At 47.9% G+C, this 119,299-nt stretch overlaps 1 protein-coding gene across 12 annotated transcripts; it reads right to left on the bottom strand.

Annotated features, from left to right (window-relative positions):
- Nucleotides 1-2,429: 2,429 nt before the first annotated feature.
- Nucleotides 2,430-107,331, bottom strand: LOC112646807 (BTG3 associated nuclear protein). 12 transcript variants are annotated; one of them, XM_035716047.1, is made up of 14 exons: nucleotides 107,192-107,273; nucleotides 86,543-86,618; nucleotides 81,416-81,554; nucleotides 77,228-77,319; nucleotides 76,110-76,309; nucleotides 59,283-59,399; nucleotides 57,554-57,729; nucleotides 43,932-44,171; nucleotides 35,453-35,620; nucleotides 30,708-30,838; nucleotides 29,004-29,066; nucleotides 27,182-27,220; nucleotides 6,475-6,618; nucleotides 2,430-3,062 (listed from the first exon to the last, which is right to left on the bottom strand). In XM_035716047.1, exons 3-14 carry the CDS (start codon nucleotides 81,483-81,485, stop codon nucleotides 2,991-2,993), a joined length of 1,512 nt encoding a protein of 503 aa, XP_035571940.1. In that variant the 5' UTR covers nucleotides 81,486-81,554; nucleotides 86,543-86,618; nucleotides 107,192-107,273; the 3' UTR covers nucleotides 2,430-2,990. The 12 variants fall into 12 exon arrangements, with proteins under 12 accessions (XP_035571940.1, XP_025282851.1, XP_025282854.1 ...); XM_025427066.2 differs by having other exon boundaries at nucleotides 29,004-29,075; XM_025427069.3 differs by lacking the exon at nucleotides 86,543-86,618 and having other exon boundaries at nucleotides 107,192-107,331.
- Nucleotides 107,332-119,299: the final 11,968 nt, after the last annotated feature.

Below are 119,299 nucleotides of genomic sequence, written 5' to 3' on the forward strand. Positions count from 1 at the left end.
TCCTTCCTGCTGGCCCCAACTTATCAATTTCTTCCAGTAGCTTATTGTACTTGAAAATTTTGATGTGAGGCAGCTTTAGGGCACAGCCCTTAGACAAACCTGTCCACCCACCTTTCTTCCTTTAAAACCTCCTCCTTGGAAGGGAGAAGAAATGTGTGGGAAATATCAGAAAGGGAGACAGAACATAGAGGCTCCTAACTCTGGGAAACGAACTAGGGGTGGTGGAAGGGGAGGAGGGCGGGGGGTGGGGGTGAATGGGTGACGGGCACTGAGGGGGGCACTTGAGGGGATGAGCACTGGGTGTTATTCTTTATGTTGGCAAATTGAACACCAATAAAAAAAATTTATTATAAAAATAAATAAATAAACAAACAAACAAACAAACCTCCTCCTTGGGATGCCTGGGTGGCTCATTGGTTGAGCATCTGCCTTTGGCTCAGTACGTGATCCCAGGGTCCTGGGATCCAGTCCCGCATCAGGATCCCTGCATGGAGCCTGCTTCTCCCTCTACCTATGTCTCTGCCTCTCTTTGTGTGTGTCTCTCATGAATAAATAAAATCTAAAAAAAAAAAAGTCCAATAAATAAAATCTCCTCCTGGATCCCAACTCCTGCTCTCAAAGAAATTCATTGCGAGTTTCTTTATAGGAGGGACGATCTGCAGGTGACACCCTCATTTTGTCTATAAAATGTTTCTGAAATATCCTTTAATTAATTTTGGGATGTGACTCATATGCCAAAAAATTGACGCTCTTCATAAGTGTGTATTTCAGCGACTTTTAGTGTATTTGCCAGCTGGGCCGACATCGTCATTTAATTCCAACACATTCTTGTGGCCTCAAACAAAACCCCACCCTTAGGGCCACTCCCCACTTGTCCTCTGCTAGCGGCTGCACCCACTAATCTGCTTCTCCTCAAGGCCTCTATGGGTTGGCCCCATCCTGAACATTTCACAGAAATAGGATTGTAACATATATGGCCTATCATGTCTGGCTTCCTTCACTCAGCACAAGGTTTTTGAGGTTCGTCTGTGTCATAGTGTTGTTAGAGCTTCGTTTCTTTTTATGCCAAATAATATTCCAAGTATGGGGATCCCTGGGTGGCTCAGCAATTCAGTGCCTGCCTTTGGCCCACATCGAGTCCCACATCGGGCTCCCTGCATGGAGCCTGCTTCTCCCTCTGCCTGTGTCTCTGCCTCTCATGAATAATAAAATCTTTAAAAATAATAATAATATTCCAAGTATGGATGGAGAGATTATATTTGGCTTACCCATTCATCTGCTGTAGATACTAGGTTGCTTCCGCTTTTTGGCTAATATGAATAATGCCACAATGACCATTTGTGCACAAGTTTATGTGTGGTCATGTGCTTTCAATTTCCTTGGGTAAATACATTACACCTAAGAGTGGAAATGCAGGATTCAATGGTAAGTGTCTCAAATATTCCTGAATAACAGTGTTCCCAAGCACTCAGATAGGAACTGAGAATTTCCTCCTCTCAACGCCTTCTCTCACTAGCCTGGGCTTCTGAGTCCTTGTGGTTGTGGAGAAGTCGGCGGTGCTTCTGCTGCTGTCCTTTTCTGGCTGCTTTCAGAATGAGCCTTGCCTTTAACACTGTGTGTGTGTTCAGGCATGATTTTATTTTTATATCTACTTGGGATCTGTTCTGTTTCTGGAATCCCTTACATGTCACCTTTCTTCTCTCCTTCTACGATTCCAGACACAGTCCTTGTTCCCATTTCCATCTACAGGAGAACAGCCCCTCCCAGGTTACTGCCCAGCCCTGGAGGGTAGATAGAGGCATGAGATACAGAGATGTCATCCCCCCTCTCAGGGGCTGCTCTCCCCGCCTGCCATTACCACTCACCCAGCCTGGTGACCCCGAATGGCATGGCATGGAGAGGTGCGGCTGCTGGGGAACAGCAACTTTGAATCCTTTCTGGAGAAAGCACTGAGTGGCCAGTACAAGTCAGTGAGCACAGTTTTGTGGCAGGTACCTCCCAGACCCCACTAACGTCACTGCCAGAACATGGCAGATGGGGAGGCCAGCCGGCGCCAGGCACAGGCCACACAAAACCACCTCTGGGATTTCTGTTTGGAGCTATCTTTCTTTTTAAAATTTCCCATGACAGGTATACATCTCTAGGTGTGCCTTTCCCTAGGAACCCCCAGGACTGTAACTATAGGGTGGGGAAAGGCATGTGCCACTAGAGGTCTGCTCGTGGGAGCTGCTGCACACTGGCATGGGCTCACACAGCATCAGGGGTGCTTGCATCCGAGAGGGCACACCACATCCAGCGCTCGGGTCCTGTTGCTGGGACTGGAAGACACAACCATAACCTTCTCATCAGCACGGCGGACTCCCCAGCACCCACCAGGAATGAGGCCGGCCTTGGGGAACCATCCCCTCTGGGGAAATGACACAAAGCTCTGTGGTCATAAATACATTTTATTTCATTAGAAATGCATAATTAACAGTGTTGAGAGCATTTCCCCCTAGAAAAGTAGGTAAGCAATATTTCCGTCAAAATCGTTAGTTGTCTTTTGCAAATACCTATTTTCATTACACTGAACAGAGCACACAGCAAAAGGCTTCTGCTACTCCACTTTTTTTTTCAATTTTCTTTTTTTGTTATAAACACCATAGCAAATTAAAAAAAGCTGTTTGAACAGAGAAAAATATCAGTTCTTGATTTTCCGCATGTACTTAATGCAATCCACACTATGCTTCCCCGCTCTTTCTCTGGACGTCAACAGTGGGACTCAAGGGTCTTCTGGTGGGGACGGTGGTTGTTATTGTCACCTTCTATTCATTGGGACTCTCCCCCGCGGTGAGGCTCTCAGACGCACTTGAACAGAACATGTGCAGTCACCTCCGTGCAAAGCCGTGGGGCCAGGGCGCGTGTGGAACAGGGTGGTTGGCTGGAGCCAGCACTGAGCATGGCAGCAGCGGCTGTCTTAGGTCCTGTTGTGGATGGGCAGCCCGTCCTGCCTACTGGATCTGGATGGCTCCATGCTCAAGCTGCATTTCAGGCTGCAGGGTGGGCTGCAGGGTCTCAGCCGTCTGCAAGAGGAGAGAGACGAGGGCTTTCTATAAAAGTACCTACTAGTGCAAGTCCAGGCTGCTCACGGCTCATAAAACACCAAAGGCTTTCATGCCTGGAAGAAACCTACAGAGCGGAGCTGGGAGGGGCCAAGAGCCTTAGGCTCACCCCTGCTTTGGGAGAGGACTCTCAGGGGCCATGATCCTTCTGTTCAGAACTTCGGTTTGTCCATGCCTCCGCCACCCACCCTCCCTCACAGTGTCTGCAGCTCAGAGTCTCACCCCTGCTCACCCCTGGGGGATGCCTTCCAAGTGGCTGCACCATCCTATTTACCATTATGCCTTCTTATAAAATGTGTTCCACTGTTCCAAAAAAACCCGAGGGGCAGTTACCTTTTTCTCTTTAATGAAAGAAGTTCTAATCAACGAGTTACAGACAAAAGAATTTTAAATGTATATTTACAGTTTTAAAAGAAAGGGAAAAATTCTATTTAGAATAAGTCACCAACCATCCACGACCAGAATAGACCCTCAAACAGAGATTAACTGGGGGGTTTTCTTTAGGATCCCCCAAGCTGCCCTGGAAGGAAACCTGCTTGGGGGGCCAGGCGGGAAGACATGAGGGAAGAAGGGGCAGAAACCCAGAGCTGTAGGGCCGTGGCGGCAGCACACACTACGGCGTAAGGCTCTACTTCAGAGACACGGCACCCAGGATTGCACATGGGGCTTCGTAGAGCAGGGAGGGGTACTGCTGTTTCAGGGCGTAGTATGTGCGTCACCTGCGCAGCCTGCAGAGCCCTGGGCCGTGACCAGTAGGGGTTAGTTTAGGAGAGAAGATGAACCTGGGACACAGACAGCGGATGTTCCCTACAGATTTCCAGGGAGGTCAAGTGGAGTGAGCAGGGAGTGGCTGCAGCGGAGGGAGCAGGGGGTAACAGGCTGGGTAGAGAGCCCCTCCCCATGAACAACCAGAAAGGCAGCTTTGGACTCAGGCAAGCAGAAGGTGGCACACAGATGAGGTGGGCGCCTGCATCCTGGCCTCCTACTGAGGAGCAGCCCATCCTCTACAAAGCCAGACTCCCCCTATGGTTCCTGGGGCTCCTGGGAGGTTCTCGTCAGCCAGACCCGGCCTTCTCCAGAAATGACTTTAGGAACGTGACGCTGTCTGACCAGCAGACTGAAAGTGAACCCAACGAGAGTGGGGGGCCTGCATGCTGACAGAGACAAACATGGCCCCGTCTATAGGAGGCACCAGCGGGGATGAGATGGGAGGTGCAGGTCCTAGGGACACACGCTATGGGCCACACTGGGGGCTGCCCTGCTGCTCTATGGCCGGCTGTTTTGGAGTCCAGGCCAATGGGGTGTCCTCCACGGAAAGCACCCCTGTGGATGCAGATATTCTCTGGCCTGTTCCCATACACGCTCCAATAAGCAGGTCCCACAAACGTGCCAGGCAGGAAGAGACAAGGAATGCAGACAAGAAGCCAAGGTGGCAAGGGGTTAACATGGACACAGCCTTCCTCAATTCCAAAGTCTGTAGAATGATCACGAACTCACAGTCCAGTAACCACCACACAGCACCCCAGGTCTGAACATCCACTGTATGACCCATCCGTGCCCGCCAGGCAGCAGGGAAGAAAACCACCTCAGCACACTGACCCCACTTATGATGTGGGCATCAGATGCCAGCTACCCCGCGTGAGGAGAGCTGGGCCTGCAGGGGCCCTTCATTCCAGGACAGGCTATGCTCAAACCATCCCAGATGAGGCAGCCAGAGAGATTTCCCCTGCCCCGTGGTACTGCTGGCTCCAGTGGACTTCAGGGTGGAGTGGGCCTCTGTGGTCACTGCTGCACAAAAGCCACATAGGAGATGGACCCACACGTGCCCAGGCTGCAGTGGCCATTCACGTGGGAGTGACCGAAGGAGTCTTGAGGGGACAGAGGGGCAACGCCTCACTACGAATGAGGAGATTAAGAAGCTCACACAGCTGGCCACCTGGTCCCAGGGTCACCTGGGGCACTCTCTTTGGCTACTCCAAGCTCATTCCTCAGCAGCCACCTCATGAGCAAGCAAAGGAGACTTTCCTTTCCTCCCAGCAGCGTGTGAGCCGAGAAAGGGGAGAGGCACTGCATGGAAATTTGGGGCTTCCATTCTGAGCATCACAAGCCAGTGGCATGGAGATACACGTGGCTCCCTGGTGCCGGGATGCAGAGGGGAGAGGGGTGGGGAGGAGCCACCAGCCTGGGTTAGAGCAGACGACAGCCCCTGCATCAGACCCCGGTCTCAGCAGGAAGGCCAGCGACTTACAGCAGCAGCCACAAGGTCTGAGAACACACAGGCAACAGGCACCTCTATTGCTCCCACCACCTACAGCCTGAGCTTTGTAGGAAGCTCCCCACTCTCTCAGGACTCATCCTAGCTTACTCTCAGAGACAGGCCCCATTATTCTATAATCAACCTATGAGATGGAGAGTACACTGTCCCCTAAGGCGGCTTCTAGGAGGCTCTTCGCACTAGCATGGGGGGCCCGGGAGAGGGCATGCTGCTCGCTTGGCCAGGCACACCCACTAAGGGGCCACTCCAGACGCGTCATACCACAGAAGCAGCTCCTTATCTGACATCTCAGGAGGGGTCCAAACAGTGAGTGGATGCCAAGTGTCCCCATACTGTGGGAAAGCACGGTGGACAGGCAACGGGGACAAGACTCACAGTCCAGCAAAACCAGATGACAAGGGCTTCAGGGGCAAGGGCTCAGGGGGCAGCCGGTGCTCACCAGTCAGGTGGTGTGCTGAGGAAGCACACATGGAATGGAGGGGAAACTGCACCCCATGCACGAGCAGCCCCCAGCAAGGCCCTGTGGCTACCAGGTGGGAGGCTGGAAACCAGGCCTGAAAGGGCCCTCAGGACCAAGGGAGGTACCCCAGCCGCCCAGGGCTCTCCTGCACCTCCTCCACTTAGGGCAAGGACCCATGAGCTGCCCCTGGGAAAAGGATCAAGGCCGAGAGCTGGGGCGGGTGGGGGCTGGGGCTACACAGGCAGAGCCCGTGGTCTGCAGGAGCGCTGACCCTGGGATGGGCCCTGCTGTTCTCAGAGTAGCAATGAGGCCTCCGGTGAACGGGGACCCTCACGTTCCGCAGTTCCCAAGAGCTGGTTCTGAGGACATGGGTCGACACACCTTAATTCTTGCCTCTGAACTGAGATAAGACATGACCCAGAATATCTCCAGAATTGGCCTAACACTGGCATCTGGACGGGGATCTAACTCCTCACAGTAGGCTTTACAAAACATGAGGACTTCCTTGCCTTCCAATGATAATTTACTGTCCTTGTGGGAGAACATGAGAAGGAAAAACACCCAGGCTGTGTTCACACCTGCAAAAGCCGCAGGACCTGTCCACAGACAGGGCGTCCATTTCCAGAAAGAGGACCCACCTGAGCCGCAGTGGTGTGGTCAGTCACCGGTGCCAGCTGGACATACTGGACCTGGATGTCACTACCCTGGAGAGGCGAGCCGTCCACCCCAGCAGCAGCAGGGTCGGAAGAGGCCACGGCTATCAGCTGGGCCCCCTGCAGCACCTGGAGACACAAAGCAGACCACCATTGGCACAGACAGCAGAGGGCGGGGCGGGGGCGGGGGCTACTCTGTGGTGGACACGTGAACCAAGGGAGATCGCCCAGGACCACTTTCCACACCGTGGGGTCCACCTGTCTCACGAGTCACTTTGGAACCGCATCTGATTGGTAAGGGTACGCGCGTGAAGGTGTACACGTATGAATGCGCACGTGTGACCAAGCTGTTTTGCAACATCCACAGATCCACCTCCCTCCAACACAGACACCGTGGACAGAATGACGGCTTTTCACGCCTCTTAGGAAAAAGACCAACCAGCTCAAGCTTTCAAAGAGTAAGCTCAGAGACGGCCGAGAGGTGTCCAAGAAGGCTGGCAAGGAGACAGTGGGATGTGGGATGGAGAGGCTGAAGCACAGACACCCTTCTGGAAATCACTATTTGAGGTTCATTGGAGGAGAGACCCCAAGGGCAGCCTGGAGGTGGTATCACATCCTCAACCCATGCACGAGACACATTCACTGGCTCTTCCGGGGAGCCCCTGGAGCGCTTGACAGCCCGGGAAATGGGGAAGCCCCTGACAGTGGATGAACACAGTTAGGAAGCAAAGCAGAAATATGTGCAAGTTAGGGGACAGGGAGAGCTCAGGGTGAGGAGCTGCCGTCAGGAAGGCGGACACTCTGGTGGCTAGAGGGGAACCACCAGGGGACGGGAGAGACCGAGTCCCAGGGGGACTCCACCATGGACTGTGCCTAAAGGATGGGGCAGATAAGGACCCCGGAGACAGGCTCTGGATAACCTCACCACTCACAAGGCATCCCCACCTGGTGCTCCAATAGCAGGGCAGGTGGGTGGACACCCTGCTGCCCCGCAGGCCAGATAGGGAGGTGGGAGTGAAGGCATTCGAGGCTTGGCATTCGTAAGGGAGTTGCCACGAACTGTGGGGGTTTATACTTCGGGTTGCATCCACCACCCACCTCCAGATTCTTGTTGTTGGTCCACAGCAGGACAACGATGAGCATGCTTCCTGACCAGCCCAACCACTGCCTGCCCCCACAAAGCAAAGAGGGTGGGGGTACTCTGAGGGAGAAGGGGCTGTCCACTTTGGCAAAGGCGGGCCTGGGTACAAATCAACTGTGTATAAAAGAGTCTATAGTTTTAAAAGAGCATTATGGTCTTCCATGAGCAAAAGTTCTATTTCTCTAAAAACGAACGTTTCAGTGGAAAAAAAATACCCAGTAAATTCAAGTATTAGAATAGAAGAAAGTTACTAACTACTTTTCCTTTTGTGTCTTCAGAAACCATGTATAGACAGTTGCACATTCTAATACCAGCTAGCTGTGCTAGGAAGGCTAGCACCCCTGGACACGTACACAACCCTGGGCGAGTGGCGGGCCCAGCCTCACAAAGGCACCTGGAAAGGCAGAGAATCTTTCCTAGCTTCGGAGGAACGGAGATGCAATGTGAGAAGAGCCCTCTGGGCAACTGCTGGGTTGGAGGATGGAGGACGGGAAGGTCTGGAGGCTGGGGAAGCCAGGAAATGACCCTCCCCTGGGGCCTCCGGGTGGTGACACCCCTGTGACACCCCAACTTCAGCCCCGGAAGGCCCAAGCTGGAGGTGGACCTCCTGACCATGGAGCATGAGCGGGTGGCCACCAGTCCCTGCGGCCATAGGATACGCACATAGCATGCTTGCCTTTCCTCAGCTGCCACCTTCCAAGGAGCTGGCTTCTCGCTCCCCAAGGGCTAACCCAACAATAACAGCTCCTTTTTCATCATGAGCCATTTCTACCAATGAGTGTTTGAAAGAGAGGTTTGAAAAAACTAGAGAAAACTGAAGTCTCCTGTATTGCTCACATTTTCTTTTCCCCAAGACCTACTCTCCACCAACTTCTCGTGGTCATAAAATAAGACCCAGTCTCGCCCAGTTCTGTAGCTAGGCTTCTGCAGCCACAAGGCAGCCCCCACACGGCCCACAGGATGGCAGCCTCGGGCAGGGGCTGCCCCTGCTCCTCCCAGGTGGGCAGCCTTTCTCTCAGCTGGGGAGGGATCACGTGCGGCACGCTCCCACTGGGTGAGGTTTGGGGTGCAGGGCAGAGCTTGCACAGCGGCAGGAACTCTGCTCCATAGCACCAAGGAAAGATCAGGACAGGGGAAAGATAGAAAGGAAGGGGGTTCTCAAAAACCACACATGAATCTGCCTTTTGGTGGCTGAAGGAGGGAAAGGAGGGGCTGAACTGTCACTGGTACCCCGTGGTGAACCTCACTTGGCACAGTTTTGCTAGATCTTGGATTGAATGTAAAAGCCATGCAATGTCTTGAAACACGGGAGCAAAACGTTAGGCAATACAGTCATGGTTCTGTCACCACCACGTGCTGTGCAAGATCCCTTAATACGCTGATTTCAGGTCAAATTATCAACCATCTTTAATGAAAGCCATGCCTCCATGAAACGGTTTTCTGAGAAGGCTCTGCCTTCCTCTGTTTGGGCTGTGAGCCACAACCCCCGTGACATGGGGCATTTCATGGTGTCCTGGGGGTGAGCCGCTTCCTGTCAGAACCTACTAGTGACAAGACTTTTCACACGGTCCCCAGAGTTGATTAAATCCTGAGGACGAGAACGCCCGAAAGCTCAGAATCTCAACGTGCTACATTATGATAACGAAAGCAGGCACATTACCAGCCTGGCTGGCAAACGAAAATGAAAACGGAAAATGTTTTCACCTGAGATTTCATCCCAACACACCTCCTCCCCATGTCCGCACTGGTTTGCTTTTGGCAATGGAAAGGAGTCAAAGTCAATGAGCGCACAGGACTGGCGGGAAAGGCCTTCCAGCCACCTTGTCAGTGCCCGTGCCCATCCTTGCACCCCGGACCCCACAGAGGAAACCCTCCCACGGGGCCCTCCCAGCGAGGACCGGGAACATGACCAGAAGGTGACACCGTTCTTCAGGTGGGAACAGCGAGAGCCCTGAAGGGAGTCAGGCTTCTTGATGGGAGGCATGGTTTCCCCTTCAGCGGACGGAAAGCCCATTCAGACTAGACCCAGGCTGAGGCCGGTTGCAGCACAGGGAGCAGGGCCGGCTGTGGAGAGAGCTCAGCAGCTGAGACATAGGTCTCAGTGTCTTCTGTGACCTCCCGTGGCCCCGGCCTTGCCTGGCTTGCAGGCTTCCTCCTGTGGCTGCCCTCAGCTCCCCCGAAGGGCACATCCCCCCATCGCAGACACCTCTAGACACCCATTGGCAGTGACACCCTGACAGGGGCCTCGTGCTGCAGAGAGACAGCACTTCACAAATAGCAATTTGGGATGCTTTTCAGGTAGCCCTCAAAATTTGGAAAGCTCTTTTAAGGTGAGATTTTGTTAAAGTTCAGTTGTGGAAGAAGAAAGAGAGATGAAGCTGGCACTATTTCCCACTGAGCATCCTGCCCAGGGTCCCAGGCTCCCTGCCACTGAAGCTCCTCACTGGCAGAGCACCTCTTCATCTCTCTTTTTCTTTTTTTTTCTTCTCTTTTTCATTTTTACTTATTTCACATGTGTTAGCCTCGTAAAACACAGCTGACACCTTTCTCTGCCCACGTCCGCAGGAGGAGACACGGTCTCTTACCCTCATCCACAAAACAACATCAATAGCCTGCCTGAGGAGGCCTCCGGATGCGCACTGAACCTACACACAGCAGAGCCCGTTCTCACTCCGCTAAAGGGATGACACATGAAGGAGGAGTTCTAGAAGGTCAGACCAAGGGACAGCCGAGTAACAGGTCACTGGTTTCTCAGCGATTGGTACGTACTTACTAAGAGCAGGTGGTAAAGATGTGGCACTGCTCTGTGTTTAGAAGAACCTACAAGAGCTCAAGTATAGAGGGCACAGCAGCCACCACTGGCAGGCACCCCTGTGGGGTGAGGAGGAAAATCCACTCACTATCAGGCTTGTGGGGCAGTTTCTATTTTAGCCAGTGTCATCTGACAATAAAAGAATGAACCTTGTTACCTGGGTGGAGCTCAGTGCAGGATGACCTGGAAGCCCCAGCAGGATCCCTCCTTTCAAGCCCGCAGTCAGGGCAGAGAAAGGTGTCAGTGGCTGGCGCACAGCAGGCAGTGACTGGGGCATAAAGAGAGACATAGGCTAAGAGGTGAGGACCCGGTGGGTGTCGCCCCAGGGGGCCTCAGGGAGGCTCTGCAGCCTGAGCCACTCATAAGGCAGCCCCGAGGGAGTGGACATTCCAGGTATAGCTGTGCCTCCGCTCCAGCAATTATGTCCTTGAGGCAGCTGTGTTTTACGAGGCTAACACATGTGAAATAAGTAAAAATGAAAACAACACTACAAAAGTCAATCCCACAAGAATCTGATTTACTGCCTATGGTTTGAAAGCACCTCAAAGCTCTAAGCAGCCTCTTGAAATACACAGTAGGCTGGACACAATGTGTAGATTTGGACTTCATTTTAAACTAGTGAAGAATAAAACCAATTTACATCAAATCTGAAACGTAGAGCAGCAAAAAACGAGGTCACATGCTTTTGTGACATGGATCAGTATGTGCCCCGAGAAGAGCCCACTGAAAGTGCACAACCCATCCTTGATCTGCTGGGAGAACAGGAGGCCAGCACCCCACCTATTCCCTCCTGCTCTAGAATGAGCAAGAAGTCTCCAATGAGGAGTTTCCGGCTCCTTCCCACTCATTTGGGGTTTGCAACCTTCTCCCAACAGGCTCTGGAATGTAGAAAAATCTAACAGGAATGCAGTGGGCTCCCAGGTCAGCAGCCAGGAGCATCACCTCCAGGCTTCCAGCAGCCAGCAGCCTGTGGCTGACCTCAGGATGTGCCCCCCAGTCCCCCCAGAGGGCATGCATCTGAAGCAGCCCACTAAGCAAATACTAGATCTAAAAGCACTGGTTTTTTAAGTGCACACATCTGGTTTTCCTCGATATACTGCCAATTTTGAAACTCTGTTTGATACCCAACTGAAATAATGCAAAACTGGTGCAAAGCCTAAAATAAATGCAAGAAGTCCAAGGACTTTCCTGTAATGTTTAGATGTAAAATTTTGAATCCAACCAAGAATCTGCTCAGATGGAAAAAAACTGAAGCAAAACAAAAAAACCAAACCCAGACTCTCCTATCATCACAAGATACACTTTCAACACAGTTTAATTACGTGTGTGTGGCCAGGAACATAGATGAGACACGAACCTCGAAGGTGTCCTGGAACAGCGTGGTCACTCGTTCCTGACATCACCTTTTGCACCCAGCCTATTAAGGGAACAACATCAATGAAGCCAATCTTCTCAAATCTAGATGTTACTTCACGAGCAGCTTCCTCGTGACAAAAGCACGAGGCGTTGAGAGAGGGAAGCCCGTCCCAGGGATGCCCCAAATCACCACTGGCCAGGAGCTCCACCAGCCCCCAAATCTTCTTCATATATTTGCACAGCAAATGCCAAGAACGAGTTATCATTCTTAAGCTTTTAAACCGTCTGATGGGAAGAGCCATGTGTTTCCCAGGTTCTACTGCGAATGTTTTCATAAGGCAAGTCACTCATGAGCACATGGTCAGAAATGAGCACATACGGCCACTCCTCTGGGGTCGTTCCTCAGAGGTGCAGGGAACTGCCCCAGAGCCACCATCCAGATCCGCTCACAGAGAGATGCTGTGTGGCAAGCAGCAGTAACAGCAGTTTCTGCTGTCTGCTCTGGAGCTCATCCCAGCATCAGGGCACAAACCTCAAACATAATCTGGGGGAAAAGCAAACAAAACCTAAAAAAATACAATAAAGCAGAAGCGGAAGTCTGGAGATACTTGGTATTCATCTCCCATCATTCCAGATAAGGCAGCATTCCTGGGAACAAATCTTAACCATGTGCTTTAAGACCTTCCAGTAGATTGGGGTGGGGTTAATAATTCAGCCAAAATCAAATCCGAAGACCTTCAGTTTTTCCCAGGAGTTCCAGGCCCCTGGCTTCCAGAAGGGGCACAAGGGGTGGGTGGGGAGCAAGTGAGAAAGAACAGGAGGAAAATGAAAGCTCTGTGTCAGTAACGTGTGCTAGTGGGTCACCACCACTTGGGGAAGGGAGGGGTGGCTGGGGGCACCCAGCCTGCCAACCTGCACCGTCCAGGACTATGAGGAGCTGGAGGGCCAGCCACAGAAGTGCACGCTGCTTCAGCGCCCCATCCCATGGCTCTGGTCACTGCTCTAATTCAGAAAACTCACTGTTGCAGAACAAGAAAGCTTCTCGTGTTTGCTGTGTGGGGTCAAAGAAAGAACTTCTCCAAGGGGCAAGGCCATCTTTCCTAGAGTTCACCTCAGTAGGAAGTACTCGTAAGGTCTGTCTGTGCTCTAGGGACCACAGATGCCAGTGTACTTCCTCCCAGCGTGAGGGGAAGCCAGGAAATGTGAATGGCTGATCAGGCTGTAAAACACACACGGGTCTGCTGTTCATGTGGCCAGATATTCACAGTGAGCTGCTGGCTAACAGCGTCTGCGTGTTCCCTACACTGGGTGCTGTGTACTCAATCCGTGCACTGTTCCTATTCTACCCTGAGAAGAAAGGTTCAGAAATGGATTTCTATACTGAGCAAGATTAATCACACACCAGAGAAGGCCTAGCGAGGGATGACTTCCTTGCCTCTGGGATCAGTTCCAGAGGCGACTCTTGGCCCTACAGCCGAGGCTCAAAGTACACCCTGACGTACAGAAAACCGCCCCTTCCTATTCCACAATCTAAGGACAGCCAGAGCAACAGGGAGATAGGGGGTGGGTGCAGGCATCCCACCCAAGGCCCCTCCTTCACCAAGCACCTGTCACCTCAGAGCACCTTGCTCCCTGGTGCAGAGCTCGGGGCTCACCACACATCTCCGTGGCACGTGGGTCTGAGTAGGGGAGCTGTGCCTCCAACTGCATCCCCCTAAAGAAATGTCCACATCCTAACCCCTTGTACCTATATATGTGGAACCAGAGTCTGGGAGGATGAGATTAAGTTAAGCAGAAGTCACACAGGAGATGAGCCTAATCCAATGGCAACTGTCTTCCTAAGAAGACAGACATTTGGACAAGACATGGGAAGGCAGGTGCCACGTGACCACAGAGTGGAGGGATGCCACCACAGCCCAGGGTTGCCTGGAGAGGCAGGCAAGATGCCCCCCAGAACCTCCAGAAGGAATGCAGCCCCAAGAACCCTGATTTTGGACCTCTGGCCTCCCTACTGTGAGAGAACACATTTCTGTTGAAGCCAAGCAGTGGGGGTCACAGATTTTGGGATGATAGCTCAGGAAAAGACAACCCACTTTCAGACTCTCGGGTGGTTTGCCTTAACCCCACGCCGAGGGCCACCTGGTCAGTTTTCTAGTTGACTGAGCTCAGGCCTTTGGCTTCCAGAGAACATCCTGACAGCTCCTCCCCTCCCCCTCATCACGATTGGCTGCTCATACACAGGTCCTCCGGGTGGGCTCTAAGGGCAGCCTTCTCCTTATCCCCAACAGCAGGGATGTGTGCTCCCTGGATACCCTGACAGGTGTGGGGCTGAGTCTGGCTGGGTCCAGGCAGGCCTCAAGCATAGCCAGCGCACAAAAGATACCGCTGGGCGAAGCTCATGGGGAAGAACGTAGTCCGGGCCAGGCCGGGGAGAAGAGCAGCTGGACCCTGGCAGAAACCTGAAGACATGCACATCGCCTAAAGACCATCAACAGAAAGCTGCCAAAACTGAGACAAAACAAGTGAAGTTCTCTTAAAAAGCCAAATTCCCATTTTCTATTAAGAACTGGCCTCTTCTGGACCAACTCCTAATTAGTCTGCAGGAGAAAGGGAGCCTCCTCCCAACTGCTGATGGCATGCTCCTCACCCAAATCAGCACAGGGTACATGGTGACTGGACCCAACTCCCCGCTGGGGCTGTGCTGTCCCAGGACCTGCCTGTGTGTGGCAGTGTCTGAAAATCCATGGTGAGGGAGTAAGATACAGTAGGGTTACTGTCTACACAAAAGCTGTCTGGGACAAGAAGCCAAAAATGCTTCCAGGCCCAAACTCCCTTCCTGTGCCCATAGGAAAAATCGGTCACAGCAGCCCAATTCTTTCCAAGAAGAGACTGAGTGCTAGGAGTTGAATGTCTGTGTACACCCCCAAATCCCTGTGTGGAACCCCAAACCTCCAGTGTGACAGTCTGGAAATGAGGTCAGGAGGGTGAAAGCCTGGGATGTGACCAGCACCCTTCCAGAAGTGGGACACACATGGTGTCTGCACATGGGCACCAGGGAAGGCCGTGTGAGTACATCCCCAGGAAGGGGGTCCTCATCAGAAGCCCTCATGTCAACACCTGACATCAGGCCAACAGCCTCCAGGACCGTGAGAAATCAGGGGCTGCTGTGTAAGCTGCCCCATTTGCAGTCACCATTTTGGTGGTGAGAGCTGCTGGCTTGCAGAGGCAGAGGACACACACGCCCTTCCTCCCAGTGACATGGGTAAGACATCCTTATAAGATGGGAGTTTCAGGAACCCTCCAATCACCATCCAATCACCACAAGGGCTGGCTCGGCAAGAGGGTGGCCAAGGCATGGATAAGTTCAGAGACAACTGGACAGATGGCGGTGAGAAAACACCCACCAGTGGACCCACAGGCACCTTGGATACATCAGTCTTGGGCTCAGACCCACTGGCACTCATTTTCTAGGATGTTCCAGTGGAATGGACCTCTGAGACATGCTGTGCACTCATGGATGGTCCTCAGAGACCTAGTCGTTTCAAGTTCAATTTTGGAAAAACCCCTCTAGTGAGGCCCTGGGTCCCAACTCCAGCAGGCACATCTCTCAGGGCACCTCAACCAGAGACTTTGCAGAGCGTTTGTTTTGGCCCTTGGATGGAGTGACACCTTGTTTCTAACCTCCAGGGTCCAGAAAGTAGAAAATAGACAGGCAAGGACATGGGCCCCCGGGCCAGGCATCCCAGGGATGGAGCAGGAGCCCAGCCCGGCATCCCAGCCCTCGTGTGCCCACACACAGGAGCAGCAGTGCCCACAGGTTTAAGGCACAGAGCACCGCTCTCAGACACGTTTGCACTGAGAACCACGTGGCCGCATGGTGCGCTCAAGGTGAGATGAATGGACTCCAGGCATCAGACACAGTGCAGACGTGTAACTTCAGGTGTAGAGAATGTCTTTCAACTTTGTCCAGAGACAAAGAGAGTAACACTTCACACTTGGCCAGTGGTGGGCTGCCTGTGGGAAGGAGCAGTGTGGGCCGCTCAAGAGGCGGGAGTTCACATTTTACTTTCCAATGTGCTCCAATATGGCCCATGGTATGCTCACGTTAGCACTGTGCCTAGAAAACGGGAAGCCAGCAGCACAAATAACCAGGTGGTAGGGCGGGGGACTTTCCTCCTGAAGGGGAGTCCATGCAGCTGAGCGGTGCCCCGGCTCAGGCTCCCGCCCCCTGCACCGTGTACTGGCCAAACCCACAGGAAGCCAGAGGAGAGTGGCCCAGACCCAGGCATGTCCTTCTCGCGCTCAGCCATAGCGGGTCTGCTCCAGAGAGCTGCCAATGGCGACGAGTATCAGGGTCACATATGTAATATTTTGGTCAATCATCATTCCACCTAAGTGTGAGCAGGACCGTCAGAGTCAAGGAGCCTGCTCGGGAGCAGCAGGACCGGCCGGGTCCTGGGGCCTCAGCCCAAGTCTGTAGCACTGGGCATCTGGCAGAGATGTCATGTTGTTTGTTGTCATTAGCTCCACTCTGCCAGGGAGGAAATGGAGCCTCAGAGGCTAACTTCTGAGCTGGGTCCACAGGCCAGTAAAAATACAAGCAAACAGAAGCAGCTCTGAGCACAGCCGTGCCAACTCCGGCCCAGCTAGCCCATAGCACATGGCCAGAGACTGTCCGTGAACAGTGAAGAGAGCGACCGCACACCAGCCACGGGGCTGGGAGCCCCCAGCACCCCCACTGAGCTTGAAACACTGAGGAAGACTGTTTAGGAGAAGCCTTGCCACCTCAGCCTTCGTGGCGAGGAGAAAACAGCCGCAGGGCTCTGGTGTCTCTTAGGCCCACTCATCTCCTGCCAGAGCGCCTGCTGACCACTGCCCACGTCTCCTGTGGGTGCCGAGGAAGAGTCATCCTAGATGGACAGGCTTTCTCTCAGAGACCTGCCTGCTGGTTACACCACAAAGGCCTACTGCTACGACTTCAGCCAAGCTCCTGCTAACTGGGCCCCTCGTACAACCTCCTCAAGACACCTGTAGCTGGTGGCCTGAGTCCGGGCACATGACCTGGGAGGTTCGTGTGTCCCTCTGCCGGTGCCACTCCTGGAGGGGGGACACGTGCACGGACAGTTGGGGCAGCTATCACTGGACTGTGGGCCCCTGTCATTACTCCTCCAAAGGCTTCCATCATAAGATCGCCTGTGTGTGGTCATCTTCACCATCCTCCAGCTACAACGCCAAACGCAGAGCACAGGCCAACCCGAAGTGGCGAGCACAGGACTGTCCCTGACGCCAAGCGCACAGCGTCCAGTGCTATGCACACGTCTGGGACATAGAAACATGAAGTGAGAACAGATGCTGAAAGCAAATGCACAAGCTCACAGGAGTAGACGAGAAAGCAGAATTAAAAATCAGTCTGGGTCACTTTACAAGCTTTTTGTTTGTTTTGCTTTGGGAGTCCCCATGAAACAATGGCCTGAATTTTAAAAATAAGTGACAGTATGTGTTTGCATGTGAAAACCATTCCAAGATTATGTTTCTACCCTTCACACGTGTCATGCAGAGAGCAGCCAACAGTCTGCTGGTGCCTCCCTCCTGCACACCGCACACTGGACGTCTCAGATTCTCTCTCTCTCTCTCTAGCCCAGAGCCAGGGGCACTCACGCTTCATTTGTGGACTACAAATCCTTCCAGGGAGGGTATCTCACCCAGGATTTCCAAGTACTCCCCTCAGTACCCAGGTGAGAGAAACAAGGAACCTCCTGGCTGCTCAGAACAGAGACCGTGTGATCTGTTCCTGGGTCAGAAACTGACCTCTGCTCCGCATCGCGTGACACGTCGTCATGTTGACATTTGCACCGTCCTGCTGTGGGCTGTTGCAGGTTTCTAAATGTCAATCCTCACAGAGTCCAGGACGGAGCTTCCTCCCTGCAGGTGCGTAAGTGCACACAGCACGGTATGGTCCTGTTGGGCCGTACCCTCTGTCCATGGGACACTTGTACTCAGCACAGGCTCCTGAGGAGGGACACTAGGACCTTCCCCTCCACCATCCTCCAGATTCCCCAGATCAGTGAGTGAGTGAAATCATGTAGTACGCTCTGAAGTCACTCACCAGCCCATTCACACAGCAGCGCTCCTTTGTTAACCAGGCTCCCAGGCACAATGAACCTATGATTTCTAAATAAAGATTCCTCATGAAAACACCATGAATTTAATACTCAGTGGTGCATTCTTGAAGCAGGTAAAAAGAAAAGTGGGAAGGTATCCTGGGCTTGAAAACATTTTATTCTGCTGTAATTGTCATGTGATGGTTCAAGGGCTCTGTGTGACATCACTTGGGCTCCTGTTTCTTATCCATCAGGATTCAGCACATGGCATGCCTCTCACAAGTATGCTGGCCCTCCATGGCCCTCCCTGCTCGTTTCCCAAAGGACGACTACGTGTTTCCGAGGTCTCCAAACCTTAAAACCAATGTCACCCGCCTTCCCAGCCCTGACCCCCCAGTGCTTTCTCCACTGGCTACTGTCCCTTCTGTAGTATAAACCCCGAGGCTACATGGAGGGCGGGGAAGAGGCTTGGGTTTTATGCAGGGGGGGGCTGTCAGAGTGCCTGAGTTTGCACAAGGGAAGGGCCGGGTGTGATCAGAACAGGGATGAAATGGTGTTGCCTGGTTGGTTCAGTGACTGAGCATCTGCCTTTGGCTCAGAGCATGATCCCGGGGTCCTGGGATTGAATCCCACAATGGGCTCCCCACGGGGAGCCTGCTTCTCCCTCTGCCTGTGTCTCTGCCTCTCTCTGTGTGATGAATGAATGAATGAAATCTTAAAAAAAAAAAAAAGAACAGAGATGAAATGTCCTAAGAGATGACCTCTTTCATACCCTACCTCTGACAAAGGAAAAGTAAACTCCATGCAATGGCAAGGAGGCCCCCTTCCATCCACCCTCCCTCCATAAGCCAGAAACTCAGAAATCCCATTTCTGGGGCAGCAGGTTTCCTCTCAGCAGATGCCACCCAGGGGGGGATGGCTCCTGGAACAGAACTCTTGGGTGTAGAGAGCCCTTAGCTGCTCTGCGCCATCAGCCAAATCGCAGGCATGATGGCACAGGCTGTGGGCTCCCACTGTCCGTCCAGGCATGGGGATGCTCCCCCCATGACACACCAGGCTTACCTGCAAGAGACATGGACACATTTCAAAGACCATGGCAGAAAGGCCCAAGGAAATCAGTACACCTCCCTGGCACAGAGAGAGTTCAACTTGGATCCCACCAAAAAGAAATTCTGGAATTACTCAGAGGTCACTATTTTTCAGCCTACTGAGCTATAAATTTTAAATAAGTACACCTCTATACATTTCTAGGCTGTCACTCATGATTAAAGTTACCAGGGAATACACGGCTGTGTTCCTAAATAGCTTCAAAATGAAGTGTTTCAAAATGCCTCCTACTTACATCTTACAAATAACCAACAGCTAATTTGGAATAATTATTGTTGTATTCATTTACCAACAATTATCAAGAACTGATAGCATGGTACTACACTGGGTTCTGTAAGGAACAGGAATGAATAAAATTTGTGGACCTAATGGTATTAAAACTATTTAGAGCTTAACCTTTTAAACATATTTGAAAATGATTTTAGGGTCTGCCCTTGATTTGAAGACTCCTCCTTGACTGGAGGCACCAGACCTGGATATGAATTCCACCCCAAGGAGCTCAGGCTGGGCCGTGGGTGCATGAGCAGCATAGAGTTTCTGTCCTAACAGCTGGGAGTACCTCTGAGGTAAAGCTCCTTCAGCCTCAACTATTCGTAACCCGCTCAAAGACAACCTCGTTCCAGCTACACACAATTCTGAAAACACACATTTAAGTAACCAGTGCATCCAACTTCTCTCAAGAAAGCATCATAATATCCTTCCCACCCTGTGTCCTGCATGAACCAGCCTGGTCTGCGACAACTGCAGGGAAACATGACAGGCTGTCCCCCTGAGACGACTGAAATGACTATCCTTGCTGCTCAGAGACCGAGACAGTCCAGAACCAGCTCCTGGTGCTCTGCACCCGCTTGCAGCCAGCCCATGTCACTTTGTATGACAAGCCTCTGCTGGAATCCAAGACGATTCCTGAGACCTGGAGCCAGCAGCAGGGCACACAGTGGCCCCTGTGTCCCATCCAGGCTAGCCGCCTCACATGGGGTGACCCACAGCCCTGTACACACTTGGGGCTAGCCAGAAGGCTAGGCTTCCTCAACCAGGCGACAGGAGATGCACACTTGTTTTTGTGACTTTTCTAGGATATTTTTGGAACTAATCAACACCAAACTCATTCTGCTCTGGCCTTTATAAGCTTAAATTATATTTTCCACCATCTCTAGTTAGGGAAGGCTTTTCCATAAGGGATTCATTCCCTGAACTACCTAGGTCCTCCAAGATTTCTGTTTGTGTCTGGCATGCAATGCAGAAACATATTTTCTTGAATGGAACGTTTTTATGAGAAGTGAAGTGACACAGTGTATGCTGTTGTGAGGTGGAGAATGCTCTGCCTGCTGTGGCAAACCATCTATCGTGGACCACACCTCGCAGAAATCCTACACTCCTTTACCGCCACAGACAACAACGGCTCCCACCACCCACACCTCCTGCACATACAACACATTCTCTACATATCCACGTCCTTCTTCTCACCCACTTCAAAAAGAGTCGTGCACATAAAATGCTGGATACTTCCTGTCTCTGCTAATCTCTTCCCCAGCTGAGTTTAGAAGGCCCCATTTCACGGAAAAAATTCTGAAAGCTACTAAAATTTACTTTCAAGTATAAGGAGGAATACAAATGCCAAAGAAGTCAAGAGAGGTTTAAAAGTTTAAAGAATGCCAAGCTATTGTTAAGTATTGGTAAAGTCACCTCACAAGGGCAGTGGGAGCAGCCTGGATTTATCGCTGTGTTGCTTAGCTTTGATACAAACAAATTGTGTGCCTGCCTGGTGCATTCGTCATTACAGAGATGGGCTTACTACCAGAACACACACAAAACTCTCCAGGTGTTCACATCAATGGAGACTGTTTAGCTTACAGACCTATTAAACTTTTCTCATACACATTTTAGAACATTAGGTACAGCTACTTAAAAAAAAAAAAATAGTATCACAACACACATCTAGCTGAAATAGTACTAAACCATTCTGTGATTCATGGTCTTAGCAACATGACTAAAGCCCAAGTTTTATGGATTTCCCATGTGGCTAAAAATCTCCCACATGTAGAGAAATAATTGACCCAGATTTCAATGTTTCAACAGATAGGATATTGCCTAGCAACAGAGTTTGGTACAAAGTGAGTGTTTAAACCTTTCTCAATCTGCAGCCCATAGCAGACATGCTGAGGAACTGTGCTAAAAGCCAAAAGGAAGTACTGCCGTTGTGGGGTCACCAAATAGGACTCAGAAGGTCCTATGTAGAGAGGATAGATCAGAACACAGCTCAAGAAAATAAAGAATCCCTCTCAACCCCAAGTGGTGGCGGCAGTGGCGGTGGCAACAGTAGCGGTGAGGCTGTTCTAGAGAACTGGAGGCAGTTTGGGGCTTCAGGGGTCATAGGATCCGTCCCGGGTTTTACCTCCCTGCATAATCCTGTCCCCACATGTAGAATAGGTACCAACACCCACCTAGTTCCTGAACCTCTCTCCTCACCTCCCCAGGAATGCCACAGGAGACGTTATGATGCAGGAGAAAACATGTCCAGCCCCAGAAAGGGGTGCCTGAAGCCCTGCGGGCAGGAGGCTCCCCACTCACGGTTGGGAAGCCTGCTACATGATGTCCAAGGTTAAAGTGACCTCTAGCTCCTTGTTCTTGGTTGTGTTTTGATCTTTAACAACAACTTAGGATCAACTGCAAGAAAAAAAGGCCTTGGCGCCCTCTCAGGACTGAGTGCCTGTCCCTGGGTGAAGAGCCCAGCAAGCAGAGAAGAGCCGCGGATGCGGTGCTCCAACATGAACTGGAGGGCAGCCAGTGGCGGCCAGCTATCCAAAAACAGATCGCTCTTGGAGCATTATTTCTAGTCACATGAATACATGTTTAGGGCTGTGCTTTGCTTTCTTAAACTCCCAAAGAAATGACATAAATGGAATGAAAAGATATCTGAGAAATTATATAAGTTTAAATTTTAAAAATCTAAACTTTGTAAATGCAAAAAAGACTTTGTAAATGCAAAAAAGACTTCAGACTTTCAGCAGTTCAATGATTATTTCACAACATATAATTAGAAAAATGCATCCGACTTTGATCATCAGCCAAGCTGCCCCAACAAAGCACACCGTTAATAAATCCCATGAAGTTTCTTAATGTGGATTTGTGCCACATGGGTGGGCTGCTGTCTGCCTGAGGTCACGACACTGGTGCTGACAGACTTACCCTCAACCCATCAGCTCAAACAGGGAGGGTCATTTCTGGGGCCCGTAATGTGCTGTGTGATTCATCTAGTAAAGGTCTCCCTAAAAATACTTAGGTGTCCTTCACTGCAGTCCTGCCACTGCCGCCCATGCTTCCTGCACCCCAGCTGTACACGTGGGCTGAGCCCTCCCTGGCACAGCATGGGCCCCCCCCTTGAAGGAGCTCAGAGTCAAGGCACACTGGGCGCAGAGGGGATGCCGAGAGATGCTGTGACCCTCCTTGCCTCATCCTTTCCAGCTCCAGATGACAGCACAGACATTCCACACCACCCATAAAGAAGGCAGGGTCATCAAAGGGGCTGGCGGGTCTATAGCTTCAGTTATATCACCTCTTGGAACCCTGCCACCTTGTGCAAGGCCCGGGGCCACAAGGGGAGCCTGCACAAAGGAGGATGGCCTCACTGAGCCCCCGGGTGTGGCCCAGCCCAGCTCCAGCCCTGGATGTGGGCCCTACAACAGGCCAGACAGCTCAGACTCCAGATGACCCACCCCAGTGATGCCACTGCACCCAGCAAAACCATGGAGATAGGCGGGATAATGACTGGTTGTGGTCATCAGCCCTAGTTTTGGGGCAGTATGTTGCACATCAAGAGGTAACTAAAGCAAGAGTGACAGTTCAACTCCTTACACAGGGAAGCACCCCTGTGCCTACAGCCCTAGTAGTGTCTCCGTGCCTACAGCCCGACTAACATCCCTGTCCCATTGCCTACAGCCCGAGTAGCATTCCTGTCCCCAAGCCTACATTCCCTACTAGCATCCCCATCCCCATGCCTACAGCTCTACTATAAGGTTTTCAGCGCCTGCAACTTAGCATCAAATAGTTCTAATTACAACATACACACTGTTACCCAAACTTATGGATTTCTGCTTATTTGTACTTGCATGTAATTGAAGCATGACTCACTCATGACTGGTTCTAATTCAGGAAGATTTAGACTAGACTCTCCCACTCTACCATGCCAATGTCAATTAATGTCTGCCATCTTTAGAGATCTGGTCCCTTTCTGTCCAACCATCACTCCCACTTACATGACCAGTGGAGATGAGCCACTGGCAACACAAGATGCTCAAGCAATCAAGGAGTGGATGTGTCAAGAGCAGTAGATACACTAAATGAAAAGTATCTTGTCTGTATTTAACTCCCTTTACCCCAGTTGATCCTGCCTTAAAAATCCAAACAAACCCACAAGACAAGATTTATATTCTTGCTAACATGACTGAAATGCTCGGCTGGCAAAGACCCCACTCTGCCCTACACGGTGCTCTCAATCTGAGCACTATGACATTATGCTCTAATTCAAACAACACATTTCCTATGCCTTATGTAATCTAAACCCCCCCAAGAAAACAAGTACTTTAGAGAAGGAAGAGGGGAAAAAATAAAATATTTTCATTTTAGCAACATAATGAGTTACAGGAGATGTCTGGTCTTGATGTGAAGTCATGTGGCTGGGAGCTCCATGTCTCCAGCATGAGACCTCAGAGCACTCCTGCTTCCACCGTAGTCCCAGAGCCAGGCCCATCTCCTCCTGGGACCCCACACAACACCCACTGCAAAGCAGGGCACATCCTGCAGCTTTGTAACCACCTTCTGCCCCGCTTGTCACAACGATGCAAACTTTAATATCTTATGCTTTCATATCACAATTTGTTTTGTGGAAGCCAATTCAACACTGAGAGTATTTTCAGAATAAAAATCCTTTCTTTCTGGTCACTTCTTTCTTCCACTACTCAAACTGAACCTCTCTGCATGAAGTCCGTACTTCCACGTGTAATTCTATGACTGCATCACCATCTCTTAAACAGAGTATAATTATTTAGTTGTTCTTCCAACTGATTAGATAAATCTGAAAAATTGTCAGTTGGCAAACCTTCAACTAGATAAAAGTAATCAGAATCAAAGCATGTATAGTATCTTTTGCTATCTAAACCCAGAGGGTCTAAATATTCCCTACAAAGACTTGGCAACATTTTTATCCAAAACTCACCATTCAAATTAAAAAACTGTTGTAACAAATTCACAATCAACTATGGTGTGGCATGTGATTTCTTGAGAGGCTGAAGCCTCTCCTGTAATTACATCTGAGCATACCCACCATTGTCACCTGTCAGCTTTCCCCCACCGTCCTAAGGGTTGCCCCCTTAAATCCCAGTGTCTGCTTCTGCCAACACCTGGGGACACTACTAATTGGTGTCAAATTTAGATGGTCTCTTTAAAATCACTTTCACTTAATTATAGCACACAGTCCTAGCCATGCAAAAAGAAAGCATAATTCACATCTGACACTTCAGCACAAAGTGCTGTGAGGGCACAAAACACCATGATAAGTTCACAAAGCACTACATCATCAGGACACCAGTGCCGGAAAGGCCCTGACTAAAGCAGATATATCCCTGATCTGAGAGTGGATCATCTGGGATGGGCTGGAATGGACCATTGTTGTTCCTGCTTGGGGGATGAGACTGGAGAGCCACACACACATACTCAGAAGACCTGGAATCTGAACAGTGAGGGTGTTTCACTAAAGTCCAACTCTGACTCATAATCCCAGGGTACTGATCATCAGGCTCTAACAAGGGTTAACAGAGCAGAGGGGCACACTAGACCTTCCCTTACCAGATTCCATGATGCACAGAGCCAAGTCTACCTGCCCCACAGGTAAGGTGGCACAAGGACCAGCAAAGGCCCCATGGCGTGGAAATGGGGGGAGCAGCTGTAGGGTGGCAAGCCCCCGCCCAACTGCAGGGGAAGGAGCCACAGACCCCAGCGCTGTCCTCCTGTGGGTGGGGGTTGGGGCAGTGGGGTGGGAGCTGGGGGGTTAACCCAGAGCCCCTGCTCCCCGCACTGCTGTGCCCCACAGGCACCCCATCAACAACATTGAGTGGCGTGGCGGGTTCTGTGTCTTGCGAAACATCATTCTGTTCTGCGAATTTTCAGTTAACTTAAAAAATGCAGCTGTCACGAGCAGAGTAACTTCATAGGAACAAGAGCCAGCCAAGTGATAAAATGACACGGAATTTCCACAAAGGGAAAACAAAAAAGGATTAGCTAAACAGACTGACCAGGCAGCTTTACATAAACACATACTGTTTATTTAAATCAGAAAGCTGAGCTTCCTTTAAGGAAGCAAAAGGTGGCAGATACTACAACTCCTCCAGCCATGTCAGTGTGTGCTACCTCTTCCTGAGCTCTGACTGCACGTCCCACACACAGGATGGATGGCAGGACCCGGGCAGAGCTAGGGAAGGCAGGTGAGGCGGCACAAGCAACCTGAGCCAGATGATCAATAAATTATGATTTGTGTAGCACAGACGGCCATCAGCACAGGAGCTCTACTGCCCTTCTCAAGAGATGGTGAGAGAACAGGAGGAGCGTCTGTGAGAGCATGTTGCTCCCTAGGACAGGCCTTGGCAAGACCACCAACTTGGAGGAGGCAACCCTTGGTAAGTGTACACAAAACACCTTGGTTTTGCATCATTTTCAGAGACGGGCTCCTCTGATGGACATTCCAGGAGTCCTTCCTGGGTTGAAAGCTGTGCCACTGTCTCGGCCATGAGACTGGGCTCTCTGTTCTCATGATTTATTTAGGACATGCTGACTCTAGCCATACGTGGTAACAACAGTGCTAACATAATATAAAAACCTGATCCTTCTACTGTTCAAAAATCCCAAGTGGAATTCTCAGAAATAGAGACAAAGAAGAACAGCCATGTCCCACACTTTCTTTTCTTGTGAATTAGTATAAATACAAACCACTAAGTGGTCAAAGGCAGAGATCAGCTACAGACGATGACCTGACCTCTCCGACCCTAGCTAGGTGGGACATCTGCCTAGGAGATGAGAAACACACAACGACAACCTGCTGAGAACTGACCTCCACAGGTCCAGCCCAATGACCTTATCTCCAAGACAGGGTTCGGAAGCAATGACTGGGGACCGTGGGCTAACTCTGCACTGTTGCAGCTTTCAGGTGCTTCAGGGCTCTGATGAAAACCTCAAGTGTGTGTTTCCATGATGAAACTGAAAGCAGAGGAACTCCAATCTAAACAAGTGATTTAATCTAAGGTCTGCTACACTTCTCCCAAAGTGTTCAGGGGGTTCCAGATAAAACCCAAGAGGTGTGGTCGCTGACCCCTCATGTTTGAGCCCAGGAACACATTCCCCAGGCCCCCATGCCGGGCCGACACCAGGCCCCCACCAGTGGTGACAGACGTACACGGGTATTTCAGATGGGGGAGACCAGGTGGCTGGTCTCCAGGATACCAAGTACTATGGTCTTGAGAGTAAAGAGGCTCTATGTTTGTGGCTCCAGGTCATGTTCTATAAAAAAGGAAAATTCTCCAGACTCTCTTTCATAATTATTCAAAGATTATACATGTCTCTTTAACAGAAACTCTTCAGAAGGGCATAAAAATGTCAATCCTCAAATTCACCAGCAATTTCACTGGATCTTAGGAAGTAAATCCCTCCCTAGAAACTCTGATGGCTGGAATACTCGGCCTTGTAAAGATAGTTCATATCTGGTATGTACAATGACTATTTCAGTTATGCTTTTTGTCAGAGATTTTTTTAAAAGGCTGGTGATTGGCGTTTTGCAGTAAAATCCATGAAAAAAACCCTACCTTATCCTAATATATAGCTATTGTACAGACATGGCCATCAACAGCATTCACGTAAATTCACAGACAACAATGCTAAAGTGATAGTGGAGTGTCATCTACAAAGCAAAAAGCTACGTAAAATCCCACAAAGAAACAAATGTTGCCCTGAGACCCAACGTCCAGGTGTCCACACCCTTTGGGACGTCTGTGCCAGCAGGGGTAGAGCTAGCTTTTCCCTAAGGCTGACGCTGCACCACCGTCTTGCCCCCACTCCTCCCCATGGCAAGGCAAGGTCTGGTGACCCACACAGCAAGTAGGTATTAAGTGAGAGCAAGTGAGCACTTACCTGCCCATCCTGGCCTACGTGGTGTATCTGTAGATTGCCCTGCAGAATGGGTGAAAAAAGGAGAGATCAAGGACCAGAACAACTTCCAGATACAGTGACACAGAGGCAGGATTATCCCATGCCATCTGTGAATAACCAGCAAAGCCATAAGTGTCAGTTCTACAAAAACTCAACCCCTTATAGCAATAAAAAAACCCAAACAAAAGAAAAACTGAGTTTACAGATACTATTTTTTCTGATGAAAACAAACTGAAGAAAACACTATACCCACCCACCCCCACCCTGACACCAAATGAAAATGTCATTTCTTTCCCCACTTTTTAATTTTGAAACAATTTTAGATGGATGGGAAAAACCAGAAGTCACACAGGGAGGTCCCATGTACATAAGCCAGCACCCCTGACGGAGACGCCTTACACACATGGGGTGTGCTATCCCAACCCAGAAGCACACAGGACACAACACAACCAACCAGGTCACAGCCCCACTGGGTTCACCAGGGTATAAATGTATTTTCATTTGTTTAGGGAAAAACTATTGTTTTAGGTCTAACAGACTCTGTTAAAACTTCTTGCAGATACCTTCATCTTGCAAAATATTTAATTTTTAAATGAACATGGTAAAGTTTTATTGTGTTAAGAAGACAATCTCATAGGGGCGCCTGGGTGGTTCAGTGGTTGAGCATCTGCCTTTGGCTCAGGTATTGATCCTGGGGTCCTGGGATTGAGCTCAATACTGGGCTCCCCACAGGGAGCCTGCTTCTCCCTCTGCCGGTGTCTCTGCCTCTCTCTGTGTGTCTCTCATGAATAAATAAATAAAATCTTAAAAAGACAATCTCATATTGTAACTTATCACAAACTAATCATTAATGGCATCAGCAATTTCTTTTAATTCATTGCATTCTAATTTCAAAATTCTAATCTTCTAACCAAAACAAAAAAATGCTGGATTACATAGACAAGAGGGATGTGCTTATGAAATCTGGAAAAAAAAAGGCAAACCCATGAAATCCAAGAAATATTCAAATGATTTTTTAGTAAAAACAATACAAAAGCGGGCAGCCCAGGTGGCTCAGCGGTTTAGCACTGCCTTCGGCCCAGGGTGTGATCCTGGAGACCCAGGATCGAGTCCCACGTCGGGCTCCCTGCATGGAGCCTTGCTTCTCCCTCTGCCTGTGTCTCTGCCTCTCTCTGCCCCTCCCCGCCCTCTCTGTGTGTCTCTCATAAATAAATAAAATATTTAAAAAATTCCAAAAGCAAATCTATATTGATTTTCCTCCAGGAGGCTACCAGCCAACCATGCGTGCCTTGTGCAGTGAAGGATCCTAGCAGACGTCTCAGGCCACTAGCTGGGCCTCACACTTCTCTTCACCCCTAAAAGGGAGCTTCCCCACCTCAAGGAAACACCATGCCCACAACCTCCTCCCACCTCACCATCTATTTTCCTTCCCCATCCAATGCTGCTGCTGCTCCAGCAAGCTTCCTGCCTTGGCTTGCCTGCCCGCCAACCCACCCATGAACTGACTATTCTTGAATGTCAGGCCCTCCCCTCAGGTGAACAAGCAAGGACTGATTCAGCAGGACATCTTCACCCACCCCCAGAGCCCCTGTGCCTCCTCCCTTTGGACATAGCCTCCAAGTGAAAGCACCTCTGTCCAGTAATAGGTCCCGAGGCCATCTCCCCATGGTCCCTCTCCCAACACAACCACCTCCTGAGGAAACAGGAGTCAGGTGGTCACTGCTGGACATCTGTGTCATCTGGCGACTGGCAGCCATCCACCTCATGTGACCAAGGTCAGAGTGGAGGAAGCCCAGGGACTCACCTCGCTGTCCTGCGTGATCTGCACCTGCTCCCCTTGTGGCACCTGCGCGATGTGGAGGTGGCCCTGTGGGATCCGCAGCAAGAGAAGACACCGAGAAGCATCAGAAGAAAATGAAAGCCACAGGAAACAAGAAATGCTTTCGGAAATTTTTGTCCTTGATTACCTGCTGACAATTCAAGACAACTAACTCCTAAATAGTATGACACAACACATATGTGGTATATACAGCCCCTTGAAGTCAAACTTTTGGTGTATAACACATACAGAAAGAACAGTTTGCAATGATTCTTAAAGAAACACTGGGGCCTAGGAAAGATCTGTTGAATCTTCAAATGTTACCAAACAGGGAAATTCAATAATGGGAAAGACATCTGGAAAAGAAGAGAAATAGAAATTTCCCAGAAAATTAAAAGAATCGTTTTTTTAAAACATACTATCAACTTGGAGGGACCAGAAACCCCAAGGAAGCAGCAGGTGGTCTCCTAGGGGCCTGGGAGTGCTGGAAGGCCACACAGCAGTGCGTGAGTGGTGGGAAGCCTATACATGAGTGTCTATGCTGAATATGTGTCAAGCAATGTGTCTTAAAGAAACACAAAATTATTTAAATAGGTGGGTAAACACCAATAAAGAACCCTACTAAAGCACACTTAGGTTTGCAAGGCAGCAGACAACTCCTATAAATGCAAAAGTGGCTCAACATCGCTGCAAAACTTTCTGTTGCTTTGGTTTTACTCTGTGCAAACTGGATCAATGTTATCTGTCCTGGGATTCCTTCAAAGACTTTCTTATACTAAGATAAGAGTATCTGCCTTTGTAACTGTCAATTAAACAGAGAATTCACCATTCATCACTGCTTTATCTCCTCTGGAAGATGAAGAAAACCCCCCTCTAAAAGCACTCGTTAGCGCTTTCTGGAAGCCCTCCCTTTACCAAGCAGCACTGTGAGTGCCATGTCAGACCTAAGGCCACCCTGAAACTTTCAGGAAAAATCCCTCCTGATGCGGGCATGCAGCAAAGCAGCTGGGTGGAACTAGAGCATCAACAGGAGTCCAGAGTATGCAGAAAGTGTGCAGCTCCCTAGCAAAGCTCCTGCCCTCGGGTTCTCCCCAGCCATAGGACCCAGGAAGGTTCTGGAGGAATTTCTACCTGGCCATGCCATGCAAAGCAGGGTGAGGCAGGTGTGTGTTGGCAAAATGCTGGGTTAACTGCCACACAAACTTAGTGCACATCACAAAGTTCCAAGGAAGTGCTTCACGCTACCCAAGGTCACTAGATTTCTCTACTGATCACAGAAAGAAATTATTGTTTTCTTCCCTCAGTAAAACGGTACCTATGTTCCTGAACTGAAAATCATCTATGGTGCATCTACACTGCCTCTCAGCAGGACAGACAAAAGCAGGGATGGTCGAACAGCCTGACTCTTAGAGCTGACAGTGCACGCAGGGCAGTACATGTTGGGGAGCCATGACGGGCCACTACCAAGGACACAACCCTTCAGGAACTGCCCTCATTCATGAAATGCAAGAACTGGTACCCCTAACAACTTCTACTTTAAAATGGTACGTTGACCTCACCCCAAGCTACCACAGCATGACCCAGAAATGCAGGGGAGGCTGGTGGTGGCCCTCCCCACTGGCCATGCCCCAGCCCCACCCCAGCCTCCCCTGGCCTTCGTGGAGGCAGAATAGTGAGAAGGGTACATACTACTTGGACCTGTCCGTCTTCTCCGATCTGGTGGATCTGGACCTGCTGGGCATTGGCCAGGGCATAGTGCAGGGCCTGAGGCGGGGGCTGTGGCATCTCACTGGCGGGGGGCGGTGTGCTCAACACGGTCTCTGCAGGGAAGTACAGAAGGCTTTAGCAACCAGCCACGTGCACGCCTCTGGGCCTCCTGCCCTCCCCAGGCCCACACTCCCACGGAGAGGAAAGGACCAGACTCCAGTCGACAGGGCCCAACAGAGGAGCCCCAGCATTCTGTACACACCATTAGTTCTAAGTGCAAGGGAATGCAGATTTCTGACCTGTGGACAGAAAGAGAAAGAGTCTGAAGGACTGACTCCTGAGACAAAGGATTCCCATCTACTGGTTAAATGCAGTTGCTCAGGATTTATCGGCAAAAATGAAAAATAGGAATAAAATTGATAATAAAGTCTATTTTACACCGGCAGCAAATAATACTTGTTCTTGTACAATTAAACTCACTGGGGGGAAAGGGAAAAAATCCCCATCCACTTCTTTAAAGATACGTTTCCAATACGTTTCCAAACTTTACTTCCTTCATTTAATCCAAAATAAGACATTTGTGCTGACGTGCTATATATTAATTTTAGTTATAATGATATCTTAATAGAATTTTCTTAGACACTTAGAATATTAAGGCCTCAGAAAAACATTGATTTTGTGCACAGTTTTCAGCATAAAATCTGAACTACGGTGGACTGATGGTAAGAAAAACACATATCTCAGCAGGATGAAACTTGGTAAGAAGCAGACGCCTAACACGAATGTTAGGAGAAAAAAAACAAGGACGTAAAATGTCTGATTGCCCAGCAAAAGATTTTCATGTGTTTTTTAACAGCTCAATGGTGGTAATTAAACTGACATGGGATATTGACTCCATTGACTACGTGTGAAAAAATAATGTGGTGATGTGAAAACGTTAACACTTGTATTATGTCAGAAATTACATCCTTTTTAATGATTTCAGTGAACAATTTTAGGTGTCAATGTTTTAAAATATCAACTTAAAAAAATAAACAAATAAAAATAAAAAAATAAAGTCTACTCTGCTAGTAAATAAGAATTACATAACTTAATAAATTCCCAAATAATTTCTGCTCTAGTGTTAATAAAAAAAGAAATCAAGTGATCTTGCCAGTTCTCAAATGGTTCAAAAATACAGGAAGAATGATGGTCCCCAAGGTTCTAAAGAAACTACAGAACACAGGACTATGTAGGTATGAAGTCAATGGTTTCCAAACCTAAGAATCAAACGTTTGCATCTACCAATTAATCAACAACTCCCTAAAAATCACACAATGTATGTAGACCAGTTTAAATTCATGTCTCATAACTTGTACTGATATCAAAGCCCAGTGCAAAAAAACATGTTGGTGACTTTTTTGTGATCAAGAATCCTTCAGAGCCGACAGTGCTGACGCTGGTGAAGGTTCCAGACCACAGCGCCCCACTGTCAGAGTGCACAGTCAGGAAGGCAGGCCACTCCAAGGGCCCCCCTCTGCTGACCTGGCTCTTCTCTGCATCCAGAAGAAGGGCAGCTGCACACACAGACGGGCAGGCAGCAGACTGTTACAAGCTGGTCCTCCGCAAGCCTAAACTACAGGCACTGCACAGACACTCCCTCGAGGCTTTCAACTCACTGATGAGGGCTGCAGGGCGCGCAGAGGCAGCCTTCACAGGGAGATGCAGCCGTCTTTTTCACTTAAGCAGTACACAAGTTCACACGATACTACCAGACAGGAAAGCGCAACACAGATGTCTTAATGAACTGATTTTGTAAACATCCATTGGCACTAGTAATTTCACAGTCTGTGCTCACAGGGATAGCACTAATTCAGACTTAGAGGAACCTGGGCTCAGGATCTCTTTATAGCACGTATTTAGAAGTTCCTTTTTTTGTCTGCGGATAATTCAAAAGTAAACAAGGCACACAGCTGGAATCACTACCAATTCCAAATTAAGCCAGCCAGGAATCCAGGAATTTTACTGGGTTATTTCTGTCACCATCTCCGATTTGCCTTGGGAGGCTGGGAAGATGCCAACGGAGCAGTGAACCACCAGAGGCCCTTGAACTAACCACCTACTTTGCTCTATCTGATTTTAATGAAGAATGTGGCACAATAAACACAGAAACAAGGACAGCAAAGGAAATTTACAAAGCCATGTGCTTTTCAGGGGTGCCTGGATGGGGCAGTCCACGAAGTGTCCCACTCTTGGTTCCTGCTCAGGTGGTGATCTCAGGGTCAAGTGATCAAGCCCTGCAACAGGCTATGCACTCTGTGAGGACTCCACTTAAGTTTCTCTCTCCATTTCCCTCTCTCCCACCCCCAGCTCTCCCTTGCTCTCTCTCTCAAATAAACAAATATTTAAAAAACATAAAACCAGGGGCGCCTGGGTGGCTCAGTGGGTTAAGTGTCTGCCTTCAGATCATGATCTCAGGGTCCTAGGATCCAGTCCCGCATCGGCCTCCCTGTTCAGCGGGGAGCCTGCTTCTCCCTCTCTCTCTGCTCCTCCCCGTTCTCTCTCTCAAATAACTAAAATCTTTAAAAAATATATATATATATATAATAAAGCCATGTACTTTTTTAAAAAGTTTGATAAAATAAAAATACATTTTGTGTTTCTCTCAGAAATTCAATTCCAGTGCTCCCTGGGAAACCTCTGGCTGCTGGTGGACTGCACAGGAAGCAGCCCTTGTGACTAAAGAGCTAGAATGTGAGGCTGGGTGTCGCAGCTCAGAAGGGCAGTCCCAGTCCTCCCTCAACAGACACCTGGGGCCACTAGGAATGTAATTATGCTCCTCACCCTCCTCCCTGCTCACAGCTGGGTGCAGAGACCAGTGGCAGAGGCAGCAAAGTTCTCTTGTGCAATGACACCCACTCCGAAGTCCTTGTGTCCCTGCCCCACGGGCACAAGTGTGGTAAGCTCCTGAGGAAAGGGCCGTGACGCAGGCCACGAAAAGTGCTGCTGTGTTCTGTGCTTGTTCCAAAGCCACCGGTGCAGCCGGTGTTTGAAACCATCCATTCCAAACAACACATCCTGAGACACTGGGCACACGTCCCCCAGGACTTGGGCATGGGACACACGCTCACGTGGTGGCTACTCACCGCCCACAAGACGCCAACAGCACCTGAGACTTATTCAAATCCAAAGCATCTCTGAAGAAATATGGACACATTTGTAAACAAAGGAAAAACAAGAAACTCATCTCTGGTTAAACTGAATTATTGTCACTCAGTTTAAAGAAACGCTAACGACTGGAAGAGCGATGAACAGTTCCAAACAAACAAGCATGAAACTAAGTCCTATAATCTCCAACCACATAACACGACCCACACCTGAGTAGGAGGTAAAGACCGCTCAAGTCTCATTGAGGCGAGCAGCAGAGCGGCCCAAGCCCTGCTCGGACGGACAGCTTCCACACTCCAGGGTGATCCGCAGCAGCTCAAGGGCATCACCTGCCCCTTGTCAGAAACACCGCCTCAGCCACTGCCTGGACATCCTGAGTCCGAATCTGAACACGATCCCCAACAGCCACACTGCCTCGCCAGAACCTCCAGAGATGGGCTCCATCTTGCCATTCCTCCCCATGTATTCAGGACACACACGGTGCTGATCGTGGGTCCAGCTCTGGCCAGGCCACACGGATTCCCAGGGCGAGGACGACAAAACCCCGTTCTGCCTAAAGCCCACCTCCCTGAACCCACGCTGCCCTCGCCTGCCCTCCCAGGACCCACAGAGACGGTCTAGTTCCTCGAGGAGTCACTGTGTCAGCACGTCCCACAACCGCTACCTCCTGACGCTCCCGAGCCAGAACTGCTAACTGTAACAGAAAGGCCTACATTCCTCAGAAGATTCTTCCATACAGCAGCTCACAAAAGCAGGGCTTTGGGGCACAACTTGTGTGGCCACCTCCCATCTTCAGGAATTGCTGGCAAGTTACTGCCAAGATGACGGGAGGAAAACGGCATCCTGAGGTCTGCCTCAGAAAGACAAAACCCTGTGAGGACTCCAGGTGACCCGGTCACCACAGGGCTCCGGAATAAGAGTTCTGGCCGACCCTGCTGGGGCTGCCCTGAGATCCTGACCCTAGCTCAGGTTCGAAGAGCCATCGCCGAGGGAGCCACTGTGGAGATTTTTTTTTTTTTAATGTTTTTGTTAAAATATTTTGAGATGTGTGGGGTGAAAGGCAATACTAAAATCACACTGCTGTTCCTAGTGAACATTTTCCTCAGGAAAAAAATAGTCGCCAGCCATGCCGGCGAGGAAAGTCTAGAATGTCCCCCACCTGTGCTGGGGAAGTCTCACTAAGGCCCTGCTCTCAGAGCAGTAGTGATGAGCACTACAACCTGGCACTGCTGCTCCCTCCCTCTGCAGTCCCCACGCCAGCACTGTGCTCAGGGACTGGGTGGAGGGACACACAGCACAGAGGCTCACAGAGACCAAGCAGTCCCAACCTTGCTCCTCCTCCCAGCATCAGGCCTCCTCAGAGGTCTGGCTCTCGAAGCCCTCCATCTGGAAATCTTCTAGGAGGGCCTGGAGGTAACCCACCCTGCAGGGGGCACAGAACGGGGCTCCAGTCACTGCGCTCTGACACGGTGGGTGGCCCGGTACGTGGCCGTGGATGGTGGCAGGCCCGCGGGCTCACTCTGGACCACCGCTCTCGAGTCCCACAGGGGGAATGCTCTGCGCGGCTGAACGAAGCATACCTGAAGTGCTGTACGAGGACGACGACGGCGTTCTCCTTGAGAAGCTCTTGACGGCCAGGCTCTGGCCTCGCTGTTTTCGCCGCCAGGCCGTCCGACACTTGGAGTCGATGCTCTGTTTGATTCGGTACCAGTCAGACTCCGTGATTCCAAATTTATAGAAAAGGTGACCTGAAAGCACACACCCATGTGGAAGGATATGAGATAAAGGCCTCTCCTTGCATCCTGGTCATGTGGGAGCAACTGGAACACAAAATGTGATTGGGGTTGAGAGTCTCCCCTACAGGTGCACCTGGAATGTTAAAAAGTCCTTGTCTAATGAACTTTCACAGGCCCCCAGGACGCCCACACTCAACTCTGACCACTCCGTACCTCACACAGGGCACTGTAGCTATCCTGAACCCTGAGAATAGAACCAGGGCCCATGACTCTACTGGAGCCCTGTTTCCAATCACCAACTCACCTCCTCCTGTGCCTCTGTGTCTGCAGCTGCAGCTGTCCCCCCTTTCCCGAGTCTTTGCTCAGACACAACCTCAGCCTAAGGGCCGCCCTTAACCAGCCCATCGGACCCCAGGCCCCCCTGCACCCCAGGCACCTCTCTAGCACCTCAGAAAACTGATATATTTACTGTGTTTGGTACGCCACAGAGCCCAGATGACCCAGGCACATGGCAGATGCTCCAGCACCAACCAGTGCACTAAAGGGTGGTGACAATTCAGCTGAAGACATTCTTCCAGCCCAAGTCAGAGGGTGGCTTATGTGACTCAGTGTGCCCTCCCTCTGCTTGTCCATCAGGAAGAAAACCACCTTAGGGCACATCAGTCTTCATTCTCAAGAACCCTGCACACCCCGTGGAAGGGCATCTCCTCCACTCTGCCGCCAGCCATGGGTACATGCAGCCTTGCCGTGGTTCTCCAGCCACCCAGGGGAGCAACTTATTGGCACCCACATTGGTTAACCACTTCCGCAACACAGGCCTCTTGGGACATGCCTTTGGTCCCCAGCGACCTCCTCACCAACAAGGAAACCCGGCATCAGGGAGGCCACCAAGGGATGGTGGCAGATGGAGACCCTCACTAGACACTTCACCTCTTCCTGGTGTCAAGTCAACAGAAAGTAACAGTCATGAGCCTGGGAACCACAAGAAACACTCTTCAAGGGGGTGACCTCTTTTGGAGCTGGCTCGTGAAACTTCACTGATAAACGGGAAAATAAATGAATGGAATTCAAATCTTCAATTAAAAAAAAAAAAAAGGAGCTGAACAACATCCTGTTCTGAATGCTAGGAGGGCTGAGTTTCCACCATCCACGGAGTTTAACAGACACATGATCCCTAAAACCTCCCACCAAGACCACTACACAGAGATCATCACCAGAGTGAGCACCTGTTTTCCAAATTCTATATAAGTGTTGAGTTTCTTTCCTCTTGGAAAGACACTTCTTGATTTTATGAGCACATGCTTAAGACCAATCTGACTCTAAACATGACGACCAAAATTTCTATAACTTAGAGAAAAGGAATTAGGTTGAGGAGGAGGAGGATTTACAGGATCAGAAAGAAAAACAATCCAAAGTATTTTAGCAGCCCTTCATAATCCTCGTACACAAAAGGAAATACACACATGAAGTGGCAATTCTTTGCTAATTTTCAGGTCATCTCTAAAATAACCACAGATTATTAATCAGTATTTGCTGCGCACTTGCCACATGCCACGTGCGGCTTTGAGTACAGGGGCTAACTCAGAATGTTCTGGGCTAGTTACCAATTCTGGTGACAGGAGCCCAACTACGGGCTGCGGTCATTCAGGAGCCAAGGGCAGCAGTGGTCCCCAAGGGAGAAACAGCAGTCACGCATCCCAGAAGGCCCTCCAGGGACGCGCTTCAATGAAACGTTTTACACCGTCCTCCTATTCTCCCACCTTCAACTCAGGGAGAAACCTTTCAGATGCCTCCAGGGATTAATGATATCAGTGAAATTGGGATAAATGACATTGTGTGGAACTTTAAAAACTTGTTAATAACAGAAATGAATATCTACAACACCTACAAGGAATATAAATGTAATAAGCGAAAATGCTGATATTTAAATTTAACTTTGTAAAAACCAATTTGCCAGTTCAACCAGTTCAAAACCTGGCTTCCATCCTTTGAAGAAAAAACATACATTCACACAGTTACACATTCTCCCAAGACCTCCCATCACGTATTCCTTCCAAAAGCAAGCCTGGACTCTACCTGGACAGCAAAAGCCACCCTGCCCGCTGCCAGGAAACCATATGGAGTCCACAGCACAGCCCCCTCCCCTCGCAGAAGGCACTGAACTAAGGTGGGGAGTGCACCCCTAGGTGCATGCCATTCTGGCTTCAGCTCTGCCTTGGCCTGGGAACCTGACACTGCTGCTTTCTCTAACAGCACCCAAGCAACCTCAGCTTAATGAACAGAGGAGGAAAAATCTTAATGAGAAACTTATTTTGATTTTAACTTTTTTCACACTTGTTGAAGCATCTTCTCTCATGTTATCTGATGCTTACAAGAAAACCTCACGAAATAAGAATGCCAATACCCTAGCTTCAGTTTCTGTCCAATTATTAGTTAGGAGTGAGAAATGATCATAAAATCCAGGCCTCCTGGCACCCACCCAGATAAAACAGCAATGGTGCCTCCCTCTGCCCTGCATCCAAGCCCCCCACCCCATGCACGCACAGGAGACCAGCGCCTCCTCTCCTGACCTCCCTGCACTAGGCTGCCACCCTGGCTGCCCCATGCAAGACACACAACCTGAACGCAGCTTCCAGGGCCCTGCCCCAGCATACAGGGTCCCCAGACACCTGTAGGGCTTGTGTCCTCTGCAAGGCAAGCCACTTGTCCCCTCACCATCTTGAAGGAGAGTGCTCAGGAGGCAAGCACCTCACCACCACCCCCAAAGACTGCCCCTGGAGCCTCTTCCCCAGGTCCCCTGGCAAGCTGTCTGGCCACCCTCCCACCCCCCACCAAAGAGCTGCAGCTCCATCTGCTGCACCGTTAACTGCCTTCCAACTTCCTGGAATGCCTATCCTGACACTGGTGGTTCAACCCATAAAACCAGATTCCCACTCCTGCACCCACAAGCCCCACAGAGGGGCTGAGACTCACTGTGGGAAAAAGGAACAAAACTGGTAATCTCATGTCCTTGGTGGGTGGCAAATGGCTTATCATACACAGAGGAATGAAAACACCATCACTGTTAATGTAATCTCAAGTTCAAGCAGAAAGAAAAGCAGAAAACTGAGTGTGAGAAATTTATTTCTTAAAATTAGTCCTGACTTGATAGTGACTAATGCAGAAAAACAACAGAACTCTTCAGCCCCCGAGTGAGGGGGACTAGCCGATATGTCTCTCCATGCACCGTTTGTCTGTGTCCTAGTGTCAGAGCCAGGCAAGCCTCCATTCTCCAAGCAGCGGAGGCCTCAACAACTGAGAAGCATGATGGGAGTAGAGCCTGAGGACCTCCCTGTGGCTGGGCAACCTATGAGCAAGGGCTCCGATGGTCTCTCACCTATGCTCACCAACCCGGCCTCCCAGCTCTGCACTCCCACTGGCCATCTCAGTGTCCCTAAACACATGTGTTGGGTACCTCCACCCCAAATAAGCTGTATCAGACACTACTACATCTGATCACCAAGTTTCCAGCAACCCAGGCCCTATCTGTGCACTGTCGAGTGTCCCCCATAATGCATGTCCTTCCCAGGACCTCAGAATGTGACCTCCCTTGGAAACAGGGTCTTTGCAGATGTGATTAATTAAGATGAGGTCATATGAGGAGTCTAGTGGGCTCTAGATCCAACACGACTGGTGTCCTTATAAGGAGAGAAGAGAAACATATCCACAGGGAGGAGACGCAAGTGTCAGCACAGGCAGTGATGGGAGCTGTGTTGTCACAAACTGCCAGCCACCACCAGAAGCTCCTGGAAGGGGCAGAGCTCAGCGCGTGGCCCTGCCGGCGCGTGGGCTGAGCCAGCAAATTCCTGCTGCGTGAGTCCCCTCGGGGTGAAGGGCTCCACTACAGCTGCCCCAGGGCGCTCCTGCACCCCACAGCCCAGGGCAGCACAGTCAGCACACCCAAACTCATACAAGCAAGAGCAGTCCTGAAGCACGGCCTTCTGCCAGCGTGGCTGACGAGACTGAATGGGCTGACTGCAGTCCTCTGTATGCAGAAGCCTCGTGAGTATCTCTCCTCCACGTCTGCAGGCTTCCAGATGCCTTCAGAGACCCAGAGTGGTCTATCTGACATGCGATTTCATTTCCTTCCTAGCAACTCGCACAACTTGCTCTAGCACCCAGTCTAAGCAGAGGCTCACGTGATTTGCTAGGATGAACCCAGGAACAAAAGCCATACTATACTCTCAATTCGAGGGGAGAAAAGCAACTGCTTGCATTCTTAGGTGACATCCCTCAGGAAAGTGTTCCCAATTTTTAAAGTTACAATAATATGCTACTTAGGCATTGAGCACACAAACGGTAGGGTCAAGTTATCCAAATCTGGGGAAAGCCCAACAGTCCTGGAGAGCCCTAAACAAGCTGACACCCTGAAAAGCAAACATGCTTTTCATGGAATATTTTATGCACTATTTCTCGCTTTCAAAAAAACCTCCTTGTTCCCTCATTAGAAAGGCAGTTCTTAGAAACACAGCCTATTGTATATTTTAAAATGGTAATTTTTTTCCCCAGTAAGACTGGGATAGGAGTCAAGGGGAGTGGGACACGGCCAGGGCCTACTGTATGCAGGGGGGGAGGCTGTTGGCCCCAAGTCTGCTCTCTCTGTACGAGTGAGGGGCAAGGGGGAACTGGCACGAAGTCACATGATTAATTCTCCAAAGTCCTGACTGAAACCCGGCCTGACTGCACTGCTCTACCCCAGGATGATGCCTTGGTGCACCCGCCCCCTGCTGCTGAGGGCTTGGGGGAGCCCAGGCTTCGGAGAACCCACAGGCAAGCGCCTGTGCAACCAGACCGGGTGCTCTGCTCTCCTGCCCATCTCGTCCCAGAGCTTCACCCAGGCCAACAGCCGCTCCCTGCTTCCAAACGAAGACGCCAAACCAGCACCTACTCTGAACATGACAGAGCTGGATGCTCAGGAATTCGCGTCCTGCCTGATGGCCTCTGTTGTTGAGGGTGCAGCAACCTGCACATGATAAGCTGCTGAGCGTCACCCACAGGCGCAGCCCTCACCAGATGTGCAGTGCTACAGGCCCCAACCCTCTGCTCTTCTGCTGGGAAGCGGTGGACATGGGGCACACATGGTGAACGGGCGTGCATGCTGCAGACCCAGAGCCACGGTTAGATGGCTAGTTCCAGGACACAGCTGCTACCTACCAACAGGACTCCTCGCCCACTCCCTCAGCAGTGGCCTTGGAGGAATGGAAGCTCAGTGAGGGCAGGCCCTGCCTCTTAGGGGACACTCCCTGTAGATGGTCCATCTCAATTCCAGTGATTTTCTTTTTAAAAGATACTTCATTCTTTACACATTACACATGAAAAAGAACAAATGTACATAGTCTGGGTCAGGAAGGACCCACAGGTTTCCCCTGCATGAAAGACACATGGCCAAGTTTGCCTGCTTACGGAAAGCAGCTATCCACAGCAGCCCTCCACCAGCCCCGGACAGCCTGATCCCCAGAACCCTTCTGTCCCCCCTGTTCTCCCACAAGAGGACACAGGTGGCCCATTCTCCTGCCATTGTGCTCACAGGGTCCTGCCACCTGGCTTCAATGCAAATGCAACCATTCTGCTGGTAAGTCAGAGGTTTATGAGAGTAAATTAGTCATCTGCTATATAGAAAGTGGGCCATCTTCCTCAGCATGCAGTGATAAAGCCGACCTTCTGAGTTTCTGTTTAGCCAAGCCTTGCTCATGTTTCCAGAATCCCTGGAATCCATCAGCACCCCTCTGCTTCCACTGCTGCAGACCTCGGCTGGACACCCTCATCAGTCTCCCAACATGGCCTAAGATGCCGCCATCCTTCTTCTGTCTCCCCAAAAGCCAGCCAGCCCAAGACCCTCCCTCCCCAGAGCTCGTTTACCAAAGCTACACTACCCACACAGCACGGTGGTACTGGTCACATGGACATGGACTCAGGAGCACTCCCATCCCACAGGAGGTCATGACCAGAGGCCTTCTAGGGGGACTCATACCTGCAGGGCATTACCTTCTGGGGTGGAGGGTTCAGCCCAGTTGGCATGGGTGCATGTGGTGCCATGATTGGTGAGCACAGCCAGCAACCCCCTGTTGCTGAGCACTGTCCCCCCAGGGGGACACGCCCTGAAGTCTGCAGAGCTAGGAGAAAACAGATGCTCCCTTGCTAAGCTGCTGCTATGTGGCAGCTACCAGGCAAGATGCTTACCTCATGCTTCCTGATACCCTGGGAAGGCGGCAGTGCTTCCCAGATGGTCATGATAAGCTCACAGGCAGGCCAACCTCTCTACACACAGGAAACAGGGCTGGCCCTTTTGGTCAGTTCAGCACATTCCCCCACACCACACAGTCTCTCTGGGCATGAGCATGTCGATCCCATCACCATGTGCTTCTGCTCATTGTCCCACACCACCTGGCTTCTCCACCCCTCTCCAGAACCTCTTCCAAGCTTCTAACAACCCACAAGTCACAGCCTGTACGCAGGGAGCCCATACTCCTTGACAGATGCTCTGAGGGACATCTCCAAATGAGAGGCAACCATGCTCCAGCTTCAGGTTCTGGGAGCTGTCAACTCCCCATGGGAAGAGCAGTCCACCCCCCAGAGGCCATCATGCCTACACAGCCTGGGCCTGGGCCTGGTCCAAGCCGCTCACGGAGCCTCCCCATTAGGGCTGCCTCTTCTAACCTCCCAAGCACACTGCCAGCCAGGGCTTTGGCCATTGACAAACACCGACCACACGTGGAGTCTACTGGGAATCGTGGACCAATCTCACTCATCTTCACAAACCTCCTGCATGAGGCACTATGGATCATGAAATCACACACCACCGCACAGCACCCTGTCAACACACAACCATGTGTTCTCGGGCTGCACGCACACCACGTGCCTCGTCACAGAACGGAGAGATGTGAGCGAGTGCACTGGAGGGTTCTGGTCAGCATCCTGCTCCAGAGCAGGGGCTGCCAGTTGGTAGCAGCCCACTACCTGCATTTAAGATAACGTTTTGTTCAAATACAAGCAGGTCTGTTTGTGTTTGGCCTGTGGCTGCTTCCAGAGCTAAGCAGTCACAAGAGACCCCAAGGCCCATGGAGCCTAACACATCCACTGCTGTGGCCCTCCTGCAATTCTCTGCTCATCCCTGAACCACTCTGGCCCCATCTGAGGAGCTGCCATCACCTGGCCACACGAACAGTCTCCCAGAAAAACAGACGAGGGGGCCCTGAGGGTCTGTGACAGACCTCCCCACCCCCCAGTGGTTCAGACAGGAGTGGGAGAAAGCCCAGGGCCAAGAGACAGGGAAACCAGGATAATGAGCCATTTTAGCGTGAGCAGGGAGCTAGATTCCATGTCTCAGACATAACCAGATGATTCAGCAGTCAGCAGGAAACCCTCAGTTTTAATCAAAAGTCTGTATAAGTGGCCATAGAGAAAAATACTCCCGCTAGTCTTACAATAACTGTGGAAAAGCCAGCCTGTTTCTCTGTGTTCCTAACAGGAGACTCGGGGATCACACTAGAGTTTCCGGTGACAAACACAGCTCTTTCCCAATGGGACAGCACCCTCTCTGCTCTGAGATGGTGAACTTGGGTGAACTCGTTCCCCCTGTGCCAGCTCAGACTTAAACTCGACATTCAAGCACAGTGGCTCTCCAGAATCCGTGTCTCACACCGGCTACCCAGCCCTTCCATTAGAAATCTCGGGTCTCCTAAGTCCACTGCTTCATTTCACGTTGGATCATAAGCCACAGCAATGTCTCCCAGAGTCAGGCAGGCTCGTGGAGTGGACAAGCCCAGGGCAGAGAGGCATGTGGGTGCTGCCGAGAAAGACATGGGTCACCTGCCCCCCCTTAAATGTCACCAACAGGAATATAGGGATTACTGATTTGAGGTGGGGCACTGTTCAGAGAGGAGGAACACCACGGAGGCTGTGAGGACATCAGGACCAGTACTATATGCTAGCTAGTCGGGGAGGTCAGCCCCTAACTACACAGCCCTCTCTCGAAGGAGGAAGCAGATGGCACCCTGCTTGTGCCACCGGGAAGCCCAGGAAAGGCCATGTTCAGTGGAGGGCAGGGAATACTCTGGCTCTGCTCCTCCCCGACCTCCAGAGAGGCCCAAGGACAGGTGGAGCCAGGGTCTGAAAGGCCCACGTCCCCATGTTTCCCACGGCAGGCACCAGCGCTATTTACTGAAGGGGATGCTCCACCCGGAGCCTCTGTGGCTAGCACCAAGGCCAGCAGGCCCTCCAACCCCAGAGCGTAGGCTCAGCCAGCCGTGGCCTGTGACCAGACACCCAGGAAGGCCACACTTACAGCGGATCCCATAGATGGTGAGGGGGTCGAGCTGCTTCTTGCCGTGCTTGCCCTGGCCAGAGAGGTTGGACACAGCCTGCACCTCCCGGTGGAACAGGTAGTCGAGCAGCGTCAGTGCCATCTTCTCAGCTGTGCGGCAGTTGGTGCTGATGTGGAGCATGTCGGAGGGGATGATGGCACAGCGCACCCGCATCTCGGGGTTGTTCTCGTCGCCCAGCCACGTGCCATTGGGGTAGTCCTCTGAAAGAGAGGAGACGCAATCTCATGTAAGTTCACAAGCCCAAGCGCCCTGAGCTCAGCTCAAATACGTTCAACACAGATCCTGCATGGTGGTTGCTGGTGAACAGCTCCCCCAATTTCCAAAGTGTGGCTGGGAGCACAGGAGGCGGCCCCCAGGGTCACAAAGGGCATGTGATGAACAGAAACTGGCACACCGTTCCAACGAGAGTCACCTTGGTTCCCACCGCCCACCCTTTAGAGACGGACAGCAGACTTGCTGCCACGTGGAAACGTCCTCTCGCCTCCCAGGCTGGCTCGCACGCCGCCCCCCCACCCCCGCCCCAGCTCAGTTCAGAGCAAACACAAGGCAGAGCGCCTGCCCTGGGGCCAGGCCGTGCCGGGGAGCCAGGCCTGCCCCCCACTCTTGCCAGTCTAACAGGAGGCCCCACAGCACCAGCCGCGCGTGCCACCCAGACCCACATGCTGGCCCGCAAGTCTGGAAGAGGTGACACCAGGCATGCACTCGCCTCGAACAACAGATTCTCCTCACATCTTGGCAGGGAAAGCACCACAAATAACCTAAGATAACTGTATTTGTTTTAGGTTTGCTGGCATCTGGCAGGGTGGTGAACAACAGCAGGCTGAGCCCTCTGGCGCCCGGGGCAGGGGATGGTTCCGATGGCCATTCTGGAGGCCCTGAGAGGCAGGACCGCCTCTCAAACCTACTCGCAACCCTGTCCCTCAGGCCTCTCCTCAGCAATGCTCTGAGAAGAAGCCTCAGGAAGGCCAGGCACATCCTAGCTGAGACGAAGGATGTTACTGGCACTGCCCCACACTGTGGAGGAGGCAGCTGGCAACTCAGCGGGACAGAGGGCTCCAGGTGTGGGCTGACCAGCCCATGCTCTCCTCCTTGCTGTGGAGTCCTTCCATGAGGATGGGGCGCTTCCTTGCCCAGCTTTGTGGATGCCCCCTGCCCCCCACTCCCTTCCCCTCTCTGGCCTCTCAGAGTGAACCGAGAAGTCTATCAATTTAAAGCACCTCTAACCTCCTCCTCAGAGCACTGTGATCTCCCTCCCTGTCTTGTGGAAACTTCATTCCCTGCCACACATGCTTTCCTGAACACGAAGGAGTGCACCATCTGTGCTTTTAAAATCTCAAAGGTACTACCTGCAGAATGAAACCCCCCGAGCCTTGCTTGATCACAGAAGCAGAGTCCCTAGGAGGAGCAGGGGTCCCAGGAAGAGCAGGGTCCCCAGGAGAGGTGGGGTTCCCAGGAAAGGCAGGGTCCCCAGGAGGAGCGGGGTCCCCTGGAGGAGCAGGGTCCCCAGGAGGAGCGGGGTCTCCTGGAGGAGTGGGATCTCCAGGAAGAGCAGGGTTCCCAGGGAGGAGCAGGGTCCCCTGGAGAGGAGGGGGGCCAGGAGGAGCGGGGTCCCCAGGAGGAGCGGGGTGCCCTGGAGGAGCAGGGCCCCAGAAGGACCAGGATCTGGTGCCTGGTGAGCTGCAGGTCTCCAGGACCTGGGTACCCAGGGTGCTGCATGCTCTGCTGGGACCTGACCTCTGACTCAGCAGACCTGACATCCTTAAATGTGTCTGGAAGCAGGTGATGCTCCACAGGGTGCCATGTGCTCCAGCTACTTCTAGCATCATTTATTCTTCCAGGTCCCCTCACACCCAGACTAGCTACCCCATCTAGCCGCCTAGTCTGATCTCTGGCCATTGCCCACAGGAGAGCACTTTGGGAGGAGGGCTCCAGAATCAGCAGATGGCAGAGCCACCCCCCGCCCCGCCAGCAATCGATTCCAGCCTCTCCTGTGCAAACTGAAAATCACTGCACACCCCAAACTCTGGCTTTCTCAAGGACGGTGTGAGATGCAAACACCCAGAGCTCAGCGTTCACGGTAGGGGGGAGGGGGATCCTCATCTTCTCAACTTTTAGCAAAGCCACAGCAATGATCATGAGACAGGCACAAGGCTGATGTAGGGAGAGATGGGGGCAGGCAGTGGGGAAAACCTCTCTACCAGGGCCATGCCGGCCACACATCCACTGGCACCTATCCAGCTCTCCGGAGGAAGTGAGGACACCATGAGGCAGAGACCAGGCTGGCAGCCAGTCCCTGGTTCCGAGCTAGACCCTTAGAGCAAAGGGGTTGGCTTTGCTAGACCATGGATTCCATCTCCCTGGAACAGCTTTCCAGCCATGGTAGTGACCCAGTCTATATGTGAAAGGGCTTCAAATACACACTAACTTAAAGGAGCCTCAACCTTTGGCAGAAGGAAACAAACCAAGAGAATCATCGATTCTGCCAGGAAACCTCGCAGCTTCCCAACCTCTTCTGACCCCAACACTGAAGCCAGTTAGGGTGTGAGCATGCCCCTGCATAAACAGGCCACCAGGGGAGAGAAGGGACGCTCATAGGGAGGGACAAAACCTCCCCTGGGCAGCTGGGATGCAAGAGGGACACCAGCTTTCTGTCAAGTGGCTGTTAGATCACGCCACAGCCAGGTCATCACCACTTCAGGATTTCTCATGAGCTTTGTTTCGAATGTCCTGATGTTTACATTCCAACCTCCACACACAGGAAGAAGTCCCCACAAAGGGCAGCCTACCCCGCCCTGCTTTGCCGAAGGCCTGGAGCAGAGCAAGTGGCCAGCCCAGCGGTGACTCACACACCCAGCCCCTCACGGGGAGCCCCTCCCAGCTGAGCTCCTGCATCACGAGATTTGCATGAACATCAGGCGAGCCTCAGCAACTCTGTCCAGAGGACCACGTCGCCATCGGGGCGGACCTGCAGCTGGAAGTACTGCTTAGCTGGGGTTGACACTAGGCTCCTGACTTTTCCTAAGGATGGAAAACAAAACACAAATCTGACTTCTGCAATTCAGAATAGGCCACAAGGAAGCAGTATCATTTCTGAGAAACATCAGTGTATGAGCACGTGCTCAGTAGATATGTGTTTCTGAACATCAATCAGCTACTATCACACGGTTAGTCTAGTCTACCCACAGAAAAACAAAACGGACAAGTAACCTAAGTACAGATGGGATGGGACTTGAAGGGGGCTGTCTCGAAGTTATATCTGGAATATCAAAAAAGCTGCAACTTCTCAGGCATTTATTGATTCACCTATAAATACTTACTGGCCAATTCTATCTATGCCTGGCACCGGGTCTAATGCTCAGGATGTAAACCCTCAGTAAACCCAGTCTTCACTACACCACACAGAGTGGAAAGATTTCCCTCCACCTGCAGCAATCAAGCCACAAAGCAAGTAGGGGAAATAGGAAGGACAGGGGAGTGACCTGGTGTATGCTGAGGACTGAAGGGTAGGGGATGTTCGGGGGGAGGGCAGTGACAGAGGACACACATGACTGCTGATGGGGCTACTCATCAGTCCATGAAGCACCAGGGCTCAGTTCAGGACCTGTGGTGTTGAAACCTTCCCACATTCCAACACTCACTGCTGATTTAACTGTAACTACGGTCGAACCAGAGGTCTGGTGGCTAGTGACACCAAGCAGCATCTCTGGACCTAAGTATTTGAACAGGAGGATCCATGTGAGCCTGCAGGGAGGGGTGGTGGCATCCTGAGCCACAGGGGTCCCAGGGCAACACTGCGCCTGCATTCCAAAAGTGTAAATGCGAGTATTTTCAAAGTGATTCCATAGGAAGGAATGAAAAAGTGATTTCATCTATGTGAAAGCAAAATACGATGTTAAATGAGTGAGAAAATTTACAAATGACAGTTAAACCTCATTTTTTCTCATGTCAAAAATAATCATCAGTAAGAGTGATCAGCAATGGGTAGGTCTGTATTCGCCATGGGTAGGTCTGTATTCGCCAATTGGTCTCTGCTAAGTGGTGCCGCAGAACAGGACATGGAAGGCACTACATGAACCCAGCACCTCTGCTGCAGCTGAAGGTGCTCCAACAGAAGCAGGAGAATGCGGGAGATCCCTCACCAAGTCAACAAAGGACACTGGCTTCAATGTCCAGCTAGGGCCCTGCTCCATGCTGACACCTGCCCATGGACAAAGGAGCCTGTCCTCCATGCCAAGCACAAAGAATATTCTGGAGGATGAAAGAGGTCAGTCTAGACCCCTATAGTAAGTATTATTTCAGGAGATGCTTTTCCCTCTCCCAAAAGTAAATGAGGCTGGGATCCCTGGGTGGTGCAGCGGTTGGGCGCCTGCCTTTGGCCTTTGGCCCAGGGCACGATCCTGGAGACCCAGGATCGAATCCCACGTCGGGCTCCCGGTGTATGGAGCCTGCTTTTCCCTCTGCCTATGTCTCTGCCTCTCTCTCTCTCTGTGTGTGACTATCATAAATAAATAAATTAAAAAATTTTTTAAAAAAGTAAATGAGGCTAAAACTTAACTTTCCTTATCCCCTGCTCCCTTATCACTCCTGAAAATAATAGTTTAAATTTCTCTGACAACACAGAATATGATCCAGAAACTTTATTCCAATCGAACATCTCAAACTTTTACAAGGCATTTTATGACCTGTTTATAACTTATTCGTCCCTAACTTCACTAGATGCCCTGTGAATGACAGGTGCATACTCATCTCTAAAGCGAGTAGTCAAACTAGGCAGACAAGGACTACACCCTGAGTAACACTGACCAACCACACAATGAAATATCCCCACCATGGAAGCATCCCTGTGGGAATGGGGACTGGGGCTCCACCACCACCATCACCACTATCCTCCAGGAGATGGGCAGCACCTCCATGACCCTGTGGCAAGAGGACAGGCCTCAGGTGCAGGTCCCTCACAGGTCATATTGGCTGACCCCTGGCTCAGCTCTGCTCCCCTTGGAAATACTCAGTTGTTTCTAACTCACTTCCAACTTGGGAGCAAGAAGCCAGGCTAGACTCTAGCTTCTCACCAGTGACAATGAATCACGTCTTTTAAATGGGAAAGATAATGAAAACACCTTCCCACATAAATATTTAAGAAATTCACCTCTTGACAATTCAAAAAAGGATATGTTTATTTTACTAAAATAGCCTGGTCAGTTTGGGCATCTGAAATAACAGAAATACTCCACTGGCCTTATTTAAAAACTACCAAATTATAAGAAAAATAAACTTACCTTCTATTCTAATTATTTAAACCTTCAATGAAATTAACTAGCACTTCTGAAAAACCTAATATAATAGTAAAAAAAAAAAAAACCTTCAGCAGTAACTTGAATGTTCTTCCCACTAAACACACACTTCAGTTCAAATATCTGTTCTGAGGTTCTACTTCAGCACCAGGAAGATGAAATGAGCAGAAAAAGAGCCCCAAGATGCAAGGGCGGCTGTGCGGCCACCATCGGCCAGGCTAAAGAGAGAAGGGCCAACTTCTCTGCATGAACCTCTCTTCCCAAACAGCATCAACGTGACCTACCCCGTGCCAGCACAGGGCTGGCTCCCTGCTGAGCTGCCTTGATCCAGAGGCGCCATGACTCACGGCACTGCTGCACGTACCTGTGTGTCACCTCGGAGCGGCATGGCAGGGGACAATCCAGCAGGTGAGCGGCCACTCCGAATGCCGTGAGGCTTTGCCCATGGTGATCCACCTGCCAGCACAGCATCCCACATGTCCGCAGCTCCCAAAGAGGGAAGGCCAGGGGTCTCAGCTCTACCCCCGGAGGCCCCACATGCTCACTGACAGCCGCCTGTCACAGTGGTGTCTGCTGGCTATTACTGAGACTCCACATACTCAGTTCTCCAGAGTCGTGAGAGGGGACACTACCCACAGGACAGAGACCAAACCAAAAGAAGGCAACACTTTGTGATTCACCCAGGGCCCCAAGATTGTTCAAAGACAGAGAACATGGTGCCAGCTCCCCAACACAGCAAACTTCCTGTCAACCTCATTCAAGGTCAGTTCCCTCCCATGTCCGGGCAAGTCTTCAAAGAACAGATTCGTGGTCAGGACTGGTGTCAGGCTGTATCCTCCATCTATATCAAAAATTCACTTTCATCTGGCTTTTGTACAGGACTGCCCAAACTGTTCATGAATTTCAAAAGCAGCATGCCACAGCAAATGGAAGAGATGGTCCCGGGCAGGAATGCCACCACAGGGTAAACCCACAGAGTTCACAGGGCAGGTGATGGCAGGCCAGTGCCAGCAGCCTTCAGGCTGCTCTGCTTCACACGAGTATCATGGCTCCGTGTTTCCGGGGACCGAACAAGGACTGACTGCACCTGAAATCATGAATTTCTTCCACCTGAGGCAGAAAATACCAAATGGGGGGGTGGAGGTGCTTGGGCAGCTTGGTCAATGAAGCACCCGGCTCTTGGTTTCAGCTCAGGTCATGACCTCAGGGTCAACACAGATTCTGCTTGGGATTCTCTCTCCCTCTACTTTCCCCCCATTGTGTGTATGCATGCATCCTCTCTCTCTCTCAAAAGAATAAAATCTTAAAAAAAAAAAAAAAAAAGAATTCTGCATGTAATACATGCAACAGTTGATCATTGTGCTACCTACAATTATCTGTTCCATAAAAAATCATGTGCCAGGATATTCCAGGATCCTGGAACCTATTTTTATGCAAAAATAAAGCACACTTGTCACAACTTGTCAGTTGTGGCCATCTGCTAGCTAAACTTCTATGAAGACCACATGCAGATGTTTCAAAAGCATCCTCATGTATCAGTGGATATTTAATGAACACTTGGCATGAGAAGAGGGTCGGGAAGATCTAAAGAGAAAGGTCTTAAATGGCATGAATGGCCGCAGGCCCAGAGGACAGCAGCGGGGGCCAGGTGGCCCCCAACGGGTTGTCCTTCCTTCAAAACCAGGGCTTTTACAATCACATGAAACAGAATTGGAGAATTTCCAAATCCATAAAATTGACATTCAACAAACTACAACAAATGACACAGATTCTGATTCAGAACTGGTACATCCTACCACTTTCTTTCAAAGTGCTTTTTCGGAATGGATTATTTCTGTTTTGTTGTTGTTGAGTGGAAAGTTTTATTTATTTATTTATTTATTTATTTATTTATTTATTTACTTACTTACTTACTTACTTACTTACTTATAAAGATTTTATTTATGTATTCATGAGAAACACACAGAGAAAGGCAGAGACATAGGTAGGGGGAGAAGCAGGCTCCCTTCAGGGAGCCCGATGTGGGACCTGATCCCAGGACCCAGGGATCACGACCTGAGCCAAAGGCAGATGCTCAACCACCGAGCCACCCAGGTGTCCCGAGTAGAAAGTTTTAAATCAATTTTATCATTACAAAATTTTTTACCAAGGACACTCAAAACTTTCTTAAGGTGAAAATATGATTCTACTCAACCATGCCTGAAGCAGTCTGCACCCAGCCGGCCACATGCTGAGCTTCCCATGGGAAGATCTACACCACAACCTCCCTGTGCCTCAAGCCCACCATCCCATCCTGCCCTGCACAACCCCCCATCCTTCTACATGTCTGAGGAGGGAAGGGGCCGCAGTTTAACTAATGTGCCCATTTCTCTGCCATCACAGCTTGGGAACAGGCCGAGAGCCTCCAGAGAGAAGGAAGCCTGGCACAGGCAACACCCCGACAAAGGCCTTATGAGGTGCTGGGCGGGACCTGTGCCCTCGGGGCTGAGGGAACAGAGGGGGCCTTCCCGCTACCAAGAGGGTGGCAACCTTGTCCTGCAGTGCGGCAAACGCACACCCTGTCACACACCCAAGCTGAAGTCCAACCGCTTCTGTATATTTAAAAAGGACCAAACAGAAAAAGCTACCTGGGAGCCTCTGCTCATTTCCCCTAATGCCCTCTGAGCTATGAGGCCACAGAACCCCGCTCCACCGTCCACTCCTGCTTTCAGAGGCTGCGAGGCCTGGTCAGAGTCACAGAAGCTACTTTAGGAAATGTGTGGGATCAGCAGTAATACATGGACCATAAGGTACTTAAGAGTTTCTTCCAAGCTGGTACAACTCCATGCCCAGGCCCATCACTGCACTGCCCTGCCCGCTCTACCCTCACCTAGAGGGTGCCAACCACTCCTCCAGAGGCTCCACTCTCACCTCTCCCCTGGCCCTCACTCCCCGCTGCATCCAACTCACCACGTCTCCCTGAACCAGAGAGTTCCAGGAGCAAACATCATCAGCTTCCGGAGTAGGGACTGATGCAGTATGGCGTTCTCCATGCCCTGTGGAGGGGGGACAGTGGGGACAAGGAGGCCCACAGGCTGGGGAGGGGAACCAGAGGCTCAGCTATGCTCATGGAGAACAGCCCTAGGAACGAGCTGACCAAGGCTTTCCAAAACATGCCCTCCCAACACTGGATCACACGTGACACAACTGGGCATGTTCTGATCGTGCCCATTATTCACGTGTGTCACCTGAAATGAGCACCAAGAACACTCCACCCTTAGATCAACCTAAACAACCAGACGGCCTGCCTTTCTGGAACTAGGCACAGTCAACTCTGTACCTGTAGCCCAAACAACCATGCTCATCTGGGAGTGATGTGACATCTGTAAGCTATAAACAGATTGATAATTTGGGGTTTTTAAATGGGCTACTCAAGGGGGTCGAGTTACATATAAGATAATAAGGAAAAGGGAAAAAAACAAACGGTCTTTGGTACTGAAGCCAACACTTTCCCCCACAACTCTAAGCACATTCCACAGAAACCACATGAGCACACACTGAGTGAGGGACAAGGCCACAGACCAGGGCCTGGTCACCTACTGAGCACAAGTCATCATGATCTCAATCGGGACTAGAGCACATCCTCCTGGGCATGAATGAGTGGGAACCATGGGGCACAGACAGGGTATCACAAATCAGTATCACATGCCACCCATTCTGGAACTCTGTGAGATGGGCCAAACAGCAGAGCCCTGCTGACCAGTCACACTCAAAGACCCACTGGCATTCTTCTTCCAGTCATCTTCACTAACTTGGTATTAACTGGTCACTAACCTGTCTGTGATCCCCCTCTTCTCAGGACCCCATTTATGTTCACCAATAAAATGTTTTTTAATGTCATGACAACATAAAGAATTTATGTCAGGGGCACCTGGGGGGCTCAGTCAGTTAAGCATCTGTCTTCAGCTAGGTCATGATCCTGGGGTCCTGGGATTGAGCCCCACATCGGGCTCCCTGCTCCGTGGGAAGTCTGCTTCTCCCTCTGTCTCACCCCCTCTCCCTGCTCCTGTTCCCTCTCACGCTCTAATAAATAAAATATATATAAAAAACAAAAAAAGAACACATGACATAATTTATCTGCATCTCAGGAATGTTTTCACCTTAGCCCATTATAACCTGACTTTCAAGGGGGACAAATTTCAATTCGGAAATCCAAAATATTTAGACTCTGATTTAGAAAAACAAAAAACAAAAAAACTGGTCCAGCACTGACTGGGTACCCTTGGAAAATAACTCTTACCTCACACAGTAGGATTACGTTTACCTGAGGGCAACCTTAGGAAATTTAACCTTTTTAAACATAAATCTAGCTACTGACACCATGGGAGGTCATGTTCATTTCTGACCCACAATTCTAGCACATTCTAATCACATTGCATCGACACTTGCAACTAAGGATCTGAGCAGACCTCAGAAAGAGCTAGCATTCTGTCTCTTTACTGAGGCCTCTCGTTCCTCTCCCAACAGAAGGGCAGAAGGAAATGGTTATTCAGAGGGATTTTCATCAACAATTAATTCACACTTTTGATTTTACTGAACTTGTAGTTTGTAAGGAATGTGGGCCTAATTTATGATTACATGTGCTGGGGAAAAATATCCTTGGGGAAAAACAGATTCATCAAAGTGTATAAAAGAGTCCCTTTATCTTTCTCACACTTAGTACTTTCCAAAGGCAGGAGTAAATGGACCAAACAGCCACAAGATGAGAGGAGCAAGAACCCAGGTGAGCGAGGTGCCCATGGCAGTTAGACTCCTCCCTCACTCTGAGGAGCTAGGAACATGGGCATCACATGATTTGGCCCGGGGTACCTGTGGCAGTGGGTCGAGCATCCACTTCTGGATTTCAGCTCAGGTCATGACCTTGGGGTCGAGTACCACCTTGGGCTTCAGGCTGGCTCGCTCAGCAGGGAGTTTGCTTCAAATCCTCGCTCAGTCTGCCTCTCCCCCGCCGCCCCCCACATGCTCACTTGCACTCTCTTAAGAAAAAAAAAGATATGGTGCCTTGGAGTAAATAATGGGCTCCAAATTGATATAAAACACACATCAATTCGTGTAAACCATTTGGAATTCTTAAGAAATAACCATTTTGAAACCTGTGGTTTTTTAGAACTGCAGCCACTTAAATACTGTTCTAAGAACAATCTGTCTAGTTGCAGCTCTGGGCCATTATCAGGAATTCAATGATTCCACAAACAAACGCCAAGCCCAGGGCCCTTCAGAGCTCTGCATGTGAACAGAGCTTCCCTAACATAAACTAGCTGACCTGACACTGTCTCCGGCTGAGCCATGCAGGTCTCAGGGAGGATGAGGCAGGGAAAGTGCTAATCCACCTCTCAGCACACTCGTCTATCTCAGAGGACTAAGCCCATGATGCCACTACAGGTCAACAGTAAATCTCATACAAGAGACACAAATGGATGAGCTTTTTTCCTCAATGTTTCCATACACGGCAACCACATGAAGAGGACCCTGTCCACCTCCATGTCCTTTCACCCTGACCATGGTGGTGGCTGGGGCAGCACTCCTCACAGCAGTCAAACTTCTGGGGGAGACCCTCCAAGGGCAGAGTCAGCAGGATGCACACAACACAGCATGCTTCCTCCTCGTGAGACAAACAGAATGGTCCTGAATTATGATCCCCCCAAAGTAAAATTCATCATCAGAGAAATTTCTCTAGCTTGCCCCAATCCTAACAACAGGCATTCTCCATCCATCATGCCCAATGGACACAGTCCGCTAGAAAGCAATGCTTTCCACAAAGTGCGTCAGCTCATCAAGAGCTCAGACTCAGATAAAAAAGAAAATCTGTATTTTGTCTCCCAGATGTTACTAACCTCAAAGCTGGACTCTTCTGTGTTCACTTAGCAGCATTCTGCAGTTTCCCCAAATGAAATATATCTTACATTAATCACATCACAGTAAGACACATAAAAAGCTGAAATATTTTGTTTTTATGATACTCACTGAGAAACTCACAGAACTACTGGGTGCTATGCTCCCTAACTGATGCAGTTTAAACCAAACAAACATGAAGCTTTGAGTGGCCAGCCAGACCTATGTGGGCATCTACCCAGAATCCACGTGCACAGACAGGAAGAACACGTAGTTACAGATGCCATCTCTACTATGGATGGTAAATCTCCATTAGCTGAGATTGATGGCATCCCTCTCTTCCTCAAACTTAATGTGTAAAAAAACTAAGTGATTCCCCTCCCAGGTGCCTACGAAGAGGAACAAAAACACATGTTCTCGCAAACTACCTAGATAGGCATTGTCATCACAGTTAAAAACTGGAAGCACTTCAAGTGTCCACTGACAAATGAACAGATGGGTGGACAAAATGTGGTGCATCCACATGATGGAGCAGGACCTGGCCACAGAAGGGATGGCGTGCTCTACACGGCTCCCCCGTGTGTGAAGCGCCTGCAACACATAATTCCGGGGATGGAGAGTGGACTGGTGAATACCAGGGAGAATGGCCAGTGACTGTAGCAGGGCCTCCTTCCTGACAGAAATGTTCTGGAATTAGCCTGGGCAATGGCTGCACAACCATGTGAATGTACTAAAAACCACTGAATTGGATGCTTATTTAAAATGGTCAACCTTATGGTATTTAAATTCGATCTCAGTTTCTATTTTTTAATTTAATTTTTTTTTAAGATTTTATTTATTTATTCATGAGAGAAACAGAGAAAGAGAGAGAGAGAGAGGGGGGCAGAGACACAGGCAGAGGGAGAAGCAGGCTCCATGCAGGGAGCCCGACGTGGGACTCGGTCCCGGGTCTCCAGGATCAGCCCCTGGGCTGAAGGCGGCGCTAAACCACAGAGCCACCCGGGCTGCCCTCGATCTAAGTTTTTAAAAAACGCTGTCCCTAAACCCTGATTCTCTCCTCACTCCTGCTGTGCTGTCCCAATCCTAGCAATTTATGTCAGAATTGAGCAAAACTTTGAGAAAAACACTGTCTTCAGTCTTTCAGATATGGTAACCTGTCTAACAGGAAAATCTTTGCTCAGTAAATCTACATCACTGCCTTTAGGAATCGATATTGTGCTTCTGGTAATAATCAACAACTCAGACATAAAACCAATAAACCTGACAAGTTTACTAGTAAATGAAACAAGAGGCTTTAGAAGTCAGTAACACAGCGCTAAACCATCAATCTGCCCTCTTCCCCATGCTATGAAAAGCCATGTGGGAAGCCGAGGTTGGCCCACAAAGGCAGGGCAAAGGTGCCAGGCAGCAGGGAGCCTCTGAGAGGCACATCAGGCCAGCAGCAGGGACCAGGGCCAGTCGAGAGCATACATCAGACCCTGGCAGGAGAGACGGGGGGACAGGAGCCCTGGTGTGGGTGAAAGAGGCTCACGTCCAGGCTCACATCCAGCCAGCAGAGCAGCTCCCTCTACATCTCGTGGAAGGTTGTACAATCCCCTCTGAGCACCTGTGTCTGGTCTTCAACAGAGACGTGGATAGGCCTATGGTCAAAGGCAGTGACCAGCTACTAGTTATAGAAGCACAATGCCTGTCATTAGAAAGCCTCCAGAAGCTGACTAGACGTGCATGAATGAGGTCTGTGTCACATCATGAATCATACCATGTTTATGCTCACATGGAAAAAGCCCACAGGATTCTACAGAGCTCTCTGGACATGAAATTTTATGTTTTTCTCACTTTCTTCTACCACTTTTTAAAAACAGTAAACATGTACAGATCTTCCTCAACTGGGGATGGGGCTATGTCCCAAGAAACCTATCATAGGTTGAAAAAATCTTAAGTCACAAATTCATCTAACACCCCTAACCTACCAAGTATCACATGTTCGCCCAGCCCACCCTAGATGTGCTCAGAACATCCACGTTAGCCTATAGCTGGGCAAAATCATGTCACACAAATACCGTGCGAGAGAGCTCATGGAACTTACCGAACACAGTGCTGAAAGGGGCAAACAGAAGGGCTTGCAGGGGATGCGGAACAGTGGTCGGCCTGGTGGCTACTGACTGCATGACTACGGGCTGATTGGGAGCCGCTACCTCACATCACCAAGACCAGACTGCACGCTGCCAGCCTGGGGACAAGACCCCAATTCAAAATTTGAAGTACAGTTTCTACCAAGCATGGATTGGTTGTGAGCCATCATCAAGTTGAAACACTGTGAGGCTGACCGCTTTGCTTTCCTCCGCGGCAAACACACAGAACAGGACAGGAAGCCGTACCTACCGCCTCTCAGGCAAAGGAAAGAAGCTTTGCGGGCGCACCTTCTGAGTTGAGGGTGATGAGGGTGACGTTGTTGCCAATGTTCTGACTTCCTGACTGTCCACAGTTGGAAAAGGAGTCGCTGGCCTCGGACCCGCTCTCCCCGTCCTCGTTGTGGCTGTCCTCTTGACCCGGCACCTTCACCACAATGGTGTTCTGTCGTCGCCCGGGCACCGCGCTGAGCGGGAAACAAAAACACCAGCCAATGTTGTGAGCGTGCCATGAGCAACAAGCAGACACTAGCACTGAGGCACTGCCATGTTCTTCTCACCTTCATTTATCAGAGACTCTAAGCTGCGCATGGAGCAGCAGCTCACAAGTCTCCCCATACAGCTCTCCCTACCAAGATTAACAGCAACTGAGCAGCACGAAATAGTCTGGGGTTGGAAAGAAACCGTATGAAATTGCAAAGTTTACAATCATGTTTGTATCACAAGAGAAAAAAAATCACAACCCACTGTGACTCAAGGCCTAGAATGCAACTCTCTGATCACAGAGGTGATCCTGCAAAACGTGGACATTTGAGTAACTTTTTAGACTATGCAAAGGAAAGACTGGATTAAGAGAAAGTGAACCTGGAGACTTTTCACTGATCCAATCCACTCCCTACTTAGACCTACCAGAAGCAACTAGACTCTGTTAATGGCCATTATCACTCCCAACTATTCCCACCAACAAAATCCACTGAAATGGATCTAAAAAGCCAGCCAAGAACTTCCTAAGGGACAGTTTCACCACCCTAAGGGGTCCTGATATGGGGCTGTAAGATACTGCCAGGAAAACAGGACATAAGTCACCAGCTCCAAAAAAGGCCCAAAGCATCTGTATTTATTGCCTGGAGACATGCTACGCAGCTCTTCCAAGACCGCCTCAACAACATCCCTTCGCGGGCACTGGTGGGCACAAAGAAAGTGGAAGAAATGCCACCTCCCTGCTTACAGAGACAAAACATGCTTCCTATCCTGGCTGTGCCACGGGGAGGGGGCTCCACCTTCTGGACTCGATTCACAGCAGCCTGCTCAAGCTGCCCTGGCTCCTAATCGCTCGGGGTCAGCCCCTGGCATGCCTGACCCTGTGTCTCACCACTGGCAAGAGCTCCCTGGCCCCCAAGCATCTAGCCAGGCCTTCTCCTGCCCCCCAGCGCAGCAGGCCGCGGCACTATGGGGCCCTCAGGAGTGGCTAGAACAACAAAGGGCACAGGACACAGCTGGGGGAGGAACGATCTGCAGACAGGACCCAGAGAAGAGGCCAAATGGAGCTCTGTGAACACACAGAGGGGAGCCACAAACAGAGGGGCCCTCTCGGGGCACGTTACCAGGCCACGCTGGGCCCAGAGCCCTACACAGGGGCACCCGCGGTGGCCTCCATCATCGCATGATGCCTTTTGTGCACTCCCGTGTCTGACCAAGGTTGCATTTACAAAGTCTCAAGAGAAAAAGGTGGGAGGAAAAACATCGTCACCCTGAAGGGCCTCCATCACTTAGCACACTAAGGCCGTGCATTGGCCTGACACGCTGCTAGACAGACAGGTGAGAACACGTGGTGGTCGGGGGGGGACGCAGCAGAGCCGTCTCCCCGGCCGAGTCACCCCCCTGTGGCGGACGCGGCACCGCCCCGACCACACAGAACCGTGGGCCGTGCCCCGCGTGGAACGTCGACTGGTCCTCGGGGGGACTCATCGCGGTGGCAGTGGCAGTGAGAGGTGCTGGGGTTGGTGTGGTGGCTACTGACTTGCTAATGATATTTTCCAGGGAATCCGGCGCCCTGTTGCTCAAGGGGTCGTCCATCTTGGCTACAGTGGCGGTCTGCCGATCACTGTTGAGTATTACTGTGGTCTGGGGGACGACGCTACGGAACAAAAGAATCACAAAGAAAAAAGAAGACCTTAACACAACAACATTCATTTGAAGAGCACATAAGAGTCATTCAATACAGTCAGCTCCCAATGACCTGCACTAGGGGAGGGGGGGCCCCCCGCGGGGCTCACGCGGCATTTACGGTTGACACTGGGCAGGGAGTGGCCGGGATGGGCCTTTCTTTCTCCTTTCCCTCTGCTTGCTTTCTTCCTAGGAGAGAGTTTACCGACCCTCGACCCTCGCTGCTGGTAGTCCCAGGTGGGCGGAGAAAGGAACACGGACACCCTCATACAGAAGGCAGCGGGGGTCCCGGGGTCTTCTGCAGTTAGTAGGGTTTCTGAAGTCGGGTGTTTGCATGAAACACAGCTTGACATTGTTACTCACTCCGCCCCTACGTGACAAATCAAGGCTTTCATAACCACCATGCTTGTCGACATCATTCCAGAACATTAGTTAGCTCTGGAAGGACAGGGGCAAATGTGACAGGAAGACTGCAGGCAAAACCACACCATTTATCACCTCGTGTTCTACTAGTGGGGTGCACCAACCACAGAGGGCCTTGGGTCTCTGAAGGAACATGATTATGTGAAGGAAAAGAGCCCCCATCCAGAGGCCTTCCTAGCGGCATGGTATGGTCAAATAAGCAGTGGCCAACAGCTTATCTCAAGGCACGTACTCCTGGAGATGCTCAGTCATTAAGCTTCTGGCCAGTGGTGCTATGGCCATAGGAAATTTGAGCATGCTGTGTCATGAGGTGGCCGGGAGCACTGGGAATACCATGCATGGACTGGTATTCCCATGGAATGCATGGGAATCTGACCTGAGAAGGTGTCATTCTTGAATTTCACAACTCTGGGAAAAGATTTCATAGAACCAAAAGCACATATGAAAATGGAGCCCTGTGTCACAGCCACACAGCTGTTAAATGCCCCCTCCCAAAATGAGAGACACAAACAGTGCCATTCCATGCCCAAGTACATCACAGGACCATGGGGTGTTTTTCTAAAATAAAAGCAAAATCAACTCCATTTCATTCCAATGTAGTATTTTTTCAGGGATTCTACTTGTTCTTCGGTGATAGTGAAAGTAACCCACCAAATCCCTGCAGCCTATCCACAGGGCAGGCATCACAAGTGGCCTGGGTGACCTCAGCTTGGTACTGTGGTCACACGCAGGCTTTCAAGATTTCAGGTCTCACGTATCACAACAGGAGATGACAGGTTTGCACGCATTTGGTATTTTCGTGATGTATATTCCAAGGAACCCTGCTGTCCCCCAGGGTCCCACATGTGCCTCTCCACCTCTCTCCCTCCATGAGCAGCTAAGTGGAGCCACCCTGGGGCTTACAGGGCCCCCTAATGGGACTCCACCCAGATGGCAGCACATGAGCGGTCTCAGAAGTCCCAAAGGAAACAGACTGAAACTTACTCATGGCACCATCTAGCAAAATTGTTTGACTAAATATACCTTCTCTCCCTAACAGTCCTCATTAAGGTCAAAGAAGTAACATTCTTAAGCAACAAGCTTCAATGTAAACAGGTAGCCCTAGAGGTCCACCAAGATGCCCAGGGGGTTCCTGGGCATGGACAGCTCTCAGCAGCGCATCGTCCGAATTCCCACACTGCGTACTCCTTCCTAACAACGTTTTCCCCTTGAAAGAGCACCTGGTTGGTCTCTGTTCCCTCTCCCAAAGCCCCTTTCCCACCTTAAAAGAAAATGACCTGTCCCTGCAAATGCATAGATGTGCACTGTCCATCCGGAATATCAACACCCCAGGGGACACCAGGCTGGGCGTGAGAAAGCCGTAGAGGCACCTCCATCGACCAACGAAGCACCCCAGAGCATGTGAATGCTTTAGCGTTCTCTGCTTTCAATAAAACCGACAGAGGACCTACTGGCCTTTTCAGCTCAGAGGTCATCAAAAATCATTTTTGACAGCAGCTTACAAAGACCTTTGACACAACCTGAGGAGCTGAGAGGTACTTCTCCTCCCACATAGTTATTTCTGTGAACAAGGCTTCTCAGCATTTAAAACCTTAAAAACACTGGAAGCAGGAACAGGGCTGAACCTTGTCTCACTTTAAGTGATAAGTCATGATCACCGGCGGATTCAAAAACTAGCCAAAACAAAAGCCCCATCCATCTCAAGACCACATTCACAACACTGGATTATTAAGAATTAGTTATACACATATTCTGTTTTATTCAAAAGTGTACTAATGACTGTCAGGAGAACTCAATCCAAAAGACCTTTTTAAGGCTTGGGGCCTGTGGCAACAGGAAGTACATTTTTCAGCTCCAATTTTTGTGTTCCCATTGCACAGGGAGGGGATGAGATGGGAATGAACTGTCAAAAAGCAAAGGAATAAGGTGAAATCCAACGGTGGAAAGCTCATTTGTGGGGTACTTTTAAGCAGATGATGGTATTTAGACTATAATGCAAACATCTGAGAAAGCAATAAATCAACATTACAATGTACCAGAAATTACACCCTTTTGACTAATCAAATGCATTTATATCAACCTCAAATTGTATTAAAAAAATTTCATTTTTCAAAAATTAAGGAACATCCATGTCACATTAATAAGATGAAATAGTCATCTAAAGGTTGCTATGGGAAAACTGGTACAATAATATAAGTGTGTTTTGCCTAGGCTGAATTACACTCTCCAATTATTCAATCAGGCACTAATCTGCACATGCTATGAAGCAATTATTCTGCAGGGGTGATTAAAAGTCCTATCCTAGGTGAGCCTGGCCTGATGAGGTGGGAAGTTTAGGCTCTCTTTCCCGGTCTTGGAGACACCAACTGGCTCCTTCCTCTGATCCTGCTCTCCCCTTCCTGCCCTGGACTAGAAACATGCTTGGCTGCCCTCACAACCGTGTGAGCCAACTCCAAGTAACAAACCCTCACCGGGTGTACTGTGGCCGTCCCTCCTCTCCTATCACACACACGGGAATGTATCCCCTCCCAATTCTGCTTTGAAATCACTATAGAAATAATAAAAGTAGTACATAAAGTCCCATGTCCCCAGGGGTGGCATCCTATAACCCCTGTCATACAGCACAGCATCAAAAACAGGATTTCACCCTGGAATACTTCGGTTAATGAGTCTACAGTCCTTACTCAGATTTCATGAGTTCTACATGCCTCCTGTATGCATGTGTGGTTCTGGGTGGATTGACCCCATGGGTAGACCTGTGTTGCTGCCAAGGAGCAGCCTCGTGCTGTCCCCTTAGAAAAACCCACCCTCCCAGCCTCATTCCTGTCCCCCAACAACTGCTAACCTGCTCTCACCTATGGTTCTTACACTTCGGCAAGGTTAGGGATGTGGACTCACACATCTCATGACCTTCAAGACTGGCTTCTGTGCTCAGCAGAATCCCCAAGATCTTGCTAGCACCCACCTTCAGTTTCACTGGCGTTGCTGCCAAGGACTTTCCTACCGCACAGAGCTTTATTTATGGGCAGCCCAGGCTTTTTAATCTTTAACACCAGAAGGGCACATGGGGTATTCACAGGTTTGGGTTATTACAACTAATGCTGCCATGGACATTCATGCAGAGGTTGTGAACACACATTTTCAATTCTCCGGGCTAAACACCCAGGAATGGGACTGCTGGGCCACACAGTAAGTCCTGCCAGACTTTTCCAGAGCAGCTGACCCATTTTACATTCCCACCAGCTGTGGATGAGAGACCCAGTTTCTCCACATCCTCGCCAGCATGTGGTGGTGTTACTATTTCTCATTTCATCATTCTGACCGATGTGGAGCCACACGCTGTGTGGTTTGGACTTACGTGCCTTTCCCTGATGACTAATGATCATGTGCTCACTTGCCATCCAAATCTCCTCTTGGGCAACCTATCTGTTCACATTTCCTGCCCACTCTCTAACTGGGCTGCTCTCCTGCAGGTGAGCAAGCCATCCATCCCTGTCAGGTGTATGGTGTGCAAGCCTTCCCCCCACCCCGTATGTAGCCTGTTTCCTTCATCTTCCTCATCGGTCTCTAGAGGAGCCTAAGTTCAGCATTTTCATCACGGTTTTCATGGGCAGTGCATTCAGTATCAAGTCTCCTACAGCTGCATCGGCAAGTCTCACAGCTTTGTACTGACATCTATGCTCCATTTCAAATTAATTTCTGTTCCAGGTGTGACATGACACCAAGGGTCCTTTCTCTCATTCTGCTGCGGATGTCCAAGCCCTGGCTCCAGGTGTTCAGGGGCTGCACTTCCCCTACTCCCTGGCCTCTGCACTTGTCAAAGCTCAGTGGGCCTAGTTCTAGGCTCTCTGTGATATTCCTTCCACTCATCTCTCATCTTGTTTTCTAAAAACGATGTGCTCAATTCACTCTTTAGCAATCTTAAATCATGTCCTATACCTTTAATTATGTTTGCCATTTTGCTTTTTCAGTTCCTATTAAATAAAAACCAAAATTAAGGAAAAGTGGGAAAGACTAGCTTCACAGACTATCCTGATTGTTTTAATTCTAAGATATGCTAATTACCCATCAAAATGGTATCATTCAGAAGAGCTACTCTGTGATGTGGCCCAGTGACCTGTGACTAAGGGTCACAAGAACCACTCTCTCTCTACGGACAGTGAGTATGGGGCCTCCAGCGACCCCCCCAGGGGCAGCCAAAGGACAGCACTGCCCCCAGGGATCCCGGTGGTAGAGACACACTCAATCCTCGAAGCGTGCCTTACACCTTTCCTGTGCAGACGGGCAGCCCACCGCTCAGAAAGGCTAATGTAATAACCTGCCCAAGCTCACACAGCCAAGTTCGATTTGAGCTCAAATCCTCCAGAGACTAACAACCAACACCAACAAAGCAACAGTCCATAGCCCACTACTTTCTGAACATCAGACTTTCCTGGGGGATCCAGGGGCCACCCCCAGAGAGCTCAAGGCTTTTGTTTTTTAACCGTTTTCCCTGGTGATTCTGATGGGTGTCCCTGGTTTCAAACAACAAACAAAATCACACACACATTCAACCCTGTGTAAGAGGCACAAATCCACTCCATTCGCTGTTTCCCCACAATGCTAACTTATTACGTGGCTCACTTCCTACAGCTTAACTTGTCACGTGGCCATCCCCCACACAAGCAATCTGTCCGTTTCTCAAGGAGGTACCCCAGCTACTTAGGTGAGTGCACAGTACAGGCAACCCTGCATGTTTGACACATGAATAAATTCAAAAATAAGTTCCATGACTGTTCAGTGCTCTGGCTCTTGCCTCTAGCTAGATTCCTTGATCTCATGCTGCTGGGCCACGTGCTCAAAGAGACCAAGAGTCAAGAGCCAGGACAGAAACCCAACAAAACGACACCCAAAGGACAGCCTAGGGCGCTGCAATCCACTCAGGGTGACCATGAGGCCTGGATGGTATTAGACCCTCAGTGAACAAGAAGCCTTAACAGGATTAATCTCTTAAACCTCACAGGGGTGTTGAGGGTCAAAGTACACCAAGCGCTTATAGGCAGGACCTCAAGGACCATGATCCTTACATCTTATTTTATTCTCACTGTACTGAGGAGACCGGAGCTTGGCAAGGGTATGAATGTGCCCAAGGTCTCCCACTTATGGGTAATAGAGCCTGTCATGCTCCTTGTCACCTGTTAGCCAAGACCAGAAAGGATCTGATGTCAATCACTGCTAACACTTACCCCTTCAGTGTTGGGTGTTGAAACTATTTTATTTTGATGGATTTAAAACAAGACCTCTTCAGCTGTCAGAGGCATCATGCTAACATTTTCCAAGGTACACTTACAACGTGGTCTTCAATGTCTCCTCTGTTTCGGGAAACTGCTTGGTGACCATGTTAGAGGTACCTGTACTAGAATTTAGAACACAAATGGTTCTGTCCCCTTTGTCCATCACTCACATAAAACAGGACTACCATTTGCATATATGCCAAGGGGCTCTGTTGAAGACTATTCAAAAATTAACAAACCACAAGAACAGAAGACCTAAATATTTTCTTGAAAAATGCTGGATTTAAACTATTTTTCACAAGTCAGTATTTTCCACTTTTTATTACAAAAAAATAGAAAAGAAGCTGGTTTAACACAGAGAGCTTTAGGACCACACCATGGTCAATGCAGGCAGGGACCCAGGGAGGAGGAAGGGCAGGGGCACCCAGGACAAAACCCAGCCAACAAAAGAGGAGCTCAGCATATGGCATGCAGAGTGCCCAGCAAGAAACACAGATCTTGGGCAAAGAGAAGACGACAAATTACATCAAGTCAGGTGAACCCAGAGTTTTCAACAGTTATTTGGAAGAGCTTCATGTCAGATCTCTGTAAGCTTAGAGAACTTGACAGAAATTCTAACTGAATTAGCTAACTCCTCACACAGATTTCAGGGGCACATAACTGGATTCTGAATGTACACGTGTACATGCAGACACACGTGTGCATGCATACACCCAAATCTACATTGTGTCCTAACACAAGAACCCCTTCAACATGGATGACAAGAGAGCTTAAGGCTTGCAGCCAGCTCCATCCTAGTGAAACAGCACGCTGACTGGAGTTTGAAGCTGTTGTGAGCTCAGAGGGGACAAGCAGCCATCAACCTGCCAGTCTGCCACAGACATGGTGGGGCAAGGGGTTGACTTCCTCCCAACCCAAGAATTCCGGTGCACTGGGAGTACCCAGGAGAATGCCTCTTAAGCTCCCCTGCAGCATGGGGCGCCCCTGGAAAGTCAGATTCATATGAGCAGCATAAGCGGTCTGTCCTTGCTTCCAGGTCCTAATGACCAAAGGAAACGTCCACTGGCACTGCCTGCTTTTACTCCACACTAGTGTTCATCCAGGAAATAAGAAGCCAACTGCCAGCAAGTCTGATTAATCATCAACAGAGGCATGCCCGTGGATGTTCAGCGAACCAACTTTCATGGCTGGGGTGACACAGATACCCTTCATCAGCCGCAAGGCAGGAAAGAAAGGCCACAACTGTGTTCTCGGCCTCAACCTCACCTTATGCAGGCAGGGGCTAAGAACATGACCATCCTAGGAGAAACTAACCTTCCAGACACACATTTAAATAACTTAAAATACTCACAGCAAGTGCCTCTGAATGTTATGAGAGTTCAGTGAAGTGAGAGCCCTGCTCCCGGCCCAGAAGAAATGCCCCACCCTCAGGGTGCTCCCAGTTGCCATGTGTACTAACCCGAACCTGGCAGGGACCTTGCTGACAAGGTCTTCTCACAGCGCTGGCTAATTTACCATGCCTCCCTCTCTCCACCCGTGTGAGGCAGGCAGCTCAGGTATGGCTTCTATTCACACACTGATATCCAGCTTTGTGTTTCATGGCTGGGGGAGGAGGAATCCTGCTAGAACATTGGAAAAACATATGGAAACTTCTCTGCCTCCCTCCCCCCTACACCGAAGTCTCTCTGCACCACACTCTGCTGACAGCTGATCCTTTTGCAATTCAAAGTAACATTTGTGAAGTTCAGTTGGGTAAAGCTGATATAATACAAATTTTTTTATAGAAAAAAAAATCTCAATTAACAAAAGAGAGCTAGCAAAAATCTCAAGTAATTCCACTTTCTATTCATAAGAAAACAGGTTTGCAGATTCTTCTGAAACTCCACAGATATGCATACGTTCCCTAAGCACATATATCTCTTACCAGCTTTCACAAACGTACTCCTGAATGGCACACAGGAACCTGGGTCATACAAACATTATATGGTTGCATTCATTCGAGGAATATAAAATATAGTGAAAAGGATTAAAGAGGAAAGGAGAGAAAGTGAGTGGGAAATATCAGAGAGGGTGATAGAACATGAGAGACTCCTAACTCTGGGAATGAACAAGGGGTAGTGGAAGGGGAGGTGGGCGGGGGGAAGGGGTGACTGGGTAATGGGCACTGGGGGAGGCACTTGACAGAATGAGCACTGGGTGTTATACTGTATGTTGGCAAATCAAACTCCAATAAAAAAATATACAAAAAATAATAATAAAGGAGATGTCCTTCCCCCCCCAAAAAAAGAAACTCATAACATACTATGTTAATTAATTTAACTTAATTTATATTTTTAAAAAGCTCATATATTGTAAATACTTTTTACATAAAGTTGGATATTGTTGTTTAGTTTTTTCAATAGAGTTATATTTTGCCAAAAAAAAAAAAAAAAAGGAATCTGGGTCATAATAAAACATACCATGTGCAGTGCATTGTCCTTACAAACACTGAACTATTCACCAGGGGAGCAACCCTTACTTACACAGTAACTGAGGTCTCTAAGCCCCAGAGAGGCAAGAGGGCTACTCCCCTACCTTCCACATAGGGTGGTTCCATTCCTGGGAGCCACGATGCAGTCAGGCTACATTCCCAGGTCCCCACGAAGCAAACAGAGCCCCGAGACAGGTGTTCACGGATGGGAGGTAAACGGGAGCAAGGCTCCACTTCTAGAAACAGGATGTGCCAACCTGCAACTGTCATCCCACAGATTCAGAGGATCCCATATCAGAGCAGCTCGTGCCCCCAACATATACACCAAGCATTCAAATGAAATACTCACTGAAATTTGTTTTACAGGGTTTAGTTCCATTCTTTGCAGGTTAAAGATTAAGTCATAAAAAAAACAGGACTCAAAACAATATTCTTGGGGATAAGGATAAATTAGCATTAAAAATTTACTTCAAAAAATTATTTTCAATATCTAATGAGATGAGCAAGATACAGTAAAAAACCAAATCCCCCAAAATAACCAAGTGCAACAGAGAAGTGGGGATAGCCAAACACAACAAATTTCAACCACTAGCAGCTTAAGAGAGAAGATTCTGGAGCAGATAGACCCTGGAGGGGTCGAGTTCTAATCCCAAAGAAGTCATGCTATATGGTGACAAAATCCTCTGGATGCACGCTCACAGTCCCAGATCAGAAGAGCACCTTGGTTAGGAATGCATATTCTTTCTTCTCCCTTGCAAGGAGCTACAGAAATGACTACCAAAGAAAAAAAGTAGGAAGGGAAAAACTGAATGACAAGAGGGACTCCTGGGTGGAGCAGGTACTCTGTAACCACATAGAGGGCGTGGGGTTGCAGGTGACCACAGCAGTGAGACCTAGCACCCAGACCCTGGCCTCTAATGCCATCTTCCAATAAAGAAGAAATGACAGACTCTAGGGCTGGTACAGGGAGCATGCAAACTGAGCCTGGAGCATCTTATGGCACTAGGAAGGAAGGAAGTACTCAAGACAAACAAAAACCCCAAAATGATGGGGGAGGGGCATGTCAAAGGACAAAGGGGCCACCTAAGAGCACTCCCAATGGCCAAAGCTGGTACATCTGAGCAACAAAATATAGGAGTATTGGATTCTAACCCAAAGTATACAATAAATATCCCTGAGTCAACACTGATATACATAAGTAAATGGTTCAATCAATAAAAGGGGAAGAAGAGACAAATCTCCTGTGCAGAAGCACAACAATATATCCAGGAGGTAGAGCATGACACCACCACCACCACCACCCTGCCACCAAAGCTGGGGCTGAGCTCATGATGTCCTTCCCAAGAGCACGGGATGGCAGTGGGTGGAACTTGACAGCAGAGAAATCTGAAGACTGTCACCTCAGCCCACTGACATAGGGCAACAGAGGCTGGTCATGGGGACAGCATGTGCCCTCAGTGAGGTGTAATCAAAGAGGCACATCACCTCTGAGGTCATCCTCTCAAACCCCACAATCCCAGTCCAATCATGAGAAAAGCACCAGATGAATCCCAATCAAGGGACATTCTACAAAAGACCTGACCAGCACTCCTCACAGTTATAACAACCAGGAAAGTCTATAAGACCATCGTAGACCAGAGGAGCCCAAGGACACAGGGCAACTAAATGTCCTATGGACCTACCCACAACACGATGACACTATGAAAAGCATTATGCTAGTAAATTCCAGAATTTAGATGAAAAAAAAAATCCCACAAGAATACAAATTAAACAATACTGACTCAAGTTCCACATTTAAAAAAAAAAAACTGAATTCATAAATCTCTGGCAAAGTGGATCAAACATTTAAGGAAAAAATAAAACATCCTATAGAAACATTTTCAGGGGCACCTGAGTGGTGGTTGGTTGAGTGTCTGACTCCTGATTTCTGCTCAGGTCGTGATCTCAGGGTCCCAGGATCCAGCCCCATGTCAGGCTCCTCACTGGGTGTGGAGTCTGCTTGGGATCCTCTCTCTTTCTCTCTCCTCCCGCCCCTCCCGCTACCACTGGCAACAAAGACAGTTCAAGAAAAAAAAACAACAGACTAACATCCCCTATATAAAGGGAGATGCAAAAACCCTTAACTACATATTAGCAAATAAATCCAAAAATACATAAAAAGCATAATATACACTATGACCATCAGGCCTATTGTGACAGAAATGCAGTGTAACTCACTCTAACAATATAACCAAGAAGAAAAGCCACACGACAGTCTCAAGGAGATAAAGAGCACGTGAAAATTCAATGCCTGCTCACGATTTAAAAAAAAAAAAAAAAAACCATGATATCAAGAATAGGATTTCTTCAATCAGATAAAGAACAAAAGATTTACAGCTAACACCACACTTAATGGTGAAAGATTGGATGCTTTCATGCAAAGATCAGAAATAAGGTAAAAATACAAAAAAGTATGCACTGAAAAGGGAGATCCTAGCCACCAAAGTAAAGTAAGAAAGGGTAGGGAAATCTGATGAGAAATAAAACTTTCTTTATGTTAAAAAAAAAAAAAAAAAGTATGACCACATACATTCCACTTGCTTTTAAATTCCACATAAAAGCTACATAACAAGTGAATTTAGAAACAGTGCAGGATAAAGGTCAGTCGTCAAAAACCTACTGTACGCCTAAATGCTAGCAATAAACAACTGAAAACTGGGATTTAAAATACAGTACCATCGGGCAGCCCCGGTGGCGCAGCGGTTTAGCGCCGCCTGCAGCCCGGGGCGTGATCCTGGAGACCCTGGCTCGAGTCCCACGTCAGGTTCTCTGCATGGAGCCTGCTTCTCCCTCTGTCTTTGTCTCTGCCCCCCCCCCCTGCATCTCTATAAATAAATAAATAAATAAATAAATAAATAAATAAATAAATAAATAAATCTTAAAAAAATAAATAAAATAAGATAAAATACAGTACCATCAACAACAGCATCTACAATTAGGGTGTACTTAGAGAAAAATTTAACAAGATAGGAGTAAGAGCTGCACACTAAAACCGAGACATTAGACACATGTGTAAGGAGAAGACACCATGGTGGTAAGGTGGCAATTCTCTCCACATTGATCCACAGACCCCAATCAATGAGGTATGAGTCATTCTAACACTAGAGAAGTACTCCAAATCCTGAGAACAGGCATGATCTATGAAAACGTTTGGCCGTGTGTTTCTTATCTGCTTTGGTTATCAGATTGTATCTGAGTCATCAGACTATGCTAAGGATTCCACAAATCATATGTGCATAAGCTGTGTGTTTTCCTTGGCTCATATTTAGCCCTGTCACGCACAGGTATCGTGATTAGGTCACTACGAGTGTGCAGCTGTATAGGTAGTGGGAAAGAGAAACCTATGTATAGAAATTAAGTAGAAACGTCAAAAATTCAAAATTTGTAAACAAGTTCATCATGGCTGAGACCAAACCATTTCTTCACGATTCAAACAGCCTCATCTGGAGTTTGTCACATTCCCAAACCTACTAAATGCTACCCTGCTGATTAGAAAGGTCAACGGCCCAGAGTAGAGACACTCTGAACACAGATGTCTGCTAGTGCCCCAACACGCGAGAGAAGCATGTTCAGAAGGGGACCCCCTCTACCCACAAGCCACAAGGGCCCCAAGCGACTTTCCACAAATATCCATCAACACTGAAAACAAAAGGTCCTCTGGGAAATAAAGACCCAGCAACCAGCAGAGCAGAGGGAATTTAAATAATTCTTGATCAAATGTTTCAGTTCTCTGTGGGTAATCAGCCTAAAGGAAAATAAAACAATTTTCCTCCTCCATATGTCTTGTATGACATAGCTCTCTAAAGGAAAAGATGATTTTGAAGAGAAACCACTTTTATGTCTGAGTATTATAAAGAGTCCACGGACTTACCGCAACTGTTTTAAAACTGTAGAAACAGAGGTGCCTGGGTGGCTCAGCTGGTTAAGTATCTGCCTTCAGCTCAGGTCATAATTTCAGGGTCCTGGGATCAAGCCCCACGTCGGGGTCCCTGCTCAACGGGGAGCCTGCTTCTCCCTCTCCCTCTGCCCCAACCCCTGCTCATGCTCTCTCTGTCTATGTGTCTCTCTCTCTAACAATTAAAATCTTTAAAAATAAATAAATAAAATTGTAGAAACACACTAAAACTCTAAAAAAAAAAATTAAGTTTTTAAAAATAAACTGTTGTAGGGCAATTACATCTCAATAAAAATAAACCATCTGTACACAAAAATATAAAAACATTCTGCTTTTAAAAGAAACACACAAAGTAAGAAACACAAGCATTTTTCTAATTAGTCAGTACATCCATTAATGAAAACAAACCTGGAACACCCAGGTCTGTGTTGCTGTCTGACCCATCCCTACAAGACACCGCTGGACAAGCAGGTACCCTGTCCCGTGAGCTGGGCACTGCTTGGCACAGTCCTGCCAGCCTTCGAGCAGCCATCCACAGGGGCAGAGCCACACTCAGCCATGTCCTGCTCACTACACTCTCTTCCAATAGCTGTGTCTAGCTTCAAAGAAGTGCCAAGGAGGAATTTCTATACCCATCTATGTAAGCATCCCTGTCCATACACCTGATCCCTCCAGTCCACACTGTAAGACAGAAAAGTCCCTGAGAGGATGAGCCTCCGTACAGGGACTGCACAGCTCGTGATGGGGCTCTCCAGCCATCTGCCACTTTCAGCACCAGCGTGAAGGCAGCCTCAGAGGTCAAGCCTTGGAGGTTATGCAAAATCCGAATCTGTGGTGCCCCTTCAAGGAACTAAAGCATCTACCTGCAATGATCCAAGTCCATCTCCTTCTCCCCCAGGGAGGGCATCATCCTTGCATGGAACCCCTCCAAACACCCTCACAGACATTTGTAGTACAATGAGTAAGCTTTAGCATCAAAGAAAAATATTTTCTTTATTTCACTGCTTTTTCTTGAATTTATATGGTAAATCTCATTCAGGTGCAGAATCGGAAAATCTGGATCCTAGATGGCAGGTGAGGTTGGCTGCATTCTGTTGCCTTCTGTGTTCCAGGGAGTAAGGAGATGTAAGGAACTCTTAGAGTTAAGAGGTCAGTCCTGTGTGGGCCTGCAGTCAGCAGACACCAGCAGTGAGTGGGTCTTGGAGTGTGGAGGGCCTGAGCTGCATACCGGGGTGTCGGGGCTGACCTGGGCCACAGGCAGCCTCACTGAATGGATGGGCAACTGTTTGAGGGGACAGCTTCTCATGTACTACCCAGAATCTTTTGTACCTGAAGAAACCTCTACCATACCTCCATCTGTCTGCCGCAATTATACTCAGACTCCCCACCAATCATGCACAACAAATACAAATGGGCCTAAGGGATCTTAAGTTCTTCTTAAAAGCATATGGTTTGCACATAAAATTATCCAGAACTTATATACCTCTAATTTTTATCTTAAATACCTGAGGCCAAATAAGTATTTGGTAAAAGTACTTCATTACTCAGAATGTTAAGTGATTTTTAGTTTGTTTTGGAAACTTCCCTCTTTGTCCCACTCACCATCCACACTTGATACATACAATTTTCAATGATTTCTGTGTTCACAAATGAGTAACTTGCTAATTAAACTATACATTTCTTCACTGATATACTGGGATTAAATTCTTATCTATTCTCCCCAAAATTTTATGTTAGCAGTTTGCAACTCTCATTTCTTTAAAGATCATATGTATACATCCTATTTAAAACCATGCCTTGGAGAGAACAGAGAAGGGACTGTCGTCCCTTTTATCACTCTCCTGTCAGTTTCTGTATGTAATCATTTCACTAACGATATTGAGACCTTGTGCCAAGACATAGTAAATGCATTCTATGATGGTTTGATTTTGTCACCAGGACAATTCTTTAAAGGTAGAAAACCTAATTGACAATGGATTGACGAGATTAGACATCTGAGTCAGTATCTGAAAACTTTCCTTTTACTCTACCTCTTGTTACTCCATGAAATCTTACACGGAGAAAACCATAGCAGGTCTAAGCCATAGCTGGCAGCAGGAAGCACGGTGGAATTTCTACTGATGGGGTGTCCCCACTAGCCCTGCAATCACAAAAATGCTGAAGAGAGCCGAAAAAGCCGGTTGCTTCCTGCAGCCTGGAAATGCCTTTATCCAAGTGAGCCACTCCGTCATCAGACAACCCAAAGCCCAGAGGAATATGGCACACCAGTCTAGAGGCACAAGCCCAAAAGAAGCAGGGCCGCTTCCTCCCCCACCCATTAGCTGCATCCTTTAAACTATAGGAGAGGCCAAAAGAGCCCGAAGGCAGGCCTAGGTCACCTTCATCTTGTCCTGTTTTTCAAGATGAGGAAAGTGGAAATGGACAGTTGATAAAACTATGTGACCTAGCCCAGGTCACCCCAAGGCTTCAGACCAGGGCAGCCTGTGTGGCACGAAGAGGCCTGTTCTCCCAAGAATATGGGGGCCCTGCTCTGGACACAGAAGGAATCCCAAAAGAAGGTGCTTGCCAGGTCCAAACCACACCTGCAACAGCACTCTTCAGACCTTGAACTCGTCCACGTGACCCTGCTGGAACTGTCACAAATATTCAACAGCGGGATGTGGATGGATGTACTTTGTCTACATGTCTCCCAAATCATGAAGAGTAGCTCTTTCAAGCACAGGTAAGAAAGTGACAAACTAAGGAGACCATCGTCCACACACACCAGCTTCGTGCCTATGAGATGGAAGCTGCAGGTCGTTCTTTCCCTTCTCACTCCTCAGAGTAGCAGTTCCCAAGAGAGGTTCTGGGGGTGGGGTGGGCCGGGGGCTCTGAAATCCAGTGCAACACACTGGTCATCACATTTACGAGACACTACTGGGATTTAGTGAGTGTGGGCCAAGAAGATTAAAATATCCTTCAGCACATGACAGAGTCTCATCTAACAAAAAGTCTTGCTGCACAAACTTCAAATGTCCCAGATGCTCATATGAGGAAAAACAGGATTGTTAACAACTTTCTGAGCCTAAAATCTTACTCTATTCAATGTTTATACACAAAATACTTTTGGATAGTTCTACTATAACAAATTTTCCAGGAATTCAAGTGTAGAAAAAATTACATTTTGCATTATTTGGAACTTCATTCAAGCATTGCTCATCACTTTGTAAGATTCCATTTCTACCTGGTACCTGAGTTCCCAGCATTGTGTGGTCAAGCACAACAGCTCTCCCTGTCACTACAGCTCCACATACGAGGTTTGGGCATCTGGCCTACTCACTGCCTCCTTATGTACTTCACCCAATAGTTTACAAGTCAAAAACACATATTATTTTATTATACCTTCTACCCTTTTATTTCTCTTCACATTACACCTAAGACATTATGCTCATTTTTCCATTAAAAATATTTTCTAAACATCATATTTTAGGGTAAGAAGGCATCACAGAAAAACTATTCTGTATGGAAGATGCTGGTTCTGATAGGGTTGAGTGTCCCTGCCTGCAGAGAGCAAGTTCAACAAATGTCTGCTGGCAGACACACAGGGCCAGAGGCCTGTCTCAGAGCAACACCGTGGACTATCCCCTCTTCCCTCAGGCCCAGAGAGGAGGTGTGGGGCCATGCAGTGTGGCAAACACATGAGGACACTCCGGAGTCCTTGGAGACACTGCTAGTTATACCCACACAGCAGGTGTCATCCACAGCTGTCCCGGACAAACCAGGACAGGTGGCTACCATGAAAGTGAAGCATGTGGCATCCCCAAAGCACACCAGGAACCCCTCCTCCACCCCCACATCCCCCTGAAAAAGTCCACCAGGCCCCTAATGCTGCTCCTGACTCTGGAGCATTGGAACAGGGTAGACTCTGCAGACACTGCAGCAAGGCCAGGACAGAAGGGGCCTGTCAGCAAAAATGCTTCAAGCTCTCATCAACTACAAAGACAAATTCTGCCACCACCATAGACAGGACTTCTTAGGAGCCAGCTGTGGGAGAAGAGAAGGATACCAAGACTGACGGAGCTCACGTCAGGAGCGCCAGCACCTCACAGGTCCCAAGGACGAACGATACGTGAACAGGCCGATACATGAACACTCTGAGGAACCCCTTCCATCTAAGTAAATTCTTATCAAGTCTCTACTCAAACAGTACAGAGACTACTACACCCATCACTGACATGAGATTCTAAAGGGTTTTTTTAAAGGCACAATAAAAACTACTGCTATAAATGGAAAATCTGGTATCTCCAATAAAATTGATAAACACTACCTATGTGTACACAAGCCATGCAGAACAGAAAAAAAAGAGAGAGATGCACATCTTCAAAGACCTGATAGCTCAGTTCCAGAGAGAAGATGCATTAGGTGGCTTCTGCCCAACAGAAACCACGGGAACGACTTCAAGGCAGTCGGGCTGGGTGTCACGTGTCAAGGTTGCGGCTAACTAAACTCAGAGCCACAGAGCCACATGCAAGGCGACTCCAGCGGCCAGGCCAGGCCGGGAAGCCTGGTGAGCAGGAGGCCCGCCCTCCATACCACTCTTACCATCGCACTTTGTTGCACGTCTGGGTCGCACCGAGTGGCGAGCCTGCCACCATGGGGACCTGGATGGGGCTGTGCTGCTTGTTCGTGACCAGGTCCAGTTTCTCTTCTAATGATTTGCAAGTAGCCTCCAGAGCCTGCAGCTTGGCTTCGATACTATCCAACCGTAAGCAGATTGTCTGGTTAATGGAGTACAGGAATGACTGCAAATGGAAAAAAGAAACTGCTCAGAAGGGATGCTGTGATTGCAGGGTGACTGCCCAATTCCAAATGCATCTACAGCAACAGAAGTGGCCCTGCATTTTGGCTCCTTTGTTTCAGCAGAAGCACGCGCAGAGACCAGGACAGGCGCTCCCACTGAGCCAGGGTCACTGCGGAACACCATCCCCAGGCGGGAGCCCAGCCCACAGCAGAACACACAACAGTAGTTCAGGGTGCCACTTGTGCACGGCAAGCCTGCCACCCAGTGGCCAGCACGCCATCTCCAGCTGCCACTCTGAGGGCTCAGGTACTCTGCACTGGCCCACTTTCTCCCCTGCTTCCTCCCAGCAAGGTCCCTGGCAGCCCACCCTCAGCCTGGAGAGCCCCTTGTTTCCTGTGACAGTCACAGCCACCCCCACCCCCGGCCCCCACCTCCAGGCTGAGCCAACCAGCCACGCACCCACACCTGCACCCAGGAATGCCTCGCACTGGTCCTCACAGCTGGCCACAGCCTGGGCAATGCTCAACAAATGGGAATTTGCTTGTCCTCTTCTCTCCCACCCTCAACTTTGGGGGGGGGAAGGGGAGGAATGCCCGTAGCAGACACCTTGGGGGGTGTGGGGACAGGGAGCGGGGCTGTGGGGGCCGTGAGTGCACGTGTAGCCAACTGAGCTTCTCAAGAACCAACATGCTTGTGTCTTGGCCAGCCCACCGCATGGGGCAGCCATGGGTTGATCACAGCCCTGTGATAGCAGTGGCCCCCAGCCCAAGTGGATTCCTCACCACAGAGCTGCAAAGGCACAGGGAAGTCCCGTCTTCACCAACTCTGAGAGGGCCATGTGGGAAACCCCTCCGGGTCGGGGGACCACCCTCTGTGGGGCCCCAGGTACAAGGGTGCGGGCAGCCCTGGCAGCTCTCACCTTGATGGAGGGGTCCTGGCAGTTGATCTCCAGGCGCTGGCGCTTCAGGGCCGGCTCGTCGTCGTCTGCCACCACATGGTTCTCTAGCACGACTGCAAACCGACGCAGACACAGCAAGTGTGAGCACTGCGGCTGCCGCCACCCTGCACCCACGTGGCTCAGCCTCCCATCCCCAGGCACCAGACTCTGTCCTAGCTCCTGCCACTCTGAGACTCCGCACACAGGAGCCAGCGCCTCTGCCCCAGGGCTTCCAGCTTCACAAAACCCAAGAACAGTGAGGCCTTCTCTTCAGTTCAAGGCCTGTCCATTGGCTACCTCATTTGAAAATCAAACCCACAGTGTGCATATCACCTTCCTAGGCTCAGACGTGACATGGCCATACGGCAAGCACTCCCTGCCAGGGTGCTGCTTCGCCCAGCTCCTGCCCCCCCACAGTGGTTCCACCCACGGTCAGGGCCGGCCCCCTCCCCTCTATCCCAAGTTCACTACAAGCACAGCACCAAAGATAAACACAAACACCAGAACTGTCCACAATCACATCATCTCTGTGAACCACACTTCTCTCCATTCCTGAACCTTGGCCCCAGATCGCCAACCCAGAAACAGACTTGCAGTTGTGGACAGAATGTCCCATTCAGCATTTGTCCTCAGGGATTACCATGAGGACCTTCCCACATCACTGCAGTATTTTCCCTTGTCCTCTCCTTGCCTGGAGTTGTCAGTGTCCACTGCACAGAGTATTTCTCCTTCATCCTGCACTGCCACACGTGGACATCTGTCACTTGGCCCTCCTGCTTAGTGGCTTCAACTCACTTTCTGATGGTCATACGAGTTTGGGAATGTATTCTACAGAGTGAGTACTGGTGAGTGGGACCATACCAGTGTACATGTGGAACATGAGCAGAAGCATGTTTGCCATGGCATTCATGGGAATAAGCCAGTGCGCACATACACTTTGGGGCATCATTCATCCCACCTTTCAAGTGCACCCCACATTACAGTCAAGCAGGACAGACTGGCTGTGACAGGTACCACCATCTGCCTTGCTCAGACAATGCTGTCTGAGCACATCCCTGCTCCTCCACAGCCCTCCCAGAACCATCAAATGCCCAGCCACCTCCACTCAGGGAGACTGAGTCACCTTCCCTGCAGCCCCGTGTGGATGCTAGAACTCAAACCAGCTCCCACTGTGATCCAGCTGTGGCACAATGCCTCTCCCCTGCCCCCTTCACACAAAGCTGTCCACATCTCTCCTCCTTATCTGTTGAGAAGCTTCAGGGAGAGCCAGGTGCCCTGTCCCCACCTCGATCAAAGCATTACAGGTTGACAGGTTGTGCACACTGAGGTTCCAAATCAGAATCTCGATTTGTTTTGTGCCAATGCCTTAAAGCCTGTACGTACTAGATGACTCATCACAAAACCCCAAAATTTAAAGATGATGATTAGTCCTGTGGCTCAAACACAAACCCTTCATGCATCCTAGATAAGAGCTGTAAACTGATTTCCTAGAGGTAAATTATCTATATCTGCAGAAACAAGCCAAGGACCAACAAAACAAGAATTACCCTGCCTACCAAAAGGTTTGGCGTCACACACTGTGGGTCATGGGCAGCAGGGAATGCTCAACCACCTCCACAGAAATGTGTGGAAATCAATGCCCATTTAATTAAGTAAAAGGAAAAATCCATGCCTACAAGTGTTTGTGGTTAGCAAAACACAAGTTCTCAAAAACTTTCATCTATTTACTACCATTGGAAACTGGTGAACTGTCCCAGGACTGGAAGACAGAGATCCTGGCAGTCATTATTCCAGTTCTTTTAATTTGCTGAATAGGAAGCAAGTCCAGTGAGGTTCAGCAACTTGTCCAGAGCCACACAGCTAGTTCCTATAATTATGGAAAAGATGACCTGCAGCAGCATGAAGTACTTCCAGCTTTAAGCAAAGGGCAGCAGAGCGACGTGTCAAAGGAAGTGTGTCCACGGCGGATGATGGAGGAGGACATGCCAGCGTTCCAGCAACAACCTTCTATGGGTGGTACAGTTGCAAATATACTTCCCTCTTCATCCTTTGCTATATTTACACACATTGCCTGCATTGCTTTTTATAATTTTGCATACATTACTTTTAGAATTAGATAAAAGAACTCAATGTTCGTTTTAAAGCCAGACCAATCAACTAGAAGGCCAGGCCTGATAAAGTCTGCAAACCTACATCCATGCTAGATAGGTTAAGAGAGTGCAGCTACATGGGGAGGATGTGCAGATGCAGAGAAACCTACACATCTTTGTTTTAAGTGGAAATCAGAAAAAAAGTAGATGTCCATGTCAATAAGCAGTTCTACTGCTAGGATCATGGGACACTTTTATTTCTCCTACTTGTTTAACTACTTCTAAATTTTAGAAGTCTGTATTTTAGAAATGAAGGACAAAATCATCTCCATCTTAAGCCCACTCTGAAGGCAAACACATGTATGCACCATGGTATTTGCTGGGTGTGCGCAAGCTCTTCTGGACCAGGTATTGGAAGCTTTCTGTGTACGAAGGCCTCAGAGAGCCATGCACATAATGGTCTCATCAAACAGTCAATAAACTATAGTCCCCAGTTATGTAAGGAACACAGACTGGACAAAACCAAGGTTAGAAATGGTTTTTCTAAGCCTTATTTGAACTATAATCTCCAGAGAAACAATTTATTTAGAAAGTTAACAGTCCAGAATTCTAATTGTTCTAAAAAGGTTTAAAATTTATGTAATTGAAACATTTTTATTTTATAACATCTCAGTGTATGTTTTCTAAAGGAACAGTCATTCACCTACCAAAATATGAAGTTATTTTTTAAATTTTTATGGGCAGTGATAGTGGTTCTCTTATGTATGCATGTATGTATGTATGTATGTATGTATTTATCTCAATGGCATCTAAGGCATGGTGCTAATGAGGCCAAGGCTGCAAGTTCTCACTCTCAACAAATTGGTCAGCTTTCACAAAGACTGGTCACACAGCTACACTCACAGGCCCTAACTTTGTCCAATGACTTGACAGGCTCTTGATCTCACCAGCCAATAGGTGACAGCAGTTCTTATAAACAAAGTAGAGGCAAAATAAGGAAAAAGGCACAGCATTTCTGAAGGAGTGCCTCTATTTCTTTGTGACCGCTCGTTTAATTCTAAAATCATTTACACTTCTCTCCCTTCCAGACTACAACTAAGTTCCAAATGAAGTTTTTTCTCTTATTTTTCAAATGAATTTTTTTCAGTTAATATATCAAACAGATCATAAAAGATACACATCTTCCTACTTTCTTACAAGATTTCTAAATCCTCTTTTCTGTGGGGAAAAAAAAGTCAGCATTTCAATCCTACTATTCCAAAAATAATAACCAGGCAACTGTAAGACCCAGTGATTTTGTTGTGTGCACTTTCTCACCTCAAACATTAAAAAAGAGAAGAAAGAAAAAGAAATTTACAAAGAAATCTTCTAAAATAAATGTATAGACAAAGCTTTTTCATAGATTGAATTCCTCAATTTTACAGTTTCTTTTATAAAGAGTCTTCTCAAAACAAATATTTAAAGTTTCAAAGTAGATGTGTGCTGTTAGCATTATTAAGAAAAATTACCAGCCTTAACAAAAGTACAGGAATAAAGTTGTTCTCACACACAGTCAATGAAAGAATCAATAAACATTTCTGGGAAATCTGTCAGTGTCTTATCAAAATTTTGAACATACAGAGCAATTCTACTTCTGGGAACTTACCCTACAAAAATATTTGCCAAGAGATCCCAGCAAGGCTCTCTGCTGCAGGGCATACAGGGAGGGAAAACAGTGCACACAAGGTAAATGGTGTGTATGGGAAAGAGGTCCAGCGGTTGGGCTACACCTGAGGCAGATTTGTCCACACCAACAAAGCAAGGTTTCTAATGTGCATTACAGAAATGGATTGTAAAGGCAGGAAGCTGTAAGGAGGAAAGCTGTGGAAGCCTGAGTGTCACAGGACTGCTGCAGGCGGGTGCTGGAGGGCTGCCCCTCAGGATGGATGGATGCGGTGCTGATATGTCCACCCTCCATGCCTAGCACATGTATCACTTCTTCTCTTGCTTTACTTTTAAAGGAAAGAAAATTTCTGGAAGTGCTTCTGGATTTGTGAAGAAGAGAGTATAAGAATTCACCTACTGTCCCACAGCGCCGTACCTGGGTGACCAGGACTCAGGTCTTCCACAGCAATCTGCACCACATCCGCCAGATCCTGTTCTGACATCATCCAGAGAGAGAAGAGAGTGGCCGGTGAGGGGGCAGGAATCAGATTCACGGAGGACTGGGTTTCTGCCACCTACAAAATCAAGACAAACAGGGAGATCACGATCGTGACCTGGGACATGAGACAAACTACTAAGCAGGTGTATCTCAGAGCACGTCAGGTGCTGCGCAAGGTTTAATACAGGGCTCTCCTGGCTTCAGACCACCACATGGCAGTGTTCTCTGAGAAGCCAGAAGCAGTTCGCAAACCCTGCTCACTGTCTCCATCTTTGCCCACTAGACCAGCCCCTTCCTGATCGTCTCCCACTTCCTTGGTCCACTCCCTACGCTACCTCCCAAGCCAGCTTCTTATGATGGCCTGACCAGGCCATCCCCATGCTGGTAGTCTCAGTGGGCCCCTGCCTTCCGCAGAAGTACACTTGCCCATCATCAACCTGTATCGCACCCGGGAGGACTACTGCATGCCCACTGCTGTTCTCCAACTGGAACACACACCCCCACTTCCTGGATTTTACCTGAGTGGACCCTTCCTCTCCAAGGGTGCTCCCATATTCCCTTTCTGCTACTCAAAGTGCCCCCCCCGCCCAACTAAGTGCCTCTGTTTTGCTTTCCTCTGGCTTCCAGAGCAGACCCAAACCACAGCACCACCTCACAACCATGGCCCTGGGAGCACTGCTGTCCTGTCACCCTCTAGGGCAGGGGTTTGAGCCGTCATCCCTGAGCCAAAAACCATATCTGGAACAGGCAGTTCCTTTCTTCTTGCTCCTGAAACACTTTGATTAGGTCAAGAAGGACCTTATCTTCCAAAACAAAAATGAGTTCACGTTATGCCAGATATGGGCTATCTATACACAGATCTAAACATACTACTTAAAAACAGGATGTCCTGGAGATCTTTAGGATCAATGTCACCATAATATTTTCACATATTATACTTTATGTTTTAATTATTTGTAAATAAATATTTTTAAAATAAACCATTTATTGATCTTTCCACAACCTGGCTCCATGTTCTTTGGGGGCAGGGGCAATGGCCTCCATTCTGTGGCACAGTTCCTCTCACCGCTGAAGTGCTCACAGCCCCCAGTCACCATTCCTGTGGGGCAGGAGGAGTCAAATTAACTTTCAGATCACCTACTTTCAACTAGGGGCCTAATGACATCTCCTTTTAATAAGTAAGTCCAAGAGGCATGAAGTTAAATTTGGAGGTGTCACACACATTCTTATATCCTTTAAATAGTGTGGCTCTTCTCCTTCAACCAGATTTAAAATTTATAGAACTTCTTAGAGACAAAATTTGTAAAAGGAGGAACTCATATGTTAAGCTCCTACGTTAAACCTTCCTTTACAGAATATGTGTAACATTTTTACATAAATGCACGATCAAATATAAGATCGCAAAGGCATTTTTATTCACAGCTAATACACCTGACACAACACTGAATGAAGTACTCAAGCACCAACGGTCCTCAACAAAGGAGAAACTGATGACACACTATGGGGAAGGGAAAGGAGGCCTCCCCAGGCACCAGGACAGAGTGCCGTAGGTTTCCAACCCTCCCCAACGCCCCCACCCATAAAAACATATGAGCAACTAGGATAGTAAGAACAAACTCCAGGTCAACATCCACAACAAGATTGAGTGATGAGGTGTTCCTAATGAGCCCCAAAATACCAGCAAGTTGGGATAAACCACTGAGAGCTACAAGATCACTGTGGTGGAAGCAGGGATGAAGCAGAAAGCAGAAAGAAGCAATCGGTCCACCTGATGACAGCAGCTGCAACCAGGAGGTGAGCAGAGTCCAAGGGCAGAAAACTGCAAAGGCCTTTGCAGAAGCATCCAGAAGGCCTAGAATAGTCTGGGCCCCAGGAACTCTCAGAGCTAATTATCCTCCCTTCTAGGCTAAATACACTAAAAAGAAATGACTAGGAATAGAATACCAGATGTATAGGACAGGGAAAAGTGAGAGGAAAATGAAAGTCTGATTGGTGGGAATGAAATGAAAGGTGGGAGAGAAAGGGGCACCTGGCTGGTTCAGCTGGTATAGCATGTGACTCTTGATCTCAGTGTTGTAAGTTCAAGCCCCATGTTAGGTGTAGAGCCTACTTTAAAAAGGGGGGGGGGGGATGGGGGATGGGGGAGAAAATCAAAGCTAGGAGAGCTCAGAAAATAAACTGCTGCATTTTAAAACTTTCTAAAATCAATAGGATATAGAGCTCTAGAACAATGAAATTAGAAAAAACTATTCTAAATCATGCTTGCCTTCTAAATATTCAGGAAAAGTAATTCCACATGAAAATGAACAACAGAAAACACTGAAGTCCAATCTCATGCAAAGATAATATATTTTAAAAGAGAATAAAGAGGAAAATAATGCTACTAAAGACCATGAAAGCATGCTTTGAGGGACAAGGTTCACGGTGAACCCTAAGCCAGCATTACAAAGTACAAAAGTGCAGGGATAGAACCCAAGAGGGTCAGAGATGAAGGAAACCAAAAGGAACCAGGCACAGGAAATGAGAAGTGGAGGAAAACTTTAAGAATAAGGATGAAAGAAAATAGTTCAAGAAAGAGGAGCACAAACAGTGGGCAAAGATGGCCCAGTGGACGTGGAGGCGGCGGCTCTAGGAGGGAAAAGCAGGGCAAAACCCAAGGACACAGAGTGCCCAAGAGTGTGAGTCAAGGCAACTCCCTGGAAGGGGGAAACTCTGAAACTACTTACGAAAGAGACACATCACAAACTTGGGGCGGGGGGGAGGTGAAGACGGATACCCAATCCCAAGATACATTCTAATGAAAACATTATTGAGAGAAAAGAGAGAAATTTCTTTACACATCCAAGCTAAAAGACCAGGTGACTTAAAGTAGGGGGAAAAATTAATTATCAAACTACAACAACAAAAAAATAGACTAACATCTCTAAGATACTCTAAGAAACATGAGGCAAGAATTTTATATCCAGACAAAATGACTTTCAAGTGTAAAGGCAACAAACATTTATCAACATCTAGTACTCAGGAGGGTATTCCATAAACCCTTCCTGAAAAAACTGCGAGAAAACAAACCTTAGAAAACCAAAATCACTTGAAGAGACAACATAAGAACTGGTTAGTGGCAAGAATTACAGACTCACAAGCAGAACTAAGTGAAGAATATAAAGGAAAAGCACTGTACACAAGAGTTCTATGCCCATTGATATACATATAATTTTAACTGTTTAAAATGGGGAGAAAAATTGGAAGAATGTACACAAAATAAATACCAACAACCTTCTGTGATCACACTGACTGGTGGCATTGGAATTCCTTCCTGAGAACACCCTATGTGCAGATAAGGACTTCCGGGATATTCCAACTCTATCATTCTTTGACTCCTTGGGAACCAGGAAAGTGGACCCAGAGGTCAGACAACACCCTGGGGCTGTGCATTGGGTCGCAAGTACGAACAAATGTGCTGTATGTCTGCACACGCACTCTAATTCTCTAAAAAGAAAGAATTCACCAAAAAGGCAAAGAAACAGTGGTCGAATCAGGAGCAATGTGTGTCCCGAGAGCCCACACTGTGATGCTTAAATACCACTTTTCACCAGAAGAAATCCGGGCTTCCAGGACTACTGAGTCCAGGTCTGGGACAAGGATGACGCAGAGTGAGCCTGGAACACCTGGCCAGGCCAGAGGTAAGGAAGCTATGACAGACATTGGGGTCGTCGCAGAGGGCGCAGAGTCAACATGAAGCAGCTCCTCCTCGCCAAAGAGGAAAGAAACACTGACCATCAACAAGGTTACCCATGTCAGTGGGCTCAAAAAACTATTTTTAAGTTCATGACCTCATGCTACTAACAACACAGAAGGTCACCTTCGGAAGGTGCTATGAACCCAGTCATTAACTATTAACATTGATGATAAAAACAAAGAATTGGACACTTATCCTGCTTTCTACCTAAACTGTGCCACAGAGAAAACAGTCCCATGGTAAGAAGCATCTCTGCATGGAAGTATTGCCACTAAGAAACGAAGGAGTGACTTTGCAAGAAATGGAACCAATAAACCTAATGAAAAATGAGCATATAAAATGAGAGGGAATTTACAGAAAAAAGAAGGCACAAGGCTTTTGAACACGAGAACTCAACCCTTCACGCAATTTATAAACTGCAAAGTTAAACAAGACATCATCTTCCACCATCAGACAGGGGAGCACCACTGTGTGTCCCAGGAGGGTGAGGGGTGGGCGCGCTCCAATGTTTCCAGGGCCAACGTAGATGGGTATGGCTCCTTCCAGGGCAGCAGGCGAGGGCAATTACGATGCCAATGGCCATGGCCTAGACCCCACATACCACTCAGGAATCCTTCCAGCACCCACATTCATATCCACGTGCAGAGATCTGCAGACCCACTGAACCCGTAACAATGGAGGCATTGCTTTAGATGCAAAAGAGGGACTGTGGACTATGTGTCCATCAACAGGGAGTTTTTAAAACAAGGCACACACAATGGACACACCAAGCAGTTGTGTGTAAGAACTAGGCGGATGCCTCTAAGAAACACCTCCCAAGACGTGGAATTACGTGAACATAAGCAGGGCAGAAGTGTATAGCATGCTTTTTTCTTAAAGACATAGGCTAAGTATGCACAGACTATTCCTGGGACATACAAGGGACAGGAAATTATTTTTCCCTTTTCACCTTTTTATAATATCTGCATTTTTATCCTGTGCATTTATCACCTTTTTAGAAATAAAAAGCACTTTTTAAAAATGGTCAAATAGGGGCACATGGATGGCTCAGTCAGTTAAGCATCCTGCTCGATCTCAGCTCAGGTCTTGATCTCAGGGTCATGAGTTCGAGCCCCACACCAAGTGTGGAGCCTACTTGAAAAAAAAGAAGAAAAAAATATTGGTCATCTAAACATATGGGCATAAACTGCTAGGGATTCCCCATTCCCGCCTCAATTGCAGAGTAGAGTTCTGAACGCTGCTGCCTGTGCTCATCCGTGGGAGGGAGATCTAGTGGGCAGAGCGGACATGGGAGCCTGTCAGATGTGAAGAAACAGGTGTTGTGCTACCTCTGTGTCCTCTGAAGATGACCTCTAAGAGCTCCTCATGCCATAAACTCGGTCTTCCTTTGTCCAAATCAAGAACCTAAGCGAAGACAGTTAAAGGACACAGTGAATCGCTTAATGTAGGCAGTAAGACCTCAGTGAGATAATACCACCCACCCAACCTTTGAGGGGTGGATTTAAACGTTTTCAGGTCGCAGACTGCTTTCAAAATCTAAAACAAAACAAAACGCTATGAGCTCTTTTCCAGGAAAAAAGAAAAAGAAAAAAAGCACAGAGAGACAAAATTCTGCCAAGTTTCAGAGCTTCACCCACACCAACCATAGCTGCCTATCCCAGAAGCTGTTCTCCTGATGCTCGGGGTAAGAGTCCTCATTTCCTGGGACATGAGGCCACCAGGCAGACACCCCCCACCCCCTACCCCAGCTACTCCTGCAGCATGCTGTACTCAAGTGACCAGTTCTCGACGATGGGATTTAAGTGCAGACATGGTGCATGGCAGCTTCCAGGACACCTCTTTACAGGGCAGCTGGCATGTGGCCACGGCCCTCCCACTTGTCCTCCTGCTGCTGGACTCCAGAGATGAGGGTGGGACAGAAAGAACTAGAAGAGCAGAGCAAAGAACAAGACGGAAGCTGCCACATGTCCCAGGACTACCAGCCTCAAACTTCCCTCATCGGAAAATAACCAACCACCTGCTCTAAAACAGCATATTCTGGAACCTGTCACATGCAGCCAGCCTTAACCTTAAGTGTGGCACCCTCAAGTCCGTTCAGATGGCCCTGGGTTCACAGGTTCCAGGTTAAATAGCATCCCTCACGAAGGGCTAATGGAAAGTTTTCAAACACCTAGTTCAAGCTTTTTCCTGGTCTCTGAAAGTTCTATGAGCGGCTTAAGAAAATCCTCCAAGCTCACCATAAAAATCCTCAATCCCAAGCTCTTCCCAATGAGGACGCCACAGCACTATCCAAGTCGTTTACTCAAAACGGTTCAGCTGCCAGGAGAGAGTCATTTAAAATTCTGCTAACAGTGAAGGTTTGAATAGGAAAAACTAGGGCAACAGGCCCAAGAAAACTGGAGCAGAGTACTACATGCGGCTGCCATTTTGGCAAATTAAATTTACCATTTCTCAGAAGTCCTGGAGGTAGTCCAGTCTTAATACAATAAAGCAGCTGAGCTGAGATTAATGTCAATAATGTCTCTGATGGAAATGACCAGTTCGACCCTAGCAAGCCCATGAAGAGAGCATCTCCCCTGGGGCACATGAAAAAAGGACCCACCAACCCAAATCAACAACCGAAGTGCTCGATCTCAGGAGAATGGTGGAATAAACAATGGCACACCACACTGCGAAACACTACACTCATTAATGTGAGCGAGACTGGCTTAATATGTGAACCAAATTGAAAGATCTCCAGAATATAATACTAACAGAAATATATATATATATATGGAAATATATATACATATATATGGAAAATTATAGAACAGTACATATATGATCCCAATCCCGTTTTCTAATAACTGCGTGCCTGTGGAGTCACAGGTCCATGTGCACGTGTAAAGGCGTCATGGTGAACTTCCTGGTATCTGGCAGGGAGGGGGAGTACAGACAACTCTCATCCTTTATCCTCCCTCAGCTGAGTGCTGAGTCTTCTGTAAGCACGTATTATTATCACTATGAAACTGTCCCTCTAAAACCGGTAAGTATTTAGACAAGTCCAACCACATCAAATCCTGACAAATACCAGGCAACTGCCTCAGCCGGCCATGTGCTCGAATCCACACAGCTCTGGGGGCTCCCGAAGCGCCATTGCCCCGGGCCCTCCCCACCTCACCTCCCTCTCTGCTCCCCCTTCCACATCACAGCCCCTCCTTCCCAGGGCTCAGCTGGCCATCTTGCTCCTCCCCTTCAGGGCAAACCACCTCCCTAAGAGCTGCCTAGACTTGCTGCCTCCATTCCCTGTAGAACCTAGCCCAATTAGACCAACCAGGTGGGTCCATGCTCCCCGCCAGCAACACCGGCACAGGCTTGCTCCCACCTCCTCCACCTGCCTCTCTCTTGCCTTCCCTTCTATGGGGGTGCTCATCATCTTCCTGACTTGGCGGGATGCCCAGGCTCAGTGGAGGACCTCTTCTCACTCAGTAGCACTGGAACACCACCTGTGGCTGACGACGCAGGCCCACCCTTCAACTCAGACCTCTCACGTGAACTCCAGATCCACGTAGCCAACAGCGTCCTGGACACCATCCCTGGGTGTCTGGTCTCAGTTTCAACATACCTGAACTGCACTCAATACCCACCCCACAACCACCCTGCTCCTCCGACTCTCCATGTCAAAACCTTCAGTCCTTGGCTCTTGTCCCTCTTACAGCCAAGCTGTGGGCATATCTCTCACTTCATGCACTCTGGCCTCATCTTCTCACATCTGGATTTGTGCACTGGCCTCTGCATAATCTCCCTGCTCTGTCTTTGCCCTATAATTATTCCCAATACCTAGTTAAAAAGCCATGCAGATCACATTAAAATACATGTCAGACCACGTCCCTCATCTATTCAAAGCCCACCAAAGGCTTCTTCCTAACTCATGAGCTTCCTGGCACTCTGAAGACAACTGTGTACCAGCTGGCACCCTCCGGTGCCCCTCAGGCTCTCCCCACGGCTCCTTGCTGGACCTGTCCAAGCTCAGAGCCCCAGCCCTCCAACATCCACTGGGCCCTCTGCCACCTAATGCCTCTGCCCAACACCATCTTCCCAGAGACAGAACTACACCCATTCAAAACCCACCATCAGCACCTGCATGGCTCCTTGCTCCCCTCTTCTGCTTTGTCACAAGGCACTGAGAGCTTAACTCACTACATACGCACCTGTCTCCCCTAACTAGAAGAGAAGCTCCGTTCAGGCAGGAATTTCAATCACTTTGCTCCCTGCCTAGCACAGGGCCTGGCACACACTGGGCCACGACAAGCACCTGGATGATAAATCCACTGGACTTATCGGTGGGGTCACACATCAATGCAGAACTAGGACTGTCAGCATGTCTACTTAAGAGCCAGAGAGTAAAGTCTTCAAAGTACTGGATCTATATCTTGGTTCCAATAAAGACTAGACTATAATTAAGTCCCAACTCTGTTTAGTTTATGACAGCGACCTTCATGTGAACGGCACATTCCGTTGTTAACAATGAAAATACAGCAAACTGCTCATCAGTTGTCAGCAGCAGACACTAGCAGCTGTTCATCAGCTGAAATACAGAACCACAAATTTATTTTTAATTTTGCTAATTTTTAAATATTTTGGATACCCAAAAAATAAAACCACAAGGCCATTAAAACAGGAATAAAAGAAAAGCTACTGTAATTGAGCATGCAACTTGACTTTAGCAGCAAAGGTTAAAGCACAAATGCTATGGACAGACTATCAGCTTTTTTTTTTTTTTAAGATTTTATTCATTTATGAGAGACAGAGAGAGAGAGAGAGAGATGCAGAGAAAAATGCAGAGGGAGAAGCAGGCTCCATACAGGGAGCCTGATGTGGGACTCGATCCTGGGACTCCAGGATCATGCCCTGTGCCAAAGGCAGATGCTCAACCGCTGAGCCACCCAGGCGTCCCGGACTATCAGCTTTCATTAGGAAAAAGGAAGCAAGAAAAAAATAAGCAAAACAAGAAAGCCTCCTTGTGTCTACACTGGGATCTTCTGTCACCACAAGAACATCACTCGGTCTGTCTCAGGGATGTCACATGTACAGGTTTCTTTTTCCCACCAGTTTTTTTAGGGCAGAAATTCTTTGCAAAGCTGTTTTTTTTTTAATATTTTATTTATTTATTCATAGAGACACACAGAGAGAGAGAGAGAGAGAGGCAGAGACACAGGCAGAAGGAGAAGCAGGCACCATGCAGGGAGCCAGACGTGGGACTCGATCCAGGGTCTCCAGGATCACGCCCTGGGCTGCAGGCAGTGCTAAACCACCAAGCCACCAGGGCTGCCCGTAAAGCGGTTTCTTATATTAACCCCTAAACAAAGCTCTGATGCTGAATCTGTCTTGGATGAGGGTCTTTCCACACAACCTCCCACAGCAGCGAAGTGACTCTGTGCTACTACTGTAAGCTACCCACCATCAGATACACACAGCGTGGCCAGCGGAAGAGGCACAGTTACGGAGGAGAAAGTCAGGCATGACCCTAGCTTGGAGGGGCCTCAAAATAGACAACTGGTGTGACTTCACACTGTCCATGAAGAAGATGTGAACTGAATGAACAACTCTGAGGGTAGGTGCGTCCCTACATGAGTCCAAGAGTCTCAGGGTGCCACCACCCGAATGGATGCTGAGCCCTGAAACGGCAGTGCAGACAAGGACCGCCAGCACAGAGCTCCTACAGCCTGCCCAGTGCCCCTAGAGCCACCGCCTCTCATCTTGCATGGCTCCTGCTGGGGGTTCTGTGTGCACCTGAGCAGGAATGTCAAGCCCACACCATAAAAATCACAACAATTATTTCCATTCCCACGTGAAGAAGTGGCTAAGTAGAACCTGAAGCTGAATCTCCAGAAAAAGGGAAACCTCCACGAAACCAAAGATCATTCCATTAGGTCAAATTCTTTTGGATCTAAGTGTAGTAAGAACATAATTAAGATAATTATGTGAAAAAGACGCAGCTTGCTTATTTTTTTTCTCTGAAATCAATGCAGGGTGGGAAGGCAGTATACAAAAGACAAACTGGGGAAGGAAGGGAACATATAACTATCAACACCCTGTCTGGGGACAGGTAAACAAGGAAATTGGGAAGTAGGAAACCCTTCTTCCTATGGTTTCCCCTTCTTCCTGGGAAAAGCCAGCCACACCATTCCTTGGTTAAGACAGCTGGCCCAGATGTGTTTACATTTAAAATTAGAAAAAGAATGCCAAATGGGCCTCAGATGCAGGTCCTTCCCCTTAGGGTTCATGTTTGATTAACTTTGCCACTTTTACTCATTTTTTCCAAAAGGTACACACCTCCTCAAATACCAACCATGATGCAGGAAAGAAAAGTGGCTGCATTGAAACTGGTCCCACAGCACCTACTGCCCCAGTTCACATGCATCCTGGGCTCAGCACCCCTTTACCATCGTAAAGTGGGTGAGGTCCAAGAAGCCTGTGCTTGTATAGGTATATCTATCAGTAGTTACCATATTTGAAATTAGAACAGAAAATGTTTGAATACTTCTTTATTCATTTAAAAATTATAGAAATCAACAAAAAATTATAAAAATCAACATATTATATGTAAAATATTTTTTACGATAAACAACTATAGTTTCCAAAACAGCAGCAGCAAAATCTTAGCAAGAAGCAGGACGTAGTTTGGCATTTTCACACAGCTCCTTCATGTCAGACTTAATGGAAAACAAGTGGATTTTCATATCTGTCAGCTTTCATTCTTACATTAGGAAATATGTTAGTTGATGCACACAAAGAAAACCCACCCTCACAAAGAAGTCCTGTGGGGACAATATTTTACCAGCCAATTCAGAAAACTGCGGGTACTCTTTGTTAAGACAATACCAACACTCGACAGGTGTTTTATTTTTCCCTGAAATCTTGTTGCAGTGTGCAATCTAAAACCTTATCGGTAAACTTTTTACTTTATTACTTTCAAATTATTACTTTCAAATCCATTGGTCTGTCTTGAACTTTCAATGGATCTTCCACCCAAATGCAACTTTGCAACATCGTGCATTGATCATGTGGAAAATACTGGTTTATTGAGTCATTCAAGTTTTCCAAACGCAGTTCATTATGTATTATCAGCATTACATTCATTAATATTAACACTGATATCAGAAACATCTTTAAGTATTGAGAAGCTGTCAGGATCACAGTGACAGAGGCATACTTTGCAAAATTCCAATTCCACTTGAAAGCTCAAATTTTCTCTTCAGCAATAGCATTAGTTGCTTTCCTTGAAGTAACAGGCTTTGTTCAATTAGTAAGAAATAATTGTAGTTTATCAATTATTCTTTCATATTGGTCCATGAAAAAACAGGGCTAGTTCAGCTAGCAACTTAAGTGCAGAAAAGCTTGTCCTCCAGGCAATGCTCCAACTCTGAAATGCAGAAGTGTTTTCCACAAACTTCCTGTTTTGTCCCACTGAGTATTAAAAAGAGTTGTACTCAAACGTTGAGACCTAATAAACGAATTTTTACTACTTCATCAGGGTCATTTTTAGGTGAAAATGGCTTTTTTTAATTGCAGTGAAGAATAGAAGGACCCAACTGCAGCCAGGCGGCAGCAGCTTTGACACATCAACCCCACACCATCAGTGCAAATGTCAACACACAAAAAAAGCAAATGACCTCTTATGATCATTATTACAACCGTCTGATCTCACAGACCCCCCTGTCAAGGTCTCAAGGACACCCATGGGGTTCCTTGGACCACACTTTTAACAACCACTGCTTTCAGGTATTGTATATCCAGAAAGAAAGCATAAGAACCATGTATGACTTAAAGTGAATTTCAGATAACTTCTGGTATAAAATACAAACCATAAACAATTACAAGCAACTTTTATTTGATTAACCAACTGCCAAAGATAAATGTAAATACACTAGAGAAGCTTGTGTTTACCTTGCAATAAAATTTTTGGTGTTTACTATTATAATACCCATATTTTAATTCTTCCCTGGTAGCTATAAATTGTTCACGACGTTAAGTATTTACTCTGACAACATAAAATACTACCTCTGCCAAAGATACAGGAGTACGTTAATGTACACCCACCTGCAGATTTAAATATTTCAGCCTTATTTCTTCATTCTAGGAGGAATTTTAGTCTCTGTGAACTCTTTCACACAATATTAAGTGATCTTCCTGCGTTCATTCCCACATTCTTCAAAAAATAACCACTGGGCACTGCGCCCGACAGATGCTACAAAGAAAGAGAACATGACCCTGCCCTTAAGATACTCAATAAAATAGTGACCAAGTACAAGTGACAATTGGGATCCACCTGGGATCTACTGCTTAGCTAGAGCTAAGAAGAGGCCTAGCTAGGGGAACACAGGTTGAGGCAGCTACCCCACAGCCTTCGTAAAGATCTGGGGAGTTGGCAGAAAGAAGGGGATAAAGGTACAGGTCTACTGGCCAGGACCATGGAAAAGCCCACAGCATAAAACTAGCAGAGGCTCGCTCTCAATTAACGAAACCTAAGGAGATCTGCCAGAGGCAGTGAGGTCCTAGTGGTGGGGGTCATCAGCCATAAACAAATTTGGGGGGACATTTAAATATGGACAATATCTTCAGTGACACTTAATATATTCATTTTTTAGAGGTTATGTGAATGTTCTTGTTCTCAGGACGTGAGCATCAAGCATTTAGTGGTGAAATACAGTGATCTCTGCAACTAATTTTCAAAAGCAGAAAAAATTACAGGTTAGCAAAAATTACCAAAATGTGTAATTCTCACAGTATTTCAAACTTTTTCATTATTACTTGTTGTGCTGATCTGTGATCAGTAATTATGATTCACTGAAAGCAAAGATGATGATTAGCATTTTTTAACAGTAAAGTGTTTTTAAACAAGGTAGGTGTACTGCTTTTTTAGACATAACGCACACTATTGCACACTTAATCAACTATAGTGTAAACATGTATATACACTGGGAAACCGTAAGACTCATTTGACTCACTTTATTGCAATATTTGCTTTGTTGCAGAGGTTTGGAACCAAACCCACAGTATCTCCAAGGGGTGCCTGTACACATGGATGAAGCAATGCCCCAAAATACTAATCCTTTTTGAGTCTAGATGGAGGACACACACCTGTGAACTCACTGCTGTCTTCTAGCAACTTTTCTCTGGATTAAGGGGAGGAAGGGCAGCACAGAACCACTGACTCCACAGAACCTGCTCATGCTGACAGGCCAAGCAGTGCCTGGAGTGCTCCCTGTCGCGGCCCTGGCCCCACATCATGCTGGTGTGTGTTGACGATACAGGGAGAAACTGGGTGTGGATACACAAGAACAACCTATACTACTCTGCAATGTATCTGATAAAAGCTCTTAAGTAAATGTTTAGAAAAAAAACAAAAATAATAAAACTCTCAATCCACTAGCTGCTCACTAGCTGCCATGACATCCCTCCTGTGCCAAACTCTTAAGGCATGTTCTAGAACCCTCATCCACAACGTCTCTTCCCTCTCCCTCTGAATCTCAAACAATACTGTTTCCAAACTCAGTGTCAGACTGGAGCTTTTCTCCAAGGGACCAGACAAGAGCCCTGTATCAATGACTGAGTACCTTTGGGCCCTAGCCCTTCCATTTCTCCCTCCTTCTCCCAGTACCTCTGCCCTCCTGCAAACGCTCCCCCCTTCATCTGCGGAGCATTCATCCACCTGGTTCCAAATGACCCACACGCTGTGGGGCACTAGTGAGGCCCCTTCCCCGCTCCCAGGATATAGCCCTGGGATGCTAGATGGATGGATGGTCTCCCAGGACTGCCAGCAGGCTCACACATCAATGACTGGGAGTAATCCCCATCTCCCACCTTGCCCTCTCACCCCGTATTTCAAACACACTATGGCCTTTAACAATAAAATCCACTCCAACACTTTCAAAGCTGAACTCTTCCTGCACCAGCACTAATCTTCCCCCAAGAAAGCTCAAGGAGATACCACCAATCTCCCGACCCCTCCCACAAAGAACTCTGCAGACTTTTTTGAACTTCTTCTGCTCTGCTACCCTTAAGTATCCAACCATTACCAAACCCCACGGCTTCTTTATGCTTGCTGATTTTGACCTGACTGACTTCCTTCCTTCCTTCCTTCCTTCCTTCCTTCCTTCCTTCCTTCCTCCCTTCCTTCCTCCCTTCCTTCCTCCCTTCCTTCCTCCCTTCCTTCCTTCCATCTTCCCTCCCTCCCTCCCTCCTCCTCTTCCTCCTCCTCCTCCACTTCCTCCTTCTGCTTCCTTCCATTGCACCTGGTCTGCTGGGTGCCCCATCATCCTTGAACTGGCCTCTCACCAATTCCTCCTCTAGCCCCTGACACACAGCACCATCTCCCTGTAACACAATCTGAATTTGAGTCCATTGATCTGGCAGGCTGAGTGTCCCCTTGGTCCATCCCAAAGCCACAGAGGGCTCAGGCAAGAAACCAATCCTCTCTCATCCACCCGTAGACAAGTTGCACATTAACATTCTTCCAAAGAAAGCTCATCCTCTCAAAGCCTAGCTTAAGTACCTTCCATGCCCTCCTCTGCTTATAGTGTTACATCCAAATTTCTCCCTAGGTTTCAAACCTTCCCCAATCTGGCTCTGCCCCGTCTGCCTCTTGATAGCCTCCTTTTATTCATCCATTTAACAAATGTATTCTAAGCCAAATGCAACTCTCCACCTGTTTTTGTACATGAGCCAAAAGAAAAAAAAAAGATGCTATTTTGTGACATGAAATTACATGAAACTCAATTTCAGTGTCCATGAATAAAGTTTTATTGGAACACAGCCATGCCCAGCTGTTTGCATGCTGTCTATGGCTGCTTTGGGGCTGTAAGGATTTGTCCGGTGCCTGAAAGTCTCCCTTTAATGTTAAAACCATTGCAGTAGGCATTGGGTGACCAATGTTGCCAAGAATCATGCTGGGCATGTGGAAGTCATCCACAAATACTAGTTGAGTAAAGGAATGACCCTGCAGTTCAAATGTTCCTGTAAACAAAGATAATCCTGAAACCCACGCTTCAGGTCTTGGGCCTGACAGGTCTTTCAACCCTTCAGCTATAGGACAGTAGAAATCTTGGTTTTATCTCATTAAAAAAAAAAAAAAAAAGCATTCAATACTTGGAGACTGCAGTTGAAAGTCAACCTCTCTCCTATACACTTGATGTACTTGTACCTCTATTTTTTCAGTTAAGATGGAAGACATTCAGAAGTGTGGAAATGCATGAGATGACATGGGCCAATTCTTCCACCTCTAGAGAAGAAAGCTATGTTTCAAAGAAACATTGTATTGATTGTTATGATCATATACCTAAATCCAGAGATAGCTCATTCTATGACTGAATTAAAGACAAATTAAACACTTTCTCCACAGACATATGTTCATATAAGAAATATTGACCCTAAGATTATAAGAATTCATACTATTGCAAACTGTCTAAAATCATCTAATAAGATTTAAAATTCTCAACAAAGTAGGGGATCCCTGGGTGGCTCAGCGGTTTGGTGCCTGCCTTCAGCCCAGGGGGTGATCCTGGAGTCCTGCGATCAAGTCCCACATCGGGCTCCCTATGGGGAGCCTGCTTCTCCCTCTGCCTGTGTCTCTGCCTCTCTCTCTCTGTGTCTCTCATGAATACATTTTTTTTAAATCTTTAAAAAAAATATTCTCAACGACATATCACTGAATAACAACACAAATTACAGCACTGTGTAGTTACAGCATCTACCACAATTTACAATAAAAAGTGCAAGAGAAGTCACTTCCCTGGAGAGAACAAGAGGGTATCTGAAACCTAATGTCTATCAAGGAGGGTTGCTGGGACAGTGTTCGGTGGAGCACATACTGATCAGTCCCTCACAGCAGAAACACAAAAGTCATTGCAGGTTCTTGTACTTACAATAAATGTGTACTTTACACGCATGGCCAAGCTTTTCCTTAGCAAGTTTACTAATTTAAAACACCTCTAAGTTTCTGGCCAGTTCTAAAATTTCAAGATTCTATGATGTAAGTTTACCACAAACAAAATTCTGACTACAAAAAAAAAGGGGGGGGGGGGGGCAGCCCTGGTGGTTCAGCAGTTTAGCGCCGCCTACAGCCATCCTGTGTCCCTGCCTCTCTCTCTTTCCTCTCTGTGTATTCTCATGAATAAATAAATAAAATCTTAAAAAAAAATTCTGGCTACATGCACATTTCTATCAATTAAGCTAGCACCTTACAAGCTTGACAAGCATAAGATGACCCAGGACCTGGAAGGTGATGCTGATAACAGTAATTACAGGAGTTGCCATGTATTAAGCATCATATCATTCAGTCTTCACAATAATGGATGGGGGCCGTTGTGCCCCCATTTTACAGACAGGCCCATCCCTAAACACTCCCCTTAGATGCAACACAGTATGAATGTTTACTAAGGGAAATGAGACCAGAGTACCCTGAAGAAAAGGGGGGTGGGGATTGGGAGGAAGCAGAGCATGCTCCACAGTCAAACCTCTGTGTCCTGCTAACAGGGCCCATATGTTATCCATCACCCATGCTTGCTCTTCCTCCCTGGCGTCTGCCCAACCATCTATCCTGTAGCTCCCTCCGGAAACTGAAAGCCTTTTATCACCCATCTGTTTCTCCTGCTCAATGCCACATACTGCAAAGCCAAGGGAGGAGGGTGGTCAGCAGTCCAAGGGTAAGGATACTACAGTGTCCTAATCTGCTTTTTCCACCTCGCAGTTTCACAGAAACCAAACGAAACAACTAGCACGTGCCAAAATGTTAAGGGGATTTGTAATCCTAACCAGGCAACACAAAAACAAAAGATTAACTCCCAACTCGAGCAGTCATTAAAATAAGTAACAATGACAGGTAGCAGATGCAGGGACAGTTCTAGAGGTTTCTGATCCACACAACACGTCAAGCAAGTGCAACCCCTCAGAGGCACAGCTGATAACCAAGGAGAAGTAATTAATATGATCTACAACAGAAAACAGAGTCTAGGAAGACTTGCTAAGGTCATGTCAGGGACACTGGCTGACCCATGCACAGCTCTCACACGGGTTCAAGGGTGGTAGACACATCCCATGCCACTATCGTCACAGGGCCCAGGGATCTAAGTTTATGGTCTCTCAGTATGGTCTGTCAAGCTCAGAGTTCTCATTATGTAGTCCAAACTCAGTCATGAAAACAATACAAAAAGTAAAGAAACCACTTGGAACCCCAAAATTAACTGGTTCAGGTAGAAGATTGAAAGTTCATGCCAACAAAAATGTCCATGTAAAGCATGTATCTACAGTTTAATTTTTTAAAGCCACTTTAGTAGTCAAATATCTTCTTCAAACTAGTAGGCCTTCCTATTGGGGCTCGAGAACATCAGGAAGCCTGTGTGCGGTGGGATGAGGACTTGAGAGTCCAGGTTGCAAGCCTGGTAAATGCTGAGCTGAGGGTTTCAGGAGTGCTCCCCACCATACCACCTGGCATGTGGGGCCAGGGCTGCCCGTCCCTGCAGGAGCCAAACAGCCAGCACAAGGAGCTCTGGGTCTCAGGCCCCAACACTCTCCTAGCCCACATAACATTAAGACAATCTTATGGGCAACAGAGCTGAAACGCCTCTCTGGAGAGGACTACTCCACCCAAACCCAGAAACATCTCAATACCTGCTACCTGGAGCACAGAACTCTAGTCTAGACTTAAGTGGGGGAACCAAACAAGGGGGCCAAGCAAACCAGGACTCCAGGCACAACTTCAGACTGGACAGCAGCAAAGGGGCCCAGAACTATTACAGGTTAAGATCATTTCCAGATGATATTTAAATTTTAAGAAAATTTGTTTGCTACACCAAATAATTCACTTTGATTAAAGACACATGACATAGGGGTGCCTGGGTGGCTCAGTCAGTTGAGTGTCTGCTTTCCACTCAGGTCATGATCCTGGGGTCCTGGGATCAAGCCCCACCTTGGGCTCCCTGATCCATGGGACTGTCTGCTTCTCCTTCTCCCTCACCCCCTCTCCCTGTTCCTGCTCCCTCACATGCTCTAATAAATAAAATCTTAAAAAAAAAAAAAAAGACACATGACATAATTTATCTGCATCTCAAAAATGTTTTCACCTTAGCCCATTAACCTGACTTTCAAGGGGGACAAATTTCAACTTGGAAACCCAAAATATTTAGACTCTTATTTAAAAAACAAACAAACAAAAAAACGGTCCAGCACTAACCAGGTACCCTTGGAAAAGAACTCTTACCTAGCCCAATAGGATAACATCTACCTGAAAGCAACCTTAGGAAATTTTAAGTTTTTAAAAAATAAATCTAGGTAATGACACCATGGGAGGTCATGTTCATTTCTGACCCACAATTCTAGTACATTCTAATCACAATGCATCGATACATGCAGCTAAGGATCTGAGCAGACCTTAGAAAGAGCTAGCATTCTGTCTCTTTACTGAGTCCTCCCATTCCTCTCTCAACAGAAGGGCAGAAAGAAATGGTTATTCAGTGATTTTCATCAACAGTTCACACTTTTGATTTTACTGAACTTGTAGTTTGTAAGGAGTGTGGACCTAATTTATGATTACGTATGCCAGGGAAAATATCCTTGAGGAAAAACAGATGCATCAAAGTGTATGAGTCCCTTTTTCTTTTACTAAGGACATCACTGGAATAACTAGTAAAATCGAATTAAATCTGTTGCTCAGATAATAGAGTTGTATCAATGAGAAACTCTGAATTTTAATAATTATGTTGTGGTTGTATAAAAGAATATCCCTGGAATATAGAAAACAGCCTCTTAAGGATTTAAGACCAAAGGGGCATCATATCTTACATTGTTCAGGGAAAAAATACACACACACAGATTTGTAGAGAGGAGAGAAAACCTAAAAATCTAGAAGACTGTCACAATTCTTTGTAATATTCCTGCAACTTCTAAGTCTGAAAACACCCAATTCCTACGAAGAGATGCTGAGGCTTTTTCTCCATGGAACAGCAGTGAGGATGGATGGAAGCATTCTCATTTGAAGGCAACTTTGTCATCACTCGTTCTACTTCTGAAAGGCTGCCACTGCCACTTCCTTTCCAAGATTACCCTAAAATGAACTAAATTTCTGACCTACACTCTCAGCACCTTCAGGAGGTGAATGAGACAGCTCAGTGGCCTTCTTCCAGATTGCCCCAAGTCTCGACGTCTGTAATTAAGAGCGTGATGCTGCTGGCGAGCAGCACCACCACCCGTAAGGGGAGGACACACTCTGAACGGTACTTGGCATCAGTCGAAGTATTCCTACCATCTCACTGTTACTGAACCCCCAACTTTGATTTATTTCTCCACCTTGCATTAGTATTTTTAGTTTAGAGCTTGGGGAACTCACAAACTATAGCCCAGGGGCTAAATCCTGCTATTTTGTAGAGTTCTACCAGAAAACAACTACACCCATGCTGGCTTCCACCCTAAAGGGCACAGCTGAGCAGTTATGACAGAGACACCAGAGTCAAAAATATTCACTTATCTGGCCCTTTACAGAAAAAGTTTATTGAGACTTCTGCCCTAGAGCTCAAAAGTGTTTATGAAGACATTGGTGGCATCTTCAGATCTTGAAACTGCCTCAAGACTGAAGAATAAAGAAATCAGGACCTATTACCGTAGAACAGGGATGTTGAGCTCTGAAAGAGGTGGCTGCACTATTATTACAGGGCGGTTCAACTGTCTCCAGGTCTCCACTGGCTCTTCTTGCTCCACCTCTTGTCAGCCGTAGAGAGTGGCTTCTGATTCGTTATAATTGGATCCATAGAAATCCCAATAAGGAAAAGCAGGCTTACGGAGTTCTTGAATGATCCCCAGAACTCAAGAACCAAGTCTAACTGCACTTTTCATTAGCAGCTGTGTTTGAAGGGAACCCCAAGCATTACATACTTGTTATTATTTTATGTGGCCCCTTCCACTTTTTCTCCTCCCTAACACAGGATGATTGCATTGTACAAGTTTGAATTACACAAGTCTAAAATAACATACTAAATCCTCACTTTGCAAAAAAATGTGAAAATTACTTGAATGTCACAAATCTTAAAAATTCACAAGATGTTTAATTACAAAGCTAAGAAGACCAATTCACTGCCAACAGGCAGCTGCCACTTTTAGCTAGTCAACAGGACACTAGGCCTTCTCTGTCCAATTCAGTGTAAAAGCACAAGGGGTGTGAATTACACAGCATCTCCAGGGAAGCGTTCTGGCAGACAAGGAAGCCTAATGCAGCACTTTGCTCCTGAGGCCCAGTCTCGGCTCCTGCCGACGAGAGTTCACAGGAGGATGGTGTAACAGCAGACAGGTACATCTTGGCCATCCACCTGCCGACGGAATCACAGGGCTGCACCATGGTGACAGCAGGAACCGCAGCCTGAGTCCATCCGTCCCTGCTCTGTGAGGTTCAGATGCCTGGAGCTCTGGCCACAACACTGGACACAGTTGACAGCAGGGAGGGAGTGCCGGCAGTACACACACCAAGTTTTCCCTGCTAGCTTCATCCAAACCCCCTTCCAGCTCAGAAAGGTTAAACTTTGCTTCAAATTATTTGATGATTTTCTACCTTGTGAAAAAAGGAAAAATCACTACAAACCACAAACAGCACTTTTTGAAGCACAGAATATAAATCTTTATTACTAAACAGTTTGTCAGTACAGGGTTCTGCCCACAGATGCTGAGGCCTCAGCTTGATAGGCTCAACGTAGTCTTGGTTTCCTGACCACACTCCCACCCTCGTGGCCAGACCTCTGTCTAACCGGGGGTCCTGTCCAACCCACCTTCACTTCCAGTGCTCTACGTGTGCTCAATTCTTTTATATGCGAATACAAGGCAAGGAAATGGCAATTTCCACATACGCATCCATTCCACCTACTACTTTGTCAGCGATCTAATTAACACACGTTCTCATCTCTGCCTTCTCTGGACCTTTGTTGGATATTGTTCTTCCATTACTTATGCACTGGGAGCAATCTGAGCTCACGGGTTATTCACCAGTCATCCACCATCACCACCACCTCTCCCCCCCAATGTGACACTTCTTACAGTCAGAAAGTGAATCTTACTGTCCACTCTACTATGGAGGTATATGGCTCCAAAATATTTAATGAAATCATACAGTTCTTGACTATGGATAGAAATGAAAGGTGCAGAAAAATTAATTCAAAAGAGGAATCAATTTCATGCGATATCACAATATTTTGGGCATACTATCTGCTTGTGGCTTAATATTTCCATCACATTTTAATTCAACAACATCCACAGGTTTCAAGCAATGGGAGGCTCCAGGTGCTGATCCCCAGTTCTGCTTCCTCTTAGAGGTGTACTCTGGAGCATTGTGAGGAGGCCATACCTTCACCACTGCACTGGGGGTGAGGAGTCAAGAACTTTCTCCCGGAAAAGCCAGGCATAGTCCTGGACAATGAACAGAGCCAAAAGGCGAGGCAAAGATAGTGTATTAGCTAAAGCTCTAATTTTTAACTGGTTTCACAGCCTGTACAAAAGTGGAAAACCGAAGGGTTAGAAAAAAAAGGGAAAAGTAGGGGTGACTGCTAATTCTAATTCTCCGCCATGAGCTAAATAACCTCCAGGTACTGGCCCCCCCAAAAAAAACAAGTGTAGCTTTTTAAGAGCAAATTCCAGTCATATGATCCCACTCAGTACTTGGCTCTCAAATTCCCTAAAACTCCTCCTCACGTCCCAAGAAAATGAACATTTCAGAATGGTTCAGAGTACTTCCAATGAACAATCCATTATGTGATTTTGTTATGACCATCATATACGTGAAGTCAGAGAACACAGTAACGATCTTTATTTACCTATTATAGGGAGGACTTTTTAAAGCTTTTATCTGAGACGTTCTCATTGAAAACCTTAATGTGTTATTTTCCCCCAGGAGCTCCTTCAAAATGAGAAAAATGTTTATTTTTCCCAGACTTAAGTAGCTAAACTGATAGTTATGTGTACATTTTAAAGTTAGTCTTGTGGGTCATGTATTTAACCATACAGCTAAAGTTGTCAGGATTTATACAATGTAGACAAAGATCTTAAAGATGATGGCTTTCTCAGCTATACTGGGTGCTATCACTAAACCATTACCACAGCTCACCCAGAACCTGTGCCCGAAGCACCCAAGTAGCAATCCACAAAACAAGACTGTTCTTTATCTTATTTCCTTGGTGACCATCTAGCACAGGAAGTATTTCTTCTGCATCAAAGGACATATATACCACACCCAGCAATCTTTTTACATGCAAATTGAGTCTTTCCCTGTTTTTTCAAGACCTGGATACTTTTTGAGGAGCACCAGTTAAGATTTTGGTGAGTGACCCTCAATTTGGGTTTTCTCGTGACTGAACAATGTAAGCATTTGTCTCAGTGTATCACACTGGGGTACGTGATATCATATGTCTTATTACTGGTGATGTTAAGGTGGTATTTGTAGGTTTTTCCACTGTGAAGTTACCATTTTTCCCTTTGTAATTTATAAATATCTTTAGAGAGATACTTTGGGGCTATGTAAAGATCACAGATTGGAGACTTCAGGAGACATGACAACTAAATGCAGAGTGGGATCCTGGATTAGATCCTGAAACAGAAAAAGGATATTAATGGAAAACTTACGAAATTCAGTTAAGTCTGTACTTTAGTTAACAGTACTGTGCCGATGTTAATTTCCTGATTTTCATATGGATATCTGGTTATGTAAGAAGTCAGCATTACGGGAAGCGGGTGACGGGAACAGGGAAGCTCTGTGAACTATTTTTGCAACTTTTCTGTAAATCTAAAATTAAAAGTCTCAAAATTAAAAGTTTACAAAGCTGCAGATTCTGATCCCATGTCTGGTGGGGGCCTGAGAGTTTGCCTTTCTCTCAAACACCCAGTGATGGTAATGTCACTGGCCCATGAACCACCTCATGTGAGCCTTGCTAGGCCCTGACAGATATAGCTGACATATTTCACTGTACACAACTTTCGAAGGACAGCTGACTAAAATGCACCAAGATTACACTTCATGTACAGTAATCACTGCTTAACTAGAGGCGATCCTTAAACTTGGCACACTGAAGTGCTACCTTAGTACAATGACATGGTATAAGAAGCCAGTGTGATAAGACAACCTTAAGAGTCTGAAATCACAACCTTTGCTACACTTGTCTATGGTTGGCCTTCCCCAGCTGAGCTTGGCATGCCTCCAAGGCTGCAGAGCCAGAACCTCCAGGAGGAACACACGACATCCGCCCACACTGCAACGCGGAGATGACCACGGGGACAATGCTCAGGGCATCGGTTCCACTGACGGATGGCATCCATTACCAAGAGAGGCAGCAGAGCAGAAAGACAAGAACGGGCTCTGTAATTCCTGCTCACAAGGAGCAACTTGCCACAAAGGTGATCTCTGCTCATCCCATTAAATTAATTTTTAATTGCATATAACAATCCCACAAGAAAGAAAATATGACACAGACAAGATACTTTGCAAATTTCTGGGAGACTGATAGGATCTAATGGAGGCAAAGGAAACCACAATCTGGGGCATACAGGAGTGGGTACAGCCAAAGTGGGTAAGCCTGTGGCAGGCCAGAACACTCAGCAGAGCACAGGCCGTTTCTGCTCACACCCTCCCTAGACCAGGTAGACCAATCCCAAATCAAAGGGATCTGGTCTTAAGCTGTAAGACCCACAGAAAAAGTCTCTGCAATCTGGCACTCAAAGTCCCACACAGTAACAAGTTCCCAATGACTTGAGGGGAGACCCACACATTTTCAAAACCAGCCCCACAGACTCAGAGCTCTCTGCCCATTTCCTCTTGCTTTAAACAACAATTACCAATATTTAAGGAATATTTGCCACATGAAGTATGAAGCCAATATTTTTTAAAAGGCAACAATGGCACTAGAGGAAATAAGAAATCAAAGAACAAAAGAATTGAAAAAAATCCCATGTTGGTATCCTCAAAATCAAGAATATGTTCACAAGTAGCTACTGGGGGGGGGGGGGGCGGGGAGAACACATAAGTTTTTGATCAATTTTCAACTGTGGAAATAAAAAATTTTAAACAGGATTGGAAGATAACTTGAAGCCCTCTCCCAAAAAAGAGAAGAAAATGACAAAAGAGGATAAAGACACAAGATTCAGTGGGTCAATCCAAGATGTCCATCATCAAAATAAAAGAGTAAATGCAGGGGAAATTGTCAGATACAAGAGGATTTCCCAGAGCTGAAGGGCAAGCGCCCAGAAGCACTGAACATCCACAGTGAGACTCCACATCCTAGGGCACTCTGGAAATGTCCTAACACCAAAGCGGATTGTAAGGAGTTACTCAAAACGAATAAGACTATTTGGCAGAAATGATATTGAAATGAAGAAAGCCAAGATTAAAACATGGAATCCTGTACAAACTGGGATGTATAATAAAGGAAAATATCAGAAGAATACTTGTACTGGCCTGAGTAATCAATCCAGATTAGAAAAAGAGGACAGAGGGCTGAGGAGGATGGGGGGGAGGGAGGAGTGGGGAGTTGGAGAGATGACCTTATCCCTTGATAATTTACAACGTAAAGAGTCAATGGGAACAGAGAATGCAAAGAAAAAGAAAGGCCACTACAAACAACAGAAAAAAACAGAAAGCTGTAGAAGTGAAAAACAGTATTTGCTCGGTCTTAAACAATCTGAGTCAAGTGAACACAGTGAATTAAGGGGATAGAAAAGGTGGGATATGATAGGAAGGGCTCAATCATCGTATGATAACAGAATGTCAACAATGTGTAAGACTAATAAAATACCAAGGTACTCTCCAGAGCTACGGAGACCTTCCCCAAGAGCAAAAAGATGTTAAGTCTTTGAGGAGTAAGACGGGGCTGTTGCTCTTCAACCTAAGTTTTCCCCTGAGGGTTTACCGTGTGCATGACTGCTAGATGTATTATTATTTAAGAGCACGGACCTCGGAGAGAGGAGTTCAAGGCCTTGGCTCCCCGCGTCTTGGACGAGTGTCCTAACCCCGGTGGCCGGTCACCTCTCTAGATGGCTGCGATGAGAAGCCCTGGGAGTGGTCCGCAGGCCCAGCCACAGCACAGAGCGCGGGCACGGCAGCCACTTCCAGACCCTAAGGCCACGGGATGTCCACGGAATCCAACATCCTGAGCACATGTTCTCACTTTAGTGCAACACAAGGGAGAACGAAGCTAAACAGAGACGACTCATCTCGGGGGCTGTTCCGCGGTCTCCCCGCCGCTAGATCCTCCAGATCCTCTAGATCCTCGTATGCAGGGCGGTCCGGAAGCGGAGTAATGGGCGGGCGGTCCCCCGGGTCCCTCACCTGGGGCGACCCCTGGACTACCCCGACCTTGGCGAGGCCGGGGGGTGCAGCCGGTGCAGAGGGCGCCAGGGGCGGCCAGCCCCGAGCCCCCCGAGCCCCCCGGCAGCCCCCGAGCCCCCGCGTCCTCGAGGAGCGCCCGGTGCAGGGCGCCCACCGGGGGCGGGGCGGGGCGGGGGTCTCGAGGCAAACCCCAGGCCGCACTCCCCAAGCCTGAGCGCTCCCCTCCCCTCCCCTCCCCTCCCCGTGAGCCCTCGGCCCCGCGGGGCGGGCACACCGGGCGCAGGGCGGCCTGCCCGCGGGCCCCGGGCGCCGACTGACAGGGGAGGCCTGTGCCCGGGTCCGTCCGGGGCGCGGCGCGGGGCCCTCGCGGGGGGCGGGGGCGGCTGGCGGGGGCGGCGGCGGCGGCGGCGGCCGGGGGAGCCAGAGCGGGCGGGGAGGGCGCCGGGAGCGGGGCGCGCCGGCGGGGCCGAAGGCGGCGGGCCGTTGGGCGGCCGCGCAGGGCGTCCCGGGCGGGGGCGGCGGGCGCGGGCGCGGCGGCCGGAGGAGGGCGCAGGGAGGAGGGAGGAGGGGAGATCTCGCTCTCGCTCTCGCTCTCGCCCCGCGGGAAGGGGGAGGTGGAGACGCGACCGGCTGCGGGAGCTGCAATTACCGTGTGGGCTGCGGAATTCTCGTGGTGTTTGTCGGGGAGATGCGATAATGGCGTCCGTCCTCGCGAGAGAAGCCGCCGCTCTGCGCAGGCGCCGCGAGTCCCTCCCCGCGGCCCTCCGCCCCGCCCCGTCTGCGCAGGCTCCTCACGCGGGGCGCGCCGGGCCCGGGGACCGGGCCAGGGGGCGGGGCCTGCCGCTCCAGGCCTCCCGCGCGCGCCTTCGCCGGCGCCGGCGACCGCCGAGCATGCGCACGCGTCGTCCGGCCGCGCCACGGTTGGGGCCTGGAATCTTTCCTTTCCCGGCGCGCGCTCCGTCTCCTCGCTAGCCCCGTGAGAAGTCGCGTCGGTGGACCGCGAGAGGAATTTACGTTTCTTCAGAGGCTGAATGAATAGGAATTAGGTGCGCGCGACGACTACATATCCCGGAGGGCTCTGCGCGAGCCGCGAGCTGAGGTTCCTGGGAATCGTAGTCCCGGCGTGTGCGCCAAGCCTGCTGGTACTTGTAGTCTCTCCGGACTCCGGCCTCCCGTCGGCGCCCGCGCCCGCCACTGCTGGGACTTGTAGTTGGAGACGGGGGGCCTGAGGCCGCTGCGACTCCGAAGGGGTGCCCCCGAGTAATAGCTGGTGCTCCGGGTCCCCGGAGTCTGACCACACTTCCCAGGGCTCACGCGTGGGGGAAAATGTGTGTTCGTGGTGTGACCTGTCCCGTGTGGAAGTAATCTCTGTGTGTGCGTATGTACACGAACATGCGGTGTGCATGTGGCTGTGTTACACGTGTGTAGCATAAGTGCTGGTCTGTTGGTGCTCGTGGGGAAAAACCACTGGCTGTACACACCATCCGGCAATGTTACTCCTGCTCACTGGTATCACTGTTGCTCTTCTTGTGCGTTGGGGTTACCCTGCTTTTTGTTTTCTTCTTTACACTTGCCTTTGTTTTCTGAGTTGTTTACAACGGGCAAGAATTTCTTCGGTCGTCCAAAAACAAGACTGTGGAGCTATTTTCATTTGGAAAAGAAAATGCTCTACTGTTTCTGTAACTTTCCTGCCTACTTCCCTTTTTGCCGATGATAAAAACCTGATTCTTGGAGGCAGTAACGAGCTGCTTGCCCTTGGGCAACCTTGCTAGTAATAGTCTCTTCCAGAATGCACACTTGGGGGATCTACCGAGGCTGATCTTTGGCTTAGCTTTACAGGAAAGGTGCCTTGAAGAAATTACAGAGAACAATCACAGAAGATCGGTGCTGGAAAAGATGCTCGCATTGAAATGAGAATTGTCCTGGGAGGAAGGGAAATTGCTCAGCAAGGTCACACTGCTGGAAGAAGACAAAACCAGGGTTTAGAAACCAAAACACTCTGGTCTAGAGTGTGCTCATAGTGGGGAAGAGGATGGCAGAAGCTAAACGTGCAAATCCTGAGAGATAAGTGAGGGCAATGTCTTCTATCCCCACCTCTGCCTCAACCGTAGCCAAAACTAAACACTTAACTAAGAATTCTTAACATGGACATGCAAATATCTGAGTACAGAGTAGATAAATGTAGACTGATCTTTTTGTTTTTGTTTTGTTTTTTTGTTTTGTTTTGTTTTTTGTAGACTGATCTTTTTCATGTTATTTCAAAATCTCAACAAAGCTTTTGTCTGTAGCTCTGTTGTGGATATGGGTTGCTGGCTCCTTCCTGGCGAGGCCTAGCACACTACTGGGTTCTATACCAGTGCTAAGTCATCATCAGGAATTAAGCCAATCAAAATTATAATTATACTTATGCCAGAGTCATGGACTTCTCTTTTACGTTTTTGATTATTCAGATTAATTTATTTTTCATTTTGCTGCCCAGAAAGCTCAAATAGAGGAGAATGTTACTTTGTATTGACATCTAGCTGATTAGCCATGGTTTTAAAAATAATTCAATATCTGGAAACTGACAAAGACAGTTATCTACCAATGGAGGGTTTCTTCTTTATTGCAGAGGGTCCTCTTCCTTGCCCGTCAATCCATACAAGGATCCAGTCCAGGAATGTCTGGGTGCTCAGTGGGTTGAACATCTGACTCTTGATTTCAGCTCAAGTCATGATCTCAGGGTTGTGCAATTAAGTTCCACATCCACTGCTTTAGATTCTCTCTCTGCCCCTCCCATTCTCTCTCTCCCTCTCAAAGAAAAAAAAAAAATCCAGTTCAGTTCTGGAGTTAATGAGACTGGTGTCACATTAGTGGGGGATTTATGACTTTACGAGAAGAGAAGGAGGTGCACTCTGGCCTGAATGGCACCAGAAATGGGGGACCCCTTCCATATGCGTGCATTGGGCATTTGCAAAGATCTCAAAACTGTGCATTGCTCACTTCAAGTAAACCATAGAATTCTCCAGAAGGGTCCTATTCATGAAGATGTCACTAGGATGGAGAGAACTCTTATTCATGAAACTCTCAGTTGCAGAAGAAAAGCCTAGAAAACAGTGCTATTGTCTACAAGAGCAAGGACATTGAGTTGGCCTGACCTGGGCTTGGAATCCAAGCTTTTCTGTAGCAAACTGCATGCTGAGGCCTTGTGAGCCTCGGACATCTCCTCTGGAAACTGTTATTTCACAGTTAGAGCTCATGGGGATATCAGGAGGATTCAGTGAAGTAGAGTTTGTAAAGAGTTTAGCAGAAGGTCTGACTCAAGAAATGATCATATTACCCTGTGTTAAGTTGCCATGCCTTCAGCTAAACACATAATCTCTGTTCTTTGTGAAGAACATGAAGTTCAGAGAGGTTAAGCAACACATCCAGGGTCACAAAGCCAAGGCAGTGCTAGAGCTTTGAGGAGAAAGATTGTGAGATATGGCAGGAAGGGCAGCTAGGCTGTGGCCTATGCAGGTCCTTGTTGGCCAAGAGATAGGTTTGGTTTTGATCCTAAAATAATGGAAAGCCTTTATAAGGTTTGGGACAAGGGTAGATAAGATCTGATTTGCATTTCAAAAGTCACTCTAGCTAGAATGTTGAAAATAAATTGGGGGTGGAGGGGAGAATTTCTAAGTGGATTGGGGAGAGCACTTGCGGAGGCTGTGGCAAGGGTCCTGGCAAGAGATGATGGAGGCCTGAACTGGGGTGATCACAATGGAGACTGAGACGCAGAGAAGTGGACAGTATCAAGAGATGTCATGGGGTGAAATCAACAGGACTTGACCATAAACCCGATACTGGGGGCAGAGATAAGGGAGAGGGGCATCTGAGATGCTGTCTGGGTCTGCAAATATGGATAACCAGATGGATGGAATCACCATTCCCTGATATGGGAAAGTCTGGACACTACCAGCCACTGACCATCACCCATGGCTGTGGAGACAACCTTGAACAGCGTCTCTTTGTAATTGTCCACCTAAGGGGGCTATTTTGTAATTCCTCTCCTACTCCAGGATTCCTTTTCCTGCTTCATACAAAAGCACTTGCTGGGAAGAGATCAAGTTTGAGGATGAAGGGGAATTCATCCTGGAGTCCTGGAGGTAAAGCCCATAGGATAATTCCAGGGAAATGGAAAGAAGTAGCACTGAGATCCAACTGTAGCCTCATTCCCCACTGGCATAGTTCCACTACAGCCACATATTCTGGTCCATCAAGAGGTTTAAAGACCAGGAAGTCCATCAGCAATGTGGTGGAATAGGAGGTTCTCTCATCACATCTCCCCTCAGCAACGACAATTTAACAGCCATCCATGGCTGAGGCCTTCCTGAAACCACCTTGAGACCCAGCTCTAGCCACTTGTAACTGGTGTAGTCCCACCCACCCAGGAACACAGAGGGAAACATACCCATAATGTGATACATTGCATTAATAAAATTGATACTATATGATCATCTCAATAGATGCAGAAAAATCATTTGACAAAATTCACCATCCTTTGTGATAAAAACTTTCAACATAATAAAGGCCATGTACTGACAAGCTTACAGCTTACATCACACTCCATGATGAAAAGTTGAAAGCTTTTCCTCTGAGACCAAAAATGAGATAAAGGTAGAGTCCACATTCCACAGAGTCCTGGAAGTCCTAGCCATGAAAATTAGGCAAGAAGTCCACCAAATCAGAAAGGAAGAAGTTAAATTTTCTATTTGCAAATAACATGATCTTACACATAGAAAACCCTGAAGACCACCAAAAAAAACTCTCAGAACTTACAAACAATATGCAAAAACCTATACACTAACAAAAATAATCTGAAGAGAAAATGAAGAAAACAATCCCATTAACAATAAAATAGTTAAGAATAAGTTTAACCAAGGAGAAGAAAGAGCTGTACACTGAAAACTATAAGACATTGATAAAAGGAACAGAAGAAGACACACAGGAAAATGGAAAGACATCCCATGTTTATGGATCAGAAGATTTAATATTGTTAAAATGTCCATATTACCCAAAACAATCTATATATTTGATTCAATCCTTAACAAAATTCCAATGGTATTTTCCACAAGAATAAAAGAAACAATTCTAAGATGCATATGGAACCACAAAAGACTCTGAATAGACAAAGCAATCCTAAGAGAAAATAACAAAACTGGAGGCATCACACTTTCTGATCTCAAACTACTATCACAAAGCTATCATAATCAAAACAGTATGATACTGGCATAAAAACAGACACACAGACCATTGGAACAGAATAGAGAGCCCAGAGATAAACCCATGCACAATCGGTCAACTAATCTTGGACAAAGACATCAAGAACACAATGGAGGAAAGACAGTCTCTTCAACAAATAGTGTCAGGGAAAATGAGCATTCACATGCAAAAGAATGAAATTTGACCCCCATTTTACACCATACATAAAAATCAACTCGAAGTGGATTAAAAACTTAAATGTAAGACCTAAAACCATGGAACTCCTAGCAAGAAACATAGGAAAAAAGCTCCTTGATATGGGTCTCGGTGAGAATTCTTTTGATATAACACCAGAATCACAACAAAGGCAAAACAAACAAATGTGAGACTACAACCAACTAAAAAGATTTTGTATGTCACACTGAAAAGGCATCCTAAAGATGGGAGAAAATATTTACAAACCATGCATCTGAAAATCAGTTAATACTCAAAATGTATAAGGAGTTCACATAACTCAATAGCCAAAAAAGAAAGAGATTTTAAAATGGGCAGAAACCTGAATAAACATTTTTCCCAAGAAGACATACAAGTGCCTGAAACATCACTGGTCACCAGGAAGATGCAAATCAAACCCACGAGGTATGTCCCAACTCTTAAAATGGCTGTCATCAAAAGCACAATTGATAACAAGTGTCAGTAAGGGTGGAGGAAAAGGAAGCCTCATGCACTGTTGGTGGGAATTCAAACTGGTGCAGTCACTGTGGAAAACAGTACAGAGCGTCCTCAAAAAATTGATACAGAACTACTATATGATCTAGCAGCCACTTCTGGGTAAATATCCAAAAGAAATGAGAACAAAGGATGTCTGCATGCTGTAGCATTCTTCTCAACAGGAAGAATGGAAATGAGCTAAGCGTCCATCGACGGTTGAACAAATAGAGAAATTATGACATAGATAAAGAATGGAATATTATTCGGCTTTAAGAAAGAAGGATGTCCTGCCATTTGTAACAATGTGGACAAACCTGGAAGGCATGGTACTGAGCGAAGTAAGCCTGGCCGCCACAGACAGATACAGCATGGTCTCACTTAGATGTAGAATCTAAAAAAGTCAAACCAATAGAAGCAGAGAGTACCTATGTGTGGTTAGCAGGGCCCAGGGGGTGGGGGAAATAGGATCCTTTGGTCACAGTGTACAGGCTTCCAGTTTTACGTTGAATGCATTTGGGGATCTAATGTACAGCATGGGGACCACAGCCAGTAGCGCTGCACTGTGCAGAGTTGTTAATTAACCTGACTGTGGCAGCACTTCCAAAATGTAGACATGTATCAAACTATCATGCTGTTTGTCAGTTATACCTCAATAAAGCTGAAAAATGTCTTGTTAAAATTTTTTTTTGAAAGATAAGGAGTCTACTCAATCGCCGCCATGTGACTATGATGTCCTGTGAATCTGGGAATGCTACCAAAACTATACTATGACTTTGTCTCCGCCCCTGGAAAGTGGGGTGGTGAGACCTCACAAAAGTCACCTGTGAGATCACCTGCCTTTGAGCTCAGCCCTGATATGCATTCCACTTCCAGCTCACATTCCTCTGTGTGGCTCCAGACCAGTAACAAGACCTCCTTGGCCTCTATGTCCTCATCTGTGAAGTGGAACAATAGAATCTACTTTGCAGAGGTGTGTCTAAATTTTGAAATTGACCAGGGAAAGTGTTCACCACAGCATTTGGCACAAAGCGGACACTTACCAGAGTTTTTTTTTTTTTTTTGTAAAATTTTGTATCCATGCCAAGGACTTGGACACCACTACTATCGCCAATAAAGCATTAACAGCCACCATTGTTGCCTGCTCTGTAGGTGCCGATGCTGTGCCTATGCGGAAATCACGTAGTAACTTGCCGGTCTGCCTACACTTTGCCAAACCTGCTTGACTGCTTTTCCCCCCTCTTTTTTTCTTATTTATTTATTTATTTAGATTTTATTTATTCATGAGAAACACAGAAAGAGGCAGAGACAGAGGCAGAGGGAGAAGCAGGCCCATGCAGGGAGCCCAGGATCATGCCCTGAGCCAAAGGCAGACACGCAGCCGCTGAGCCACCCAAGCGTCCTCCTTTTTCTTTTTTATAGTGGTTAAATACACATCACAAAACTTCCCATTTTAACCATTTAAATGTATAATCCAGTAGCATTAAGTACATTCACAGTGTTCTGCAGCCACCACCACTAACTCATTCTAGAACTTTCTCATCTTCCCCAAAGGCAGCTGCATTCCCATTATCAGTCACTCCCCCACCTCCAGCCCTTTCAACCCCTCGTCTACTTTCCATGTCTACAGATTTGCCTGTCCAGACATTTCATATAAATGGCATCCTACAATATGTGGCCTTTTGAGCCTGGCTCCCCTCAATGAATGTGATGTTGTCTGGGCTCCTCCATCCCTGGTGTAGCATGTCAGTGCTACATGTCTTTCTTTCTTTTTTCTTTCTTTTTTTCTTTCTTTTTTTCTTTCTTTTTTTCTTTCTTTCTTTCTTTCTTTTCTTTCTTTCTTTCTTTCTTTCTTTCTTTCTTTCTTCTTTCTTTCTTCTTTCTTTTTGATTAATAAACTTTGGTATTTAGAGCAGTTTTCAGTTCACAGCAAAGTTGATCAGAAAAGTACAGAGAAGGCAGCCCGGGTGGCTCAGTGGCCCTTCAGCCCAGAGCATGATCCTGGAGACCCGGGATGGAGTCCCACGTCGGGATCTCTGCATGGAGCCTGCTTCTCCCTCTGTCTGTATCTCTGCCACTCTCTCTCTCTCTCTCTCTCTCTCTTTCTGTGTCTCTCTCAAGAATAAAAAAATAAATAAATAAAATCTTTAAAAAGGAAAGAAAAGTACAGAGACATTGCGCATACTCCCTTCCCCTCCACATACACACAGCCTCCCCCATTAGCAGCATCCCCCAGCAGAGTGGGATATTTGGACAGCTCATCACACGGTGACAAATCACTGTCACCTGGAGTCCAGAGTTCATCCCGAGTTCACTTTGGTGATGTACCTTCTTTCTATCTTTAGCAAATATTTTGTCCCAGTCCGGGGCTTATCTTCTCATCCTCTTGACAGTGTCTTTCACAGAACAGATGTTTCTCATTTCAGGGAAGTCTCACTGATTGTGATCTCTTTCCTGGACCGCACCTTCAATGCTGAGTCTGAGAAGTCGTCACCACACCCAAGGTCACCTGGATTTTCCCCATGTCGTCTTGGAGGAGTTTTTGGGTTTGCATTTTACATTTAGGTCTGTGATCCATTTTGAGTTAACTGTTGGGAAGGCGGTGAGGTCTGTGTCTAGATTCATTTTTTGGTATTGGGATGCCCAGTTGTTCAGCGCCATTTGTTGAAAAGACTGGTTTTGCTCCATTGTACACCTCGACTCTTCCGTCATTGACAAGTTCACTATATTCATGGGGGTCTGTTTCTTGGCTCTCTGTCCTGTCCCATGGACTGATCTGGGTATTCTTCGGCCAGTACCACACAGCCTTGATTACCATCACTGTGTTCCTTTTTGTGACTGAATAATTGCATTTTGTGACACTGTTTTTTTTTTTTTAATCTATTCATCCATTGGTGAACATTTTGATAATTTCTACTTTTTGGTAGTTACAAATAATGCTGCTGTGAGCATTTGCATACAAGTGTTCTCGTGGACATATGTTTTCATTTCTCTTGGGTATGTACCTAGGGACAGAATTGCTGAGTCTCATATTACCTCCGCATTTGACTTTATTGAAGAACCTGCCTGACTTCCTAAATGACACTGTTCTGGGTGAACAAATGCTGACTTCTTGACTCAGAGAGGCACACAAAGAGAGGAACTGACAGCCCACTCCATCTCACCAGAGTTGTGGGTGCACCGCCTGGGAAGTGGGTCCTCCAACCCCAAATGGGCTATGCCAGTGGATGCCTCCTGGGGCAGAGACAGGCTCTTTCCACTGAGCCCTGCCCAGATTGCAGATGTGAAGCTCAGTAAATGTCTTCAGCCACCACACCTTGGAGTGATTTGTCAGGCAGTAGCAGGTAATTGGTGTAGCCTTCCATGCACACTGTTTATTCCAAACCAAAAATCTCCTTGCACGAGGTAAGAATTTGGAAAGGGTGATTGGCCATTTCTCTGCAATTCAGCATGCACTGATTACGCACTTCATGGGTAGGCTCTTAGAAGCAAAGAGGAGCCGCGAGGCGAGGCTCAATGAGATCATGAGCTTACAGCTGCATATGTGAGCCCTGCCTCTGCCACTTCCCAGCAAGGCAGAACTTAGGCAATATGTATCACTGCTCTGAACTTTGGTTCCTTCAGCTGTAGGATGGAGACCAAGGTGCCTACTAAGTTAGGGCTCTTTGGAATTCAGAGGAAGTGTATAGTAGCTGAATAAAATAAAAGGAACTCATTGAGTCACACAACTGAAAAGTTTGGAAGTGCACTACAGGATAGAGGAATAGTAATTACTTAGATAAAACAATGTCATTCTCTCTCTCTCTCTCTCTCTCTCTCTCTCTCTCTCCCCTTCTCCAACCTTCTCATCCCTGGATTCAGTTTTCTCTCCATTCTTGGGCAAGATCTGAGGAAGGGTTCCCAGCAACTGCATACAGTGCATATCTTACCAGTTTAATGATCATCACGGAGAGATGGTGCCTCTTTCCCTATAATTGCAGCAAAACCCCCAGGGCTAATGCTCACTGGCAAGCTAAGCTTACCTGTAAATTCCTTCCTCTCTGATTGGTCAAACATGAGGTACATCAGGGACAGGGGTCAGCTTGAGCATGGACAGCCACTCAGGGAGGGCTAGTGTCCCAGGGAAAACTCTGGCGATTGTCAGGAGTTATTAGAGGAAAGTGGCCAGGTGTCAGGCAGGCATACACAGCATTTGCCCCCAGCGCGTGTGACACAGGGCTCTCACAAGACCCAAAAGAGACACCGAGCACATGTGAGCAGTGATGTCAACATTGATGTCTGACTAGTGGTGCAACTTTGTCCCCTGGAAGCTCTTGATTCATACTTTCTGAAGGAGAGGCTGAATATGTTTAAGCAAAGGAGGAGAAAATGTTTCTTTTGGGCTCCCAGGCAGTCGAGATTCATTCTTTTCATCTGACTCAGAATATAGAGTAATTAAGCCAGGCAGGTGATGAATATCACAAAGCACTGCTGGGTCTTAACATCCTTATGAACAAGAGGTTTCCACTACAAAACATCCCCTTGGGCTCTTTGGGTCAGGGAAACAGGTTTATAAATCCATTAGATCAATAAAAGTGTGTGCCCAAAACTGTACTATGAAAAATCCATGGAGAACAAAAGAAATTGCTGCGAATGAAATGCACATTGAAACGTACATATATTTTCAATATTTTTGTCCAGAGTTTCTCCTATCTCCTCTTTTTTTTTCTACTGGAATAGAATTTCTTTATGGACAGTGTCTGTATCATTTGGAGATCTTAAAGTAGTTTGGAGAGCGTTCAGTTGCATTTAGGAATGGATTTGAATTTCTATCATGTAAGAATAAAGCCCTATTTGGCAAGAGTGATGCCAAGAAATCTGAGGGGTCTCACAGAACAGCGAGCTCCACACTCTGATCACACACTCAGTTCAGTAAAAAACTTTTGGCATGCCCTTGCAACACATGTATACTTATGAATAAATCATACTTTTGTATTAGGTATGACACTGTGTGCTCTATGAAACATGTAAAATAGACACTATAACTGGTGTGAGAGAAAATAAAGATAGAAATCCCTACCTTTTCTTCCTCCATCTTGAAGGACAGTCTGGAATTGGCTCATGTGGCTGGAGGCTTTACAAGTCCAAAATCTGAGGGGGTGGGGGGTAGGGAGATCGGCAGGTTAGAGACCTAAGGGAGACCTACAAAGCCCAGAGGCAGAGTGCTGACAGAACTACCTATTGCTCAGGGGAGGTCAGTCTTTGTTCTAGCCAGCCCTTCAGCTGATTTGGTGAGGCCCACCCACACGTGGAGGATGATCTGCTTTACTTACAGTCCACTGATTTAAGTATTAATCACATCCAAAAAACACCTACACTGAAACATCCAGAATAATGTTTGACCAAACATCTTGGCACTGTGGCTCGGCCAAATTGACACAAAATTAACCATCATGACTCTCGTGAAAAATGTTCAGTTCTAGCGGATAATTACAGATCATATGGAGCCCACCGATTGGGCTCATGTGCAAGGGAGATACTAAGGAATTAGAAGGTGTTGGGTTGAATAAACGTGAGGCTCTTTGGCTCAAAATACAAGAAGCATGAGCAAGAATAGAATAGAACATGGTACACTGTCTCAAGAGAGCAAGTTGGCACATGTATCCTCTATTCTAATACATGTATCCATTAACCCATAGATGTCAGACCTGGGAATTCCATTCAAAGATGCTCAGTGCAGTGTTATTTATGAGACAAAAAAAAAAAAAAGAGGCCATCTGTAAGGGGAGTGATTGATAAATTATGGTATATCTTTTAATGGAATATTCTAAAGTTCAAAAAAAGAGCAAAAAACACTGATGTAGGGGTTCCTGGGTGGCTCAGTTGGTTGAGCATCTTCACGAAGCCCAAGTGATCTCAGGGTCCTGGATCGAGCCCTGCATCATGCTCCCTGCTCAGCGGGGACCCTGCTTCCCCCTGCTCCCGCTGCTTGTACTCTGTCGTCCTCGCTCTGTTAAATAAATAAATAAAATATTTTTTAAAAAACACTGATGTAAAAACTTCTTCATCATAATTATTAAGTGACTATACGTATATACATATAAAAATATATATACCCTTTACATGATATATGATTATTTCCTGTATTCAATTAATGAAATATATATGTAGGATTATTTGTCATGGAAATTTCCAGAAAGAGCCACAAGAAACTGCTATTAGCAGTTCACTCTAAGATACTCATTTTTCACCTTGGACCTGCTTCAAGTATTTTCCATAACTTGCATATAGATGGCTTTTTAATTTCTTTTAATGGCAGAGATTTCAGTTTGTACATAAAGTGATTGAAGCAATGTTTGTCAGCTGTGAGGTATATGCTGGCAATATTCTCTAAATAAATCTCTAAAGAGCCCCGCCATGTGGCTGTGGGGGGGATGGGGAGACCCTCAAACTGCAGGGCTGGCCAGCCAGGCAATCACTGTAAAATAGGTGGAGAAGATGGCAGAGCAGCCAAGGATTGCCCTTGAGAGCACAGTGGGGCAGGAGGCCACCTGCAGGGTGTCACAAACTGGCCCACTGATGCCAGGAATCTGCGTGCATCCAGGGCTCAGCCAGGGCTTGGAACGCTGAGCTGGGCGTGCAGTGATGGAAATGCCTCTATCCTAAGAGCTTCATTGGCATCAGGGCATTGAACACTGACAACAATACACAGAGCTGGAGCTCTTGTTCTCCTACCTTACAGATGAGGAGACTGAGGCAAAAGTCAACAAATGAATGAATGAATGAATGAATGAGTGGATGAAGCTACCCCAGGGTGGATCCATCTAACATAACTCTGGGGAAGACAAGC

Source organism: Canis lupus, chromosome 5, assembly GCF_003254725.2.
Source record: "Canis lupus dingo isolate Sandy chromosome 5, ASM325472v2, whole genome shotgun sequence".
Lineage (NCBI taxonomy): Eukaryota > Metazoa > Chordata > Mammalia > Carnivora > Canidae > Canis > Canis lupus.

What these genes read in the sequence shown, in the direction of transcription:
- LOC112646807 (XM_025427065.3), bottom strand. Translation starts at nt 81,485, where the DNA reads ATGATGTCAGAACAGGATCTGGCGGATGTGGTGCAGATTGCTGTGGAA. An exon ending in CACCATCTATGGGATCCGCT is followed by an intron (nt 35,621 to 43,931) that starts GTAAGTGTGGCC and finishes GTGTGCTTTCAG; the next exon opens with GTCACCTTTTCTATAAATTT. An exon ending in ACGTAGGCCAGGATGGGCAG is followed by an intron (nt 6,619 to 27,181) that starts GTAAGTGCTCAC and finishes TTGTGTCTCCAG; the next exon opens with GTGCTGCAGGGGGCCCAGCT.